This window comes from Homarus americanus, unplaced genomic scaffold (genome assembly GCF_018991925.1).
Source record: "Homarus americanus isolate GMGI-L3 unplaced genomic scaffold, GMGI_Hamer_2.0 scaffold19318, whole genome shotgun sequence".
NCBI lineage: Eukaryota > Metazoa > Arthropoda > Malacostraca > Decapoda > Nephropidae > Homarus > Homarus americanus.
Genome location: NW_024732238.1, coordinates 8,278,039 through 8,416,197, shown reverse-complemented (window position 1 = coordinate 8,416,197; position 138,159 = coordinate 8,278,039). Strand labels below are relative to the sequence as shown.

The 138,159-nt window shown below is 39.4% G+C and overlaps 1 protein-coding gene across 2 annotated transcripts; it reads left to right on the top strand.

The window, feature by feature from the left end:
* Positions 1-16,696: 16,696 nt before the first annotated feature.
* LOC121868439 (N-acetylglucosamine-6-sulfatase-like) lies at positions 16,697-112,772 on the top strand. 2 transcript variants are annotated; one of them, XM_042369095.1, is made up of 5 exons: positions 16,697-16,765; positions 54,287-54,448; positions 67,350-67,504; positions 93,740-93,827; positions 109,081-112,772. In XM_042369095.1, the coding sequence occupies exons 2-5, from the start codon at positions 54,308-54,310 to the stop codon at positions 110,368-110,370; spliced, it is 1,674 nt and encodes a 557-aa protein (XP_042225029.1). In that variant the 5' UTR covers positions 16,697-16,765; positions 54,287-54,307; the 3' UTR covers positions 110,371-112,772. The 2 variants fall into 2 exon arrangements, with proteins under 2 accessions (XP_042225029.1, XP_042225028.1); XM_042369094.1 differs by having other exon boundaries at positions 16,703-16,849.
* Positions 112,773-138,159: the final 25,387 nt, after the last annotated feature.

Sequence of the window (138,159 nt, the reverse complement as noted above, 5' to 3'; positions counted from 1 at the left end):
TCGATCAGGGGACTTTGTTATATTCGATCAGGGCCTTTGTTATACTCGATCAGGGACTTTGTTATACTTGGATTAGGCCTTTGTTATGCTCGACCAGGGGCCTTTGTTATGCTCTCGCTGATGAGGCTTTGTTATACTCGATGAGGGCCTTTGTTATACTCGATGAGGACTTTGTTGTACCTGATCAGGGGCCTTTGTTATACTCGATCAGGGACTTTGTTATACTCAATCAGGGGCTTTGTTATACCTCGATCCGGAGCCTTTGCTATACTCGATTAGGGCCTTTTGTTATATTCGATGAGGGCCTTTGTTATACCTGGATGAGGGCCTTTTGTTATACTTGATGAGGGCCCTGTTATACTCTCGATGAGGGCCTTTGTTATACTCGATGAGGGCCTTTGTTATACCTGTTTAGGGCGTTTGTTATACTCGATCAGGGGCCTTTGTTATACTCGATCAGGGTTTTTGTTATACTCGATGAGGGCGTTTTGTTATACTTGGATGAGGGCTCCTTGTTATATTCGATGAGGGCCTTTGTTATACTCGATGAGGGGCCTTTGTTATACCTGTTTAGGGCGTTTGTTATACTCGATCAGGGGACTTTGTTATACTCGATCAGGGGACTCTGTTATGCTCGATGAGGGGCCTTTGTTATACTCGATGAGGGGCCTTTGTTATACTCGATGAGGGACTTTATACTCGATCGGGGGCCTTTGTTATACTCGATCAGGGGGCCTTTGTTATACTCGTCCTGGGGAATTTGTTATACTCGATCATGGGACTCTGTTATACTTAATTACTGAAATTAATCCCACCAAATTTTAAGTCTGAGAGAAAATCATATTTGGGTGAAAATCACTTAAGGGTCCCCCCTTACAAATTTTTTCAGTGCCGAGATAAATCGTAACATGTCATTTTGTTTAAAATCTCAGTATAGGTTCTCCTGAGCATGTCGATTCCGAATCTATTATCGACAGTTCGATTATGGAATAATTTGTGGTCGTAATGACACTTCGAATATTTAATACCCAGGGGTTATATGAATCGCAAAACATTTCGGGAAACGGATCAAACCTAATAGGTACTCACATTATAGCCGCCATATGAGGAGGTGACACCCAGGACACTACCACACTTAACTCTGACCAAACACAGACTCCGCTTTTCAAACTGCGTCAGCCCACAAAGGACGCCACAACTTTCATGACGTCACACCTCATAGGCTTTCTCATTGGTCGAAGACAGGCCTAAGGCCTTCATACTATTGGCTCGAAATTGGCGGAAACTCTCACGTGGCGGAAAACTCATGACATTGTTACAATAAAGCCTCTCAGTTAAAGTACAAAGTAGGACAAAAGCCCCTCAGTTAAAGTGCAAAATAGGTTAGGTTCACAACCTGTAAATAATAAAGATTAAAAATAATGATATAGAAATTCTTATTACTATTTGTGCTAGAGGGCTTGTGTCCTAGGGAGCCTTTGTCCTACACTCGTTAGTGCAATAGGAAATCTGAGTACCCGGAAAATACCTGCGATGTTTAGTAGTGAAGGTCACACTGTATAAAATCCTTCTCACACCTGACCCTGAAAACTGGAACTCGTTGCTGGGTCCCGGGCGCCATCCATGTTAAGGGTACCTCCGCTATAGTCAGATTTATGCTGACCCCTCAGTACATCCTGAAGTGAGATCTGCTGTAACCAGGACCTGAGGAGACCCTGAGGCATCTCAGACTGTAGAGGCCCTTAAGTCTTTGTTTTTGTAAAAGATTCATATTTCGTGGAGGCTGTTGGAGGGACTTAGACACCTCCCCTATCAAGATAGATTAAAGAAACTGAACTTGCATACCCTAGAAAGATGAAGAGTGCGAGGAGATAGGATAGATGTATTTAAGTGGGAGGAAAGGAATCAATGAAGGAGATATAGATAAAGTTCTTATCATATCCGAGCAGGATAGGACTCGTAGCAGCAGATTTAAGTTGGATAAGTTTAGGTTTAGGAGGGAGATAGGACGAAACTGGTTCTCAAATAGGGTGTGGTAGATGAATGGAACAAGTTTAGTAACTTTGTAGTAAGTGCTGGGATGCTGGAAAGTTTTAAAAGGCGGCTGGATAGATTCATGGACGGTAGAGGGTGGTTGTAACTCCCGACAGGAGCTGACATGCACACTGCACAGGCCAACCTGCCCATTGCAGACTCCTTATTTTCTTATGTCCTTATAACCCCTGATTCAGAGTGTGACCTCTACACTAGGGTGTGACCGTTGCCCTCCAAAAATAAAAAAATGGTCCTACAATGTTGTTCAAAGTTTTAGTGTTGTGTATTTATCTAGGAAACACCCCTGTAAATTTTTTTGGAGATCGGTGCATGTTTGAGCTAGCACCGTCGGCTTTACAAAATAACAAGGAATATTATTATCTAATGAACATGTGTAGAGTCTACACATGTGCCCAGATACTTATATAGTGAGGAGCTGGAGGCGAAGAGTGAGTTGTAAAACATCTGAAAGTTTCTTGAGCAAATATGGACTGTGTTGGTAGACGGGCAAGTGTGGTTATGAGTCAGTATATGTTCAGGTGAGGACGACTGGAGGTCCCCTAAACTACCACACACAAACACCTTCCTCACCTCACAGCCACTGTACCTGTGGGATAAATAACATTTGTAAAGTACGACGTGAGTAAATTATAAGTGATTCTGTGTATTTTTTTTTTTACATTTTCTTAAAGTAGAGAGCATATAAATTTATTGTTAATTTTGTATTCTTAAAGTTGTTGACAAATTTGGTATCAAATTTTTCTGGTCGTCATGCTGAACTGAACTGAACTGAACTGAACTGCTTCTACTGCTGCTTAATATATGATATACTTTTCCAAGACACTCCAGTTCATCCATTGTGTACCGAGGTGATGTATATTGAAGTGATTTTGCCGCGGTACCATGATTTTATATGAAGCGTTTTGTCACACCTCTTACATTTTATGCCAAGACAGTGCACTGTTGTCTTGGTACCGTGATTTTAGATTAGTTGTAATTTTATTTTACGGTGATTTTAGATACACTATGCGGCCACTGTCATGGTACAGTGATGGTAGATGGTCATATTTAGCAGCAGAGGTGGATATTGGGCTAAACCTTCACAGACAGTGGTGCGTGTGGTCGATAATTAATGGTTCCACTATAGAAGAATATTTACGTGCATCAGGCTATGTGTTCTATATTTGGACTCCATCATGTCATCATTGGAAAGTCGATTTGCTGCTGAAACTAAACAAAAGGTTACAAGAGAATAACTGAAGAACCAGATTGCAAGGATGGCTAAATTATTTGAAATCGAAATCTTAGAAGCTGAAGCAACCGTCCATCTGGTTTGAAATTTGATCTCAAAAGAAGAACAAGTGCGATGGACTTGGGGATTTGTTCAAACATACTGATGTTTCCTTCTATTGAACAAGCAAATATTATTGTTCTAACATTGCCCGTGACAACACGCACAGTGGAGAGATCAGCAACCTTCTGGTTGTGCTGAACCTAGTACCTAGAAGATCGTTTATCTTGACCGAACATGATGAGTGTTCATCGAACAAAGTTTTGTGAAAATACAAAAGAACTCATTCAAAAAGTAACTGAAAAAGTTAGACATGATCCGAGATGTTTGCATATTTTTTTCATTGTAGTTTTGAGAAGTACAGAAACATAACATTATGTAAATGTGTCATTTTTCCTTTATACTTCCCTATTTTCTTGTAACTTTCATGATTCTTGTCCTATTATTTTTACCTTAGTTATCTAATGGCCATCCACTTGAAGTGGCCATACCGAGGGAAGGAGGCCAGTGTATTATCCCTCCATTTTTCTAAATAATTTTATTATGTGCTATTTTGAAGTCTAGTTCTGCTTATGATTCCACTGCCTGGGTTGGTATCATAGACTGTTCCATAGGTAAACCAGCCTTCTGGAAGAAATATTTCCTTATGTTCTTTCTGCTTGGCGAGCTTGTAGTTATGTCCACTCGTGTTGGTGGTGCGCGACACGATAGCTTGGCGAGCTGTTAGTTATGTCTCCCCCTCATGTTGGTGGTGCGTGACATCACAAAGAAATGGTCGAGTTCACATTTTCCATCCCTTTCAAGATTCAATGTTTCAATGAGATCTTGTATGTACTAAATCTAAAGTCTCCAAGTTCCAACCCTATCACACTGGAGGAAAAAAAGAATGTGTAGTGTTCCAGTGTGTGTATGTGTCTTATTGTTATTATTATGGATGTACAAATGTATCTTTTATCCTCTTTGTTACGCTGGTTAATTCTCAGTTAACCAGGTTGGTACACATATAATATAATTCTTGGTAACGAAACCCAATTGAAGTTTCTTGTTTTATTATAAAAGTATTATGTTTATAATTCCTGAGTGTAGATCAACTGTAAGTTCCACTATTTATGAGTGAATGAGAAAGAGGACGGCGTTTATGTAATATAAACTTGATCAACGTCCGTTCGATATTGTTGATGAGTGACTGATGAGTAGAGACCATCGAGGGAGAACGGTATGGGTACGTCGTCCTCACTGAGGGAAGACGGAGCCATCCACTGCGGTTCTCAAATAACTACTTCCCTCCAGTCAAGGATATCAAACTACTGCTCGCTTAGTGGCCAGAGAGCCGGCTACTTATGCCTTTACTCAGCATAGTATGACGCAGCTTCCCGTGGGGCACACCTTATCACGTGCATTGAACATGTCACCTCATAGCCAGTGGAAAGTTACAGAGGGTGAATCTGAATATAAATCAGATGTAAGTAACCCATTTATATAATACTTTCTGTTGATGAGACAGGAGCCATTACATCTTCGCCAATGATCGGTTCGTTAGCCGCTTGGACAATCTGTGTGTATTAGTGTGCATTTTTAGGTGTCCATGTGCGTTTATTTAAAGGGGTCTTAGTAAAAACTTGCATTAAAGATACAGTTTTTCGTGCTGATTTTAAATGTCAAACTGATGTTTTGTGGAAATGTTTTATTTGTGACTTACAGGTCTATATGGATCACATGTGTTGGCCAATCATGCTTAACATAAGCTCGTACAAATTTTGCCCTTTGTGACACTGGTGCCACATAAACTCGCACAGGTACCCATCCAACATTTGGCGATGAGTACAGGCACACACTCAAAAACCGTCTACCATTAGGTCAGTTCTTGTCTAAAATATGGTTTGTATGGGTTAAGGTTAGGCAAAAACAGACACTGTTCCTGCAAACAAACACCAATAAAATGTTAAATATTTATTTCGCAAAAATGAGTTGCATACTTAGAATCAGCATAAAGAACTTTACTAGTGACAAATTTTTCAAAAAAAATTTAACTCTGTCCAAATTTTTAATAAGAGCCATTTAAAGTTTGAGGGCATGTATAAAACAAACTACAGTATATGAATAAAGGAAAAATCAATAACTTATAAATATATGAAGGAAATATTATTTAAAAAAAATTGTACATCGAACGTGAGTTACCTTTCTGAAAACCAAACTACCCAGAAACTTCACTCAATTAAATTCATGTCAATATTTAACTTCCATTAGTTTCAAATACTGTACACCTGTTTATATAGTGTACAGACACCGTCATGCAAGATGATGATTTTAATTGAGTTGGCGAGGGGAAGGTATGAATGAAGGGAACAGTATTAGTAAATTTAATCATTAATAAGTTCCACTTCGTTACAAACTAGCCGCAGATAAGCAAATTCTGGAACAGGGCGATAATATCGACAATAAAATACCAAAATTTTGCCAAGGCCTCCGACAACGTACTCCATGAAAGGTTGAGAATTAAACTGGAAAGGTACCTGTGAAAAGCAAGGTACCAAAGGGCAGTGTATTGAGTCCGCTGTTTGTCTGCTCCATAAAATATTTGCCAGAAGCTATACACTCTTTCATACAAATGTTTCCGGACGATGGCACGCTATTTAGGGAAATGAAGAACCAACGAGACTGTGAAGAGCTACAGAAAGATCTCCATCAGCTTCAAGAATGGTCGAAGAAATGGACAAGCAAATTCAATGTCACGAAGTGCAAAAAGAAGCACCTGGGTCGCACCAATAGTAAGGAGGCGTATCACATGTCCCAACAGGACGATGACACTGCATTAATTGAAACCGAATGTGAAAAGGACCTAGTTGTGGCGTCGACAAGGAACTTAAGTTCTCGGGCCATTGTGAGAAGAAGGTGAATCAGGAAACGAAACTAGTAGGTCTTATAAGAAGGTCGTTCAGGTATCTGGATGGTATGTTGCTCGTCGCGATCATCAAGAGTGAGGTGCTTCACCGTCTGGAGTACTGTCACCCCGTCCGGTCCCTGGAGGTATAATAAAGACTTTCAATTGATTGAAAATGTCCAAAGGACATTAGAGCGCTTGCAGCTACCTTGCATGCACTATAGATGGGCGAGGGGCAACCTAATCAAAGCGTATAAACATCTCAGGGGGGCACTACTCGGTCAAATGTATACATACCTGGAGCTGGCGGACGTCCGCCCCACAAGGGGTCTCAGCTCAAGGCTGAAAAAGCCCTAGTCCAAAAAACTGTAGGGGCAAACTTTGAGGTGTTTATTCACCTTAATTAGGTTTCTCCCTTGCCCGCCTACTATAAGCTCGGCAATTGCAGGCGCTCTAGTCTCTTGGGGTAGCTGAGGTGCCGAAGTGCAGGCACCAGTCTGGTGGCCCTCCTTTAGACATTTTCAATCAACTGATAATCCCTTGCATATTTCGGAGACCAGACGGTGTGGCGGTACTCAGATAGGGATGCACCTCGCTCTTGAAGATCGTTGCGATCTTCTTATAAGACCTCATAATTTTGTTGCCTGGTTCACTTTCACAATGGCCCGAGAACTTCAGTTCATTGTCAACATACACACCCAGGTCCTTTTCACATTGTCTCAATTATTGAAGTTTCTTCATTCTATTGGTACATGTGATACGCCTCCTTACCGTTGGTACGTCCCAGGTACATCCTCTTACACTTCGTGACAGTGAATCTTAGCAGCCATTTCTTCGACCATTCTTGAAGTTCACAGAGATCCTTCTGCAGCTCTCGCCCCACAAGGCGTCACAGCTCAAGGTTGAAGAAACTGCAAGTCCAGAAAACTGTGAGGGGTAACTTTTTCGGAGTGAGAGTTAGAATTCTTAAAAAATCTGCTAGAGAGTGCTGTGACGGCATCGAGTGTGAGCTCTTTCAAGACCAGACTTGACTAAAACTGATGCAGATTCAGATACATTCAGGAGCCAGTACATAACAGAGACGTGAACGATCGCCCATGGCTAGCGAGCCGATCAGTGGTGAAAAGGATAAAAGTAAAGTCTTCACAGTCTGCTTGGTTTTTATTTTCCCGAAATAACTTTGCATCATCCGCAAACATTTGTATGGAGGGATGTACAGCTTCTGGCATGTAATTTATGAAGCAGACAAACAACAACAGGGCCCGCACACTGCCCTGTGGTACCCTTGTGGTACATGACAACTTCATGCCATAATCACCAAACACTGCTTGCGATTATGGAGAAAGTCTCCGGTCCACCCTAGGACATTTCCCCGAATCCCGTGCCCTTCTAGTTTAATTTTCAGCCTTTCATTAGGGTACACTGTCGAAAGCCTTGGCAAAATCTAAGTATATATTGTCCACATTGTCACTCTGTTCCAGAATTTTGGTCTAAACATCCAGTATCTTGAGTAATTGTGTTAAACTGGAGCGTCCCGGCATAAAATCGCGTTGGAAATCCTTTACAAGGTTGTTTCGTTGTAGATGTTCCATCATGGCCCACAGGCCCTGATGTGGGTCATTGACCTGTGCCCTGGTGGGATAATCCTATAAAAATAAGTTCGTGCCATATCTCTTGGCACTCTTGGATGCACCATGTCTGGGCCGAGACTCTTATGAAATTTTTAGCTTTGATAATTTATTTCCTTTAACCTCTTCTGAGAACATAATGTGGGTCAGCGCTGTGTCAAACCGTTTGTCCTCAAACGCAGGAAGATTGTCGTGCATCTTCTCTTGTGAACACCGAGGAAAAGAAACTGTTTAATGCCTCAGCTTTGTCTTGGTAACTGCGTAACTAGGTCAGAATCTGCGTCTCTATTACGCACTGTTGGCAAGTACTGGTTAAAAACTGGCTCCTGAATGTATCTAATCCTGCTCCGGTGCTGGTCAAGTCTGGTCTTGAAAGAGCTCTCACTCAGTGCCTGCATCATAACACTCCGGTAGGTTGTTCCACGAGTTCACAACTCACTCCGGAAAAGTTAGCCCTCACAGTTTTCTGGACTTGTGGCTTCTTCTACTTTTAGCTGTGACTTTGGGGCCGGCGTCTGCCAGCTCCAGGTATGGACACTCGACTGAGTAGTGCCATTTGAGATGTTTATACGCCTCAATTAGGTCCCCCCCCTTGTCCGTCGGTAGTAAAAGCTAGGCAATTGCAGGCGCTCTAATCTCTCAGGGTAGTTGATCAGTGGTAAAGAAGATAAAAGTAAAAAGTAAGTAAAAGAAATGCAGGCAAGCTTATGTGAGTCCTATCTTCAAGAAGGGCGATCACTCCACGAATAACTATAGACAAGTGAGCCTAACAAGCATAATATGTAAAGTTCTTGAGAGCATTATAAGAGATGCCATGATGGAACATCTACTACGAAACAACCTTGTAAATGATTGCCAACACGGTTTTATGCTGGGGCGCTCCTGCTTAGCACAATTACTCAAGTGTAATGAAAATTTAAACCCAAATTCTGGAACAGGGTGGTAATATCGACAATATTTACCTAGATTTTGCGAAGGCTTTCGACAGTATACCCCATGAAATGATGAAAATTAAACTGGAAGGGTACGGGATTCGGGGAAATGTTCTAGCGTGGATAGAAGACTTTCTAAAAGAGCGCGAAAGCTGTGTGTAGTGATTAATGGCACAAAATCATCATCTATATCCGTCACAAGCGGGGTACCACAGGGCAGTGTATTGGGCCTGCTTCTGTTTGTGTGCGTCATAAATGATATGCCTGAAGCTGTACATTCCTCCAGACAGATGACGCCAAGTTATTTCGGGAAGTTATGAACCAAGCGACTTTTTTTTTCCCCTACATCCTTGTGTAAGGTGAAGCGCAGAAGCGTTTACAGCGCCCAACAGGAAAGCATGCTAAGTTCATGCTTGCCTTTATATCTCATGAGTTAAGGGCGTAGAAGCCTGAAGAGTCAAGGGCGTAGAAGCCTGAAGAGTCAGTGGTTTTGTCATCAAGTTATTGGAAGCTCCAACTTTCCCTGAATACGAATTCGCAACTTTCGACTTACAACAGGTACCTACTTTACTGCTAGGTGAACAGGGACTAATGGGGGCTAGGAAGTAAGTCCAAACAACTTCCACCGGCCCGGGAATCGAACCCATGACATCTCGCTTGCGAGGCAAGAACGGTACTCTTCTACCACCGATCCCCCCTCCAAGTGGACTGTGAAGAGCTGCAGAAGGAACTCTGTTGTAAGGGCGCGATTTTCCTTACTTCATATTTTATCTTTCAGATTTATCCTTTCTGTTATTATTCTTCAATACTATTATATTCTTTATATTCTTGTTTATATTCTTATATAAGTAGCTCTTATATTTCTCTGCTTATATTTTCCAAGTCAATATTCTATTCATGTCTTCATTTCTTTTCATGTATAATATTATATTTTCTGAATTTCAATGTCCTTACCTTGCTGAAGTATACTTGTTTTATTTTTCTAAACCATGGATTAGTCTGGGGAACCATGTCATTCTTAATATAACACTTATTATACTTACAACGGTAGCCTGCCACCACCCAGACTTTTATTAGAATATAATAGGTTTTAGTGCAGTGTTAGGTAGCGTGTTAGCGAGTTTCAATGCATGTGAATTACAATGTTTATTTTCTGAGAACCAATTGTGTAGAAGGAATTGAGTGGTGATGCTCGTAGTTTACTAATTTAATATTTATTAGCATATAGAGTAAACAAGATGTTAATTGGCACTCAGACAAGACTGGACTGCTTCAGTCTTACTTTACAAGTAACAAATTGAATCTTCAATTCTGGGTTACAACATTAAAACAAGCATTATATTATTTCATTGCTAATACAGCGGGCGATATGACACTTTTGTCAATATCCCAAATTAACTTAGTACCAAACACATCCTGTGAGTTCGGAATGAACAAAATGGAAGAACGTGGTAGTACACCTGGTTGGTGAACTCACCTCCTACAATCAACAATACCGCTGGTAACACCAACATTCATGGGTTCAATACTTAACCTGGGGTCACTATATTTCTGCTAGTTAATCCCCAATTATCGATACCAATACTGCTCAATACAAATAGCTGGTTCAATGGACGGAAGACAGCGTCCACCAGGGACGAAAGTTGTTTACTGTACCCAGCTGAGCCGAGGCTCTCTGGCAAGGGAGTGCCTGGGGGGTAGACTCTCTCCGTAATCTGGTCGTCGGACTCTAATCTCGCCATATTAAAGACATCCTTCAAGAACCATCTTGCTCATAGGCGGCTATCGAACCTCAGTAGTGGTGCCAACACAAACAGTGCCTGGAGATGCATTGAGGAAGAGTCACGAATGTGTAAATGTCTAACTTCAACTATACAAAACATACGTCTGGCAACGATACAGATGATATTTACGTTACTCGACTTATTTGGCACAGGATTATTTCACTATATTAAAACATGAACACTGATATTCACAAAATCTACTAAGTTAAACTGAATTAACATGACGGCGGGAAACACTCGTTCACATTCCTGGAGATGCGTTGAGGAAGAGTCACGAATGTGATTTTTCTTCGTGCATCCTTATATATGTGACAGCACTTCCGGCCCACGTATCCCTACCAGAAAGACTAATCTCACCAACAACAGACCTTCTACACAAATTGGTCGCTGTACACCTAGCTGTGACCGTCAGTGTCACAGATCAGGCTAATTTCCTACGTCTATTTTTATAATCTAATCAGAGATTGAGTTTGTCAGGAAAGAGGTGAAATGGAGTTACATAAGCACTAACAATTCTACTGGCCGGAAGCCACAGACCACAGCCAGGGAGTTTCTTCCGGCGAACAGCCGTTAGGTCTTGAAGATTTGTGTTAACAGAATCTTTCAGATAAATGACTTTCTAAAATAGACAACTGACACTAAATAAACTACAAACATCAGGTTCCCTGATGTTTGGGCAACAAAATAATATAACTTCAGTAGCAATCGGAAATTCATGGGTATCCCCACGGACACTAAGGATATGCTATTCATACTGACAAACTCGACAATCACTTACTTGACAAGTTTTACTAACAATAAGGACAGTTGAAGCTTTCAACACCACTCACAATGGATTTTGAATGTTCCAACTGTAAACAGACATATCTAAGTTGCCTCACTAACTGCAACCACAGTTGCAATTTTAAATTCTGTCATTACTAAGGAATAATGAAGTCTCAGGTGCATGCTAAGATTGAGAGAAAACGGAGGACTCAGGCGTCCTGAAGCGATGAGAAAACGGACTCCTCAGACGGGGGACCTAAATAAAGAAAGCATAGCTACATGTTTTGTGGGCTATTGAGCGTAATATTGTACTGCGCACATCATGGTCATTCCTAAAAAAAAAACCTTTAATTCAAATTATGCTACATAACATTCAAATCCACCGCGTTTGTAGAATCTCAGAGAACTCACCTAATGAATGTTACAGAATCATGTGTTGTATTGTACCCAGGTACGGTCATATAATATTAATTGTATGTATTCATAGCATTAAGGAGAGACATGTTTTCCCATTCGTTTTACACTCAGGATCCCTCCCAGTAAGTCCCACCTTCGAACACAGTTGTCAATACGTTTATTCCACTCTCTACTGGCAAACTCAATCTTGAATTAGTCAGTGTAAATCAACTTTAGTAATTCGCCAGACCCTTGCCAACTGAGGGTCATCCTTGAATGAGTAACAGTTGGTTTGTGTGTATTTTCTGTCATTGCGTGAGTAGAGATCGCTGGCAACTCAGGGGTATATAAACCAGTGGGAGACGAGGTCAATCTCCCGTAACGCTTTCCAACTTCGTTCTCAGGTATGTTCTGTGTTTATAGCCATTCAGTTTGATTCAGTCAATTGTAGTGAATATCAGTGTTCATCAGTGTTCATGCTTTAACAGTGGAATTGTCATTTACCCCGTGTAAGAAGTAATATAAAGTAAATGTCTAACGTGGCGAGACGCTTTCCAACTTCGTTCTCAGATCGAGTGGGGCTTAATTGAAACCCCACCGGAGCCGGTGGATACCCAGCAGTGATCATATGAGCGATGGCGCTGATTCAGCATGATTAATCGGCTCCACTCTACCTCGTGGAGCCAGACCCCAGACTCGCCATGTGTCTAGCTACCACCGATCACAGACAGTCGTGAGCCCCAGTGTCCTACCTTGGGACGCTTCCTGGAAGTTATATGTCCACAGTGCTGTTGTATGTGTTAGGGGTAATTCTGGAATAAGTATCCCATGTTGGGTTGTGGACCCATGCAAAGTCGAAATTGAAAACGCGAGTAGGAGTATCAGACCTGAGGCTTGAAGATGGTAGTTACGCAGATTCTGACCAGGATAAAGCTGAGGCATTGAACAGCTTCTTTTCCTCAGTGTTCACAAGAGAGGATGCAACTAACCTTCCTGCGTTTGAGGACAGACGGTTCGACACAGCACTGACCCACATTGTGTTCTAGAAGAGGGTATTAGAAATAAACTGTCCAGGCTAAAGGTCCATAAGAGTCCCGACCTGACATGGTACACCCTAGAGGGCTAAGAGAGCTGTGCAACGAGCTTGCAGAGCCCCTGAAGATTCTGTTTTGTAAATGCCTGGATGAACAAATGGTCCCCAGTGAATGGAAAGTGGCTTATGAGTCCTATCTTCAAGAAGGGCGATAGTCACTCCACGAACAACTATAGACCGGTGAGCCTGACCAGCATAATATGTAAAGTACTTGAGAGTATTATCAGAGATGCCGCAATGGAACATCTACAACGAAACAACCTTGTAAAGATTGCCAACACGGTTTTATGCCGGGCGCTCTTGCTTGACACAATTGCTCAAGGTATTGGATATTTGACCCATATTCTAGAACGGGGTGGTAATATCGACAATATTTACCTAGATTTTGCAAGGCTTTCGACAGTGTACCCACGAAGGCTGAAAATCAAACTGAAGGGTACGGAATTCGGAGAAATGTCCTAGCGTGGATAGAAGACTTTCTACATGACCGCAAGCAATGTAGTGATTGATGGCACGAAATCGTCATCTGTACCTGTAACAAGTGGAGTACCGCAGGGTAGTGTATTGGGCCCGCTGTTGTTTGTTTGTTTCATAAATGACATGCCTGACGTTGTACACTCCTCCATACAAATGTTTGCCGATGATGGCAAGTTATTTGGAAATTAAGAACCAAGCGGACTGTGAAGAGCTGCAGAAGGACCTCTGTGGGCTCAGGAATGGTCGAAGGAATGGCTGCTGAGATTCAATGTCACGAAGTATAAGAGGATGCACCTGGGGCGTACCAACGGTAAGGAGGTGTATCATATGTCCCAACAGGATGAAGAAAATGTACTAGTTGAGACTGTGTGTGAGAAGGACCTAGGTGTGTATGTTGACAATGAGCTGAAGTTCTCGGGCCATTGTGAGAAGAAGGTAAATCAGGCAAATAAATTATTGGGTCTTATAAGAAGGTCGTTCAGATATCTAGACGGTCCGTCCCTCGTGACGATCTTCAGGGAGTGAAGTGCTTCCCCATCTGAGTACTGTCACCCATCTGGTCCCGGAGATATGCTAGGGACTGTCAGTTGGTTGAAAATGTTCAAGGAGGGCCACCAAACTGGTGCCTGCACTTCGGCACCTCAGCTACCCTGAGAAATTGAGCGCCTGAACTTGCCTAGCTGATACTACAGACGGGCAGGGGGACCTAGTTGAGGTGTATAAGCATCTCAGGCACTACTCAGTTGAGTGTCCTTACTTGAGCTGGCGGACGCTTGCCCCTGAAGGGTCACAGCTCAAGATTGAAGAAGCCGCAAGTCCAGAAAACCGTGAGGCAAACTTTTTCGGAGAGGTTAAACTCTGGAACAATCTACCAGAGAGTGTTGTGACGGCACCGAGTGTGAGCTCTTTCAAGAGAAAACTTGAACAACACTGGAGCGGGTTCAGGTACATTCAGGAGCCGGTGCATGCCCAGTATTTGCCAACAGTGCGTGACAGAGACGTGACCGATCGCCCGGGCGGCTAGCGAGCCGATCTTTTGGTGAAGAATATAAATGAAAAGAGACGTGACCGATCGCCCAAGCGGCTAACGAGTCGATCAGTGGCGAAGAGGATAAAAGTAAAAGTAAAAGTAAAAGATGAGTTGGTTTCAGTAATAACATGTTGTGTGTTGGTAGTGCATCAGTGAAGTATCACATGGAAGTGTAATGTATGTAATGACATGTAATTTGCATTTGAGTACAGCCTAGGAGTTGCCTTGGAGTTATATGTTAATAGTGTATTTTCCCCACTTTGAGTCCATTTTAATAAATATTGTCTTGAGTATATCAGGGGTATTCATTTCCCGCAATAACACTTTTATTTCCGTCCAATGGACCTGATATCAGAATTGCAATACCCATGTGCCTAGACCCTCGACATGCCACCAAAAAGAACTGAGGTTGGGTAGTACCAAAAATGAACTGAAGTAAGTAGAAAGAACACTTGAAAGAACTAAGACATGTTGTGGTTTCACAACATGTCTTAGTCAATGTCTGGTCAATGAAAAACCTAACCCAATGCCCAGTCCATACTGTCCAGAGGGGCTCTGGTGGCAACTAAAAATTAAGAATAGAGTTAAGTTATTCCCCTTAGAATTAGTGACCCCAGTCTGGCAGTATAATATGAATCGTCTGATTTTACGTTAACTGGCCGTGGTCATTACACTGTGAGCTTCAGGAATGGTCGAAGAAATGGCTACTGAGATTCAATGTCACGAAGTGTAAGATGATGCACTTGGGGCGTACCAACGGTAAGGAGGTGTATCATATGTCCCAACGGGATGAAGAAACTGCACTAGTTGAGACTGAATGTGAGAAGGACCTAGGTGTGTATGTTGACAATGAGCTGAAGTTCTCGGGCCATTGTCGAGAAGAAGGTAAACCAGGCAAATAAATTATTGGGTCTTATAAGAAGGTTGTTCAGATATCTAGACGGTCCGTCCTCGTAACGATCTTCAGGGAGAAGTGCTTCCATCTGAGTACTGTCACCCCGTCTGGTCCCGAGATATGCTAGGACTGTCAGTTGGTTGAAAATGTTCAAAGGAGGCCACCAGACTGGTGCCTGCACTTCGGCACCTCACACCCTGAGAGATTGGAGCGCCTGAACTTGCCTAGCTTATACTACAGACGGCAAGGGGGTGACCTAGTTGAGGTGTATAAGCATCTCAAGGGCCACTACCCAGTCGAGTGTCCTTACTTGAGCTGGCGGACGCTCGCCCCACAGGGGTCACAGCTAAGATTGAAGAAGCCGCAAGTCCAGAAAACCGTGAGGGCAAACTTTTCGAGTGAGGGTTGTAAACTCTTGGAACAATCTACCAGAGAGTGTGGTGACGGCACCGAGTGTGAGCTCTTTCAAGACAAGACTTGACCAACACTGGAGCGTTCAGGTACATTCAGGAGCCGGTGCATGCCCAGTCTGTACTTGCCAACAGTGCGTGACAGAGACATGACCGATCGCCCGGGCGGCTAGCGAGCCGATCTTTTGGTGAAGAAGATAAATGAAAAGGAAAAGTAATCAGAGACGTGACCGATCGCCCAAGCGGCTAACGAGCCGATCAGTGGTGAAGAGGATAACAGTAAAAGTAAATGATCGTAAATTAACAAATACGTGTAAGGTAATTTATGCTGAACTATGTTTATCACTCAAAAAAGTATCACGCTGCGTATGATTCTTTACATCTGGAAAAAATAGTTCAGCGAATAAGGCTTCACTCTTTTATGTTTGCTTTACACGATGCGATTTGTCTCAAAAGTAATCCCGTGTGAAAGGTTTAATTTTCAAACCATAAAGTTTACACAGATTCACTAATGTTAAAATACTACGGAAAACAAGTAAGCGAAGTACTGTAATTTTCCGGCAAAAAAAATAAAAATAATAATATAGTTGTAAGTATTCATATTAGCCTCTAGAAAGTAAATTATATATATTTTAATATATCAACTTATGTCGGTGATTTTTGTGTTACATTAAGTATGTTCCAATGTTTACTTTCAGTTGGCTGTCTGAAATACAAAAACAATTTAAACACACCAAACAAGAAAAAATTGCCTTAATCAATGATAAGCATATGTTTTAAAAATATATGTCCTAGTTTATGATGTAATTTGGCAGTTTATACATAAATAAGTTAATTTAGTCTATATATTGAAGGACAAAATAAAATCTAACCCATTTTGAATATGAGTTTATATGATATGAATATATCTTTCTTTATCCGATTTGACATTGAAAATATATAATTTTATATGAAGCTTCAAATTAAAAATACAAAGAGAAACTGTATCACGAAAAAATATAAAAGTTTACATTGATTGATCCTATTATTGTTATTCTGGTTATTTAGATGTGTTTTCGCCCTTCAGGAGGAGAGCCTTCAGTTGTCCCTCTCCTGTCATGGTGGAGGGAGGAGGAGGCAGCTACATAGAGTCATACAAACTTTTCTGTGGTAATGTCTTATGCTTGGTATTGTTTGTTGCTCTAATCATCAGGTAACTTTGGGATACCCATTAGAAAATATTGATGAAACGATGTAAGTAAATGAAGATACGTAATTTGCATGAAATTCTTTTGTTAACCAAACTTTTGTGCATGATATCCAACTGTAGCTAAAATATAAAAGTTTATTTGGTAAAGATTCGGAAAAGATTGACCATGGAAACTACGATAAAATTTAAATATAGATATCCAACCTAATGTATCCTTCAAGAGGGGTCCGACTAATTACCCAAATATAGCCGCAATGAAGTCAAATAATGGTCCTAGATGAATAAATCGGACTGCTAATCACTTCTCGACTAGTATTTGGTGTCACAAAGTCACAAAAAATTGGTAAACATCTAAATTTTAATGCAAGGTTAATAGATCAAGTGCATGTACTAACCTAACCTAATCTAATCTAATCTAATCTAATCTAATCTAATCTAATCTAATCTAATCTAACCTAACACAACACAACTCCAGATTAAATTAAGTTTACCAATTTTGTTTATTTTGACACCAAATAATAATAGAAGTGATTCACGCCAGTGCAGCTTGTCGACCATCATTTGACTTCATTCATTACATTTGGGTAATTCCTCGCTCCTCGGTACATGCAGCGATCTATTAACTCAGATTAAAGTAAGTTTTCCAATTTTTTGTGACTTTCTGACACCAAATACTAGTCGAGAAGTGATTAGCAGTCCGATTTATTCATGTAGGACCATTATTTGACTTCATTGCGGCTACATTTGGCTACATTTGGGTACATTTGGGTAATTAGTCGGACCGTTCAAGAGCTCAGGCTCTCAACTGGCTCAGCCATGTTATTACAGTATTATGATTTTTAATCGACTCTGTATCTGTGTTCTTCTGGCTAAATAAACTGTTTCAGTGGTAAAGGTGTAGAAGGAATTGTTCAAATTGGCTTAAATTTGTTCTACACACCATTATCATGATATTAAACACAAAAATGGAAACGACAATGCATAGAACCTGACCTAACACACCCATATGTTGGGTATGTTAGGTCAGGTTCTATTAGGTTGTTAATATTATCGTGTTAATTTGTGTTAAACAACTTACATTAATATTGAGGCTGATATACATCAGCAATGGCGAGGAGGAATAAATGGAAACGTTCACCATCATTTATAGGAAACGTCTTGAAGAGGGATTCAGCGAGGTAAACAAAAAAATTGACGCCTGGGGGACAATTGTAAAGCGGGATAGAGTAAATAAAAAGATTGTCAGGTTCTATTAGGTAATATGCATTGTTGTTTCCATATCTGTGTTTAATATAATGTTATTAGCATTATATAAAAAAATAAATACAAAATAATGCATAAAACCTAATAAAACCTGACCTAACATAACCAACCTATGGGTGCTTTAGGTTAGGTTCTCTTCATTGTCGTTTCCATTTTGTGTTAATATCATGATATTACAGTAGTGTGTAGAAAAAATTTAAGCCAATTCGGACAATTTCTTCTGGTGGTCACCGTCTTCTACACCTTTACCGTTTCAATATATATTTAAATAAACTAACCAACCTAGCCTAGCCACAAGAACCATGAAACCCCAGACCCCCCTTTCTTGTTGGGGTTAATTTCCTAAGATTACCTGGATGACCGAAACTAAATAATACCGAAATGACTAACAAAAAATAGGTTTTTCCAGCATATACACTGTATTATCATTTTTGCCACTTATGAGCTTACTAGCCGTTTAGGTGGTTAGTCTATCCAGTGTTAGTACAGGAGGAAACCGAGGACTGGGAAACCTATGGTGTTTGGTAGTGATGGTCACACTGGATAACACCCATCTCACGTGTGTCTAACCAAATTGAACCTTTGACATGTTGGTGAGAGATATGCTGCGTTACTGCTGACCTTCATTACCATCGAAAATGGTAAATTTAAAGTTTCATACAACTTCTGTGTGACCTAACTTTTTTATTTTCCTGTGTTGTTTGGTGTGATTCATTCGAATTTGACCTTCATTTCCATGGGAAATGAGTCGTTTTGGACAAATCACCCTTCCCCCCCTAATACAACCTGACCTAACCAACCAAAGAAACTCACTTAATACCTAACTTCCTAGCCGTCCCCACTAGATTAAACAGAAAGTACAGTACAGTACTTAGTATATCTGGTACCAATGAAAGCAACTTTGTTAAAGCATCATGGTGTAATATTGTTTGTTGTGGAGGTGAGAGTACTGTTCGGCTTAGATTAATCTAAAACAAAAGCCACGCGGTGACTGCAGATTTACGTTAATTTCTTACGTGAATTTAATTTCTCGGTTAATATATATTTGTGATGAAAGTGGTATTAGAAAAAGTTGTTCTGATTGACAAGATATAAGTAATGGTAAACACAAAATTTATCTAACCGAGTTGTGGGTGAAACTGTAATAATACCCAAATTTGATGGTATTCAATGGGTAGGGCTTTGAAGTGGAGGAGAATTGTGGGATAAAATTGTCTTGGTGACTTTGTTTTTTCTTGAAAACCAAAGGTTCTTATCTTGATGGTAGTTACAGTCTAAACCTCATTTTCCACTTAACAGAGGTTGGCAGAATACCATAAGCCTAAAAAAATGTCAGTGGCAGTGGCTTCAGTTTTATATACCCTGTACACAGTAGATGGTTTACCATGTTGAGAATCACCCTGTGTAGAGAAGAGCCATCTTGTATCTAGCCAAGTAAAATTCAACACTCTGAACCTGTGCAGTGTATCATGTGACACTAAGACTTACCTATGATGATTGGCGGCACTTAGTCGTATAAACAGTGTCCGGCAAAATGTAGTCTTAAGTGAAAATGGAAACCCAAAAACTTGAAAATATAAATTTGTGATGGAAACGTAATAAAATATTATTACTTTTTTATTTTGCTCTATCTCCCTACAGTAAATAAATATCAATATGAAGTTTTGTGGTTGACCTTTTCGAAGTCTTAACTGTTTACTTTCTAACAATAATGTTATTTTCATGAACTTTGTCATTGAATCAAAGGTGTACAGTACAGTACTGTAAGAAGGTATTACTTCTGGAAGTAGCTAATAGTTTAATAGTTATCCAGCTACTGTACAGTCAGCCAAAGATGCACCGACCCCATCCTGGCTTTTGTACTCACAATTTTACCTGGCAATCCTTGTTGAAATATGGCTGTATGTAATTGGGATTGGGATTAGTTGATAAATTTTTGGCTGTACTATATCACTGTCAGGATAATTCTTAAATAATCCAGTGGTAGCGTTGTTCTGATAATAAATATTTTAGCATTGTTCTGATAATAAACTATTCGTAGCATTGTTCTAATGATAAACTATTCGTAGCATTGTTCTGATGATAAACTATTCGATAGCGTGTCTAATAATAAACTATTCGTAGCGTTGTTCTGATAATAATCTATTAGTAGCATTGTTCTGATATTAAACTATTCGTAGCATTGTTCTAATAATAAACTATTCGATAGCATTGTTCTGATGATAAACTATTCGTAGCGTTGTTCTGATAATAAACTATTCAGTAGCATTGTTCTGATAATAAACTATTCGGTAGCGTTGTTCTTATAATAAACTATTCGTAGCATTGTTCTGATAATAAACTATTCGTAGCATTGTTCTGATAATAAACTATTGTTCTAATAATAAACCATTCGTAGTACTGTTCTGATAATGTTCATTCGTAGCATTGTTCTTAATAATAAACTATTCGTAGCTGTTCTAATAATAAACTATTCGTAGTTGTTCTAATAATAAACTATTCGTAGCGTTGTTCTGATGATAAACTATTCAGAAGACTTAATGATAAACTATTCTAGCATTGTTCTGATAATAAACTATTCAGAGTATTGTTCTGATAATAAACTATTCGTATATTGTTCTGATAATAAACTATTCGTAGCTAGTTCTAATAATAAACTATTCGTAGTATTGTTCTTGATAATAAACTATTCAGCATTGTTCTGATAATAAACTATTCGTAGCGTTGTTCTGATAATAAACTATTCGTAGCATTGTTCTAATAATAAACTATTCGTGAGCGTTGTTCTGATAATAAATCATTCGTAGTTGTTCTAATAATAATAAAACTATTCGTAGTTGTTCTAATACAAACTATTTGTAGCTGTTCTGATAATAAAATTATTCGTGAAAAGTTGTTCTGATACAAAACTATTCGTAGCATTGTTCTAATGATAAACTATTCGTAGTATTGTTCTGATGATGTCCATTCTCAGCATTGTTCTGATAATAAAACTATTCTTCGTAGCATTGTTCTGATAATAAACTATTCATAAATTGTTCTAATAATAAACTATTCGTAGCATTGTTGTTCTTGACACAATCTATTCGTAGCATTGTTCTGATAATAAACTATTCGCAGCATTCTGACATGATAAATCCGTTCGTAGCATTGTTCTAATGATAAACTATTCGTAGCATTGTTCTGATGATAAACTATTCCAGTAATTGCCTTATGATAAACCATTCGCAGCATTGTTCTGATGAAACTATTCGCAGTACTGTTCTTAATGACAAACCATTCGTAGCATTGTTCTGATGATAAACTATTCGTGAGTTTGTTCTCTTATAACAAACTATTCGCAGTATTGTTCTGATAATAAACTATTCGCAGTATTGTTCTGATAATAAACTATTCGTAGCATTGTTCTGGATAATAAACTATTCGTAGCATTGTTCTGATAATAAACTATTCGTAGTACTGTTTGATAATAAACTATTCAGAGTTATTGTTCTGCTGGGATAATAAACTATTCGTATACTTGTTCTGATAATAAACTATTCGTAGCATTAATTCAATAATAAACTATTCGTAGCGTTGTTCTTAATAATAAACTATTCGTAGCATTGTTCTAATAATAAACTATTCGGTGAGCTGCCACTCTGATAATAAACTGCTCTAGTATTGTTCTTAATAATAAACTATTCGTAGCGTTGTTCTAATAATAAACTATTCGTAGCGTTGTTCTAATAATAAACTATTCGTAGCGTTGTTCTGATAATAACCATTCATATTGTTCTGGATAATAAAACTATTCGTAGTACTGTTCAATAATAAACTATTCGTAGCGTTGTTCTAATAATAAACTATTCAGAAAGCATTGTTCTGGATAATAAACTACTGTGAGTATTGTTCTAATAATAACCATTCGTAGCTGCTGTTCTAATAATAAACTATTCGTAGTTGTTCTAATAATAAACTATTCGCAGTTGTTCTGATACTAAACTATTTAGAGCATTGTTCTGATAATAAACTATTCGGGGAGCATTGTTCTAATAATAAACTATTCAGAAGTTGTTCTAATAATAAACTATTTCGTAGTAATAATTCTGATAATAAACTATTCGTAGCATTGTTCTAATAATAAACTATTCTAGCTGTTCTAATAATAAAACTATTCGTAGTTAAAGTTGTTCTAATAAATAATAAACTATTCGTATGTTGTTCTGATGATAAAACTATTCGTAGTGCTGTTCTAATGATAACTATTCAGAGCATTGTTCTTGATAATAAACTATTCGTAGTATTGTTCTGATAATAAACTATTCGTAGTATTGTTCTGATAATAAACTATTCAGAAGCGTTGTTCTAATAATAAACTATTCGTAGCATTGTTCTTGATAATAAACTATTCTAGCATTGTTCTGATAATAAACTATTCGGGAAGCGTTAGTTCTTACAATAAACTATTCAGAAAGATTACCTAATAATAAACTATTCGTGAAGCGCCGTTCTTGATAATAAACTATTCGTAGCGCTATGTTCTAATAATAAACTATTCAGCGTTGTTCTAATAATAAATTATTCGTAGTTTGTTCTGATAATAAACTATTCGTGAAAGTGTTGTTCTTGATACAAAACTATTCTTCAGAAAAGTTGTTCTGATAATAAACTATTCGTAGCATTGTTCTAATGATAAACTATTCGTAAAGTATTGTTCTGATGATAACCATTCGCAGTACTGTTCTGATAATAAACTATTCGTAGCATTGTTCTTGATAATAAACTATTCGTAAAGCATTGTTCTAATAATAAACTATTCGTAGCATTGTTCTGATAATAATCTATTCGTAGCATTGTTCTGATAATAAAACTATTCGTAGCATTGTTCTTATGATAAACTATTCGTAGCATTGTTCTAATGATAAACTATTCGTAGCATTGTTCTGATGGATAAAATCATTCGAAAGCATTGTTCTAATGATAAACTATTCGTGAAAGTACCTTGATGATAAACTATTCGTAGCATTGTTCTAATGATAAACTATTCGTAGTATTGTTCTGTTGATAAACTATTCGTAGCGCTATTCTAATAATAAACTATTCGTAGCATTGTTCTGATAATAAACTATTCGTAGCATTGTTCTGATAATAAACTATTCGTAGCATTGTTCTGATAATAAACTATTCGTAGCATTGCTCTGATAATAACTATTCTAGCATTGTTCTGATAAATAAACTATTCGTGAGTATTGTTCTGATAATAAACTATTCTAGCATTGTTCTGATAATAAACTATTGTTGTTCTAATAATAAACTATTGTAGCGTTGTTCTGATAATAAACTATTCGTAGCATTGTTCTGAAATAAACTATTCTAGCATTGTTCTGATAATAAACTATTCGTAGCATTGTTCTGATAATAAACTATTTCAAGAGCATTGTTCTGATAATAAACTATTCGTAGCATTGTTCTGATAATAAACTATTTCAGCATTGTTCTGATAATAAACATTGTTCTGATAAATTCAATGAGCATTGTTCTGATAATAAACTATTCGTAGCATTGTTCTGATAATAAACTATTTCGTAGCATTGTTCTGATAATAAACTATTCTAGCATTGTTCTGATAATAAACTATTCGTAGCATTGTTTGATAATAAACTATTCGTAGCATTGTTCTGATAATAAACTATTCGTAGTATTGTTCTATAATAAACTATCGTAGCATTTTATAATAAACTATTCTAGCGTTGTTCTAATGATAAACTATTCGTAGCATTGTTCTGATAATAAACTATTCGTAGCATTGTTCTGATAATAAACTATTCGTAGCATTGTTCTGATAATAAACTATTCGTGAGCATGTTCTGATAATAAACTATTCGTAGCATTGTTCTGATAATAAACTATTCAGCATTGTTCTAATGATAAACTATCGTAGCGTTGTTCTAATAATAAACTATTCGTAGCATTGTTCTGATAATAAACTATTCTCTTCGTAGTATTGTTCGATAATAAACCATTCGTGAAAGTATTGTTCTTGATGACAAACCACGAGCATTGTTCTAATGATAAAGTTATTCGTAGCATTGTTCTGATGATAAACCATTTACATTGTTCTAATGATGTTCATTCGTAGCATTGTTCTGCGTTAATAAAACCATTCGTGGCATTGTTCTGATGATAAAACGCTATTCGTAGCTTGTTCTGATAATAAACTATTCCTCGTAGTATTGCCCTGATGATAAACTATTCGTGAAAGCATTGTTCTGATGGATAAACTATTCGTAGCGTTGTTCTGATGATAAACTATTCGTAGCATTGTTCTGATAATAAACTATTCGTGAGCGTTGTTCTGATAATAATCTATCCAGCATTGTTCTTGATGATAAACTATTCTGTAGCGCTGTTTGATGATAAACTATTCGTGAGCATTGTTCTAATAATAAACTATTTCGTGAAAGCATTGTTCTTAATGATACAAACCCCATATTCGTGAAAGCATTGTTCTAATAATAAACGGTCTGTGAGCGTTGTTCTGATAATAATCTATTCGTGAGCATTGTTCTTGATAATAAACCATTCGTAGCATTGTTCTGATAATAAACTATTCTAGCATTGCCCTAATAATAAACTTATTCGAGATTAATTTCAATGATAAACCATTCGTAGTATTGTTCTAATAATAAACTTATTCGTGAGCTATGGTTCCTGATACTAAAACTTATTCTCGGTGAGTACTTGTTCTTGATAATTAAACCATTCGTGAGCGCTTTGGTTCCCAATTAATAAACTATTCGTGAGTATTGTTCTGATAATAAACTATCAGAGCGTTGTTCTAATAATAAACTATTCGTGAGCGTTGTTCTGATAATAAACTATTTGTAGCATTGTTCTGATAATAAACTATTCGTAGCATTGTTCTAATGATAAACTATTCGTAGCATTGTTCTGATGATAAACTATTCGTAGCATTGTTCTAATAATAAACTATTCGTAGCGTTGTTCTGATAATAATCTATTCGTAGCATTGTTCTGATAATAAACTATTCGTAGCATTGTTCTAATAATAAACTATTCGTAGCATTGTTCTGATGATAAACTATTCGTAGCGTTGTTCTGATAATAAACTATTCGTAGCATTGTTCTGATAATAAACTATTCGTAGCGTTGTTCTTATAATAAACTATTCGTAGCATTGTTCTGATAATAAACTATTCGTAGCATTGTTCTGATAATAAACTATTCGTAGCGTTGTTCTGATAATAAACTATTCATCATTATTTAAATTCATGAAAAGTTTCCAAATGTCGTATATTTAAATAATGAAGAAATTATACAATATTAACCCGTTAATGGTCACTGACGTAAATTATCTCATTCCCTGTCATATGGTAATTGGTCACTAATGTAGTTTACATCATGTTAAGCTAGGGTTCTATAGGTGCAGATCTGTTGAATAACTCATTTTATATGACTTGGCAATTTGTGGCTATAAATAGACAAGTAATAATAATAATAATAATTAACGGTTTATTGAAAAAGTTCTGCAGCCCGAAGGCTGAAAATATACATTGGGCATAAATGACTTATTACATACATTGGTGGTTTAACAAAAGCCTTCATTGGAGAAAGGTAAAGGAACATACAGTGAACATACAGATTAATGTAGGTGTTGAACAGTAAAAACGTAGTGTAGTAACTCCCTCCCAGATGGTGTTAGGAGGGACCTCACGTGGTGTAGTAGTTCCCTCACAGATGGTGTTATGTGGGGGCCTCCGTGGTGTAGTAATTCCCTCACAGATGGTGTTATGAGGGGCCTCCGCGTGGTGTAGTAATTCCCTCACAGATGGTGTTATGAGGGACCTCACGTGGTGTAGTAATTCCCTCACAGATGGTGTTATGAGGGGCCTCACGTGGTGTAGTAATTCCCTCACAGATGGTGTTATGAGGGGCCTCACGTGGTGTAGTAATTCCCTCACAGATGGTGTTATGAGGGTACGTGGTGTAGTAATTCCCTCACAGATGGTGTTATGAGGGGCCTCACGTGGTGTAGTAATTCCCTCACAGGTGGTGTTATGAGGGGCCTCACGTGGTGTAGTAACTCCTTCACATATGGTGTTATGAGGGGCCTCACGTGGTGTAGTAATTCCCTCACAGATGGTGTTATATGAGTGAGGTGTGGTTCCAGGCCTTCCTATCGTAGACGGATTAACACATCGCTGGTAGTTGGGTCTCACGGGCCGTTATCACTGGGTACCTGGGACCTCACTGTGTGAAAGGTCAACTTGGGTACCACTGTTACTGTTGAGTTGTTCTCACTGACTTAAGCACTGTTCACCACTGTTCACCTCTGTTTAACACTGGTTCCATTTCTTTCCTAAATGAAATAGTAACTTCTGGCGTGAACTTGTTGATATTCCGGTGGGGAGGAGGGTTCAGGGGAGGGAGTTGGTATGGGCCAACATAGCAGTTGACCTGGCTGCTCCGAGAGGAGCGCCAGGTACGTCTTGACCCTTCGGTGTGTGTGTGTGTGTGCGTGGGTGTGTAATAATAATAATAATTTAACGGTTTATTGAAAGAGCTTGGCAGCCAGAAGGCTGAAAATATACAGTTACATATTTGGGGAATGGGTTTCGAATTACAAATAATATACAAATAACATAAGTGATATAAATAAGATATATAATAACTAGATGGGGAAAAGCTCAAACTACAGGGCATTTCAACATAGTGACAGTGCAAGAAGTAGTATTTACTGGGAGTGAATACACTGGTTTATTACAAGTTATTGATAATTTTTACAATGGTTGGGACTGGGCTGTTCTTATAGCGATCAGTTCGTGCACGTATGGGCTGGATGCGGTTGTGGTGTCGAACAGCAATTCTCGGACAAGGGATCTCAGGTGGTAGTAGGAGCGGTGTCGAGGGATGGTGCAAAGCTTCTTACCAAATTTGCAGATGAGGTCGTGGTGATGGTCACTGGAGTCGAAAGGGTCAGTGTGTTGAGCGCTTCTTGATATGTGGAGTAGGAAGGAGAATAATCTTGCATGCCCTCTTTGCACTTTTCTAGGTGTTTCGTTGTGTGTGGCATTTAGGAGGAAGACCAGGTATAGGTGTGGCAGGAGAGTATGAATGTTGAGTAAACACTGAGGAGCTCGGGTGCAGGAACCCGTGGGACTTGAGTCGGCGGAGGAGGTGGAGACGGAAACTGGAGGATTTGACAACTTCACTGACGTGTGGTTTCCAATTTAGTTTGTTGTCTATGGTGACGCCGAGGAGCTTCGTGGAATCTACAACCTGGAGTGTGTTGGGACCTAAAGTAATGGAAGGGGGTGGGACAATGTCGGAGGAGAGGTTGATGTGCATAACCATGGTCTTGGTATGGTTGATGGTGACGTGGTTGTTGGTGGCCCAGTTTTGGAGACTGTTCAATAAATCCTGAAGGGCGGTATAGTCGGGAGCAGAATTGTTGACGCTGATCCCAATGGTGGAGTCGTCGACATATTTCCAGCGAGCGGGTGTGTGTGTGTGTGTGTAATAATAATAATAATAATAATAATAAACGGTTTATTGAAAAAGTTTGCAGCCTGAAGGCTGAAAATATACATTGGTCATAAATGACTTATTACATACATTGTTGGTTTAACAAAAGCCTTCATTGGAGAAAGGTGAAGGAACATACAGAGGAACATACAGATTAATGTTTACACACGTAGATCATGTGAGCTGAGGTGTTGAACAGCAGACACGCGTGTAGTAACTCCCTCACAGATGGCGTTATGAGGGCCTGATGTGGTGTAGTAATTCCCTCACAAATGGTGTTATGAGGGGCATCATATGGCGTAGTAATTCCCTCACAAATGGTGTTATGAGGGGCCTGATGTGGTGTAGTAATTCCCTCACAGATGGTGTATGAGGGGCCTGATGTGGTGTAGTAATTCCCTCACAGATGGTGTTATGAGGGGCATCACATGGTGTAGTAATTCCCTCACAGATGGAGTTATGAGGGGCATCACGTGGTGTAGTAATTCCCTCACAGATGGTGTTATGAGGAACTTCACATGATGCTGTAGCAACTCATTCACTACGTGGTGTCGTAGCATCATGGGGACACCACGTCACAGGACCTCACTCACTCAAGTGGGTGAGGTGTGGTCCCAGGCCTCTCTATCGTGGAGTCTCAGGGGAATTATCACTGGGTACCTGGGACCTCACTGTGTGAAGGTTAGCTTGGGTAAGACGCAACTGCCGAGTAGTTTTTCACTGACTTAAGCACTGTTCACCACTATTCAACACTGGTTCCATTCCTTTCCCAAATGAAATACTGTAGAAACTTCTGGCGAGAACTTGTTGATATTCCGGTGGGGAGGAGGGTTCAGGGGAGGGCGTTGGTATGGGCCAACATAACAGTTGACGTGTGTGTGTGTGTGTGTGTGCGTGCGTGCGTGCGTGCGTGCGTGTGTGTGTGTGTGTTTTAAACAGTTTATTAATACAGTTGCAGCCGGTGGCTGAAAATATACAAACTTACATTTGATTTAGACATAATGATATGCGTTGAATACATTTACAGGGCAGTACAGCACATAAATCAGGAGTTGTTTATTATTTTAACAATAGATCGGATGGTGCTATTCTTATATCTATCAGTGCGGGCTCTTAGGGGCTGAATTTTGTTGTAGTGGCGGACTGCACGAGGTGGGCGGGGGACTGCCGGTGGCAGGTGGCGGCGATGATGAGGGTGGTGCAGTAGTCCACTGCCAAACCTTGCTAGTGCATGGTGATGGAGGTCACTGAGGGATGGCATTTCCAGGGTGGAGAGAGCGTTGTTGTAGCTGGAGTAGTCTGCACCGAGCATGATTCTGCAGGCCCTTTTCTGTACCTTCTCTAGCTGACGTTGTTGAGTACAGTTGAGAGAAGACGACCAGGCTGGTGACAAATACGTTAGTTTGGGGAGAATAAAGGCATTGTAGATAGTCCTCAGCTCTGGTGTGGGTGCCCCAAGTGACCTAAGTCGTCGTAGCATGTAGAGTCGGTACGAGGCTGCCTTGATTGCGTTGTTTACATGGGCCTTCCAGTCCATTTTGTGGTTTATGGTAACACCCAGGATTTTGGCAGACTGCACTAACTGGAGAGGATGGGCACCCACTGTGACTGCTGGAGCTTGCACCGGAGTGGTGGCGGTATTGATGTGCATGACTACGGTTTTGGTATGGTTGATGGTGACCTTGTTCTCCGTAGTCCGTGCCTGTAGCCTGTCCATTGTCCAAGGTGCCTTGTAGCGATGAGTAGTCCGGTGAGGTGTTGTCCACTGTAACCCCCACAGTGTAGTCATCCACGTACTTCCACCTGTGAGGAGTGTCCGATTGAGCGTCGTTGATCAGGATCAGGAAGCACAGTGGTCCCATCTTGGTTCCCTGGGGAACACCGCAGGTGAGGTGTTGGAATGTGGAGACAGAGCCTTGGTACCTCACTGCCTGATGACGCTCACTCAGGAAATCAGTGAGACATGAGACCAGGTTGGTGGGCAGCCCTAGTGCAATGGCCTTGTAACAACAGTGCAGTGATCAACAAGGTCAAAAGCCTTCCTGAAGTCAACAAGGGCAACGGCCAGTGATGTCTTACGTTTCTCCAGGTTTTTGTGCAGAAAATCCAGGAAGCTAACTAAGCAGTGTGATGTAGAGGAGGTCCTCATATTACCAAATTGCTGTGGATCAATTGACTGATAAATACTAGCAAATGCCCATTCAAAAACAAAGTCTTCACAGAGTAGACTGGGTATAGGGGTAATGGCAACTGGCCTGAGGTCACTGGGGGACTGTGGGGTGGGGACCTTGGGGATAGGGGTGACAAATGTGGCTTTCCATTCATTAGGGCATTTGCTTTGTTTGAGGGATGCTTTAATAATGGAACTGAGGGGTGTGGCAAGTTCAACTGCAAACTCCTTGTAAATTTTGATTGGGAGGTCAATTGGGGTAGTAGAGCATTTGGATTTAAATTTCAGGAGTTTGTTGGCAATTTCAAATGGTTGAACACTGGGAGGGGAGGGTAAGTAGGCCGGGAGGAGAGTGAGGTCAAGACTGGGTAGGGTATGACATATGGTAGCAAAGTGGTTATTAATTGTCTCAGCTGCCTCCTCATTAGGTAAATGAGAGATAAAAAGAAATGTGGGAGACTGACGGTTAACACCTCTGAGATCTTTTACCTTGTACCACTGACCAATGCCGACCTCCTTGAGGCCGTGCACTTTCCTGTGATAGTAAGACTTCTTGGCCGACTTGATTTCCCTGATGACCTGGTTTCGTAGACTTCTGTACAGGCGGTTGTTGGTGTTTATGCCTTGTTGCGCTGCTCATTTAGTCTTTTGATACGGGATGTCCAGGTAATTATCTCACTTGTTCTGCACATCGTCTACTGTGATCACTTCAGTCCAGGGATACCGGGTCACCCATTGTCCTAAACGCCGCATGGCAGAGTCATGGGTAGGTCGGTAAGTCCTGGTGACAACTGGCGGTCATGAGATGGTAGGTGACGACAGTAGAGACAGGTGGGTGCTCCTCCCCATGGGGGGCAGCGGCTGGAGGGGGGGAAGGTAGTGGTTGCCGAGATCAGTCATGATGAGGTCCAGGGTGGCATTCCCATGTGTAGGAAAGTCAACTATCTGTGCAAGGTGGAGGTGTTGGGTGATGTTGCTGATGTCTAACTCATTAAAGTCACAACATATCACTAGCTTAGCACATGGAAATCTGGATCTCAGGGAGTCAGCAGTGTCTATTATATGAGTAGAGGTAGGGCGGGGGGGTGTGATAAGCCACACAAACAATGAGGGAAGCAAGCTGGTGGGGGTGGGAGGTGGGAGTGACCTTAACCCACAAAGCTTCTACATCCTCAGGTACAGTAACACCTAGGTGTGATGGTTTAAGGTCACTTCGACAGTAAAGCACCACACCACCACCTCGGCTGTTCTTTCTTAGGTGGTGAAATAACTCATAGTTTTCTATGGCACAGATCTCAGGAACAATTTGCCACATCTCTGTTATCGCCACAATACCTGCACCACCTGACTTCACTGTGACACTGACCTCCTCCACCTTGTTGCATAAAGATGTAACATTGGACAGCAATAGGGATGGTAGGCAGTACCATAGTCACGACACTTCATAGCGAGCACACTGTCTTTCAGGCACTGGCTTAGCTTTCTTATGCTTGCTCGGCGTGATGATAGGGATTTGTCTGGGAATGCGGCGACCCCGTCTGCAGCCGCGGTTGTGAAAGATTCTCAGCGCCTTTAGTAGAGTGATGGTGTGGGGTGGAGGATAGCCAGCACCAGACTTCAGCCAGAACAGGTTGGTGCGACGGTATCGTGAGACTGGGACGCACACATTCACAAGTTTAACACTCACAGTCGCTGACACCTTGAAAATATGCACTGTCTTTCCGTAAAAGTACTGAACTGCCTTAAATTAGCTATAGGTCGATTAGGTCGCCCCCTGCCCTTCTGTAGTATAAGCCCGTCTGGGTAGCTGAGGTTCTGTAGAGTAGGCACCAGTCTAGTGGTCCTCCTTTGGATGACAATACTCCAGACGGAGAAGCACCTCACTCTTAAAGATCGTGACGAGAGACAGACCATCCAGATATCTAAATAACCTTATAAGACCTACTAGTAATGTTACTTGATTCACCTTCTCCTTCTTTTCACATTCGGTCTCTATGCAGTTTCTTCATCCTGTTGGGACGTGTGTAGACACACACACACACAAATAATCAGAAACAAATGTATTAAAAATGTTGAGTCTATCCTCGTCTACTTCGTGCTTTATTAATAACATTGTGCTTGGACTATCCGAGGCTAATGAATCACTTCAACATTTTGTGGCTAATAATACAGGAACTCACTCTCTTCTCTCGTTGTAGTTTCATCTGGTATGCAATGTTAGCTTTAGCTTTGAATTGGTTAAAAACATAACTGGTTTTGATGTGATCTGGTAATTTGTTCCAGTCTGTCATAACTGTGAAAAGAAAGTGTACAGTACCATTAAATTGTGTTCACTCCCTCTAGTGCCCTGTTGGTTCATATTCCTAATGCTTACAAAGTTTGTTGCTTAAATACCTCTGGGCGCAATTCATTAAACATCTTGGAAATATGATTGAGCCTCAGTTGCTTCACTCTATCTACTACACTTAACATGTTCAGTGATTGAAGAACTTCGTGAACTTCTTGCTTTCATGTCAAGAATGAATCTCACTGTCTTGTTTTGAACAATTTGTAGCTTGGATTGTAGCTTCCACGTTAAGCCAGAGTACAATGATGAGCACTCCAAGTGACATTTTGTGAGTGCCAAGCAAAGAGTCCTATGGACATCAACTGAGAGGTACAGTATTTAACATTTCCATAGATGAATTTTATTTTGCATTACTCTTTTTAACTAGTATTATCTATAATTAATTCACCAGACAGACGAGAGTCAAGAGTTCGTCCAAGGTATATCACTGAGGTTACAGTCGAGATGGGCTCATTCCCACGCAGTACAGTACAATGAATTCTTTTACCCTTTTGAGTTTTCTTTTTTGATCCATATAATATTGCTGCAGTCTTTCCAAGTTGTTGGGATAATTTGTTGTGTATGAGCCACTGTTTGCATGAATCCAATTCAGATGTTATTTGGCTCTTTACCAGACAATAAAAGGGCATTGTCTTTGGCATAATATAGCTAAAGTTTAACCCTTAGGCCCCGGGTGATGTTCCAGAACATCCACCTATTCCCGCCACTTTTTAATTATTTTTGGAAAAGTTGATTTTTTCTCAATTTATCCCTAACCCGAGGCTGAAGTGTTAACAGTTAACACTAATGGACATGTTGTTTACATGACACAGGAAGAGCAATGGTCCTAGGATACTCCCTTGTTGGACTGCACAGGCTATTAGCATGGATAGTGACTTAGTGTTATTTGCAACAACAATTTGTTTTCTGTTGCTAAAATATGATTTAAACCAGTCAACAAACTCAATGCCAGGAGCCTGCAGTTTCTTACATAGTTTATCAGCGTCGACTCTGTCAAAGGTATTTTGTAAGTCTGACGTTACTATACCTGTGTAATTTCCCTGCGCTATTTGGGATCTGATGTAGTCAGTAAGGTGGATTAAACCAGTGTCAGTTGAGTGAGAGCCCCTAAAACCTTTCTTGTAGATACAGTAGGTGTTACTCTGGCAAACTTATATTCATCTGGTACAGTATTGGTGCTTATGGAGAGATTAATTAGATGTGTTATTGGTGGCTTTAATATACAGTACAGTGATCCCTCGGTTAATGAGATTTCAGTTAACGATTTACCTTCCAAAAGATTCTTAACTTCGGTTAACGAGCGATCCCTCGATTAACAAGTTTTTTACGAGCCTACTTCAACATGTTTTCGCTTGCATTTGGCGGTCCACCAGCTGTAGTATTGGTCCGCCAATACAGTAATCGGTTTTAGGGCTTAAATTTCTTACTATTTTAGTAAATATCAAGAAGTTTATACCATTCAATAATTTTAAAAGTTTAATATTAACTTTTTTAGTCATTTTAACAATTATTGAACATAATTGAAGGTAAAAAAACTAGTTTCTGGCGTGCCATCCAGCCTGTTAACACGCCAGACAGGCATTAGTCTCTCTCTGTTTTCAGTGGAGGTAACATCTTGTTTGAGACTCTCTCTTTGAAATTTATTTTACATATTGACAATATATAATGCAGTGCAGTGTTGATTTAAAGAAAATAATCTTAAATTACACCAAGAGAACTAAAATTTTATGGGTGAAATGGTGCCATGGGGTGACTTCTCTTCCACCCCAATGCCTTCTCTTCTCCCTTCTCTTCCACCCCCATTCTAATTCCCATCATCATCATCCAGGAGCCTTCTACATACACACCTCAAAATAAGTGTACTTTTCTACCTTTTAAGTTGAATTTAGGCAATTTTCGGTGAGCTGGAACCAATTACCCAAAAACCCATTGAAACAATGGTTTCAGTTAACGAGTTTTTTGGTTAACGAGCAACCTGCTGGAACTGATTGTGCTCGTTAACCGAGGGACCACTGTACTGTAATTGCACCGTCCCTCATAAACCTAGTTGGGATGCTATCAATACATCTCTCTCTTAGAGGTCAAGTTTATTTAAATCCTTTACAACAAAGTCACTGCATGGAGTTGAAGACTGTCAGGAGGTATTCCTGTCTTTCTGTAGTGGGATTTAAAAGCTTCTGCCCCCCACACTACAGGTAATTGTTTGAGGCTATTGGCAGTTTTTAAATTAAAGTTGAGGCAGTTATTGCATAAAAGGAATTCAAGTACAAGTAGTTTGCAATTTGACATGTGTCATGACAGAGCTCATCATTAATGTTCAGCACTAATTTGGGGCATTGCTTTGGTTTTGTGGCCCAGAGTTCATAGTTACTACCAGAGCTTTTTTGGATTATTACTATTTTTCTCAATCTTATTGTGTAAATACAGTATTACCCCGCCTAACGCGGTTTCACTTAACGCGTTTTATCATATACGCGGTGCCTCGCCAGAGCTGAACTTTCACGTAACACGGATTTTTTCCACATATACGCGGTGAGTGTCCGGCTCGAGACGCTATTTTTAGATTTGCCCCACCCGCCACCCTGCCTGACTGCCTGTTTTAGCTCATAAAATTCATACAAATTACCCGGCCAGAATATAATTTACATTGCTGGAATTCTTATAATTTGGTGATCATTTTGAATATAAACATCATATAATTTGCATTAGACATACAAATTTTAGATAAAAATTTTTCTCATGAGTAACTATGTTATCTTTTGTGCAAAATATATGACATTTATATTCAAAATATTCCTGGTCTTACAAGGAATCCAGCAATGTCAATTGTATTATCCTAACTTTAGTTTGAGGTATTGTTTATTAAAATTTAGTGGTTTTCCCAAAATTTCTCAGAGAGGGAAGAGCCGGCAGCGTAGTGTGTGAGGGGGAGGGAGTTGAGTCCATTATTTGAATGGACATTAACTTGGCGACTGTATTTCTCTATTTCTCTTAAGTATTAATTGTGTGCATGTACCATCATAAAATTAAGATGTTATTTTTACTACAACATAGGTATGTGCCTTCAAAAAGTGGAGTTTGGGGGTCGGGCCGGTTTCTATTGGAATTAATCCCATATGTTCTGTTGTTCACTTAACGCGGATTTCACTTAACACGGGACCCTCTGGGTTCTATTGACCGCGTTAAGTGGGGTACAACTGTATTCTGATTGTGCTCTCTTTATATCTCTCCTTACTTTGTTTCTTATCCTACAGAATTCTTTGATTGACTCGTCATCGTGTCTATCTCTTTTTAAATTTACGAGCGAGTTGATCTCTCTGACTGATTGATTTCAATATCTCACTAGTCATTCAGGGTTCAGTCCCACCTTGTTTTTATCTCCTTTAACTGTGCAATTTGTCACATGCGACCAATCAATATTTTGTACTTTAATTTGGAATACAGTAGTATTTCTTTATTGTAATTCTTCATTGACTGTATTTTGATCACATTGTGGTGTCCTATCTGACCCCTGATTTTTTCCTGCTGCAGTAGGTGATAAAGTGGTCAATATGGCCAACAGGAAGAGCACCTACTGTATGTGACTAATTTTGTCATGGCAATTAGCTATACAGCTGCTCCCCGGCTTACGAAGGGGTTAGGGACCCAAATCCAGGTCGTAAGTCGGAAATGCAAAAAAAATAATACATATAAAATCTAAAATGAAATACAGTACAGTAAAAGTAATCAGTAATGAAGAATGAATACAGTGTGACTGTGCACTTACCTTTAATGTAGGCAGCTGAATGCACATGGGGCCCCCAGAATTTTCTATTTACAGGTATACAGTACATGGATACTATATTAATTGGATGAAGCAGAGGAGGAGACAGGTCTGGGTGGGTCATCAATGTTGCTTTCTTCAGACAGGTTTATGTACAGGGGAAACTTGCTCTACATTTTGATCCATTTCATCAAACGTTTGCATCCCCTTATTAGTTGTAGCAAATGCCTCTGCCATTTGCTTCACTGAAAAATTTTTGGGGGGTGCAGGTTCATCTTCTACATTTAGACTCTCTTCTTCCTCTGCATTTTTCTGTGCTTCCAGTTCGATAAAATCCTCGTTACTTAGCTCTTCTGCTACACTTTCAACCAGCTGCTCAACATCTTCATTATCAATTTCTAACTCAAGCTGTTTACCCAACTCCACTATCTTGTTACTAATCTCAGAAATTACTTCATCTTCATTAAATCCTGAGCGAAGGTCGTACGTAAATAATTTCCTTTTAAAGCTGCAATAGTACCTTGATCCATGGGTTGGATAACAGAGGTAGTGTTAGATGGAATGTAGACTACCTTAACAGCAGGGTGCAGGTCGTCCAGGTGTGGTGGGTGTCCCTGAGCATTATCCAAAATTAGCAAAATCTTGAATGCAATCCCTTGTTGCAGACAATACTCCTTGGCTCGAGGAATGAAACAATTCATGAACCAATCCTCAAGCAGTACTAGGGACATCCAGGTTTTCTTGTTACTTCGATAAAACACTGGCAGTGTGTGCTTGCTGACATGTTTAAAATCCCTTGGGTTCTCTGAATGATAGATCATGAAGGGCTTTAGCTTGAAACCAGCTACATTCCCCCCAACAGAAGTGTAATTCGGTCCTTGAATGCCTTGAATCCTGGCATTGTTTTCACCTCTTTGTGGATGTATGTCCGTTCAGGCATGCGCTTCCATAATAATCCAGTTTCATCCACATTGAATATTTGCTCAGGCAAATAATTTCCTTCCACGATGACACGATCTAGCTCCTCCTTAAAAGTTTTGGCAGCACCAACATCAGCACTTGCTATCTCTCTACTCACCTTAACATTATGTAAACTGTAGTGGTTCTTAATTCTGTTAAACCACCCATGACTTGCTGTGAAGGTTTGCTCGCACTCATCTCCTGCCTGCTCCTTCAGGCTTTCGAAAAGGCTTCTTGCCTTATCCTGTAGGGTTAGAAGGCTTAAGGGTACACGCTTTTGTATCTGGTCTTCCATCCATATCACAAGTAATTTTTCCATCTCATGAATGGGACATTGTCTTTTCTTTGTTATTATAGTTCCCTTTATAGGTCCTGATACTTTCACTATCTCACGAATACGCTCCTTGTCCTTCAAAATAGTAGATATGGTAGAGTGCAAGTGGTACAGTTTTTCCATTTTCATTATTATCTTCATTTTCGTCTCAAAAGTAATTGACTGTCCCCTTTTCTTCTGAGCAGCACCAACACTCTCACTTCTACGCTTTCCAGTCATTCTAAAGTCAGTTAAATACGAAAATAATGTCAGAACACAGCGCGATCAGTTGCGGATACAACGACAGCCAAACACCAACTAAGCGCTCTACGGCATGGGTGCTGTAGCCACGAGGCGACCCAAGCCACGCGACGCTCTCGTACGGGACGGAAACGTTTCGGTCTAGAAAATACGCGCACCATTTGAAAAAAAATTTTGATATCGACTGCGGCGGTCGTATGTGCGGGTGGTCGTTACGGACTGAGGCAGGTCGTAAGTGCAGGTGGTCGTAGGTCGAGTAGGTCTTAAGTCGGGGAGCTGCAATACAGTACTGCTGTATGTAATCTAATGGGGTGGCTGAGGACTTTGTTATCCGGGTTGATGAATTGATTAGTTGTTTAAAGTTGTGTATTTATATATATATATATATATACAGTTGGTCCTCATATTACGCGGTTAATGTAACCCGGAGGGTCCCGCAGAAAGTGAGGAACGCGTAAAGTGAGGAACGCGTAAAGTGAACAACATAACATATGGGATTAATTGAAATGGAGTCCAGGCCGATCCCCAAACTCCACTTTTTGACGACACATAACTATGTTGCAGTAAAAATTTTATCTTAACTTTATGATGGTATGAAAAAACAAGTAATATAGAAGAGGTTAGGTTAGGAAAGATAAAGGTTAACATAGGAAAAATGAAGGTTACCTTAGAGAAACTAAAAGTTAGGTGGAACACTTACGGTAGTAGAAGAGATGGGTCGGCATACGGGGATGGAGGCTGGTTCCGAGGCAGAGGGCAGATTACTGGCCCTCAGGTGAATCACCATTACTAGGTGAATCATCATCACTGTCACTTACAGTTGTCAGGGCTTCCCTGACAAATCCCTCAAAGTCAACTTCACTGTCACTATCACTGGCTTGGGCTGGCTGTGGTGGGTTGCGGGTGAAGAAATCTGTTATGCTTTGCTGACGGCTGGCGTTGATGTTGTCGTGATACACCTTGATGTACGGCTCCATAGCCTGCACCAGCCGGTTATGGAAGACTTCATAGCGGTCATCGTCATTGTCGCGGGAAAGGAAGGACTTCATCTTCTCTGCACACTCCATGGCACCCTTAATATCACTATGACTTAAATTGTGTTCTTCGGAGACTGCCGCACCTTCTTCCTCCTCTTCACTGGCGTGTTCTTCTTCCAACATCTCGTCGGCAGTCACTTCAGGATTTCTGATCACCTCCAGGATGTCGTCGTCGGTAGTCTCGGAGAAGCCTGGAACTGTAACAGTCTGCGCAGCTTCTCTGGCAAGGTCCACTGCTACTGCAACAGTCTGAACCTCACCAGTCACAGATTGACTCCTCCTCTCACCTGGTATTCCATGCAACACATGTCTCCATGCGTGACGAATTGTAGCAATAGACAGCTGATCCCATGACTCCACCAAGATGTCCACAGCTTTCTTGATGTTAAATACTCTCCAGAATTGTTTGAAGAGTATTTTTTGCTGTTCTAACCGTTGTTCCTCATCTTCGTCGCTCTTGCTATCGGTGGTGGTGTCACTCAGGTCACGCAACTCTTCCCTGGTGTTGGTGTAGTCGTTCAGGAGCTGGAATTATTTTGTTGAGAATGCAGCTTTCACATTGCAAATCAACTCCTGGTCCATGGGCTGGATTAAAGACGTAGTGTTGGGAGGAAGGAAGACCACTTTTACGTTGGGGTGACCATCTAACAGTAGGGGTGAGTGTCCTGGTGCGTTGTCCAGCAGCAACAAAATATTAAATGGGACATTCTGTTGCTCACAGAATTTCTTTACATCGGGAACAAAACAGTCATCAAACCAGGAGAGGGACAGTGTAGAGAACATCCATGCCTTACGTGCTGTCAGCCAGTGGACATTTAGCTTGGTCATGTCCATGCTCTTGTAGGCGTGCGGCTTGCGGGCTGTGTGGATCACCGATAACTTGAGCTTACAGGTACCGGAGGCATTGGTGGCAAACAGGACGGTGATGCGTTCCTTCTGCATTTTCCGGCCCCGAATCCTGCTGGCATTCTTTACAACGAAGGACTTGGAAGGTAGCTTTTTCCAGAAAAGACCAGATTCGTCCATGTTAAACACCTGGTCGTCACTGTACTGTCCTTCCTCCATAATCTCACGTAAAAACGGAGGAAATTCCCGAGCCGCAGCACGATCAGCACTCGCTTCTTCACCACCAATGTTTATATTGGTGATCTTGTTCCGGATCTTAAACCTCTGTAACCACCCAGAGGAAGCATTAAAGGGTTTGGGCTCTGTAATTCCCATCTTTCGTGCCACTGCCATGTACAGTTCACGTGCGTAGTCCTTCACAGAGCGCGTGTCGACCGCCATGTTCCGTCGCGCCTGACGCACCAAGTACCTCACAAGTAATTTTTCTGTCTTGAGAAGCACCTGGTTGTGAAAATACTTGATCATAGAAGCACCTGTAGACTTTGTGATCTTCATGTGCTCCTTTATCTTGGCTGAATCCTTCTTTATAGTCCGGATCGTAGATTCGTTCACGCCATGCTGGCGCGCCAAATCAACCTGCCTTGTTCCTTTCTCCAACTCTTGGATGATGGTATACTTCACCTCGTAGCTTAAGGAACGTCGTGTCTTCTTTGGTTTAGTGCCGCTGGGTCCAGGTAAGGAAAGGTTTTTCTCTGGGGGTGGTGGTCCGGCGGAAGCCATTTTACGGAACAATGGATGCGCGTTTACACGGAGTGGCCTTGAGGGATGAAACTGCCGCGGCTAGGTCAAGCGTCGTCTTTCCTCCCTCCCTCACTCCCCCTGGGTGGACACGTCATAATACTTTAAGCCAATTACAGCTAGCAGCAGAGGAGGGTAGGGATGCCTGGCCAATCACAGGTCTGATACGTCATATGACGTCAATGATAACGCAACAAAGACACACTGCGCAACCTTACCGCGCCGCTTGCCCAAGCGGAGGGAGGAGGAGGGAGAGGCGGGCGGGCGGGTGGCGCGAGGGGAAAATCTAAAAATAGCGTCGCGCCGGACACTCTCCGCGTAATGGCGTTCGCGACCACGGAATGTAAGAATGTTAGGTTCTGGCAAGGCACCGCGTTAACGGTGAAACCCGGAATGCGGGACCGCGTAATATGAGGACCAACTGTATATGTATATACAATACTGTATATATATTTAAGATTTGCTTAGATCTCTTCTACATAATGTTTTCTTCTTGATTATAACAAACATTAAAATTCGCCTTGTATTGTTGTTTCACAGTCAGTCTTAATATATGAAAATAACTTGGCAAAATGGTCCACAAATTGACTATCATTGGATGGATGGAAGAAAGCTCTTACTAGGATAGGCTTAGTTTTGGTGCACACTATTCCAGCCACAGGCTCTCCAGATGGTTATCTTGTAAGTCTGATCTAAGGTTACAGGCTAAGTTATTTCTTCTAAGATAAAATAAGATTCCTCCTTGCAAAAAAACAAACAAACAAATCCTACAGTCTAAACATGGCAGGTGTGGCAAGGTCATATATAACCATCTTCGTCTCGGTATTTTTGAAGTAAAATTAGATACAGTACTACACAAAATGTATTCCTTATAATCTTTTATCTTCTATGGAGAAATTTCCTCAAGTTAATGCCAAGACCAGACCACTCTCGTCAAGTACCCCTGTATTACATAAATATTTAAAGTTGCTCTTTCTTAGCATACAGTATTATCAAACAGAGGTGTTAATGTCTGCAAAACTTGTTTCTTATGTCAAAACAGACGATTTGCAATTTTTTTAATTTTATTTCTTCCTTGTACTGTACTGTACTGTACTTATACCTACTGTAACTAATTAAATAAATAAATAAATTCACTCTTCACCTGAGGACACCATGTATTTTCTTTATCTGTTGAAAAATGCTTTCTAGCAACCTTTCTATCCCTTACCTAAAATGATATACTGTACTGTACGTCCATTCTAGGATGGGTAAGTTAGGTTTGTTTGGGTGGTTCATCTTATCTCCAAAAAAGATACCTGTAATATAAACAGTCATATGGTGTCATAAGGAGGTAACACATCAACCAATATTAGTGTTTAGGATGAAAACAGTTGCCAAAATATAATTACAAATTCTCTACCTGTTTTGGGATATTCTTGAGGAAAGAAAGAAGTTATGTTCTGTAGACAAATCTAATGAAGGTGCTGGTTAACTCTGACACTTATTCCAGAGTATTACCAGAAATCGGTTATCAAAAATCAACATAATTTTTTTTTTTTTACAGTACAGGCTGTACCTCCATAGTTCGGCAACCTCGGGACCTGACCGGCACCAGACCATGGAAATTCACCCTTTTCCTGGACACAGTGCGACTTGCGCTTACGTTTGCACCACTTTCACTGCTTCGTGGTCTCTTTGAAGACATATTGAAGGGTTAATTGTCATACAGTAGCTTCTCAAATTTTGCGAGTTTGTAATTCAACGTTTTTTATTTGGACACACAAAAAAACACTACATAATTTAAAATTTTGACGGCAGAAACTCGAATTTCGACGGGTTTGAGCGGCCCGCCAACATTCAGACGACGTGCACAATCGTGTAAACAGCGTCATTTCTCTTATGCACAAAAGATTCATTATTGTTTATTACTGAATGTCTTTTTTATTGAATTAATGTTTATGTGTGCAAAATGAGCAATACAATTCATTAATAATACGTAGAATATTAAAACACACGAGGAAATGAGACAGCATTGTTTTCGTTGATTACAAAACCAGCGACTGAGTGGTTCTACATATAAAACAAGAAAATAAGACCCTGGTTGTAGCTGTAGTAAAATTAATGTAAAAATTAATATGGTTGTTTGAAGTAATGTTATTTAATGTTAATAAATGGAACAATGTAAGTAGCTAACCATTAATATTGATAGAAAAAAAGTGAGATCGCTAATGTAAGTGCGCACTTGTGAAAACATATCGTCATTACTCTACATAAGAATATGAAAGCAACACTTATTTACTGTTCATATATATTGAAGGGTTAAATGTTGTACTCTGTACAGACAAACAGAGAGAGAGAGAGGGCCGAACTGCCGGATGTAAACAAACCTTAAATTCCCGCGGCTTTGTTGTTTTTTTTACGGGGATTAGCCCACCTGGGCACAGGTCACTGACCCACATTGGAGCCTGAGGGGTGTAATACTCCTATAATGATAATGATTCAGGCATAGAATGCCAGACTAGAGAGGTACAACCTGTACTGTACCTGGAAAATGGCTACTTTTAAGGAGATTTATGGCAAGGATGCCATTGTCTTCACACATGTCGTTACTGAATTATGGTTAATAGGAATGGTTTACGGAGTACTGTACTGTACTGCATTTCCAAGAATTGGACTTGTCCCATTCATGCTAGAATCAGAATTAACTAATGTTTGTTATTATTATTTGTTGGTGCACACAGACAGTGGCATAGAGTACTGTACAGTTGGCCCTTAACATACGCGGGGGTTGGGTAACAGAGATACCCGTGAATGTTAAAAATCCGTGTATTTTTGCTCCTAAAAACTGTTTCGTCGCCTTACCTGTGTGTAGTTCGAGTTTTTAAGACCAAATTTTTTGGCAAAAAATTGGGGGTCGACCTCTAAACGGGTAATAGTTTCGTTAGGTTGAAAAATATTTACCAGTAACTACCAGTAAACAATGGAAACGACGCACCACCAGCTGTGAGTGTTGGTACAGTTGCCAGGGCAAATCTCTTGCGTCATCATAGCAAGCCCAAAGTAGCCAAATGCATGGTATGGTATGCACAAGATGATGTAAAACATAAAGTATTCATTTTTTAAAGTTTATTTATAGATACTGTACAGGTTGACAACCCTTTATCCGAAATTCCAAAAACCGAAAAGCTCTGAAAACCGAAAGTTTTGTGGAGCATTTTTTTTTTTTTTTGTAACAGCCCACCGGGCACAGGTCACTGACCCACATCGGGGCCTGGGGGATGAAATGTAATAGTAATAATAATTATAATAATAATGATAATACAGTAATAATAATAATTACGTATATACCTGTGTATATACGAGTTCTAAGACCAAATTTTGGCAAAAAGTTGGGGTCGACCTCTATCTGGGTAATAGTTTCGTTAGAATGAAAAATATTTACCAGTAACTACCAGTAAACAATGGAAGCACCAACGCACACCCTGCCAGAGTGTCGGTACAGTTGCCAGGGCAGATCTCTTACGTCCGACCTATAAACGAGAATATCATAAATTAACAATTTCTTGGTCAAAACCAGGAATTAAACCTATACGAAGGGGTTATGAAGCAGTATATCGGTATTAATAGTAAATAAAAATTTTAATAAAAAATACACAAAATAAAATAAGAATGATAACAATAATAATAATAACAATAATACAGTACTGTAATAAAATAATAATAATAATAAAGAAATACAAAATGAAAAAAAGATCAAAAGTGCAAAACACGACCTAGACCTATGAATTATTATTGTTATTATTATTATTATTATTATTATTAATATTATTATAATTATTATTATTATATAATAACCCCCAGGCCCCAATGTGGGTCAGTGACCTGTGCCCGGTGGGCTGATCCCAGTAAAAAAAAAAAAACTAACCATTCTGAAAACCGAAAAATTCCAAAAACCGAAATGCATCTGGTCCCAAGTTTCGGATAAGGGATTGTCAAACTGTTGCATCACAAGTGAATTAGGATAGAATATTATTGTAATACAACAGTTTTTTAACTGAAAACCATTTGAAAAGCGATTACGGTAACATCTTTTGAACGAAAGAAAGCGAAAGTCATTGCTTTCGTCACTGTCTACCGTAATACGTACGTCATTTCAGCAAAAAATATTTCATTTCCATATTCTCAGAAAAATAGTAGTTTTGCTGAAACTTAATGTATTTCAATGTAAATTAGGATAAACTACATGAAAACAAAGACTTTACCTAACCTTCCGATGTTCAAGATATGTTACCTGGTTTTTTAACAGTTTTCGTTTAAAAATACTGTTATATTAGTGATATTCTATTCATACTGTGCTTGATATAATACATTCACGGAAATGTAATATTTTTGCAACTACAATGCTGATGTCAACACAAGTGTGGTTACGAAGACTGACTGAGTGAAGGGAGCTGGGTGGCGTGACGCTGCGTCTGTTATTCGTGGGGTTGGGCGGTGTGCAGTGTTTGGTATGTAGCGATTTGAATGTACTTCAATTGCTTCAATGTACAGAATATTCCTCCGGCGGGGCAATCCGCAGTGAGTTCTGCTATAACGCGTGTTTTGACAACCCGAATTGGCTCTTACGATTTATGAATAAAGGAGCGATATTTGTATAACGTGAGCTTGTTTTGTGAATGCCATTTTGCTTACTATTTCTCCAATTGAGTGGTAATAATGTGAATATGGTAAAAGAATATCTCCAAGAAGTGTTCTGGTGATCGCATTCCCAGTGATGATCGTAAAAGAAAAGCTATAACCCTTGAAGAAGCTCGATGTTATCTACCTCCAAAATCACCTTCTCCCCATCAAGTTATATTCATATTTTTTCAAGGAAGTGTAACATTTACTGTATGATTTCATTATTAGATATGAATGTAACATTTATTTAGAATTCTGCTATCCTTTGTGTTAGGCTAACTACTAAATTTTTTCATTTCTAGTAGTAATCTGCACCTAACCCTATTTTCTCCATAAGCCCTGTTATTTCTATTAAATTTCTATAACACGATGTTTTACAAGAACACAACTATCGCGTTATAGCAGAACTGATTGTATTTGCAAATCCGTGTATGCTAAACCCGCGTATGTTAAGGGCCGATCACATTTTGTGAACCTCCATGATGGAAGCCATAGTTATCAGGTCTTATTGCCTCTGATAGTTGTAGATGTATGACTCAGGTGCTCTAACAATTTTGTAAGTGAAGAAATGCTATTATTTTGGACTTTTAAAATGTACTAAATGCATGAGTGATAACAATTGGAATCAAAATGTAATCGTAGAATATGGAAAATATTTTTGCTGGTGTGTTTTCCTCTGTCTGTGGTCACTTAGATTCAAATTCCACTCGTGTGAAACATGAGAAGAGTGTTGTCCAGTGAGACACTGTTGAACACTACACATCTCCCTGGGTCCACTTGTTTCCTTATGAACTAATACTGGATCCATGAATATGAAGATTAAGATCTGGTAATACTGTAGTCCTGATACCTTTGCCCAATACCCATTAAAATCAATTAAGAAAATATAAAAGTGATTTAAGAGATGTGGTTTGTAATTGTACAGTCTCGTTCAAGATTCTTTGAACACTGCTGGAGACAGCTGGCAACTCAAAGGCGTTTGTTTACTGTATACGTAGTAAAACTTATGAATAAATATAAAAGTGATTGGTTACTTAGTTCCCTGTTGCTTAATTTAATGGTTGGGCTTTGCTGTTTCGTATTATATTATACTACGTACTATAGTAAACAAACGGCTTTTAGTTGCCAACTGTCTCCAACAGTATTTGAAGAATCTCGAATGAGATTGTATGTACAGTCAGCCAAAGATGCACCGACCCCACCCTGGGTCTCGTGCTCACAATTTTACCTGGCAATACTTGGTAAAGGAAGGCTGTATGTAAAGGTGATTGTGATTGGTGGATCTATTTTTGGCTGTATCACTGTCAGGATAAATATTAAACACACCAATGGTAGAGTTTTTATAATAAACTATTCATCATTATTTTAGATCTTGAGAAGTGAAATGATTGTTTACCAGACCACAGCTTACAGCCTAGAGAAATACAACACATATAACAGTAAGTAGATGAGTAAGTGTATGCCCACGCAAGTTGACACACCCTACAGTGAGATTAAGACCTGTCCCAGGAGCGCTGACAGCCACAAAATACTTGCGTTAATCCTGCGACATGACCGTGTGACTCAAGAAGCAGCCCCTCCAGCTAGTGCACCGGTCTAGACACACCCAGTCTAGTGTTAATTGGGAGAGATCATCTGCCGGCTGGTGACCGCCTATATATAGGCCCTGCAGCTCCCTCCTCGAGGGTCTTTTAGCATTCGGAGCATCATTGTAACAGGGAGGGAGTCGACAGCTCCTTCCCAGAGGGAAACTTCCCTCCCCAGCACCGCGTCTCCAGCTAGCAGAGTCTCCCACAGGAGACAGAGTCCAGCACTCCCTTCAACAGCACCTGCTGGCCTCCCTCAGGTCACACATGAGTCTTTGTTAGAATGATCCAAGGGTGAGTTACTTAAGGTGGGAAGTATATCCATTTCATGTTTGTGTCCGAGAGTCAGTGTCTAGTAACGTAATTATAATGTTCTATTAATATGTCTGTGTCATTGAGTGAATAATAAATAGCTGTAGGTACTTAGAATTGGTTCAGAAAATTCCCCCTACGAATATAATACAGTGGTTCCTCGGTTAACGAACGGCTCGATTAATTAAATGTCGGTTAACGAATTAGCTCCCATAAGGATTTTCAGTTCAATTGACGAACAAAACTTCGATTAACGAAATCCTTTCGACAAACACGTTTTGTTGTGCGCATCAGCTGATTGGCTCATCCACCAATACAATAATCAGTTCTATGTTTACATTCGTTTCCAGTGGGGTAAATATCAAGAAAGTTGGTCTCTTGAATATTTCTGCATTTTTTATATTAAAATTATTGGTCATTCTGAAATTTAGTTAACATATTGATAATATAGACAGTACAGGGAACAGTTTTTGTGCGCCCATCAGCTGACTGAATCACCCAACAACGCTTCTCAGTTTAACTTTGTTTACAGTGGAGTGAACATCCAGTTTGTTGGTCTCTTGAATATTTTTGCATTTTTACATTAAAATTATTGGTCATTCTGAAATTTAGTTAACATATTGATAATATACAGTGCAGAAATTATTATGAAACACGAAGAAGGCAATAGAACCAACGCACTCTGTAAAGAATATGGCAGGCCATCATCGACTGCCTCTACAATCAGCTGTTTGATAGGTAAACAAAGCTGCCGGGAATATGACATACACACCTCAAAGTAAGTTAAAATGCAGTACAGTATTCTATTGTTTTTTTATTTATTATTGTACAGTATACTGTACAGTACAGTTCTGCATTTCGTTTATATTTAATGTTTTGTTAATTATATTACCGGTATACAGTACTTTGTATGTATTCTTTTTCTGTGAATTGGAACCAATTACCCAATATCCCATTGAAATAAAGATTCAGTTCACGAAATTTTTGGTTAATGAACGACTCTCTGGGACGAAATGTGTTCGTTAACCGAGGGACCACTGTATACAGTTAAATAACTAACCGGCCACGCTACCAAACCTCCTCACTTTACATTCCTACAACTAAATATTCTACCTATATGTATATCTTTTTTACGAGTTTTACCTTGTTATAGAAGTTTCCAAATGTTCGTATATTTGTTTAAAAAATTACGAAAATTTGATGTGAGACTCTTGTGGCAGCTGTGGTTGTAGTTGAGTTGCCAAGTCATTAATATAATTTTATTCATTATTTAAGCAAATATACAAACATTGGAAACCTCTCATGACCTTAAATAACAATGAATCGTTTATTATTATAAAAATTCTACTATTGGTTTGTTTAATATTTATCCTGACAGTGATACAGCCAAAAACAGATCCACCAATCACCATCACCTTTACATACAGCCTTCCTTTACCAAGTATTGCCAGGTAAAATTGTGAGCACGAGACCCAGGGTGGGGTCGGTGCATCTTTGTCTGACTGTACCTCCTAAACTTCAGGTACAGTGTACTGTATAGTACTTTGTACACTATTATGTTACTGTAGAGGATATTTGTGTGACACTTGGGCCAATAACTCTCAGGTGATATTCACTCTGCTCTCTCAGACAGATACTCTGGTGCTATTTATCATGTTGGGTGTGTATAGCATTTTTAGATTGTCTGATTGTGATATGTGCTTTCCATCTTGAGTGTTATTGTCTTATAGGTGTTGTGGTTTGATCAAAGCACCCAAACAAGAGGAAGTGGTTCTGAACAGTTTGCAAATAGTAACCTTGGTTAAGTTAGGTTAGGTTACCTTTGGTTAATTGTGCTTAGATTAGACCAACACTGCATATTTTTTTTAATATTTCTGTAGCTGGGTACCCCAGTAACTTAATGTAATGGCTTTATTAGCTGGTGTCATGGTTTTGGGTATTATCGGTGTGGTATATGAGTTGATTATATTATATAAAGATAATAATATGTCGTATTTCTTATTTCTTACTGTAGAGTTCGATACCTTCACACTGGTTACTTACAGGAGATTATGGCGTATCTATGTAGACGTTCACTCCACCACTCGACATTCCATGATAAATGATGATTTAATGAATTGCATTAATTTCCAACATCCATCTAAGTTATTGGTTATACTTTGTCATAACCAATCAGTCATTACCTTTAGTAATAATAAGATAGGATCACAGATACGGGCAGATAATTGCACTTAAATTTATTTGTCAAGCTTCCATACAATGATTTACAATTTGCATGGATGTATGATTCACTCACGTTCACGCTGTAATAAAATTAATCTTCTAAAAGAGGGAATTTTCAACTTGGGGACACATGTGATTACTCTACTGTGGGTATGATTTAACAGAGCCTTAATTCTTCAAGTGATACATTTACTGCCAGCCTGGATTGCTTTTGTTACAACCAGGCTTCCACACAAGACTTATTTCCACAGCCATAACAACAAAAAGTACTCTTGGGTTACCACACATAGTCTCGCGTCACTGACAGTCACTGTAGACGGTTTCGCGGCAAGGAGAACTGGTAAGCGTTACTTGAATTAACCATTTAGGTGCAATAGACCAGCCTGGATTGCTTTTGTCGCAACCAGGCTTCCACACATGATATTTCCACGGGGATAACAAACCTAGGTTAACACACTTAGTCTCGTGTCGATCACGGTCACTGTAGACGGGTGTTGTGCAGGAGAACTCTAAGCGTGAATTGATTAACCATTTACTGTAGGTTTGATAGGCCAGCCTGGATTGCTCTTGTTGCAACCAGGCATCCACACGTGATATTTCCACGGGGATAACAACCTAGGTTAACACGCTTAGTCTCGTGTCGACGACGGTTCACAGGACGGAGTGGCAGTGGAGGACTCTGTGTGGTGTGGTGTCCCGCCCCCTTTCAGGAGGGAGAGGATGGAGACAATGTCTTAACTATGCCATGGTCCAGGGGATACTACTTAAAATGAGGTTTTTTTTGGGTGTGAAGCGATGAACAGTACAACACTGTTTCACTGCCCACCCCCCCCTAAAGGCTGGCTAACATAAACTAATGTGAAATACATGTCCCAGTTATGCCTCGCCGGGTGTCTTATCTCTAGTAAAACAAACTTTGGAGTTGGTTGCGTGGGTAAGCCTAACGCAACCCATGACAGCCGGGTACTGCTACTCTGGCTAATTGTAAACAGGTAATACACACAGCTAATATTGTTGACTTATTCTAAATGTAACTGATATAATTTTTATGTTTTTATTATAATTTTCACCCAGTAGTTTTTTAGGTTGTATTTGAATTTGCCTCAGTTATTTATTGAGTAAAATAATCAGAAGTGAATGTTAGGTTAGGCTAGGAATTGTGAGAGCAAGTCCTGAAAGAATATCTTAGCCATTATACAATAGGAGTTGAATCAGGGAAAGTTGTCTGTCTTGAATGGTGGATGGACGATTCGGCAATGGGCCACGATCCCAGGATGTTTTGGCCACGATGGGCCATGGGTGAAAGTAATCATAAGAAATACAAAATACAGTGAACCCTCACTTTACGCGGTTAATTGAACCCACGGCGGCCCGCGTAAAGTGAACAACATAACATATGGGATTAATTAAAATAGAGACCGGGCCAATCCCCAAACTCCACTTTTTCCCGACACAATACATACGTTTTACTAAAAATAACATCTTAACTTTATGATGGTATTAACACACACATAATATAGAAGGGAACAATCAATAAGAGAATAATAAACTGAAGGTTAGGTTAGAAAAAACAAGGTTTGGGTTAACACTTACGTTAGTAGAAGAGATGGGTCGGCGTAGGGGAATGGAGGCTGGTTCCAAGGCAGAGGGCAGGCTACTGGCCCTCAGGTGAGTCTTCATCGGTGTCATCCACACTTACTAGTGCCTCCCTGACAAATCCCTCAAAGTCATCATCACTGTCTCTGCCTCTGTCCCTATCACTGGCTTGGGCTGGCTGTGGTGGGTTGCGGGCGAAGAACTCTGTTATGCTTTGCTGACGGCTGGTGTTTATGTTGTCGTGATAAACCTTGAAGTAGGGCTCCATAGTCTGCAACAGCTGGGTAGTGAAGATTTCATACCTGTTAGCGTCAGGGTCGTCGGAAAGGAGGAGCTTGACTTTCTCATTACACTCGATGGCACCCCTTACATTACTATGGGATAAGCGGCGTTCTTCTTGGGATGACGCACCACCTGCCTCTTCACTGACGTCGTCATCATCATCTACCATCTCGTCGGTAGTCACATCAGGATCCCTTATCACCTCCAGGATGTCGTCGTTGGTGGTCTCGGAGACGCCTGCAGCTGTAACACTCTGCGCAGCTTTTCTGGCAAGGTCCACTGCTACTGCAACAGTCTGAACCTCACCAGTCACAGATTTACTCTGCCTAACACCCGGAATGCCTTGCAACACATGTCTCCATGCGTGACGAACAGTTGCTACAGACAGCTGATCCCATGCCTCCACCAAGAAGTCCACAGCTTTCTTGACGTTGAATGTTCTCCAGAATTGTTTCAAAAGTACTTCTTGCTCTGCCAACTGTTGATCCTTGTCGTCTTCGCTCTTGCTATCGGTGTTGGTGTGACTCAGGTTACTCAGCTCTTCCTTGGTGTTGGTGTAGTTGTTCAGCAGGTTGAATTTTTTCGTAGAGAATGCAGCTTTTACATTACAGATCAATTCTTGGTCCATGGGCTGTATTATAGACGTAGTGTTGGGAGGAAGGAAGACCACTTTTACGTTGGGGTGACGATCTATCAGTAGGGGCGAGTGTCCTGGTGCGTTGTCAAGCAGCAACAAAATCTTGAATGGCACATTCTGTTGCTCACAGAATTTCTTCACATCGGGAATGAAACAGCCATCAAACCAGGAGAGGGACAGTGTAGAGAACATCCACGCCTTATGTGCGGTCAGCCAGTGGACATTTAGCTTGGTCATGTCCATGCTCTTGTAGGCGTGCGGCTTGCGTGCTGTGTGGATCATCGATAACTTGAGCTTACAGGTACCGGAGGCATTGGTGGTAAACAGGACGGTGATGCGCTCCTTCTGCAACTTCCGGCCCCGACACTTGCTGGCATTCTTCACAAGGAAGGTCTTGGAAGGTAGCTTTTTCCAAAAAAGACCAGATTCGTTCATGTTAAACACCTGGTTGTCGGTGTACTGTCCTTCCTCCATAATCTCTCGTAAAAACAGAGGAAATTTCCTAGCCGCAACACGTTCAGCACTAGCTTCTTCACCACCAATGTTGATATTGGTGATCTTGTTCCTCTTCTTAAACCTCTGTAACCACCCAGAGGAAGCATTAAAGGGTTTGGGCTCTGTAATTCCCATCTTTCGTAACAATGCAGCATACAGTTCACGTGCGTACTCCTTAACTGAGCGCGTGTCCATCGCCATGTTCCGTCTCGCCTGACGCACCAAGTAGCTCACAAGTAATTTTTCCATCTTGAGAAGCACCTGGTTGTGGAAATACTTGATCATAGAAGCACCTGTAGACTTTGTGATGTTCATGTTCTCCTGTATCTTGGCTGCATCCTTCTTAATTGTCCTGATAGTTGATTCGTTAACACCATGCTGGCGCGCGAGATCAACCTGCCTTGTTCCTTTCTCCAACTCTTGTATGATCTTATATTTTATTTCGTAGCTTAAGGAACGTCGTATCTTCTTTGGCTTAAGGCGGCTGGGTCCAGGTAATGCAAGGTTTCTTTGTGGTGGTGGTGGTGGTCCGGTGGAAGCCATTCTTATGGAACAATGGATGCCGATATACACGGTGAAGCCGGGAGGGGTGTAACTGATGCGGTAGGTCAAGGAGCTTGAACGCTTCCGCGGCGGGGCACGTCATAGTACATTAAACCAATCACAGCTAGCAGGGAGGGAGGTAAGGATGCTTTGCCCAATCACAGTCCGCTACATCATATGACGTCACCGATAACGCAACAAAGACATACACTGCGCAACCTACTCGCGCCGCTTACACAACATGGCGGGAGAGGGCGGGAGAGATGGCTGGAGGTTTGGGTCCAAAAATGGCGCGGCGCGAGAGGACCGCCAGCTGCTCTCCGCGTAAAGGGGTACACGCACCGCGGAAAGTGAGCATTTCGTGTTCGGCAGGGTACCGCGTAAACGTGGAAACGCGTAAAGTGGGACCGCATAAAGCGAGGATTGACCGTAGGTTAAATTTAATATATTTTATTTAAACATAATAATTGTCCTCCCACCTCTGTTGACTAGGGGAAACCAGAGTTAAAATAGGTCTTCCCATCTCTTTTTCTTAACTTAAAAAACGTGTAAATTCCATTTAGAAAATATAGTAGTAATAAAGATTACTGTACTGTAATGATTTACAGGGTGGAGTACAGCATTGTAAACAATTAATAAAATGATAAAACAGTACTTTAGTTTAAATAAAAAAATAATGAGCTGGAGGGTAAAATATTAATGTGTGTACCATCAAGCAATCACTCAGATTGCTGTCCTCATATATGAGGGTTTGCAACCACAGTCCTCCTCCCCTTTAAACATTCTTGGGCTGTTTTTACCAATCCTCCAAGGTTTTGCATCTCTGGGGACCAGTTTTTAATTTCATTCATCCATTCTAGTCTCTATCTTCCCGTAACCCTCCTACACTCAACTTTGCCCATTAATATTTCTGTATTATCTCCTCATCTCTAAGCATCTCGAACATTTCTCTTGAAGATTTTGCTAATCTTAGTACAGTACTTCTTCATTTGTTTCCCTGTCAGTGTAGCTTATTCTTTGTATTTGCTTATAACATCACACTTCAAAGACCTCCATTTCTGGTGTCTGCTGAAGTTGTCCACGCTTCTGACAGTACTTTACTGAATCTCTGGTACTGTAGATGTACAGCTCCTCCTGATTTACGACCTACTCGACTTACGACCACTCGCACTTACGACCTGCCTCAGTCGTACCAAAAAATTTTCAAATTACGTATTTTCGAGTCCCAACGTCGGTACACAGATAAATTTTTTGTTTGTGATTCACTTTAAAATGGCTGGCAAGCTTAAAAGTGAGAGTTTTGTGGTGCTGAGAAGAAAAAGAGACACCCATTTTAGATTTTCTATGTATATTATTTAAGCATTTTCGACTTACTACCATTTCGACCTATGACCTGGATTTGGGTCCCTAGCCCCGTTGTAAGTCGGGGCGGAGCTGCATATGCTACGTGTCCAAGACAAAAAAACATTTGTGTTACCAGTAGAGTGTAGATACAGGATACATATTTGAATAATTTAATGTCTGGTGGGTTTGTATCAAAATTGTAATTTATGTACAGTAACATGTTAATTGTTTTTAATTAAATATGCTGGAGGGTAAAATATTACTGTGTGTACACTAAATAGTCATCAGTGCAGCTGTACACTGGGTATGTGCATAAGAATTTGTAGATATGAAAATTGTTTGCATATACTGTACAGGAAAAAAGTCCTTAATTTGTGTATTTTGTTAACATGAAATTTTGAATAACGAGATTTAGGAAATAGAAGAATAGCTGTACTGTGTATGAGTGTCTTTATTTACTTAACATGTACATAGTAATATTTTGAGAGTCATACAACATCTTTTACAAATTCCAGGAAAGAACGTGACCTGATTAGATGTGTTCAACACCTCACTATCTGAGGGACATGGAGGGCCAACAGAAGTTATACTTGTTCCTGGGATTTGCTCTGTTTGTGTCTGTGATTTATTGGTCTTCCCCATACCACACACATGATGGTCTTGTACCAACTAAGCTGGTAAGTTTCATTGCTCAATTACTGGGTACAGTGGTCCCTCGGTTAACGAACACAATTCATTCCAGAAGGTCGTTCGTTAACCGAAAATTTTGTAAAATGAAGCCATTGTTTCAGTGGGATTTTAGGTAATTGGTTCCAGCTCACCGAAAATTACATACAAACTAAAAATAAATGCAGTAAAGTACACTTACGTTGAGGTGTGCATGTAGAAGGCTCCTGGTTGATGATGATGATGATGATGGGAATTAGAAGTGGGGGGTGGAGGAGAAGGGAGAAGAGAAGGAAGTGGGGGTGGAAGACAAATTACCCCATGCTTCATGCTGCCATTTCACCCATAAAATTTTAAGTTCACTAGGTGTAATTCATGATTATTTTCTTTAAATCAACACTGCACTGCTCTATATATTGTCAATATGTAAAATAAATTTCAGACTGACCAATAATTGTACTGTAAAAATGTAAAAATAGTTTATGTTCAAGAGAGTCTCAAGCAAGATGTTACCTCCACTGAGCAGAGACACAAACTGACGCCATTCTGGGTGAGTCAAGTGGCTGTTTGGCGCGCTAAAAACTAGTTCCCTGTACTTCAATTATGTTCAGTAATTGTTAAAATGACTAAAAATTTTAATATAAAACTATTAAAATTATTGAATAGTACAACCTTCTTGATATTTACTCAAATGGGAACGAATTTATGCCCTAGAACCGATTACTGTATTGGCGGACTAAAATTCCAGCTGGTGAGCAAGCGAAAACATATTAAGAATTTGTAAGGAATTCGTTAACCGAATTTTTTTCGTTAACCGAATTGAAGATTCTTATGGAAGGTAATTCGTTAACCGAAATTTTGTTAACCGAGGTGTTCGTTAACCGAGGGATCACTGTACTTTACTGTAATTTCTTATGTTTTGGTTGTTAAAGATGGAGTCCCAAGAGAAGTGTTTGTAGTACTGTATAGTAATCCCGTGTTTTTTGCGGGTTTTTTTTTATCACTGTTTTGACCATTCGCGGTTTTTTACTAAAAAATTATATACAGTATAGTCTGGCTTTACGCAGTTAATTAAACCCATGGAGGTTCGTGTATAAAACGAAACGCATAAATAAAATAACAGAACCTATGGGATTAATTGAAATAGAGACTGGACCGACCGCCAGACTACCCTTTTTTGGCTATTGCAAACACAATACGTACATTGTAGTAAAAATAACATCTTAATTTTATGATGGTATGCACACACAATCAATATACAGTATAGTCTCGATTTACGCGGTCAATTGAACCCGTGGAGGTCCGCGTAAACCAAGAAACGCGTAAACGAAATAACAGAGCATATGGGATTAATTGAAATAGAGACTGGGCCGACCCCCAAACTACACTTTTTCTGACAATATGTATGTTGTAGTAAAACTAACATCTTAATTTTATGATGGTATGCACACACAATTAATATTTAAGAGAAATACAGTCGCCGGTTAATGTCCGTTCAAATAATGGACTCAACTCCCCCTCTTCCCATGCTGCTGGCTCCCTCCCTCCTTCCCTCCCTTCCTCCCTACCCCTCACCTACCCCCCACCTTCCTGAGAAATGTTTGGGGAAAAGGACTTGGCTTACAGGTTTAGTAATAAATAATACCTCAAACTAAAGTTAGGAGAATATAATTTACATTGCTAGGTTCCTTGCAAGACAGCGAATAATTTGAATATAAACGTCATCTATTTTGCACAAAAGGTAAAATTTTTGCTCTCTAATAAAATTCTTAAATTAGATCTAAAATTTGTATGTCGAATGCAAATTTTAGCTTATTTATATTCAAATTAATCACTATATCTTATAAGAATTCCAGCACTGTAAATTATATTCTGGCCGGGTAATTTCTATGAATTTTATGAGCTAAAAACAAAAATCTCAATTAAATAAACAAATTATACTTCACCAGACACAATACGTACGTTGTAGTAAAAATAACATCTTAATTTTATGATGGTATGCACACACAATTAATATTTAAGAGAAATATCAATAATATTAGGTTTTTTAACACTTACGTTAGTAGAAGAGATGGCTGGGTACACAGGGATGGGGGGTTGGTTCTGAGGCAGAGGGTAGATTATTGGCCTTCACCTGTATCACTTGTAGCACCTGTATCACTATCCACCACAGAGGCTTGCAGGGCCTCTTTGTCAAACCCCTCAAAGTCCATATCCTCCCTATCACTATCACTGACTTGGACTGGCTGTAGTGGGTGGTGGGTGAAGAACTCGGTAATGTTTTGTTGACTGGGTGACCTTGTGCACACCCTGCCCGCACCGCGTCCTGCGTAAATGATGGAAAATACCACGTAAATAAAAATGGTCGGTCTGGCAAGGTGCCGCGTAAATGACCAAACGCGTAAACGAAGTCCTCGTAAATCGAAACTATACTGTATAAGAGAAATATCAATAATATTAGGTTTTTTAACACTTACGTTAGTAGAAGAGACATCTGGGCACACGGGGATGGGGGGTTGGTTCCGAGGCAGAGGGGCAGATTATTGGCCCTCACCTGTCAACCTATCCACCACAGAGGCTTGCAGGGCCTCCTCGTCAAACTCCCTCGAAGTCCACATCCTCACTATCACTGACTTGGGCTGGCTATAGTGTTTGGTTGGTGAAGAACTCGGTGATGTTTTGTTGACAGCTAGCATTGATGTGGTCATGATACAGCTGAACATAGGGCTCCTGGTATTTCAACAGATGGTTATTAGACACTTCGTAGCGATGATTCACTGGGTCTTTGGCAAGAATGAGCTTCATTCTCTCGGCTAACTCGATGACTTTCTTCACATCAGCATGTGTTCGTTTCTGCTCTTGTTGTTCTGTAACACCTCGCTGCTCACTGATGTCATCATCTAACAACATCTCGTCTGCAGTCATCTCAGGTTGCCTGATTACCTCCAGGATGTCGTCGTTGGTGGTCTCGGAGAAGCCTGCAGCTCCAACACCTTGTGCAGCCTCTCTTGCATTCTCTAATGCCACAGCAACAGACTGAGCCTCGCCAGCCACCGCTTGCCTCTGCCTCCCACCTGGGATACCCTCCAACACATGACGCCACGCGTGCCGAATCGTTGCCACAGATAACTGCCCCCAAGCCTCCACCAAGAAATCAACAGCCTTCTTCACGTTAAATAGCCTTCAGAACTGCTTGACTCGCACTTCATGGTCCGCCAAATCTTGTTCGTGTTCCTCGTCCTCGCTCTCGCTATCGGTGCCACTCTCTAGGTTCTGCAGTTCATCCTTGGTGTTGGTAAAGTCGTTCAGGAGCCAAAACTTCTTGGCAGAGAAAGCAGCCTTCACGTTGCAAATCAACTCCTGATCCATGGGCTGGATTATCGATGTAGTGTTGGCGGGAAGGAAGACCACTCTTATGTTGTGGTGACGATCCAGCAAAAGGGGTGAGTGTCCTGGTGCGTTGTCGAGGAGCAACAAAATGTTGAGTGGCACATTATTTTCCTCGCAGAATTTCTTGATATCAGGAACGAGACAGTTGTCAAACCAGGAGAGGGACAGACCAGAGAACATCCATGCCTTCCTTGAGGTTAGCCAGTGGACATTTAACTTGCTCATGTCCATATTCTTATAGGCATGCAGCTTGCGGGCTTTGTGGATCATAGACAACTTCAGCTTCGCAGTGCCAGAGGCATTGGTGGTGAACAGTACGGTGATGCACTCCTGCATTTTGCATCCCCAACACTTGCTAGTAGACTTGACTACGAAGGTCTTGGATGGCAATTTCTTCCAGTACAACCCTGATTTATCCATATTGAACACTTGGTCGTCGGTGTACTGGCCTTCCTCCATAATTTCCCGTAAAAATGGGGGAAAATTCATGGCGGCAGCCCGGCGGCACTTGCTCCTTCTCCAACTATCTCAATATTCGTGATCTTGTTGTATCGTTTAAAACCTTGCAGCCACCCAGCGGAAGCACTGAAGGGCTTGGGCTCTGCAACTCCCATTTTTCTTGCTACTGCTGCATAGAGTTCCCGGGCTTAGTCCTGCAGTGCCCAAGTGTCGGCCGCCATGTTCCTTCTTGACTGATGAATAATTTAGCTTACCAACAAACTATCGCTCTTCAGCAGCACCTTATTGTGGTAATATTTCACCAGCGAGGCACGTACAGACTTGGTAATGTTCATGTGTTCATTGATTTTGCCGGCATCCTTCTTGATAGTGCGGATCGTCGATTCATTCAGTCCATATTGTCTGGCCAGATCCACCTGTCTCGTGCCTTTTTCTAACTCCTGGACAATCTTGTACTTTACCTCATAGCTTAAGGCGCGTCGCACTTTCTTGGGCTTGGGGCGGCTTGGGCCAGGTAGTTCAGGGCTTCTCGGGGGTGGTGTGGGTCCAGTGGAAGCCATTGTGTTGAAAGAAAAAACAAAACCGGTTCCTGGGCACGAGTGAATATACGCGGGGACAGTGAGACTGGCGCGGCGGTGGTGGAGGTCGTGGGTGGCCGGGGTCGCAAGGATTACTAGACCAATCACAGCGCGTGGCGGAGGGGATGCGTGGGTGGTAAGGATAGGTGGCTCAATCACAGTCCGCGACGTCACCGGCGCGAGTCTGACGTCAGCGGTGACGTCAGCACCTTGCCCCACCGCTTGCCGCGTATATGATGGCATTTACCGCTTAAATAATAATTATCGCTTCTAGACAGGTGCCGCGTAAATGGTCGTCCTCGTAAAAAATATCCTCTTAAACCCAGATTATACTGTATATACATGTACTGTATAAAATATCCTTTAAAAACAAAAATAAAAATTTTGTGCCATTTTCGATATTCCCCTGTGCGGTGCGGCAAAGAGACGCCACCCTTTCCCGCTTCAGACACCCGCTGCTCCGAGAAGCCTCAGTCCACACGTGCCTACCGTACTGTGAACGCTACTGTGACTGCATGAGGGTGGGCAGACGCCGGAACAGCAGGGAGAGGTCGGCAATGCAGGTGTTGCCGACCTCAGCGAAATAAAAAAAATTTATTTACTTGTAAATAAAAATTTTTTGTATATACTGTAACTGTGTTTACATTTTTCCATTATTATACTACAATATGATTAGTTTCAAATAATGATGTTAGTAAATGCCGGTACAGTGCATCAGTGATCAGTGTGACCACTGGGCCGTGAGTGGAGAGCATGGCGTGGTTAAGTGCATGACCTACCTGAGCTGTTTGGTGGTCAGATACAGTGATTCCTGAAAGAGTATTCGCGGTTTTGGCTTTTCGCGGGGGTTTCAGTAACGTAATTCCCGAGAAAAACACGGGATTACTGTACAATACAATAATAGTAGTGAGGAACCATGAGGAGGCATTTCTCAACGGTTGGGCCGTTCTATGCCCATAGACAATCCTCTTTTATACAACCCAAAGTGATACTTTATCTTGACGCTAATTATTGGTTCAAAATTGGGAGATCAGGTGAAACAGTTGTTCTGTAGAGACAGGAGGTTTTATAGGGTCATGTTTAACCAGTCAGCTCACTACACACCAAAGGTTACAGGTTCACCATCTTGTTTGTTTACCATCTTTGATTCATTTCCTTGCCATATGCCAGTGAGAGCAGACATCTACAGACTGGATGTATACTAGATTGTTTTTTTGGGGGTTGAAGATACTTCAGAGGATCTTCACAAAAATATCAGGGGTAATATTGGATATGATTCAAGGAAAGGTGTTTTTTGCTTTGTCTTTCTAGACAACTAAATGATTCTTAGGTCATTGGATGGTGAAGTGAGGTGCTGATACTCAAATTTCTTGGTGATAGGGAAAAGGTTAGACTTTCTATTATTCAGAATTTTAAGTGGTTAGGTTTCCAATGGAGAACAAAGGAAAGGTTGGCATGCCTCTTGTATGAGGAAGTTAATGCCATGTAAGGCAAACTTATTTCTATCCTTTTGCACAGGATCTTTTATGTAGGCAGTGTGAAAGGCTAATAAACAAGTTGATTTCTTGTTGTGGAATCGGGCATCTGTTCTTGAGATTGGTAGTTTTAGACTTAACCAGTCTATGAAAATTTCTTATAGGCATAGGATGGTCACTTTCCCTAAAAGATTTAATTCTGCTTTTAAGAAACATGGATTGGCTGGCATCCAGTGTGCTTATGATGCCTTCACAAAATGAAACGTTGATGTTGATGGATGTATGTGACCTTGGTTGTGGATTTCATGCCATTCAATTACTGTGCAGTAAAACCCCAATAACTCTGCACATATGGGGCTGAAACCTTGCTAAGTAATCAAATTTACTGACTTATCGGTAATGAGCCTATAGGTAACCTCCCCATTAATCAGAATACAGTACAGTTGGCCCTTCAAGATCCGGACCCGCTAAATCCGAAGCATTCCCAAAACAGGGTGAAGGTAGTTTTAGGCTTAAAGTTTTTATCTAATAAAATGTCACAGATTAAAATTAGAAGAATATAATTTGCATTGATGGAATCCTTGCAAGGTAGCAAATAATTTGAGTACAGTGATCCCTCGTTTAACGAACACCTCGGTTAACGTAATTTCGATTAACGAACTGCCTTCCATAAGGATCTTCAATTCGGTTAATGAAAAAAAATTTGGTTAACGAAAAAAAATTTGGTTAACGAAAAAAAATTCGGTTAACGAAGTTCTTACGAACCGACCTCAACATGTTTTCGCTTGCACTGACCGGGCAACCAGCTTTAGTATCAGTCCGCCAATACATTAATCGGTTCTAGGGCTTAAATTCCTTACTATTTTAGTAAATATCAAGAAGTTTATACTATTCAATAACTTTAAAAGTTTAATATTCAATTTTTTAGTCATTTTAACAATTATTGAACATAATTGAAGGTAAAGTGACTAGTTTAATGCGCGGCATCCAGCCTCTTAACACAGCAAACAGGAGTTAGTCTCTCTCTGTTTTCACTGGAGGTAACATCTTGCTTGAGACTCTCTTCAACTAAATGCTTTTTTTCTGTGTTTCCAAGCAAATTATTGGTCATTTTGAAATATATTTTACATATTGACAATATATAATGCAGTGCAGTGTTGATTTAAAGAAAATAACCTTGAATTACACCAAGAGAGCTAAAATTTTATGGGTGAAATGGCGCCATGGGGTGACTTCTCTTCCACCCCAATGCCTTCTCTTCTAACCTTCTCCTCCACCCCCATTCTAAATCCCATCATCATCATCATCATCATCCAGGAGCCTTCTACATAGACACCTCAAAGTAAGTGAACTTTTCGACCATTTTTGTTGAATTTAGGAAATTTTCGGTGAGCTGGAACCAATTACCCAAAAACCCATTGAAACAATGGTTTCGGTTAACGAACTTTTCGGTTAACGAACGACCTTCTGGAACGGATTGAGTTCGTTAACGGAGGGGTCACTGTATAGACATTACATATTTTGCAAAAAAGATAAATTTTTAAAATCTTTAATGTTGTACATTGAGCACAAATAAGTACAGTAATGTTGCTCAAAATTATGACTTTTTCTCAGGAAAAAGTCTGTATAACTAACCCCAGTAGTCAGGATAATATGTACTGTATTTTTGGTGTTTTTTTATATAATTATTTATCATTTTTATACATTTTGTACATTTGTTGGAAGATTCGGACAATCGGCTTTTTGGACAGGTGGTCCTCCCTTTTAGTCCGGATCTCCGAGGGTTCACTGTATTCACTTCCCAGAACTCTCCATTATAGTGATCCCTCGGTTGACGAATGCCTCGGTTAACGAAATTTCAGTTAACGAATTACCTTCCATAAGAATCTTCAATTCGGTTACCGAAAAAAAATTTGGTTAACTAAATTCTTACGAAATCATGTCGACATGTTTTCGCTTGCTCACCAGCTGGAATATTAGTCCGCCAATGCAGTAATCGGTTCTAGGGCTTAAATTCGTTCCCATTGAGTAAATAGCAAGGTTTTACTATTCAATAATTTTCCAAGTTTTATATTGAATTTTTTTGTGATTTTAACACTTACTGAACATAATTGGAGTACAGGAAACTAGTATTTGGTGCGCCAATCAGCCACTTGACTCGCCCACCAAGGCGTCAGTTTGTATCTCTGGTCAGTGGAGGTAACATCTTGCTTGTGGCTCTCTTGAACATAAACTATTTTTACGTTTTTACAGTACAATTATGGGTCATTCTGAAATTTATTTAACATATTGACAATATATAGTGCAGTGCAGTGCAGTGTTTATTTAAAGAAAATAACCTTGAATTATACCAAGTGAACTTAAAATTTTATGGGTGAAATGACGGCATCAAGCATGGGGTGATTTCTCTTCCACCCCCACTTCCTTCTCTTCTCCCTTCTCCTCCACCTTCACTTCTAATTCCCATCATCATCATCATCATCATCAACCAGGAGCCTTCTATATACACACCTCAAAGTAAGTGTTCTTTACTGCATTTTTTTTTTTTTTACTTTGTATGTAATTTTCAGTGAGCTGGAACCATTTACCCAAAATCCCATTGAAACAATGGTTTCGGTTAACAAAATTTTCGGTTAACGAACAACCTTCTGGAACGAATTGTGTTCGTTAACCGAGGGACCACTGTACTAGGATTTTTTTTCTCATTCTGAGAAATTCAAGGGAAAATCTCTCCTTTTCAGGCATTAAAACCAATTTTTGAGAGATTGCATCATCATACACTGACCAACCCTACATGGCAATTTACTAAACCATTGTGGCTTTATGCTCTTGCTGGCATCCACTCATTACCCACACACCAACCTAACAACAGTTGAAAATATCTCATCCCCATGGCTCCCCCAGCAAAAAGGATGAAATATGACACAAGTTTCAGCTGAAAGTTGTTGAGTTTGCAAACTCTTCAAACAACAGTGTTGCAGAGAGGAATTATGGAGTAAATGAAAAGATGGTGTGTGATTGGAAGAAAAGTGAAGCCTCCCTGAAGAAGATACCTAAAAAAAATTGTGCTGTAAGGACCGGCATCTGTCACTGGCCTGAACTGGAAAATTATTTAGAAGGTTTGGTCAAAACACACCCAGATGAAAGCAAAAATTTTAAAGTATCTGCAAACTGGTGTAGTCGCTTCATGAGGAGGAAAAATTTTGTTTTGCGGCAGAAAACTAAAATTGCACAGAAACTCCCAGCTGACCTCGAAGACAAAATTATAAATTTCCATAGATGTGTCATTGGACTGAGGAAGGAACACAACTACCCACAGTGTCAGATTGGTAATATGGATGAAACACCTCGGTTTTTTATATGCTTTAGTAATAAAACTGTTGACACCAAAGGCAAAATAACTGTTTTGATAAAAAGTGCAGGTCACGAAAAGATGAAGTTCACTGTCGTATTAACCTGCCTTGCAGATGGAACTAAATTAAAACCAATGGTTATATTTAAAAGAAAAACAATGCCAAATATAGAGTTCCCTACAGGTGTTTCGGTCCATGTCTATGAGAAGAGGTGGATGGATGAAGCTGGAGTACATTTATGGATTGACTATATGTGGAGTAGGCGGCCTGGTGGATTACGCAAGGAAAGGAGCTTGTTGGTTTGGGACATGTTCAGAGCTCATTTAACAGATAAGGTCAAGAAGCATCTACAACAAAACAACATTGTAACTGCAGTAATACTAGGGGGGTTAACGTCTGTGCTTCAACCACTTGATGTAAGCCAAAATAAACCATTTAAGGACAATATTCGTTCTGAGTGGAATAAATGGATGGTTGAGGGAGAAAAGTCATTCACGAAGGGGGGTAATATGCGTGCTCCACCACTGGATGTGTTGTGCGAATTTGTAATAAAGTCTTGGGAAGCCGTTCGTGTAGAAACTGTCGTAAAATCGTAAAAAAAAATGTGGGATTTCCAATGCAATGGATGGGGAAGAAGATGATTTGTTGTGGCGAGACAGTGACGAGGAGGAGGATGACAGCAAAAATAATGAAGACGAAGTCGGAAGCTCCAGTGATTCGGACCCGTATGCAGACCTCTTTATGTTAGACATTGAACAGCCAGCAGACTTTGAAGGATTTTAAAATGTATTCATACATGCTCTTATTGTCAATAAGATATAACTTTGAAGTAAAATTAATCTTGAAGTTAAAGTTTTAACTTTTTATCTTAGAGTTAAGGTTTTAATTACGGTGTCATTGTGTGTATATTCAATAAACTGCCATTATGTATCATTAAACTGTCATTACCCCTGTAGTGTATGTGAACTCACAATCTATAGCGCTATCATAAAATTGCGCAGATGGCATCCATACCGTAGTACCATGTAGTTGTCTGGCTGGCCGCCTGGGTTTAGTGGCATTCTGATCGATTGTTTACTGTCCATCAGCTGTTGAAAATGGCGTGTGGTGTTGTGTTCATTTAATTATACAGTACTGTCATTTACTATTTTATTATAATCTCTATGTTAAATAAGTTTATCAAACATGAATTTCAGTAGGAAATATTAGCTGCAGGCCACGGGAGTTACGCTAAGTGATGCACAGTGAGTGTTAGGCAGGCTGTTCCACTTGCTTTCTACTATGTGGTACAGCTTCACATTTTATACTCAGCGTATAAGTCGACCCCTGGTTTTGGAGAGATTTTGTCAAGCTTAAAATGTTGACCTATACGCCGCAATTTACTGTATGTTGTGGGAGGGAGGAGGGAGAGAAGAAAGTGAGATGTCACCATAGATACAATGTATCCTTTTATTCTCAAGTCGAATTACATACAGCTGCTCCTCTACTTACGATGGGGTTAAGGACCCAAATCCAGGTTGTAAGTCGAAAGTGCTTAAATAATACATAGAAAATCTAAAATGGGTGTCTCTTTTTCTTCTCAGCACCACAAAACTCTCACCTTTAAGCTTGCCAGCCATTTTAAAGTGAATTAGAAACGATAATTTTGTCAGTACACAGCGCAATCACTAACGTCGGGACTCGAAAATACATAATTTGACAAAATTTTGGTACGACTGAGGCGGTCATATGTCCAGGTAGTCATAAGTCGGGGAGTAGCTGTATGCAGTATTGCAGTGACCCCTCAGTTAACGAACTCAATCCGTTCCAGAAGGTCGTTCGTTAACCGAAAAGTTCTTTAACCGAAACCATTGTTTCAGTGGGTTTTTGGGTAATTGGTTCCAGCTCACCGAAAATTTCCTAAATTCAACAAAAATGGTAGAAAAGTTCACTTACTTTGAGGTGTGTATGTAGAAGGCTCCTGGATGATGATGATGATGATGATGATGGGAATTACAATGGGGGTGGAGGAGAAGGAAGAAGAGAAGGCATTGGGGTGGAAGAGAAGTCACCCCATGGCACCATTTCACCCATAAAATTTTAGTTCTCTTGGTGTATTTCAAGATTATTTTCTTTAAATCAACACTGTACTGCATTATATATTGTCAATGTGTAAAATATATTTCAAAATGACCAATAATTTGCTTGGAAACACAGAAAAAAGCATTTAGTTGAAGAGAGTCTCAAGCAAGATGTTACCTCCAGTGAAAACAGAGAGACTAACGCCTGTTTGCTGTGTTAAGAGGCTGGATGCTGCACTTTAAACTAGTCACTTTACCTTCAATTATGTTCAATAATTGTTAAAATGACTAAAAAATTTAATATTAAACTTTTAAAATTATTGAATAGTATAAACTTCTTGATATTTACTAAAATAGTTAGGAATTTAAGCCCTAGAACCGATTAATGTATTGGCGGACTGATACTAAAGCTGGTTGCCCGGCCAGTGCAACGAAAACATGTTGAGGTCGGTTCGTAAGAAATTCGTTAACCGAATTTTTGTTCGTTAACCGAATTGAAGATCCTTATGGAAGGCAGTTCGTTAACCGAGGCGTTCGTTAAACGAGGGGTCACTGTATATACATTTTTATGTTATTGAAGACTTTATATTATTTATAAGTCATAAGAGGCTGATCATAGTAGAACGTAATAATAATGAATCAATAATATTCAGGTTGAAAGCTGGTCTTGACTGCAATCTGCGGGTAGGGAAGAGATTACCTTCTGATACAGCTTGTCCTTTTATTTTGAAGTCATAGTACAGATTATGTGTTGTATTTTATTCTGTTATTTAATATATTAAATTATTTATGAAGTAACATACACTATAAGAGTCTGATCAAACGAAAATATAATAATGAATAAATAACAACAAACTGGCAAATGCAGCACAGCCAGTCCCACCCCTCACCCCCCTCCTTTACTGAGGGAGGGGGTGAGTTGTCAGGGAAAAGGATTTCCTTGTGATTTGGCTTGTTTTATACAGTAAAACCTCGTTAAGGTGGACTAATTGTGGGGAAGGGGTGTACGGGATAAGAGATTGTCTGCCTTAGAACAAATTAAAAAAAAATTGATCGCCATTTCAAACAAAAAATGAGTACAACACCAATGTATCCAATTTTTATGAATGAAATACATGTTTTTTAATAAAATTTTATTAAAAAAAAAGTAATGTACACAAAGAACTGTACACTTACCCCTCAAAATGGAAGGCAGATCTAGCTGGACATGCCTCTGACTGCAAGAGGCTTGCAGTCACTCTTGAGTATGAGTGCTTTGAAATTCCATATTCAGCTCATTTTTGCGAGGGAGCAGCACCTTTCTTTAGCTTTTCAATCACCTTTAACTTTTTGTTCACTGATAAGGTCTTAGGGGCATCTCCCTTGTTACTTTGTGTAAAAAAAAGTAAACTGAATACTGGTTCTTTGAAAGGGTTGTAGCATTCTGTCTTATGTTCATGAAAGAAGGAAGATCATATAAATGGTCATGCAGGTTCAGGAGCCACCCTGCTATGTATGCAGAGGTTGTCTATGATTAACAGAAGTAATTTGTGTATAAAACTCAGCTAGATATTGTATATTATTGACCTTAGAATAATGAGGTATTATCTCTCTACAGGTTCAACCTCCAAATTTTGTCTTCATTTTAACGGATGATCAAGATCTAGTCCTGCGTGGCATGTTGCCTATGACCAATGTGAAGAATCTCATTGGGAAACAAGGGGTTACCTTGGCCAATTCATATGTGGCCAGTCCTCTCTGCTGTCCTAGCAGGTAAGTGCATTCAGCAAAGAAATCTACTTAGTGTATGAATGAGACAGATGGGATATTGTATCAGGCTGTAATACAGATGTTGGACTCGTCAGTCATTGTATGACAAATTTGAATAATTGATATGTAATCAGTTGACAAATATATAAAGAACAATAGACTAGAAATGAATGTGGTGGCTTCTTGGGTATTTTGTAAGGATTGAGAAGGGAAGGATTATGCGGTGAAAATTTAATGTGACGGTGAAGAATGAGATGCAGTGGGAAACCTAGTAGCAATTCACACAAGAGGGATAAGTTAATGAGCAAAAGAGGGAATGATGCATTGATGTAGGAATATAGGAAGAAAAATGTTGCCATAAAGTATATTCAAGAACAAACAACAGTGGATGTACAGTCTCGTTCAAGATTCTTCGAACACTGTTGGAGACAGCTGGCAACTCAAGGCTGTTTGTTTACTAACGTACATAGTATAATATAATACAAAACAACAAAGCCCAACCATTAATTAAGCAACGAGGAACTAAGTAACCAATCACCGATAACTTTTACATTCATTCATAATTTTTACTACGTACAATAGTAAACAAATGGCCTTGAGTTGCCAGCTGTCTCCAGCACAGTTTGAAGAATCTTGAACGAGACTGTACATGTTAATTATATTTATTTCCACCATAATATACAGTAGATTGTGTGCAGGTGGTTTATTTTAAATTGACTGATGGATGAAGTGGCCAATTCAGCTGACATCTGGTCTGGTTATAATTTTCCTTGGAATGCTTTCATCATTTGTCTGTTAATTAAATATTGTTAACATAGTTCTTAGCTAATCATGACACAATATTCACTTTGTCATCATTCAGAGCAGCTGTAGTTTATCCTGTCATTGAGTTATGGTATGTGGGTTATGAACCCTTTGTACCCTGCCATATGAAATCTTCTTTGGACCTTTCACATGAATATTTATGGAAGACCCTGAGATAGTATGTGAGACAAATAGTATAGAATAAACATGTGGAGGAAGTACATGAGTTGAGGAAGCTCTTTGAAAGTTACAAGGAAGACATTTCACTGGGAAGGTGCAAGGATGATTATTACATAGTGTTGTTAGGGAGGTGGAAGAAAAGTGGGCGAGGAAGGAAAGTGATCACACAAGAGCTGCGTAGAGTCAACCAGAGGACTTAAGTAAAGATGAAAATAAATGGTGTTATTTACCTACCTTATTTATTTATGGCCTTCCATTAGAGGTGGCCATGTCAAGGGAAGGATGCCAGTGGCCTGTGTATTATCCCTCCATTTTTCTTTATAATTTTATTATGTGCTATTTTGAAGTCTAGTTCTGTTTATGATTCTACAGCCTGGGCTGGTAGACTGTTCCATAGGTCTACCAGCCTCTGTGTGAAGTATTTCCTTATGTTTGTTCTGCATGATAGCTTGACTAGCTTGTAGTTATGTCCCCTCGTGTTGGTGGTGCGTAACATCACAAAAAGAATGGGTTGGATTCTTGTTTTCCATCCCATCAGGATTTTGAAAGATTCAATGAGATTTGAACTATAGTGTCTTGTCTGAAGGGTTGTTAGTCCCAAGGCCCTCAGTTTACTTGGATAATCAAGATGACATAGTTTTGGAATTGTCTTGTTTGCTCTGTGTTGCACATTTCCTAGGGATGTTAGATCCTTCTCGAGGTAGGATTTCCATGCTTGTACACAGTAATCCAGACTGGAACATACTTGAGACTTGTACAGTTGAAAGAGCATTTTCCTATCTTTGTACAGTGATCCCTCGGTTAACGAGCGCCTCGGTAAACAAAATTTCGGTTAACGAATTACCTTCCATAAGATTCTTAACTTCTGTTAACAAGCATTCCCTCGATTAACGAATTCCTTACGAGCGCCCCTCAACATGTTTTCGCTTGCACCCTAGCTGTCATATTAGTCCGCCAATACAGTAATCGGTTCTAGGGCTTAAATTCCTTACTATTTTATTAAATATCAAGAAGTTTGTACTATTCAATAATTTAAAAAGTCTTGTATTAAATTTTTTAGTCATTTTAACAATTATAATTTAAGTACAGGGAAACTAGTTTTTAGCATGCCAAACAACCTGTCAACACACCATACAGGTGTCAGTCTCTGTGTCTTTTCTGTGGAGGTAACATCTTGCTTCAGACTCTCTTCAACATAACCTCTTTTTTCCTGTATTTCCAGTCAAATTATTGGTGATTTTGAAATTTATTTTACATATTGACAATATATAATGCAGTGCAGTGTTGATTTAAAGAAAATAATCTTGAATTACACCAAGTGAACTAAAATTTTATGGGTGAAATGGCGCCATGGGGTGACTTCTCTTCCACCCCAATGCCTTCTCTTCTCCCTTCTCCACCCCCATTCTAATTCCCATCATCATCATCCAGGAGCCTTCTACATACACACTTCAAAGTAAGTGTACTTTACTACCTTTTTTGTTGACTTTAGGCAATTTTCGGTGAGCTGGAACCAATTACCCAAAAACCCATTGAAACAATGGTTTCGGTTATCGAATTTTTCGGTTAACTAACAACCTTCTAGAGCGAATTGTGCTCATTAACCGAGGGACCACTGTACAGTATTCGAATGTACACTTTATAATTCCCAAATCTCGGTTTGATTTTCTCACTGCTGCCCCCTTTAATGAATGATCTATTACAATGCCTAGATCTTTTATCTTACCAACAGTGTCCAGGAAAGTGTTAGAATACAGTTGTTGTATCCTATGTGTAAGGTCTTGCCTTTCATAATGTTAAAGAGGATTTACCAGTCTTTCTGCATTGTTACATAACTTACATCATCATCTTGACTTACTACCTCCCCAAATAATTTCGTTTTGTCTGCAAATTTGACTAGTGGCTTGATATGGTTTCATCTATGTAGATCACAAACCTTTTTCCATTCAGAATATGCAGTACGCCTACTCTATTTATTGCCACTCTTTGTTGGATGTCTTCGAGTCACTTGTTAATCTATTTCAAATTCATGCCTGTGGTGCCATATGCCTGGATCTTAGAGGCTAGTTGTGTATGTGGGACTTTGTCTAATGCCTTGGAGAAATCCATGTACAACACACATCCCCTGTTAAACCTTGGTCCACATAGTTTGTTACCATTTCAAGGATCTTGATCAAGGTTTTCAAGCTGGATTTTCTTTCCATGAAACCATATTGTGATGAGTTGATGAGACTGCGCTCGGTCAGGTGTTGGATGATGGCGTCCCTCAGAATTTTCTCAAGGAGTATGCAAATATGGGATGTTAGGCTGATTGGCTTGTAGTTTTCTGCTGCACTTTTCTTGCCCTCGGTGCTTTACCTTGATCCAAGGATTTCATGAATAAGAGTCTTAGTGGGGATCAAATCTCATTTGCCACCTCCTTTATCACCTTTGTTTGTGCTTCCTCCACTCCAGGGGCTTTGAAATTCTTTCAAGCTGGTTACTTTCCTCTTTTATATTTGCTATCTTTCTTAGTTCATTTTCCACCCCTGAGGTATACATTCTCTTAGGTACTGTCATGTTATCTGTTGTCTTTTGTGTGAATACAGTGGTCCCTCGGTTAACGAGCACAATCCGTTCCAGCAGGTTGCTCGTTAACCGAAAATCTCGTTAACTGAAACCATTGTTTCAATGGGTTTTTGGGTAATTGGTTCCAGCTCACCGAAAATTGCCTAAATTCAACAAAAATGTTAGAAATTGACACTTACTTTGAGGTGTGTATGTAGAAGGCTCCTGGATGATGATGCTGATGTGAATTTGAAGTGGGAGGTGGAGGAGGAGAAGGGAGAAGAGAAGGAAGTGGAGGTGGAGGAGAAGCATTTTACTACTTCTTGGAAGGTGAGTCACCTTCCATGAAAATGTCAGGAACCTCTGGACTGACAGATTTTCCACCATGAACATCCTCTCTCCTTCTTGAAGTGGTAGGCTGAGGGCTAGCATCATCCTCTCTCCTTCTTGAAGTGGAAGGCTGAGGGATAGCATCTTGTTCCCTCTGCCTTTTACTGAAGAAAGTGTCAATTGTGGTCTGTGGGGCACCTGTCCTCCTCACCATTAACTTATGTTTAAAGAAGGAGACCATTGAGTCCTCAACATGACACAAAGTTAGTTCAGTTTTTTCCACATCTGGGTGCTTTGAAGCCAGTTCCCTGAACTTCTCCCAGTAGTAAATCACATCTTTCAACTCTTTAGTTGACATATGGTCATCACTTTGAATTTCCTCCTCACCATTGTCAGCCTCTAACATCTCATCCAGTTGCTTCAAATCATCAGGAGTAAGTTCCTCCTCATGAGACATCACAAGCTCTTCGACATCATCCTCTTCCACTTCAAGGCCCAATGACTGACCAATGGACACAATCTCCTGGTCCAACTCTGTGTCATCCTGAAATCCCTCAAAATCTGGACTACTGATGGCCATGGTGCTTTCCATGAAGAATTGAGGGATCTAGTGGAGACTTCTTGCCATGATGACACAATCGATTTTACAGCCTCCAGGATGTTGAATTGTGTCTTCCAGAACTGTTTCAGTGTTAGTTCAGGATCAGTGGAAGTTGCCTGATGACACCTAAACATTTTCTTCATGTACAACTTCTTGAAGTTGCTGATCACATTCTGGTCCATTGGCTGTGTGATTGATGTAATGTTGGGAGGCAAAAACAACACTTTCACAAAGTCAAATTGATACTCCAAAGTTCTGGCAAGTTCAGGGTCATGACCAGGAGCATTATCCATGAGGAGAAGAGCCTTTAAAGGGAGTTTATTGGTGGTTTAAGTAGCTCTTGACAGAAGGGCAAAACACCTCAACAGCCCATTCATTAAAGAGCTGTCTTGTCACCCATGCCTTACGGTTGGACTTCCAATAAACTCCAAGCTTTGCTCTTACCACTTTCTGTTGCTTGAACACCCTGGGGTTTTCAGAGTGGTAGACGAGCATAGGCTTCAGTCGGAAATCCCCTGAAGCATTGGCACCAAGCAATAGAGTGAGACGGTCTTTCATGGGTTTATGCCCAGGTAAAGAGGCTTCATATCTGGTGATGAATGTACTATTGGGCATCTTTTTCCAGAACAGCCCAGTTTCGTCCACATTGAACACTTTTTGTGGAAGATAATTTTCTTCTTCCATCAGTTCTTTAAATTCCACTAAAAACTTTGCTGTCCCTTCCTTATCAGCACTAGCAGCTTCACCATGCCTAACAACACTGAAAATGTCACTTCTTTTCTTAAATTTTTCGAACCAGCCTTTGCTGGCCCGAAAATCTTCAAATTCTGTGCCTGAAGAACCAGGTTGATCTGTCTTTAAATGTTCCTGAATCTCCCTGGCTCTTTCACAAATGAATTCAGTAGAATCTGAATCACCTTTCATCTGTTTTTTCTTAATCCAGATGAGAAGTAACCTCTCAGATTCTGCAATTAGGGATCTACTTTTAAACACTGGTAGATTTGTCTCTCACTTCTTTAAATTTGTCTTTCTGTGCAAGAATTGTCGACACAGTTGATGTCTTAGGCCCCATGCTGGATTCAAACAATGTCAACACGTGATTTTTTAAGTTTAAACTAGCTGTAAATAAAGAATTTTTTCTTGAAAATAACACTGCGCTATATATTGTCAATATGTAAAATAAATTTCAAAATGACCAATAATTTGCTTGGAAACACAGAACAAAAGCATTTAGTTGAAGAGAGTCTCAAGCAAGATGTTACCTCCACTGAAAACAGAAAGACTAACGCTTGTTTGGTGTGTTAAAAGGCTGGATGGCGCGCCACAAACTAGTGACTTTACCTTCAATTATGTTCAATAATTGTTAAAATGACTAAAAAATTTAATATTAAACTTTTAAAATTATTGAATACTATGAACTTTTTGATATTTACTAAAATAGTAAGGAATTTAAGCCCTAGAACCGATTACTGTATTGGCGGACTAATACTACAGCTGGTTGACCGCCAAGTGCAAGCGAAAACATGTTCAGGTCGGCTCGTAAGAAACTCGTCAATCGAGGGATTGCTCGTTAACCTAAGTTAAGAATCTTATGGAAGGTAACTCGTTAACCGAGGCGCTCGTTAACCGAGGGATCACTGTACTACTATAAAGTATTCATTTAAGGTATCATCTGCTTGTCTGTCATCCTTGAGGGCCACATTGGTTTTGTCCTTTAGAGTGCTGACAGTACCCTTGGTTTTCATTTTACTTCTGGAATACAGTGGTCCCTCAGTTAAAGAAATTTTGTTTAACGAATTACCTTCCATAAGAATCTTCAATTCGGTTAACGAACAAAAATTTGATTAACGAAATCCTTATGAACATCACGTTTTGTTGTGAGCATCAGCTTATGGGCTAGTTGCCAATTCAGTCATTCAGTAATCTGTTCTATGTTTACATTCGTTTCCGGTGGAGTAAATATCAAGAAAATTTTGCTCTTTAATATTTGTGCATTTTTTTTATTAAAAATATTGGTCATTCTAAAATTTAGCCACCCAAGCTCTGTCTACATAAAGTTTTTCAACTATTATTTTTGGCTCGATATATGTAACTTTATTCATTTATTGAAACTCATTTACGTGCACACACTGTCCTAAGGACAAAACTGTACTGTACATGTAATCAAAATAATGTACAAAATGATTACTAAAATTTTAGTCTAGTGCAAACTATGGCATGTTTACATTCAAATTAATCACTATCTTATAAGAATTCCAGCAATGTAAATTATATTCTCCCCAGTCACTTCTATGAAATTTTATAAGCAAAAAACAAAAACTCTATCTAAAGGACATAAATAAACAAATCAATACTTCACTAGACCTTTGGTGCCAACTGTCAAATGTGTCATTGTCACCCCCCCTCCCCTCCCATCTTCCCACAGCCAGGGTTTGGTGTTTTAGGTTTAAAGTTTTTATCTTATATAATATCACAGACTAAATTTAGGAGAATATAATTTGCATTGCTAGAATCCTTGCAAGACAGCAAATAATTTGAATATAAATGTCATATGTTTTGCACGAGATAAACATTTTAGCCCTTTGTAATAAATTTAATTAAAACTAAAATTTTTATGTCAAATAGGGGGGGGAGGGTGTCCGTTGTAGCCGATTGTCCGAATTAACCGATTTAGGGGTTAATATTGCATAATATTGCATTATACAGTCATGCGCCGGTTAATGTCCTAGATACGTGCTTGTGTTTGTACAACCGCTTTCATTCAGACCCACTAAAGATATAATGTTTTGGTAATTATCAGAAACACACACAGGCATGACTAGGCTTATTACAAAGTGATGAAAAGGATACTGTACAGTGGGTAGTCCACAAAACATGTAACTATGTGTATGTTTATTTGAGTGCCCCACCATAGGAGTCCGTTTTCTCTCGTTTCAGGACGCCTGAGTCCTCCGTTTTCTCTTAATCTTGGAGTGCAGTGCACCAGAGACTTCATTATTCCTTAGTAATGACACAGAATTTGATATTGCAACTGGGGTTGCAATTGTTGAGGTAACTTAGATATGTCTGATTACAGTTGGAATTTGCAACATCCATTGTGAGTAATGTTTAAAGCTTCAACTGTCTTTATGGTTGGTAAAACTTGTCAAGTTTGTCGGTGTGAGTGCTTGTGTTTGTGCAACCGCTCTCATTCAGACCCACTAAAGATATAATGTTATGGTAATTATCAGAAACACACATAGGCATGACTAGGCTAATTAGAAAGTAATGAAAAGGATACTGTACAGTGGGTAGTCCACAAAACATGCAGCTATGTGTATGTTTATTTGAGTGCCCCGTCATAGAAGTCCGTTTTCTCTTGTTTCAGGTCGCCTGAGTCCTCCGTTTTCTCTTAATCTTGGAGTGCAGTGCACCAGAGACTTCGTTATTCCTTAGTAATGACACAGAATTTGAAATTGCAACTGGGACAATCCCAGAACCAGAAATTTGATACGGACAGTCCCTCGCTTAGTTCAGATTTCGTCCGATTTATCCGAAATCCGGATTAAAGGGATCTGAATTAACGAGGGTCGACTGTACTACAAAAAACAATGTTTTGTTTATTATAGGAGATGGGCTGAGGTGCATCTGGGTAGACTGTCAGTCATTTTAGTATTTTGTGTTTCTCTCAAGTACCAAACTAAATTATTCCATTGAAACAACACTTTGATTTAGTGCGAATTCGGTTTAAAGTGACCTCTCTTGGAACGTATCTCGTGTTATATCATCGTTCTAGTATAACATTAAAACTTAAAAGTGTAGGCATATAAACAACAAAAATGAAACCATACACTGTAAATAGCAATAATGAAAGCATAATAAGAGAACATTTATTCAGTACTTTACAAGTTAGTATACAAACTGTGTCTGAGTTACCACTGACACTCGCCTTAGCAACACAGCAGCATCCCTAGCAGTGGTGCTCCAGGCCACTGACCTCCACACCCGTGCCACATGGCTTTACAGTGAAAACCTGTAGATACTTAAAACTCTATGTCTTATGATAATTACAGCTGTACAGAGTAAACACCTCAAGCACCAGACACCTGAATAACAACATGAATCTTGAATTTTTTTTTTAATTTGAAAAAAATATCATGTTATTTTGCTGGTCATTGTTATTGTTGTGGGGTGTTCCAGTGGGCGACCACTTGGTCCTACCACCCCAGCCCACATCACAACAACACAGAATAACGAAGGATTGGAACCTACAGGAAAGTCTCGAGTAACGATGATTCATATTTAAAACCCTGATTTTATTTAGGATCCGATTCAATTTACACCATTATTTTATTTGTATTTATGCTGAAAATTGAATAAAAAATAAAATAAAATTACATTTTCATATAAATAATAACAAATTCATGATATGTGTTATAAAAAAATGCCGCTACCAGTAACATAAACAGTTGCTGCTTAACAGGCATTTTGTTTCCACGTATCTGACCAGAACCAGGAGAAAAACTTTATCAGGTTTCTTACGGTATTTTTGTGTCCCTATTTAACATGAGCAAGAGAGCAAGTGATGGTAGTGCTGGTTCAAAAGCTAAAGGAAAGTGTATAAGCTTAGCCGAGAAACTACCTGTGTTAAAACTATATGAAAAAGGTGAGAGGTCTGTGCTTCACACGCTCTGGGGATGTCGATTCAACAGTGAAAACTATCCTTGAGAATGAAGAAACAATTAAAGAAAATGCTCATTCTACAACTCTGTTAAGTGCAAATAAAGTTTGCCAAAGCAACAGTGTGGTTATGGAAGAAATGAGGAAACTTAAGTACAGTACATGGTTTGAAGACAAAAATCAGAAGCATACTCCATTGAGAACTGTAATTATTCAAACAAAAGCCGTAGCATTGTTTAATGATCTTAAAAATGAAAAGTAAAAGTGAAAATGCTAAAACTGAAAAGTTCAGTACGAGTCAAAGCTGGTTTGCTAGGTTTAAACAATGCCATGGATTACATAATTTAAAAGACACTGGTGAGGTAGCAAGTGGTGATTCAGCTGCTGCTGCTGCTGCCTATCCAGAAGAACTACATAAAATAATCGAGAATGGTGGCTACTTGCCCAGTCAAGTTTTAACGTTGATGAAATGGGGTTACATTGGAAGAGAATACCTTCACGGACATTTATTTCCATGGAAGAAATAGCTGCACTGGGATTCAAAGTAGCCACAGATCGTATCACACTCCTCTTGGATGGTAATGCAGAAGGCAAATTTAAACACTTGCTGTACCTGTATATCACTCTGAAAACCCTAGAGCATTCACCGAATTCACTTTTCTCCTAACAGTACCCTCAGATAAAGTACTGTACTGAGTTTACCGTTGGAAGGGTTTATGACTCATACGCTGAAGGTTTTCTAGAACTTCATTAGAGTCATAAAACAATATCTTGAATCGTGTTGGAGTTATACTTGCTCTGGGTGGGTGTGTAAACAGTTTTGGGCTCCCGGTTCGAGCAGCAGCTCTCACTGCCAAAAAGCTTGCCAAAAATGACGTTAGTGACACTGACACGTTGTCACTCACATTATTAAATTTGTACTTTACTCAGTGTTATTTATTATTAATTGTTTAAACACAGTGGTAATTGATTATTAGTATATTTTAAGTAAAGTCAACTCATCTCAACCCTGTGATACAGTCTGATGGCCACTTATGTTCAACTGACTAGTTATTTATAATACAGCATCCCCTTAAAATTTGTGGGGGTTAGGTTCTCAAAATGGCTGCAAATGGCCAAATCTGCTAATAACATTTGCTGACCAGGGGGAGGGATACCTATTTACTCATGTGCAAAGAAATGTATATTCCCTTTATGTGTTTGCCCTTAGGACAATTATTGCTTTTACCTGTATTGTATATGTGTGTGTGTGTGTGTGTGTGTGTGTGTGTAGACACACACAAAACACATACAAAGAAATAATAATGGGAAAATCCTCTCAAAAATACAATAATATTTCTGATAGCCGGAATTGAAATTTGTTCGGAAAACCATTCCCACAGCCAGAATTTTCAAAAAATTTCCAACTTTAGTAATAAATTTTCCAAGGTTGAAAATCGAGAGAATTTTCTGAAAATGTCAAATAAAAATGAAAGTTATGTATTTTGGTGGGGACCTGACCTGACCTGACTCAATGTCAGGTGGAGGTAGGATGCGAGATTAGTGGTCTCATATTACTGACCTTCTGATGGAATGTCAGGTCACCCTTTCTTGGGTGGGGGATTAGTGGGTCTCATGACCTGAAGATGTCTCGAATAAACATGAAAGATAAAACATTTTTAGGGAGAGTGTGATAAGTATAAATGAGCAAAGTTGTATCCTTTTAACATTACATTACATAACATTTTAAAATAAGGAGTGAGAAAGCAGAAAGCTGTGGGTAATTAGAGAGATGGATTGGAAAGGAGTGGTAACATGCACCAGTGTTGCCAAACGATAAGCTCCTCAACAGCTGATCTTTTAATTCGCCTCCATGCAGTCACACAACAAGACCCTCAATGGATGCTTGTTTGTCTTAATTCCTCTGAGAGAGAGAGTGTTTCACATTGTGTAGGCTGTAAAATCTTTTCTTAAAGTTTTCAAACCAGCCCTTACTGGCTTAAAATTTTACATCTGCAACACTTTCCTCACCTGCACTTTCAACAAGATGGCCGTAAATCTGTCTGGCCTTCACAAGTATCAACTCAGAACTTAAAGGCACATTTTTCTGGGCCTGGTCTTCCATCCATATGTTCAGTGCCTTTTCCATCTTTTCAAGACTATGGTTACACGGCATATAAGTTACTTTTACACTTTTCCATGTGCCACCAGCAACACTAGCCCTTATCTTAGACTCACGTTTTTTGATCATACAAATCAAGAATGTGTTTACTTCCATGGTGCATCCCATGATGCTATGTTCTTCTCACGTGCTAGTCTGTCGAGCACTTTAACTTTTTTTCAGGAGTTATTACATTCCTTGCCCTCTTCGCTTTCTTCTCACGTTTATCACTAACAACACTCAATGCATGCTTAGGGGTCATAGTTAACTCTCTGGAACTCTTGGCTATGGTTGAAAATTTCAATCCCTTGTGGTCTTTCGACACAAATAGCGTATTTTACAATCTCACCTTTTGATGCATCTGGTAACTGGAATTGTTTTTCCAATTTAGTAAACATTGGCTAGAGTGATTCATACCCAAACTGCACCCTTAGTGACACATCTGCCAGTCTATGAGGCTTGTGGGAGGAACTTAGGTGGTTGATAGGGCAGGTCCACTGTTCTCTTATGGGACGGGTGCTCTAAGTGTGAGATATGGCTGAGAGGGAGGGGTTGTGCCAGCACGGGACCTCTTAGCTACGCAATTTGTGTTGAAAGACCATGAGAGGGTTAATGGCAAAATCAGTGTTATTACTGTAGAAAATATGTATTAAATATCCAATGTACGGAACAGTAAAATACATCTGCTTTGTACAAGATCACAACACTGAGAATGGAGGGCGAGCAGTGGTGGGAGGCTGGACGCTGAGCGGATGAATGCATTGGAACACTGAGGGAAAATAATGCTGCGCTAAACCGTGGATACTTGAAATTCACAGTTGGTGAGGGACTACTGTACAAATAATATTACTGCATGGAATTATACAAATAATTTCCATTAATGAACTTAAATAATCCAATCTATATTAGTGTAATATCCTAGCTGTTTAGAGCAGTTGTTCTTCCCTGCTTATATGGATGTCTGATTAACGGAGTTTGTCTCATTAACAATATCTCTCTGACTTAATTTGTCTGGTACTCGGGGCTCTTACTGTATACTATACAGTATTACCCCGCTTAACGCGGTTTCGCTTAGCGCGTTTTACCGTATACGCGGTGCCTCGCCAGAGCCGAACTTTCACTTAACGCGGGTTTTTTCCACGTATACGCGGTGAGTGTCCGGCTCGAGAGCTATTTTTAGATTCGACCCACCCGCCACCCTGCCTGACTGCCTGTTTTAGCTCATAAAATTCATACAAATTACCCGGCCAGAATATAATTTACATTGCTGGAATTCGTACAATATGATGATCATTTTGAATATAAACATCATAGATTTTGCATTAGACATAAAAATTTTAGATATAATGTTTACTCTGAGTAAATATGTTATTTTTTTGCAAAATATATGACATTTGTATTCAAAATATTCCTGGGCTTACAATGAATCCAGCAATGTCAATTATATTATCCTAACTTTAGTTTGAGGTATTATTTATTACTAAAAAGGTAAATATTCTGGTTTTCCCACACATCTGGTAGGGACGGTTGGTGGGGGGGGGAGGGAGGGAGGGAGGGACCGACCGACCATCTGTTACTGTGTGAAGAATATTTTTTTTTTATTAACTGAAGATATTTGTTTTAGCTCATAAAATTCATACAAATTACCGGGTCAGAATATAATTTACATTGCTGGAATTCTTATAATTTGATGATCATTTTGAATATAAACATCATAGATTTTGCATTAGACATACAAATTTTAGATGTAATGTTTACTGTGAGTAAATATGTTATCTTTTGTGCAAAATATATGACATTTATATTCAAAATATTCCTGGTCTTACAAGGAATCCAGCAATGTCAATTATATTATCCTAACTTTCATCTGAGGTATTATTTAATACTAAATGTTAAAATTTAGTTTTTTCACCCAACATCTCTTGAAGGGAGGATTGGTGGGGGGAGGGGGAGGGTTGGGACTGACCACACGGTTGGAAGAGGGGGGGGGCAAGGTGGGGTACTTTGATTGACAGATAGTGTCGTGAAGAATATTTTTTTTTTATGAACTGAAGATATTTGTTTTAGCTCATAAAATTCATACAAATTACCCGGCCAGAATATAATTTACATTGCTGGAATTCTTACAATTTGGTGATCATTTTGAATATAAACATCATAGATTTTGCATTAGACATACAAATTTTAGATATAATGTTTACTCTGAGTAAATATGTTATCTTTTGTGCAAAATATATGACATTTATATTCAAAATATTCCTGGTCTTACAAGGAATCCAGCAATGTCAATTGTATTATCCTAACTTTAGTTTGAGGTATTATTTATTAAAATTTAGTGGTTTTCCCCCAAAAATTTCTCAGAGAGGGAAGAGCCAGCAGTGTAGTGTGAGAAGAGGGGGAGGGAGTTGAGTCCATTATTTGAATGAACATTAACTTGGCGACTGTATTTCTCTATTTCTCTTAAGTATGAATTGTGTGCATGTACCATCATAAAATTAAGATGTTATTTTTACTAGAACATAGGTATTGTGTCGGAAAAAGTGGAGTTTGGGGATCGGGCCAGTTTCTATTGGAATTAATCCCATATGTTCTGTTGTTCACTTAGCGCGGTTTTCACTTAACACGGTACCCTGTGGGTTTTATTGACCGCGTTAAGCGGGGTACTACTGTATTTAATTTTGCACTTTCTGTATTTAGTATTATGTGTGCATGTAAATGAGTAAAAAAAATTAAGAAAATTATGTGTATCTACCCATTTTTAAGAGTTGAAAAATAACCATACCATAACATATAGCTCACACATGGTGAACAGTTGCAAACCTCCTGCTCGGCCTGGGAATTACTTGGCGCTCATTTAAAATAATTCGTTCCAGGACATACCTGCAGTTTGTCTCTAACGAGCTGGTAACCTCGAAGGTTGAAGTCATAGTATTTCTCTTTAACTACTATTTTCTCTCAACATTCAAAGATGGTATTCCATCTTAGTATGTAGGGGTCACTGGTTGGAGTTAGTTTCTCCCCAACGTGGACTTTGTACACCATAGCCTCCTCAGTTGTCAAGACTAAATCTGGGATGTTGTCTCCCCGTGTGGGAATTCTTCTCCCCTGGCTTGTTTGGTAAGATTTACCCAGTCCATTGTTTCGTGATTAAAATCTCCCTTAAGGAGATGTTTTCGTAAGAATTTCGTTAACCGAATTTTTGTTCGTTATCCGAATTGAAGATTCTTATGGAAGGTAATTCGTTAACCGAGGCGTTCGTTAATCGAGGGACCACTGTATTTTGTTAAACAAACAATCATAAATCAACACAGCTAAAATTATGGGACGCGCACCACCCGCCTCTCGTCTGACTCACCAAGCACTTCCACTTTTCTCTCAATTTAGTTTTTCATTACTTTATGCTGGCCCTCCCCTTGCCCCAACTGAGAGTCTACCCAGATGTACCTCAGCCCATCTCATAGAATAAACAAACACTCATAAACCAACACAGCTAAAATTACAGGATGCGAAATGGTCTGTTTACTAGCAATCAGCTGATGTGAGAGGGTAGTCGCTAGGATGGCCAGATGTCTGGCTTTTGAGCACTCTGTCCTCCGTCCGGCGCTACCTCGAGCCGGATGATAATTTGTCCCCCTTTTTGGGGTCTGATTAAAAAAAATATAGAAATTACCTTAGGTATACTTAAAACAGCGGGAACTGAAGGCCATAATAACCGTTAACGTATTTTTATTATATGTAGTTGCTGTTGTCAACACTGCTGATGAGCCACAGTGTACGAGTCAAGTTGTCAATACCGTCAACACATTTGAGATGGTCAGTCTGCCCAAGGCCACAGTGGAGAATGGTTGACTTTTTTGTTCTTGCTTCAAGCCTCTAAAGAAATGCCAGAAAGAAAGACTACACCTAGACCCCGACTTACGACGGGGTTAGGGACTCAAATCCAGGTCGTAAGTCCGACATGGTTGTAAGTCCGACATAGATAAAAAAAAAAAAATATATATATATATATTTTTTTTTAATAAAAAATCTACAATGAAATACAGTACAGTAAAAGTAATGAATAATGATGAATGGATACAGTACAGTGAAAGTAATAAATAATAAGGAATGGATACAGTGTGACTGAGCACTTAACCTTTAATGTCAGCTGAATGCACATGGGGCCCCCATAATTTTCTAATTATACATGGAGACTACATTAACTGGAAACGTTTCGGTATAGAAAATGCGTGTCATTTAAATTTTTTTTTTTTTTTTTTTTTTTTTTTTATCTATATCTGAGGCGGTCGTAAGTCCCGACGGTCGTAAGTCCACGTAGTCGTAAGTCGGGGTCTAGGTGTACATTTAACCATGAATGGGCCAAAGAATTTGGATTTATTGCTAAAAGCAGAAAAGATGACTTTCATGTTTTTGTATACTATGCCGTTGTGATGTGGAGATTAGCAGTAAGGGAAAAGGTGCAGTTGAACGACACGCTACCACAGATAAACATAGAGTTAACACTTGTAGTGCTGGTACATCATCATTGTTATCATTTTTCTCCCCAGCTCGATCATCTCAAAATGACAAAATCTTGGCTGCAGAACTGTGTAAAGTGTATCATGCTGTGAATCATCATCAGTCATACAGAAGTGTTGATTGTGGAGTAAGGGTTGACAAATGTATATACAGTGACTCATTGATAGTGAAAGGTGTAACATGTGGGAAAACTAAAGCAAAAGCTCTGTGTGAAAATATTCTAGCACCATATTCTGTACAAACGCATGTGGAGTACATCAAAGAACATGGCTTGCCCTTTTCAATAGCAACTGATGCTTCAATAATGGTGCAACAAAGTGTTTCTAAATACTTCTGAGATACTTTCATGCGCCGGTTAATGTCCTAGATACGGCGGTTAACGTCCTAGATACGACGTTAACCGAAATGGACGTTGTCTGATCATCACAAACTTTGTATTTATACTTACGTGTATGTGGAATACTATATACGTACATATACACTTTTACTCTTAAATCACTACTGTAATGTGATACAGGTGATTAATTTTTATCTCTTGTGCAAAATACATGACGTTTATATTCAAATTATTAACCGTCTTAAATGGATTCCAGCAATGCTGGGCAGATGGGGGGAGAGGGAGGGAGCGAGGGAGCGAGGGGGAGCGGAGGTGAGGTAGTATGTTTGACAGTTGGCGCCCAAGGCCAAACGCCTGTTTATTTATCAGTTCTTAAGTGACTAAGCTTCTCTCTTATAAAAAGCCAGTGAAATGACCTGGGAGAATATAATTTACATTGCTGGGATTCTTGTAAGATAGTGATTAATTTGAATATAAACAAGCTATAATTTGCACTAGACATAACAATTTTAGTACCGTTATCATTTAGTACAAGTACACTACAGGTTTGCACTAAGGTCATTTATTTCTTTTACTTTTCTTTTAGTATGGTGTGTGCATGTAAATGGATGAAAATAAATGAAGAAATTTATGTAAATCTACCCAAAAATACAGTTGAAAAACTTTATATTATAAAATATACTACAGTACTGTACACTAATGTACTACAATTTTATCTCTTGAACAAAATATATGATGTTTATATTCAAATTATTCACTGTCTTGCAAGGATTTCAGCAATGCAAATTATAATCTCCTAACTTTAATCTGAGATATTATATAAGATAAAAACGGTAAGCCTAAAACCCTGCCTGGGAGGGAAGGAGGGAGGGACGGAGCCAGCCAGGGGAGGGGAGTGGGGGGTTGAGGTGATATGTTTGACAGTTTGAGCCGAAGGTCTCTGTGTGTTTATTTAACAGTCCTACTAAGCTTCTCTCATTTTAAAATGCCAGTGAAATGACCTGGGAGAATATAATTAACATTGCTGGAATTCTCACAAGACAGCGACCAATTTGAATATAAACAAGCTAAAATTTGCATTAGACATACAAATTTTAGATCTAATTTAAGAATTTTATTACAGAGAGCAAAATTTTTTCTTGTGCAAAATATATGACGTTTATATTCAAATTACTCACTGTCTTGCAAGGACTCTAGCAATGCAAATTATAATCTCCTAACTTTAGTCTGAGCTACTGTATTATACAGGTTGACAACCCTTTATCCGAAATTCCAAAAACCGAAAAGCTCTGAAAACCGAAAGTTTTTTTGTGGAGCAATTTTTTTTTTTTTTTTTTTTTTTTTTTTTTTTTTTTTTTTTTTTTTTTTTTTTTTTTTTTTTTTTTTTTTTTTGTAACAGCCCACAGGTCACTGACCCACATTGGGGCCTGGGGGGTGAAAATGTAATAGTAATAATAATTATAATAATAATAATAATGATAATACAGTAGTAATAATAATTATTCATAGTAAATAAAAATTTTAATAAAAAATACACAAAAATAAAATAAGAATGATAACAATAATGATAATAACAATAATACTGTAATAATAAAATAATAATAATAATAATAAAGAAATACAGTACAAGAATGATAAAAGATCAAAAGTGAGAAACACGACCTAGACCTATGAATTATTATTATTATTATTATTATTATTATTATTATTATTATTATTACTATTATTATTATTATTATTACAGTGACTCTCGGTTAATCTAACTCAATCCGCTCCAGCTGGGGTCGCTTGCTAACCTAAAAGTTCACAATCAAACCATTGTTTCAATGGGCTTGGTGCAATTGGTTCCAGCTCACCGAAAATTTCCTAAATTCAACAAAAATGGTAGAAAAGTTCACTTACTTGGAGGTGTGTATGTAGAAGGCTCCTGGATGATGATGATGATGATGGGATTTAGAATGGGGGTGGAGGAGAAGGAAGAAGAGAAGGCATTGGGGTGGAAGAGAAGTCACCCCATGGTGCCATTTCACCCATAAAATTTTAGCTCTCTGGTTTAATTCAAGATTATTTACTTTAAATCAACGCTGCACTGCATTATATATTGTCATTATATAAAATATATTTCAAAATGACCAATAATTCGCTTGGAAACACAGAAAAAAAGCATTTAGTTGAAGAGAGTCTCAAGCAAGATGTTACCTCCACTGAAAACAGAGAGAGACTGACGCCTGTTTGCTGTGTTAAGAGGCTGGATGCCGCGCATTAAACTAGTCACTTTACCTTCAATTTTGTTCAATAATTGTTGAAATGACTAGAAAATTGAATATTAAACTTTTAAAATTATTGAATAGTATAAACTTCTTGATATTTACAAAAATAGTAAGGAATTTAAGCCCTAGAACCGATTAATGTATTGGCGGACTGATACTAAAGCTGGTTGCCCGGTCAGTGCAAGCGAAAACATGTTGAGGTCGGTTCGTAAGAAGTTTGCGTAATTTTTTTCAAGTAACCTAATTGAAGATCCTGGCGGAAGGTAAAGTTCGTTAATTCCAAATTACGTTAACCGAGGTGTTCGTTAAACGAGGGGTCACTGCATAACATACATATATATATATTACATACATATATATTATTATTATTATTATTATTATTATTATTATTATTATTATATTTTAGCCCCCAGGCCCCAATGTGGGTCAGTGACCTGTGCCCGGGTGGGCTGATCCCTGTATAAAAAAAAAAAAAAACCTAACCATTCTGAAAACCGAAAAATTCCAAAAACCGAAATGCATCTGGTCCCAAGGATTTCGGATAAGGGATTGTCAACCTGTATAAGATAAAAACCCTGGCTGGGCAGATGGGTGAGAGGGAGGGAGGGAGAGAGCTTGGGGGGAGCGGGAAGTGAGGTGTACTTTGACAGTTTGCCCGAAGGTCTGGTGAAGTATTTATTTGTTTATTTATGTTTAAATCAGTTTTTGTGTTTTGCCCATAAAATTTCATAGAAGTGACCTGAGAGAATATAATTTACATTGCCGGAATCCCCACAAGACAGCGATTAATTTGAATATAAACGAGCTATAATTTACATTAGACATACAAATTTTAGATCTAATTTAAGAATTTTTTTAGAGAGAGCAAAATTTTTATCTTTTGTGCAAAATATATGACGTTTATATTCAAATTATCCGCTGTCTTGCAAGGATTTCAGCAATGCAAATTATATTCTCCCAACTTTAGTCTGTGATTTTATATAAGATACAAACTTAAAGGCTATTGTGTAACCAGAAACCTTCGCTGGGAGGAGGGGGGGGAGGGTGGGATGACAGTGACATGTTTGACAGTTGGCGCCTGTGGTGTGAAGTATTTAATTGTTAATTTATGTCCTTTAGGTTGAGTTTTTGTTTTTTGCTTATAAAATTGAATAGAAGTGACGGGGTGAGGGAGGTATCGTGTGAAGTAGGAAGCAGGAAGCCGGAGGTGCTAGTGATGAGGGAGGTTGGTGGTGGTTTGAGGAGGTGTTATGGTGGTGGAAGAAAAGGTGAGGGAGGTGTTGGTGGTAAGAGACTGGAGGGAGGTGTTGGTGGTAGGAGGGATGGTGTGGAGAAGGTGTTGGTGGTGGTAAGTAGGAAGGAGAGGGAGGAGGTGTTGGTGGTGGTGGAGGATGGTGAGGGAGCTGTTGGTGGTGGAAGTAGGAGGGTGAGGAGAGTTGGTGGTTTGAGGATGTGAGAGGAGGAAGTCGGTGGTGAAGGAGGTAGTAGGTGAGGGGAGGTGTGGGGAAGGATGGAGGAGGGAGTAGGGAGGGGAGGTGTTGGTGATGGTGAGAGAGGTGTGGGTGTTGAAAGAGGGAGGGTGTTGGTGTGAGGGAGGTGTGGGTGTTGGTGTGAGGGAGGTGTTGGTGTTGATGTGAGGGAGGTGTAGTTGCTGGTGTGAGAGAGGTGTGGGTGTTGGTGTGAGGGAGATGTTAGTGGTGGTGTGAGGGAGGTCTTGGTGTCTGAGGTGTTGGTGTTGGTGTGAGGGAGGTGTTGGTGTGAAGGAAGTGTTGGTGGTTGTGTGAGGTTTTTTTTTTTTTTCATGGGCCACGGACGTATATGTGATCGGACGTTGTTCGGTTGGACGTTAGCCGGCGCATGACTGTGCTTTCATTTTGAGAAGGGAGTGCAACATGTGTTACTTGACTTTTACAATGATAACAAAGAATCATCAGAGGCCATAACAAATCAGCTACTTTCTAAACTAGAGACGTCAGGTCTGGATCTGAATAAAGTGTCAGCATACACTGCTGACAATGCAAGTGTAAACTATGGAAAACACGACAGTGTTTATAAAAAATTGAAAATGGCTCAAAAGAAAGTTATTGCTGCAAACTGTCTGGCTCATATTTGCACAATGCAACAAGATTTGCTAAAAGAACAGCGCATTTAAAGGAATTCTGTGAATTCGTGGAGGTTGATAATTGCAATCTGTTGCGGCATGTTGTGACTAGATGGCTCTCTCTTTTGCCATCTATTGACAGAATACTAAAGTGCTGGGAAGTCCTAAAAAGTTATTTCCAGAGCTTAGGTGAGGAGGAGTACCCCAAGGTACTTGGAAGGGCTTTGGAGATGAAGGAAATACCTGTGAATCTTCAGACATCTATTTCTTCTTCCTCAGTTACTCTCTTAAATTGTTCTCAGACACTATTGAAACATTAGAAGCCAAGACATTCAGCATAATTTCGGTATTTAAGCTAATGGTTGAACTCGTGTAAAATAGGAAAGATTCTCTTTAAACTAATACCTGTACATTGTCCTTAATTGTGGGTGTTGCTTTAAATAATTTTTTTTAATTAAATCACTTTAAATCGATGTTCTACTGTATTTGGGTTCCCATTATGCTTTGTTGTCACATAACACATCCATAGCATAAAGCGAGGGTCAGGTGTACTGTAAATTTAGAGTTTAAATTTATGGGACCTCATTCTTATCGTTGGATTTACGTAAGTTGGACGTACATAACCCAGGGACCTCCTGTAGTTAATATACTGAAAAATTCCTTTATACGGTAAGTTTTCGTTTAACGTTGGGGATACGTTCCTGAAAATGCGACATTATACGAAACAACGTTAAGCGGATCAATTTTCCCCTTAAGAAATAGATGAAATACAGGATTTACGTTCCTGAGCCTCCCTTTGCCCCATGAAATACATTACATTGTCATGGGTTGCGTTAGGCTTACCCACGCAACCAACTCGAAAGTTTGTTTTACTAGAGATAAGGCACCTGGCGAGGCATAACTGGGACATATATTTTCCATTAGTGGTATGTTTGCCAGCCTTTGGGGGGGGGGGGCAGTAGACAATGTTGTACTGTTCATCACTTCACACCCAAAAACCTCATTTTAAGTAGTATCCCCTTGGCCATGGGTTAGTTAAGACGCTCCCATTCTCTCCCTCCTGAAGGGAGCGGGACACCACACCACATAGAGTCCTCCACCGCCACTCCGCCCTGTGGACCGTCATCGACACGAGATTAAGCCTGTTAACCTAGGTTGTTATCCCCGTGGAAATATCACGTGTGGATGCTGGTTGCAACAAGAGCAATCCAGGCTGGCCTTTCAAACCTACAGTAAATGGTTAATCAATTCATGCTTAGAGTTCTCCTGCACGACACCCGTCTACAGTGACAGTGATCAACACGAGACTAAGTGTGTTAACTTAGGTTTGTTATCCCTGTGGAAATATCACGTGTGGAAGCCTGGTTGCGACAAAAGCAATCCAGGCTGGTCTATTGCACCTAAATGGTTAATTCAAGTCACGCTTACCAGTTCTCCTTGCCGCGACAACCGTCTACAGTGACTGTCAGTGGCGCGAGACTATGTGTGGTAACCCAAGAGTACTTTTTGTTGTTATTGCAGTGGAAATAAGTCTTGTGTGGAAGCCTGGTTGCAACAAAAGCAATCCAGGCTGGCAGTAAATGTATCACTTGAAGAATTAAGGCTCTGTTAAGTCATACCCATAGTAGAGTAATCACATGTGTCCCCAAGTTGAAAGTTCCCTCTTTTAGAAGATTAATTTTATTACAGCGTGAACGTGAGTGAATCATATATCCATGCAAATTGTAAATCATTGTATGGAAGCTTGACAAATAAATGTAAGTGCAATTATCTGCCCGTATCTGTGATCCTATCTTATTATTACTAAAGGTAATGACTGATTGGTTATGACAAAGTATAACCAATAACTTAGATGGATGTTGGAAATTAATGGAATTCATTAAATCATCATTTATCAAGTATAATCATGGAATGTTGAGTGGTGGAGTGAACTTCTACGTAGATACGCCATAATCTCCTGTAAGTAACCAGTGTGAAGGTATCGAACTCTACGGTAAGAAATAAGAAATACGACATATTATCATCTTTATATAATATAATCCACTCTGACTACTACTACGAAAACCTAAAACCATGACATACATATACAGAAAATCATAGCCATTTGTATAGAAAATAGTATACAGGGTATATATATATATATACAGTGGGGTATGCTATAACGAACGGATCCTACTACGAGTATTCCTATAACGAACGGTTTTACCTATAAAATTGAGAATGCTATAACGAACGCAACTCCTACAACGAACGCGGATGAATACGGGACTATTTCGCCTGGCGCATGAATATTGTTGTACCGCGACCCACAACAAGAGCGTCAGGCGCCATCTTTGTCTCATTGTGTAGCCAGTGCACCACTGTTATTGTTGAAATTTCGTCTTTTGATGTGGAAATTCGCATTATTTGTATAACTATTTTGTTATACAAGTATACAATTGTAACAATGAGTCGTCCAAAGCGAGTGAGAAAGCTAATAACCCTTGAAACTAAGAAAGAAATTATAAAGAAACGTGAGAATGGAAGAAGCATTGCGAAACTTAGTGATGAACATGGGATGGCTAAATCGACTATATGTACGATTTTGAAGAATAAAGAGGAGTTAAAAACTGTGCAAGTGGCTAAGGGAATCTTTAGACTTAGCAAAGCAAGGTGTAATGTGATTGAAGAGATGGAAAATTTACTCTTAGTGTGGATAAAGGAGAAAGAAATGGCAGGTGGTAACATTAGTGAAGCTATAATTTGTGAGAAGGCTAAACAATTGTTTGAGGACCTTAAAGCCAAGACTCCCAGTGGAAGTGATAGTGATGTGCCAGTGTTTAGGGGTACCTGCATGCTGAATAACACTAAGGTAAGATAAAGTACCGCATTTTTTACATTTTCCACAGAATTTTTTCAGTGTTAAGTGGTTGTATTTGGGGGTCCGGAACGGATTAATCCTATAACGAACGAATGCTATAACGAACGAGGTTCTGGAACCAATTACGTTCGTTATAGCATACCCCACATATATATATAGAGCTACTAAGTTTGTATTGATACTCACCGATGGGCGGAGGTGGTAGAGCAAGTGTGTGGTAGGTAGTGAAGCGGAGGAGGCGGATGACAAGAGCGGAGGAGGAGGGTAGGGGGAGTGGTGGAGGAGGGTGGGAGCGGAGGAGGAGGGTGGGAGTGGAGGAGGGCGGGAGAGGAGGAGGGTGGTGAGTCACTGAGACTCTGCAGCTGCCTCCTCCTCCTGCTCCTCCTCCGTTGATATTTGCTCCTCCACCTTTGTTGTTGGCTCCTCCTCGGTTGCTGTGTGCTCCTCCTCAGTTGCTGTGTGCTCCTCCTCGGTTGCTGTGTGCTCCTCCTCGGTTGCTGTGTGCTCCTCCTCGGTTGCTGTGTGCTCCTCCTCGGTTGCTGTGTGTTCCTCGTCTGTCGGCTGTTGTGAAGATGCTGCCTCTGCCGTCCTGTGACGAACAAATTAATCCAGTGTTGACTGCTTGGTGCTACTCTTCTTTCTTCTTCTTATACATCTCCGTGTAACAACCAAAACTGTCATCAATGCTGCGTTGAACCTTTGAGCTATGTTCTCTGTTTGGGTCGTCAGCTATAAGGATTTGCATTGCTTGCTGGAACATGTTGAACGATTCTGCCAGTCTCTTGGAAGTTAGCGTTCGCTGAGGTTTTTCTTCGTCGTCGTCGTTTTCAACGGGACTTTGTTCTGTTAGTTGCTGCAGATCTTCATTGGTGAGCCCCTCTGTATGGGATGCCAGGACAACCTCAAAATCCTCTGATTCCAGCTCATCAAAGCCTGCCTGTCTAGCCAAGCTGAGGATATCCGTATTCGCAGCTGGGACTAAGTCCGTGAATCCCGTAAAACTGTTGACGCACTCGGGCCACAGTTTACGCCACACACCATTCAGGCAACTTTCTGAAACCTCTTTCCATGCCTTGCTAATGTTGTCAATTGCATGAAGAATGTTGAAGCCACGCCAATATTCTCAGATCGTGGGTTTATTTTCTCTGTCTGTAGCCTTGAGCAGCTGGGCCATGGTACGGCATAAATAATACGCCTTGAATGTGGCGATGACGCCTTGGTCCATAGGCTGCATCAGTGCTGTCATGTTGGGAAGCAGGAATACAACTTTTACAGTCATGCAAGTCGTCGAGATTGGGAGGATGAGCTGGAGCATTGTCAACAGTCAGAAGAATTTTGAAGTCAAGGTTCTCTTTGGCACGGTATTCCTTCATTGCAGGGATGGCATACATGCTTAACCACTGGTTAAATATGGCGCCGGTTATCCATGCCTTCTTGTTTGCCTTGTAAATGACAGGAAGGTGATCCTTAGAGTAACCTTTCAGGGCCCGGGGGTTGGCAGCGCGACAAATCAGCATAGGCTTCAGCTTGAAGTCGCTAGCAGCGTTCGCGCCAAGCAGCAGCAATAAAGCGGTCTTTTGCCCCTTTAAAACCTGGCGCTCTTTTCTCCTCCTTGGAGATATAGGTCCTCTCAGGCATCCTCTTCCAAAAGAGACCAGTCTCATCCACTTTGAAGACTTGCCTCGGTGAGTAGCCTCCTTGCTGGATAATCCGTTTGAATTCTGGTCGGGAATGTCTCAGGAGCAACCGTATCTGAACTGGCAGCTTCACCGGTCATCTTAATGTTATGGAAGTTATAACGACGCTTAAATCATTGAAACCATCCTCGGCTGGCTGTAAAGGTCTCTTCCTTCGATCCTTAACCCTCTGTTTCCTTCATGTCGTCAAACAAGGATCTGGCCTTATGCTGGATAACCAAAAGGCTCACAGGGGCATTGCATTTTTCTGGTCCTCCATCCACATTACCAGCATCTTTTCCACATTTTCTATCACAGGACTTCAATAGTACGAGTTGTTTTAGTTGCATTGAGAGTAGTACCACTTCCAGCACTAACCTTAATCTTGTCAGCATTTTTCTGGATAGTACACACCGTTGTGGGGGTTAGACCAAGCACAGCTGCTATGTCCACAGCACTTTCCCCTTTTTCAAATCAGGTTAATACATCCATTTCCGTAGCAAGGGCAATGGTCTTACGTTGCTCTTCACTACACTAGCATCAGTAGCACTTGATGGGCGCTTGGAAGCTATTTTGAATGGTTAGAGTAGAGTTTTAGAGCAAAAACACTTACGCACACATGAATGATGTGAAGTCGTAACAGAGACTGGCTTGGCGTCACTTGAGGACGCTGTGATGTTCCATAAATGAGGGCAGCGCGCCGAGCCAAGAGAGTGTAGCGCGGCCAGACAAGAGCGGGTGATGCTCCGTAAAAAGTAGTCCGTGACCACGCAAAACGACGTAGTATCGGATCACCGGGATGTTAAACGAAATTTTGGTCTCTAAAGTTTAGCGACGTAGTACCGAAACAACGTTAAGCGGGACGACGTTATACGACGATGTACTGTACTGTACTTCTAATATGGGAGAGGGCCAGATAGTGTAGACACACACACACGATAACCCTGAATAATAATGATTTCTAAATATAACTATGTATCAGCTATTTTTCAACCTCTTCCAATATGTGTTGGGGGTGAATAAAAGGATACAGAAACTGCAAAGAAAGGGGGGTGATACAAGTGACAGTAAAGGGTGGAGACAGCATACTTCCTCATTTTCTCAGTTTACCAAGTTATTATATGAAGTGAATCTTTAGCCACCATACTGATTCACACTGCAGTTCATATCAAATCACTGTGCATACTAATATACTACTTACTTTTCTTATCCTAGGTCGAGCATTTTGACTGGCCAGTACGTCCACAATCACGGTGCCATCAACAACTCAGTTAGTGGACAATGTAGCAGTGTCAGATGGCAGGTATGAACTCATATTGATGTGTTGAAATAGTTTTCATGAATAGAGATTTTGTGAATACTGTACCCCAAGATTTTGAGACCATACAGGTCCTTTTTTCATAGTCTACTTTATTATATCTGGATACTGTGCTATGTTGAGGAGCTGTAATAACACCTATAGTGTACTTTCACTCATTACTAGATTTCTCAATTCATAAAATTAAAATGTTTTCCTGCTAATTAACCATCATTAAATAAGGCAAAAGAGTCATATAGTTGTGATCTAAACCTGCCTGGCAGCCAGTGGGGGTATACGGTGTTAACTAACACATCTCTGGTCTTCTTATCCAGTATTGAGTCCTTGTAGTAAGGTTGGTAACATCACAACTGTATTCTAATATTAAACTAAATAGAATTTGCACTTACTACCACAAAATTTATTTTTGTTAGAAAACTGAGTATGATCTGAAATGGCTGTTTGCAGTATAAGATGAGCTATCTTAAAACAACAACACTGATTCTGCTCTTACAGTTTAGTATATAATTCTCATAACTCTGGAAAATATACAGTTACCTTTCATTAACAGTAGTATTTCTGTAATCAATCAAAATCCATTCATTGATGCAATTTGATCCAACCCAAGACAATAATTTGACCATAATACTGATGAGGCATGATCTTATATTAGTGTGTAACCCATGAGGTTAAGTGCACATGATCCAGTACTTTGTATTTTGTAGTTATTCATTATTAATGTACAGTCAGAGTTGCAAAATGTACCAAACTTTGTTACTTAAGTAAAAGTATTGTTACATTGGCAAAGTTCAATGTACTTAAGTAGAAGTAAAAAAGTATCTCATCCATAAAGTACTCAAGTACTGAAAGTAAAAAGTAACAACAAAATTATTAATTTATCTCAAATATTAAAATAAGTCCATAGCAAAAAAAAATAAAAATTTAAGATAAAAGTAAGACACAACATTACACATGTTTATTTGCAAATCTTTCTGTTGAGATGAATCAATAACTGATTCTCAAAATTATAACTGTTCTATCAGGATCTTTTAGGCCTAAATATAAGCCCAGTACGACCTACCAAAAGAGAATACGTTGAGCAGCTCTTCTCCCTACAATCCATCGCAGGGATAGTGAACGGGCTGAAAATATATCCATCTAACACTATGATCACTTTCTTCCTTATCCACACAAGTATCGTTGACGTGGACTTATGTTCGCAGACATAATGTTGTCTCTGCGCATTAGGTTAGAATATAGACGCATCTGGTAAGTATCTGAGGTGGGGATGACCTGCATTTCTCTTCCTGTAAACTGTAACTGTCCCAATGCTAACACCCTTCAACACTATTACCTTGACTGTCCCACTGTCAGGGATCTCCTACCACAGGACAAGTCACTAACCACTACATGTCACCCCCTACTTGTCCGTAATAATTTAGATTTAATTCTTGTATGCTACCCATGCTTTGGTGGGTGCTAACTCCCATTGTCCTTAAATCAAATCAATATTGTCTCCATATCACAAGTCATTATGTGTCCTGTGAGACATGTGTACAAATGTATTAGTGTCTGACTGCATGGTCATGTGACTAGACTTGGCACCCCCTGGGGTGTAATAAATTAATTAAATAATAAATAATAAGCCCAACATGACTAAACAGACACTTACAAGCAGCAAATGCAGGTAGTGTAGTGTGAAGCTGGAGAGATAAGTCGCATAATGTCGAGAAAGACCTCAGTAACTCCATTCCATCCCCTGGGCATGCCAAGTAGCTATCAAGCACCTTCAATTGAGGAGTTGCCTCTATAGTGACTGAGTCTGACTAAAACTCACCGTGAACTGTCCCTCTAATTGGGGTGTGTCTGTGGTGATGTCATCTTTCGATTCTAATTGAATAGTGGCTGAATTTTTTCGCACCATTTAACATTGGCGGGAGTTGGGAGGGGGACAGTGGTACTTAGTTATTTAAGTAGAATTTTAAATACACTCAATATCACACATATGTATAGATACAGGCTTTCTATCAAAGATGGAATTATGTAAAGCATTTTAGAATCACAGCCTCTTTGAAATTCATATTAGGTACAGGTATATGCAAAGACCAAGCCTCTGAAGGAAAGGTGGGGGAGAAGAGAGGGGATTCGATGGGGAGGGGGGGGGGGATAACAGTGTTACTGTGCACTTACCTTTAATGTAGTCAGCTGAATGCACAAGGAGCCTCAATAATTTTTTAACTAAGCATGGAGACTACATTAATTGGATGAAGCAGAGGAGGAGGCAGGGCTGGGTGGGTCATCAACGTCGCTTTCTTCTGACAGGCTAACATACTTGCTTGTTGAAGGTATTGGATCATCTTTAGGGAGTGAAGAGGCAGCACTGGTGGGGCATGAGGAGACAGCAGTGGGGGACTTCTTAAAACATATGTCCAATTTAGACTGCACAGTTTGCCTTTTCTTTTCATTGTAAGTCTCCCTGTAGCAAGCAAGTGCATCTTGGATCAGTCTGTCAACTTTTGCAAAATGCTCAACATCTTGATCCATTTCTTCAAACATATGTATCCCCTTATTAATAGTAGCAAATGCCTCTGCCATTTGTTTCACTGAAAACTTTTTGGGGGTGCAGGTTCTTCTACATTTTGTCTCTCTTCTTCCTCTGCAATTTTCTGTGCATCTAGTTCAATAAGATCCTCGTTACTTAGCTCTTCTGCTACACTTTCCACCAACTGGTCAACATCTTCATTATCAATTTCTAACTCCAGCTGTTTACCCATCTGCACTGTCTTGTTACTAATCTCAGAAATCGCTTCATCTTTATTTAATCCTTTGAAATTGTTCACATATCTTTTCAGGACCTTCTTCCATATTCCATTCATGCACTGACCTGTAACCTCATCCCATGCTGCACCTATGTTCTTTGTACATTGTAAAATGTTGTAATCCTTCCAAAACTCTGAGCGTTTTCTCACCTTCACTAGCAGCAATAGCCTGAGCGCTATTGAGTGAAGGTCGTACATAAATAATACGCTTTAAAAGCAGCAATAACACCTTGATCCATAGGTTGGATGATTGAGGTAGTGTTAGGTGGAAGGTAAACTACCTTAACATCAGGGTGCAGGTCGTCCAGGTGTGGTGGGTGTCCCGGAGCATTATCTAAAATTAATAAAATCTTGAACGCAACCCCGTGTTGCAGACAGTACTCCTTGGCTCATGGAATGAAACAATTCATGAACCAATCCTCAAACAGTGCTAGGGTCATCCATGCCTTCTTATTACTGCAATAAAACATTGGCAGTGTGTGCTTGCTGACATGTTTAAAAGCCCTTTGGTTCTTGGAATGATATATCATGAAGGGCTTTAGCTTGAAACCAGCTACATTCCCCCTCAACAGAAGTGTGATTCGGTTCATGAATGCCTTGAATCCCGGCATGGTTTTCTCCTCTTTGTGGATGTATGTCCGTTCTGGCATGCGCTTCCAGAATAAGCCAGTTTTATCCACATTGAATATTTGCTCAGGCAAATAATTTCCCTCCACGATGACACGATCTAGCTCCTCCTAAAATGCTTCGGCAGCACCAACATCAGCACTTGCTGCCTCTCCACTCACCTTTACACTATGCAAACTGTTGCGGTTCTTAAACCTTTGTAACCACCCATGACTTGCTATGAAGGTTTGGTCGCTCTCATCTCCTGCCTGCTCCTTCAGGCTTTCGAAAAGGCTTCTTGCCATCTCATGAATAGGAACTTGTCTTTTTTATTTATTATCTTTCCCTTTATAGGTGCTGATCCTTTCACTACCTCACAAATTCGTTCCTTGTCCTTCAAAATTGTCAATATCGTTGAGTGAGAGAAGCCTAGGTCGCGTGAAATGGTTGCTACCATTTTTCCATTTTCATATTGCATTATCATCTTCATTTTTATCTCAATTGTAATTGACTGTCTCCTTTTCTTCTGAGCACCACCAGAACTCTCACTTTTATGCTTTCCAGTCATTCTAAAGTGAATTAGAAACGAAAATATTGTCAGTACACGGCGCGATCACTACCGACAACAATGACAGCCAAACACCAATTGAGCGCGCTATGGATTGGGTGCTGTAGCCACGAGGCGACCCAGCCCACACGACGCTCGCGTATGGGACAGAAACGTTTCGGTCCTAGAAAATACGTACAGAGTTTGAAAACTTTTTGGTACGACAGAGGCGGTCATATGTCCGGATGGTCGTATGTCGAGTAGGTCGTAAGTCGAAGACTACCTGTATTGTATAAGCAATAACCAATACTGTACTATTTTGTAAGGAATTTTAACATACCGGTAATATCTGGCTGTTTACAGTACCATTAAATTGAACCATAATTTACTTCAGGAACTTTAGCACAGAAATGGCTCTTTCATTACATTGTGTGCATAGGGGGAGGGGGGAAGCCTTCATTTAGAAAATTGGATAAATCACATACAGTATGTGATTGCTCTCAGTACAGGTTTACCCTGAAAAGCAAAACCCCATTAACCTCTGCTTTGCATTACCAACAATTACATACCGTATTGGGGAAATACCCCTCACGTTTTGTTGATATCCCATTGATCCGACAATTGGGGGAGGAGCACAGGGCAGTTCTGAATTTGGCGGGCAGTAGCAGTTGCATGAGAGGGCTCTGGACACTGCCTCCGACCCATTCCACCTCTCTGCTCTTGTTTACACTTAACAGTGACTCCGACTTCATGTTTCTTTCATTATTTCCGACTTCGTGTGTTACGCAATCATGCCTAAATGCCCCCAGTGATACTTCCTATTGTGCTGCCCCCAAGAGGGGCAGCATGATGTGATGTGATAAGGTATAAAAAGAGTGGTAATGGACCAGCAAAGAGTGGGAGAGACTTGAACTTGCCACCCTAGACTGTCTCTACCATCCTCAACAAAGATAAATAACAGTTTCAACTTATGCTTTACATTGCTTATTTAAGGCTTATTATGCTTGCTTTATATGTCTGCTTTATTTTCCTGCCTGACAGTGTGCAGTACAGAAAAATATGAAGGGTAGATGGGAGTTTTTTTGGGGTGTCCAGTCCCTAATCCCCTAAATTTGTTATATTCTTGTGGGATTAATTGCTTCAATAACTGTTGATTCACAAACCAACGACTTTTCACAGTCACATATGTGTCAGTTATTAGGGTCTACCTCTATCCATGGTTGTGTGATAATTCTTCTCTATTACATAATATTTAAAAAGAAAAATATTACAATTATGACCGAATATTTTGGTTCATTCCTATAGTTTAGTGATTGGCTTTTCTGCTCTTGTTGCTGTACGTATTCTTATAGTGATTATGATTTTAATGTGCTCAACTGATTTATGGAATTAAAACTTTATAAAGCATTTCTTGAAACTGAAATTACACTGTCCTTTTACAGTGGATTTGAAATTTCACTCTAAACTTTTGTACCTACATTTTAGAAAATATTGATTTAATATTAATTTAGAATAACAAGTTAAGCAGCTACCAAACAGGGAGGTACTACCACCTGGGAAGATATTGGAAGCAAAATGTGTTGTCTAATGGTAGACCCTGCTGCCATATGGCATCACAAAAATTGTGACCAAGTCCCAGGTTGCTGATCTGACTTCTGCCTCATTTACACACAATTGCAGGGTCTCAATTATTTCTCTTACTATTGACAACACAATATACATACTACTACAGGTTGTACCTCTCTAGTCCGGCAACCTCGGGACCTGACCGGTGCCGGACCATGGAAATTGCCAGACCATGGAAATTCACCCTTTTCCTGGATAGATAGTGACTTGTGCTTATGCCTGGAAGCACTAGCAGCACTTTCTCTGCATCATGGTCTCTTTGAAGACATATTGAAGGGTTAAATGTCGTATAGTAGCTTCTCAAATTTCGCGAGTTTTTAATTCTTAACGTATTTTATTGGAACACACAAAAAATAAATAAATAAAAATTTTGACGGCGGAAACTTGAATTTCGACGGGTTTGAACGGCCCGCCAACGTGCAGACGACGTGCATAATCGTGTAAACAGCGTCATTTCTCTTATGTACAAAAGATTCATTATTGTTTATTACTGAATGTCTTTTTTATTGAATTAATGTTTATGTGTGCAAAATGAGCAATACAATTCATTAATAATACTTAGAATATTAAAACACACGAGGAAATGACACAGCATTGTTTTCGTTGATTACAAAACCAGTGACTGACTGGTTCTACATATAAAACTGAAGAAAATAAGACCTTGGTTGTAGCTGTAGTAAAATTAATATGGTTGTTTTAAGCAATCTTATTTAATGTTAATAAATGGAACAATAGAAGTAGCTAACGATAATGGTAAAGAAAAAAGAGATCGCGTATGTAAGTGCGCACACTTGAAAACATATCGTCATTACTTTACATAAGAATATGAAAGAAACACTTTTTTACTGTTCATATATATTTCAATTAATGTTTATGAATTTGTTTTTATTGAATTAATGATTGTGTGTGCAAAATTAACAATACAATTTATTAATAATACGAGGAATATTAGAGGAGACGAGACGGCTGCCGGCATTGTTTATGTTAAAGCTTACAAAACCAGTGACTGATTGGTTCTACATATAAAACTGAAGAAAATGAGACCCTGATTGCAGCTGTAGTAAAATTAATGTAAAAAAATTAATATGGTTGTTTGAAGTACCAGTAATATTATTTAATGTTAATAATTGGAACAATATAAGTACGTAGCTAACCATTAATGGTAAAAAAAAGTGAGACTGCACATATGTAAGTGTGCACATGTGAAAACATATCGTCATTACTCTACATAAGAATATGAAAGCAACACTTATTTACTGCTCATATATATTGAAGGGTTAAATGTTGTACTCTGTATAGACAAGCAGAGAGAGAAAGAGAGAGAGAGCAGCCGAACTGCCGGATGTAAACAAACCTTAATTTTCCGCGGCTTTGTTTTTTTTTTACGGGGATTAGCCCACTCGGGCATAGGTCACTGACCCGCATTGGGGCCTGAGGGACAAAAATTTAATACTCCTGTAATAATAATAATAATTCAGATAAGTGTAGAAAAAAAAAAAAAAAACTGCCTATCTACCTATTGGACAAACTAAAATCGTTCCGGACCACGGGAGTTTCCGGACCACAGAATGCTGGACTAGAGGGGTACAACCTGTATTATATAAATGGGTCAATACATCTGATATTATATTCAGATTCACCACCCAGTAACTTTCCACTGTCTATGAGTAAAGACATGAGTTGTACATGTGAACGGTAGCTTTCCCAAGAGGGACAAGCCCATATGACAGCATCTTTGTAAGCGCGCACCAGTGACGCTCCTTGCTCAGTCACTCAGATCAACTAATACTGAACGGAAGTGATCAACGTTTATTTTAACATAAACGCCGTCCTCTTTCTCGTTCACTCATATACAGTGGAACTTACAGTTGATCTACACTCAGGAATTATAGACATTATCCTTTTATAATAAAACAAAGGAACTTCAATTGGGTTTTGTAATCAACGAAAACAATGCTGTGTCATTTCCTCATGTGTTTTAATATTCTACGTATTATTAATGAATTGTATTGCTCATTTTGCACACAAACATTAATTCAATGAAAAAGACATTCAGTAATAAACAATAATGAATCTTTTGTACATAAGAGAAATGACGCTGTTTACACGATTATGCACGTCGTCTGCGCGTTGGCGGGCCGTTCAAACCCGTCGAAATTCAAGTTTCCGCCGTCAAAATTTTTATTTATTTAATTTTTTGTGTGTTCCAATAAAATACGTAAAGAATTAAAAACTCGCGAAATTTGAGAAGCTACTATACGACATTTAACCCTTCAATATGTCTTCAAAGAGACCATGATGCAGAGAAAGTGCTGCTAGTGCTTCCAGGCATAAGCACAAGTCACTATCTATCCAGGAAAAGGGTGAATTTCCATGGTCCGGCACCGGTCAGGTCCCGAGGTTGCCGGACTAGAGAGGTACAACCTGTATGTTCTGTTGATGAGACAGGAGCCCAATACATCGTTCGGTCACCTACCACCCGAGCTCCGTGAGGCCTAACTAAGCTCACAGAGTACAGTACATCCTAGACAACTCTAACCATGTTATATATAGATGTGTAGACACTAAGCTGGGGAATCTACTACTGTAGGGGTATTAGCTACTACAGGGGACCTGAACTTTAGTGTCTTACGGGTTAATATGTTATGAACAACGTTCATTTTGGAGGACACTGCCTTGTAATAACAGAACAGAAATATAATTGCCAAAATTAACATAATGGAGGGAATTGTAAGGCTTGGTATGGCAAATTCCCATGAAAGATAAAATGGCAAATTAGTCCTCAAATCAGCAAAGTGTGTCTCTTTCAAGAATGCTAAAACTTTTGATTTCTCTGAAACTATTTGAATATCCTTTAAAGTGAAATTCATGACAGGAAGTTGAATTAAAGCAGACTTGAGTTTTATATTTAAAGCAAAATGCTGATGAGTAGGCAAGGTCCGTAATGTACCACAAGTGATTTCACAGTAATCAGGAGCCTTGTAATGCCCTTTCACAACTATCTGCTTAACACCATCATGGCATTTTAAAATAACAGTAGTGAGATTTGGAAAGAACAAGTTCTGCACATTGTGAAGTTGAGCGTGAAACACAGTTTTGAGACTAACTGGCCTATAACTGCATTGTGCAAGAGCTGTGTGTACATTTGGTTGTATGACTGCCAATTCACATATTCCCTCTGCAGCAGGAATATACGCGAACATGTAGGCTGGACATACTTGTAGGTGTAGATAAGATGACTTACACCGTGACAGTACCTTAGGATCTTCTATTGACAATAAAGAATAATCTTCATCTATTAGGAAAAATTCCTAAGGCCTATCCAGAGTATACAGTGTGTCGTTTACAAACCAGGGGAAGGGTTCTAAATGCCATGCATGAAACTGATGTTGCCCTCGCATAGGAATGTGGATCAGGATAGCATTGTGCGTGAGAGTTGACCCCAACAGTGGGTAAAAATATTCAACCTCATTGTCATTAAAAATAGGAGTTAATTGATACTGCAACTCGGCTATCTGTAAAGCGTCAAGAAGAGTCTGCACAGGCACAAGCTTTGCGTTCACACGTCCTATCCCTGCATCTACAATGCTGTCAATTAGTTCGTTTTTAGAGGTTACAATCTTTTGAACTGAAATTTCTGCAGCATGCAAATATTCTGTGAAATAAAGGAGCCATTCTGACATCGGGACTGTGTTCTGTAACCTATTAACAATCCTCAAAACTTGGTTAGGCTCCGCTATTATTGCATTAACCTTTGATTTTAAAGCAGTAATCGCATGAAAGGTTTGAGAAACAACACGATTCTGTTGAGATACAGCCTGAACGACAATGTTAATTCGGTCCCCCAATTTAGCTACATCATCGGCCGTTGCCGTGCCAAACAAAGTGCTTTGGATGAGACCCACAAAATTAAAGAGACCCCTTTTTCATTGTGTCTGAAAATGCACTTCTTTAGCAAGATCCGCTTGAGACGCTGGTATATTCTTCCCAACATCGACGAGAAGCTTGCGAAGGTTCTGGAGATGAAAGTGTAGAAGGTCAATAGTTTGTGAAACTATCGTCAATTCATTAGAAGCTGCGCTGAGACCATGAAGGATGTCCAATGCTGATTGTAGTTGAGCATCGACGTTGTCCATCTGACGCGGAAGCTGGAGCAGTGGATGGAGTTCATACTTGATGTTCACCATGTCCTCAACTATGAGAACTCATCCGAGAGGTGCAACTAGTGCACCAGGTTTGAGGACTGATGTGGACATGTCTGTCAACACAATGGTGCAACAACACAGTAGAAGCAACACACTGATGTTCCAAGCCATTCTGTAAGAGATTACACACAGTTTAACATCTACTTGCAGAATGAAGTTTCATACAATAGTCATTAGGTACAATCTGCTTCTGTGCAGTCTGTAAAGAGGTGTCTATCACATCAGCATCAACTGGAGGTAATAAATTCTCATGGGTCTTTTTAAGACGATCCACATGCACGACATCTGCAATCTGTGCATTAGGCTTCCAAATTTTAAATTTGTTGCCTGTTTCTTTAGCAATAATGCGGAATGGACCTGAAAATTTAGCCGAAAGCTTGGAGTTCCTTTCCGGTTCTCTTACCATTACAGCGTCACCTACGTTTAACACGACAGGTTTAGCATGTTTATGTTGCTTGATGATCATTTCGGCGCTCGACGCCGCTAGATGTGATCGGACTTGGGTATGAATATCTGTAAAGACACGAATTTGTTTTGCCGCGAAATCATCCATATTATAACACGGGTATGGCGCATCTGTAAGGATGTCGTAAGGTAGATGTTTATCTGTACCATAGACAATGTAGTAGGGTGATTTGCCCGTAGAGCTATGAACTGACCCATTTATAGACGCTGCTACCTGCAGTAACCAATCTTCCCATGCGTATTGCATATCACTGACAATCGGACGCAGTATTTCTAGGATCTTGCGATTGGTTCTCTCAACAAGGCCATTAGCCTGTGGATGGTAAGCTGTCACAAAACTTTGTTTAATTCCATATTGCGCACATATTTTCGCTACTAGCTGATTCTTGAACTCTGTCCCATTGTCAGAGAGCAGAAATTTAGGCGTAATATATGGACATATAAGGTTCATCACTCATGCATAAGCCACAGCATCGGCCGATTTATCTCTTAGTGGAGCCAAGACCACGAACCTGGAAAAATGATCCACACACACTAAGACGTACGTTGATCCCTGATGACTCTTGGGGAGTTGTAACAAGTCAATAGCGACTGTGTCAAACGGACGGTCTGGTATAGGATATTGTAGAATCGGGGCTGGTGATCCTGTAGAGCCTTTATGTTGAGCACATGCCAAACAATTAGCAATGTGTAACTCTGTCTTTCTTCATAGTGTTCCAGAAATACTTCTTTCGTAATTCCGCTAAGCATTTGTCACGACCCTGGTGACCTGCCTGTGGAACATCATGGAACAATGTTATTACCACTTTACACAACGTGTCGGGTACGACTATTTGAGAAACATTACCCTCTGGCGTCTTTTTCGACCTATGGAGTATGTTATGTCGTAATTCAAACTGACTTAAGGGAAGAATAAATTTAGGAAGTTTAACATCCTCTCCTGATTCGAGAGCAAAAATAACTGCTGACCATAATGGGTCGCGTCGTTGCTCATCTTCCAGTTGCGAAAGAGTGAAGGTTGATACAGGCATTACTGGTGCTATATTTCTTGACAGAGCGTCGGCGACATCATTCGCCCTCCCAGGTAAATATCTAAACTCGGGGTCAAACTCTTGAATTGTCAGATACCAGCGTGCTAATCTGCCTGATAAGTTTCTGCCATGGAACAGCTCAGTTACTGCCGCATGATCAGTAAAAACAGTTATCTTATATCCAAAGATATTGTCTTTAAATTTCTTAAGTGCCCACACAACGGCTAACGTTTCTAAATGCGTTACCGAATAACGTGTTTCAGCATCAATAAGTTTGCGACTTGCAAAAGCTATATCACTCTAAACTTCCTACGCGTATCCTCTTGCATGAGCACGGCTCCGACTCCAAGTCCGGAAGCGTCAGTACAGAGAGTGAAAGGTTGAGAGTAGTCTGGGAATGTGAGAACCGGGGCATTGGTAAGCGCTGTCTTCAATGCCGCAAAACTATGTTCGTGTTCAGCGTCCCATATAAACATTGCATCTTTTTTGAGCAACCTTGTTAGGGGCGATGCTAATGTTGCATAGTTCTTGATGAAAGAACAATAATATCCAGATAAGCCAAGAAAACTACGCACATGATCAACTGAGGTAGGACATGGGAACTGAGATACAGCTTTGAGTTTATTATCTACTGTGTGGAAGCTGTCACCATCAACTACATGACCAAGGAAATGGATTCTGGATTTTAAAAACTCACACTTCAAGAGTTTAATTTTAAGACCTGCTGTGGAAAGTTTTTCCAAAACTTCACGCAGTTTACTCAGATGGGAATCAACGTCCTTACTGACTACTATTAGATCATCTAAATAAGCGCAGACTGGTACCAATCAATCCGGCAAACAGGGTGTTGATCATTCTTTGAAATGTTAGTGGGGCATTTCTGAGACCAAATGGCATCCGGAGGAATTCAAAGTGGCCTAGGGGCGTTCTGAACTCCGTGACCTCTCGTGATTTCTCATCGAGTGGTATCTGCCAATATCCACTAAGCAAATCTAAGTTGCTGAATACTGCATTGTCCTTACCTAAGGATTGCAATATGTCACTCAAGACAGGCATAGGGTACTTATCAGGGATTGTTTGTTCATTGACGCGCCTGAAATCTATAATAGGGCGCCATCCACCATCCTTTTTGGGGACGAGGAATAAGGGGTTATTAAAGGGGGATTTAGAGTTCTTAATAACACTTTCATCCAACATACCCTGCACCATATCTTGAACTACAGCGCGCTGGCTATGAGGTAGTCTGTAAGCTGGTATGTAGATAGGGTTTGTTCCCTCCTTTAATGCTATATGATGGGATGTTAAATCTGTCTGACCTAGCTTTTCCCCTGGCAAGGCTACTATATTTCTATAGTCAGCAAGCAGCCCTAAAAGGCGTGTCTTGCCCTGAGGATGATCGATCACCTTAACATGTGGCGCAATTTGATCTATCCTGTCCTGCCGATTCTGTTGGTATTGCATAACAATACTACCAATTGGGAATTTTGTAGGCTGTACTTCGACATTGTTGTGATACACTAGAAAATCACACAAATAACATCCTTTCTTTAAAATTCGTTGAACGCCTGTTCTATTCAGAATCAGTACGTCTGGTGCTCAACGTAGACTCACACGATAGCCCTTTTACCTTGCACGTTTCCGGGAGACACACAACATCTGTGCCCATGTACACGTTGGGTAATTCGACAGTTGCTGTGGTGAATTCCTCATTCTGGTAATGGAGAGTCCTCTTCAAAATTGCAGGTACTATCTTCCAACTATTGCTGCTGTAATCACACTGGGAAAGTGTGGGGTTGAGGTCATGAGGTAGCTCTGACGCATGATCCGCCTTCCATTTAATAGGATTGGTGGACAACACTTTCGATCTAGCGGTGAGCATAGGTTCAGAACGACTCATAGCGATGTAGGAAATACCTTTAAACGTAATGGTATTATTACGCGGATGAACATCTATCATGTTCGTTCGAAGGGTTAGAAGACCAAGTAACCCATCACCTGGCAAATTGAACTGTTGAACTACATGATAGTCCGCGTAAAAGGGAGAACCACGTCTTGAAAATCTGAGTGGTAACGTCACCATTCCATGAATGCTCAGCTGAGTACCTGATACTCCTTCGAGCTCAGCGTTACTAGGTCGCCATTTGAAGTCTCGGTGAGGGAATTTATGGTGTAACTCTTGATAGGATGTCAAGGCCAAAACGTTAGCGCATGCACCCGTGTCAATATCAAGAGCCACTCTTGTACTATCTACCCTCACCGGCACTGACAACACTTCAACTTTGCTTAGCGCTGCTACTAGTGAGGCCGCTATAGAAGTGCTGTGAGGAGAGGCAGGAAAAACTGTGCCTATCCCACCGCTGCCACCTTATATGAATCCGTCGGTTAATCCCCCAATTAACCGGATTGTTCACATAAATAAATACAGATAGACCCCGACTTACGACGGGGTTAGGGACCCAAATCCAGGTCGTAAGTCCGACATAGATAATTTATTTATTTATTTATTTTTTTTTTATTTTATTTTTTTTTTTTAATAAATAATCTACAATGAAATACAGTACAGTAAAAGTAATGAATAATGAGGAATGGATACAGTACAGTGAAAGTAATAAATAATAAGGAATGGTTACAGTGTGACAGCACTTACCTTTAATGTAGTCAGCTGAATGCACATGGGGCCCCCATAATTTTCTAATTGTACATGGAGACTACATTAACTGGAAACGTTTCGGTATAGAAAATGCGTAAGTCGTAAGTCGTAGCAGTCGTAAGTCGAGGTCTGTCTGTATTGGGGTTTTAGTAACGAAACCCAATTGAAGTTCCTTTGTTTTATTATAAAAGGATTATGTCTATAATTCCTGAGTGTAGATCAACCGTAAGTTCCACTGTATATGAGTGAACGAGAAAGAGGACGGCATTTATGTAATATAAACGTTGATCACGTCCGTTAAATATTAGTTGATCTGAGTGACTGAGCAAGGAGCGTCGCTGGTGCACGCTTACAAAGATGCTGACATATGGGCTTGTCCCTCTTGGGAAAGCTACCGCTCACGTGTACAACTCATGTCTTACTCATAGACAGTGGAAAGTTACTGGGTGGTGAATCTGAATATAATATCAGATGTATTGACCCATTTATATAATATGTTCTGTTGATGAGACAGGGGCCCATTACATCCACCTTGCTTTGTGAAGTGCGCCGGGGTAGACAATCGTGAAGTTCACTGGCTCGGATCCTTTAGTTACAAGCAGCAGACAAAGCTCTACCAGCTCCTTGTAGTCGCCACGTGTAAATGGTTGGGCTAGAGATTCACGGAAGAAGTCAGCTATCTCCTGCTGGCGCTCCTCAAACACTCCAGGCATTGCGGGGTAGTAGTATTTCTTTTTTTTCATTGTACACCAGTTGAGAGAAATGGGTCTTGAACCTAGAAATGCTATTATTGAGATTATTGTATTTCATACTAATCTATAATACTGTTTTAGGGGTATTAAGATTGATATGATCGATCATTTGCTTGGTGTTAGTATATCTTATGTCTAATAAAAGAAATTCTTCTAAATTTGTTTATTAGATAATGATATTCCTTGTTATTTTGTAAAGCTTATGACTCGCCTCTGGAAAACCATTATGTTTGGACTTGAAGAGCCGGTGCTAGCTCAAACATGCACCGATCTCCAAGAAAATTTACAGGGGTGTTTCCTAGATAAATACACAACACTAAAACTTTAAACAGCATTGTAGGACCATTTTTTTATTTTTGGAGGGCAACGGTCACACCCTACCCGGGTGGGCTAATCCCCATAAAAAAAAAACCACCTCTTTCCTATACTATCTCCCTATTTCTGTGAGATTCTGCAGCCTTTATCCACCTTACACAAAATAAGACAAATAAAGATGCTAATGTAGATAGATAGAACTAGTTTCCAGGAAAAATTATTATTACTATCTTTTTGTTCCAGGAAGGACCAGAGAAGAAGACTTTTGCAGCCCACTTACATCATAATGGCTACAGAACATTCTTTGCTGGAAAATACCTCAATCAGTATGGGATGGATGAGGTTGGTGGGGTGCAACACATCCCCCCTGGCTGGGACTGGTGGTTGGGCCTCAAAGGTAATTCTCGATACTACAACTACTCCCTCTCAGTAAATGGAACACATAAGAAGCATGGATCTGATCCCAATAAGGACTATCTAACTAATGTTATAAGAGAAAGAGCTCTTGAATTTCTCAGCCAGTCTTCCTTTTCTAAGCCATTTTTCATGATGTTGTCAGTTCCAGCAGCACACGCACCGTTCACTCCTGAGCCAAAATACTCAAATAATTTTACTTCTTTAAAAGCTTTACGAACAGAAAACTTCAATATTAAGGCAGGAAAATCCAAACACTGGCTACTGCGGCAAGGGGTTCAACCTTTACCTGATGATGTTATCACTAAAGTTGACAATGTGTTTAGGAATAGACTAAGAACATTACTGACCGTTGATGACATGGTATACAATGTCTTACAGTATTTGGAGTTGAAAAATCAGCTTGAAAATACTTATGTAGTTTTTACTTCTGATAATGGATACCACCTTGGGCAGTTTTCTCAGCCACTTGATAAGCGAGAACCATATGAAACTGACATACGAGTTCCCTTCTTAATACGTGGTCCCAGTATACCAGCAGGGAAAGTGATCAAATTTCCAACCTCCAATATTGATCTTGCTCCAACTTTCTTGGACTTGGCAGGTTTGCAGATACCCAAATACATGGATGGCATATCTCTTAAGTCCATAATTGCTGTAGATACTGTTGCTGCACATAAGAATGAAATTATAGTAGATAGGAAAGAAAATTATATTGGAAAATATAATATCAGTAGTTACAGAAAACACAGAGAACTAAGAAGAACCATTCTAGTAGAACACTCGGGTGAAGGAAAATTAACCAACGTGGGCTGTGAATACATTCAGTCAGGTATGAGTGGATGTAATCCAGATTTTGCCTGTAAATGTGAAGATTCCTGGAACAACACATACTCATGCTTGAGACAAATTAGTGATGGAGAAAATAGATTGTATTGTAAATGGGATGATGATGAGGCCTTTGAGGAACTTTATGACTTGGACAAGGACCCTTGGCAATTAAACAACACAGTGAGATTTGTAACCAAAAATATTCACAAAAAATTAAAAAATCTTCTGAGGAACATGCAGCGGTGTCGAGGTTCACGGTGTATTGATCTAGCGAGCTTTGTAGTTTAACCTCATGCTTGCTGCATGCTGTAGTAACCCACTTTAACAACTACTACTGCCATCATTGATTTGGTAATTTCTCAATAAAAAAAAGATAAAGGAAACTTAAGTACCTATACACTTAGCTATCTTTAAGATGTAGGGATTAAATAAAACAAAGAATGTGTTGAATAAATTTATATCTAACAGAACGGGGGAAAACTAGCAAGCATATGTTGTACCAGTTTGTCATCAATAGTCCCCCCCTCTTCTTTTTTATTATTATTATTATTATTATTATTATTATTATTATTATTATTATTATTATTATTATTATTATTGTTATTGTTACTAGGTAAGACCTTATTAAGAGCTCCATCTTAATGCAAGGTCTGTCCAAAAAGATACCAAACTTTTAAAAAAGCAAATTTATTGCTTTACTTACAACTTAATCAGACTTGTCTCCTTCAAAGTACTCCTCTCCACTGTTGATACACCGCTCCCAACGTTTTTTTCCAGTTCTGGAACGTGTTTTGGGGGATAGTGTGCATGTCTCGTAGCGAATTTTCTTCTATCTCGAATATCGTTTGAAATCGGCGACCTTTCAGGGTGGATTTCAACTTTGGGAAAAAAAAAAGTCCACAGGGGCCAAATCCGGAGAGTAGGGCGGCTGGGGGACGATAGTCGTCTCGTGCTTCACCAATAAGTCGCGGATAAGGAGCGACGCGTGAGCAGGTGCATTGTCATGATGCAGCATCCTGGTCTTGTTTGTCCACGCCTCAGGCCTCTTCCTTCGCACTGCCTCCCTCAAACACTTCAGGATCTCCAAGTAAAAGTCTTTATTGACTGTCTGACCACGTGGAACAAACTCATGATGAACGATGCCCTTCCAATCAAAAAGACGATCAACATCACCTCCACATTTGAGCGACTCTGACGTCCAGATTTGGGATCATCTTCGGTGGAAGTTCTTCCCCTTTTGAAATGTTGGTACCACACGTGACATTGCGTACAGCTCAAACAATCCTCCCCATAAACCTGTTGCAACATTTGAAAAGTCTCCATAAAAGTTTTTCCCAATTTGAAACAGAATTTCACGCAAACACGTTGCTCTTCAAGATCCTTCATGGTTCAACTTGCAACAAATCGCCAAGTGCACTCAACACATGTTCACTCTAGCACGTCTAGCTCAATGACTAATTGACGTGGCGTAATGCGGTTAGTGTTAGACTAAAGGTCAAGGTCACCACTACACAGTGCTCCCATCGTGAGCACGCTGCGCCAGCTCGTTGGCGCGCTATTTACAAAGTTCCGTTTATTTTTGGACAGACCTCGTATAAAGGTTTGCTTACTAAATATTCTCAAAAAATTTTGTTTTCATGCATAGAATGTACTGTAAATCCTATGTTAGAGAAAGGAAAACACATAAAAATTACTTACGGTAATAAATTGTAAGTTGGCTGTGACCTTTGCACCTTCAGTGAATTGACAAAGAGACACTAAACTGTGTCTGAGCATAACAGGAGTGAGTGGCTCACTGGTTAGTTCTTGTTGATACCAGATGTAGCTAACTACCATTTTTTAATTCACTGAAGACATGGAATCCACAAGCTACTTATCACTTCCTCTCAATTCAGATGCTTAATTTCCTTGCTCTGGCATCATAATTATAGTCAGTGTTTTAAAACAAATGTTTGATTAAAAATCCCCAGAAACAATACACTGGTATATTGTAGCTTACATATTACTGTACTTGTACAGTACAGTTTTATTATTATTATTTTATTATTATTATTATTATTATTATTATTATTATTAATATTATTATTGTTATTTACATTACTATACAGATATCCCTCGCGATATGAATGGGGTAAGTTCCAAAAAATCCATTCGTTACGTGACTTTACATATCATGAATAGATATACATATGGGAAAAATAAGGTTTGGTTTCCCGATGACAAAAAATTCTAATATCATACCCCAAAATCATGAAATGAGTTCACGTACAAGAACAAAACCTACCTAACTAATGCTCAATAGTACACAACTATTGTTGCTTGTAATGAAACTATTAAAGTTGTGGAAAAATCATTAAAATAATCTAATGTGGCTTAGAAATATGGAAAATATAATATAAAACTATAAAATAAGAAAAATGAAAAGCATATGTGGGAAGTAAATTTGATATGAGGTGGGAATGCGTGGCAGCATTCCTTGCCAACTTGACGTCATGACATACTGGACACACCCACTGCTGTGGCCACCACATGTCTGTGAGTCAGCTGGGTGAATGCCTGAACTGTCACAGGCTGGATGCATGGGAGGTTTGTGTGTGGAAGAACTTATTCTTTGTACATAAAATAATAGAGTATGTACTGTATATACTGTACCAGTAAATGTGAGGAATAACAAAAAATAACAAATAAAAGAAAAAATACTGCTTTGCCATTAGGCAGGATATGGTGAGAGAGCGGAGCAGTGAGTGAGGAAATGCCAGCTGTAGCTCTCTCCCTCCCACCCTCAGCGCTTGCTTCTACACACACAATGATGAATTCCCTCATGTTTTTGACCTTATGATAATTATTTTATATGTTTTTTGCCACATTCCGTATGAAGATTGTGTGTGCATGTAACAGACGAGTAAAAAAAAAATAAAGAATATTACTTGTACGTACTGTATATCTATCCTCAAAAATATGAGTTGAAAAATAACAATTAGGCAACTCACAGCTTAGCCCGACACCTCACCACCCACTCCCTCTTCCACAATTTGCACTCTCTCTACCAAACACATGATAAACATAAAGAAAATACTGTATAACTTTGCTACATTACCTTATGGGAGGGCAGTCTGGGCTCACCACAAGGGGATGAGTGGGGATGGGCTCAGTAAGGGCCTTACTCCACCCAAGATGGCTGCTGCTACCTACCAGGACGCAATTTGAATCTTTACCCGGATCCAAATTTGTTTAACCTGGGGAAGGTTTTGTATCTTAAAAAAAAGGTTGTCAATTTTGGAAATTCGTATACCGGTAAGCGAATTTTAGTATCTAGAACGTTCGTACCACGAGGGATACCTGTATGTATTCAGTTTTGTAATAACTGTTTGTATTAAATCTGCTTCCATAACACATGCAAATAGCCATTTTATACTGTGTATGGTTATTAGCAATGTTCCTCTTACATCAGTATTGAATCTGATGTACTGCAGCTCTTCATAACTTGTGATTTTTTTTATATACTGTATCAGTAATCTACATAAGTGTGTGTGTATATATATATATATATATATATATATATATATATATATATCCAGAATTGAAATTTGCTCAGAAAATCATTCCCAAAGCCGGAATTAGCCAAAAATTTTCGGCTTTGGGATAAATTTTCCAGGGTTGAAAATGAGAGAATTTTCTGAAAATGTCTTGAATAAAGAGGAAGGCTAAAGTATTTTTGGGAACCTGACCTGTCTCAGTGTTAGGTGAAGATGGGTGGGGGGATTAGTGGTCTCATATTACTGACCTGATGGAATGTCAGGTCACCCTTTCTTGGGTGGGGGGATTAGCGGGTTTCATGGCCTGAAGATATCTCGAATAAACACAAAACCTAAATTAGTTTTAGGGAGATTGTGGTAAGTATAAGTATAAATGAGATAAGTTGTATCCCTTCAACATTATACTGTACTACATAACATTTTAAAATGTGGAGTGAGAAAGCAGAAAGATGTGGGTGATTAGAGAGATGGAGTGGAAAGGAGTGGTAACATGCGCCAGTGTTGCCAAGCGATAAGCTCCTCAACAGCTGATCTTTTAATTTGCCTCCATGCAGTCACACAACAAGACCCTCACTGGATGCTTGTTGTCTTAATTCCCGTATTCCCGTGTGTGTGTGTGTGTGTGATAATAATTAACGGTTTATTGAAAGAGCATGGCAGCCGGAAGACTGAAAATATACAATTACATAATTGGGGAATGGGTCTCTTGATTTACAAATGATGTACAAGTAATATAAGTGATACAAATATGATATATAATAATTAGGTGTTGATAATTTTTACAATGGTTGGGACTGGGCTGTTCTTGTAGCAATCAGTTCGTGCTCTTATGGGCTGGATGCGGTTGGGCAGTTGTGTGGCTACGTGGACAGGACAGTAGCTTGGTGCAATGCAGGTGTGCTCCATCCTTCAGGCTAGGTCAGGTGAAGCCATGGGGTCAGGTCAGGTTAGGTCAGATCCACCCACACTTAGTATTGCTGTGTTTTTGTGCTTATCCTTTGAGTTAAAATTGCCACTTTTGTATATCACTTGTGGGTTAATCATCAATCTTTGCACTGTACTGTTGGTGTGAGGATGTTGATAAATCCAGATGGGGAGATGGGGAAGGGGAGGGCCCGACAGACCGGGCTGGCAGCTGTCTCCATGGTCAAGAGACCACGGCCGTGTTACCGGGCAGTGCCGACTACACACGTCCTTACCCTATGAAGGCTGAGGGAAGTGTGTGTGTGTGTTGTGTTAATAATAATAGTACTAATAATTAACGGTTTATTAAAAAGTTCTGCAACCCAAAGGCTGAAAATATACATGGGGTGGGTGGGTCGTTTAACAAAAGCATTCATTACTGCAAGGAGAAGGAACATGAACTGAATATATAAATTATTATAGTTTACAGCTGATGGCCCAGGCTGGTCTTGTGCCATACTGTGTGAGGTCACATAGGCCTTGTGGTTCAGTAACTCGTGTGTGTGTGTGTGTGTGTGGTGCAAAATAAGTGATGTTTATATACTCAAATTAATCACTATCTTACAAGAACTCTAGCAATACAAGTTATATTCTCGTAAGTCAAGTCAGTGACATTTTATAAGCGTTTATCTATCCTGGGTAAAAGTGACCGGGCCACGGGTCGTCTCATTGTTTGTCTACTCTTCATGATACAATATTATTTATTTGTTTTTCATTAATTAGTACAGATACGTTACTGTAATAACCTGAGCTTATTAATACATGTACCCTTCATATACAATACAGTATAGTACTATGTATATACCTTATAGGTAAAAAAAATGTCATTCAAGACAAATTCAGGTCATACGACCCACTTATCCCCATCCCAACACTGGGCGACCTGACGTTGCATCAGGTCAGGTTAGTAACGTGACCCAATAATCTCCCACCCAACCTTCATCACAAGTGTTAAGACATGATTAGTTATGTATTACAGTCAATTGAGTGAAGTGTGTAATGTGACGATCGCCCAAGCGACTAATGAGCCAATGAGAAACCGTTCTGTTCACAACTGTATCATATAGAGCTTTTGTTTTTTAATATATTTATTTTGCCAAACTTGTAGATAAAGTATTCAAGATTATTTTGATGAAAAATAAATGGTGTGTAACAAAATTAGAACTGACTTTACTGACTCCGGTATCAACATTTCTTACATTTTTTTAATAATTAATTTGGTTAAGCTCAAGGAGTGGTCACTGGGTTGTGCCAGAGTAAAAATTTTGACCGTATGGTGTCATAGGGTAAGATAGTAAACAAGGTGAGGGTTATCCATGGTGGAAAGTGGAAAATGGCCACTTACTGTCTGTAAGAAGGGTGTTGGCAGTAATTCACTGTGGTACAGTGAGTATGGAAGGTGGGTATATAAGAGGTACAGTGGTGTAATTGACAGACAGCAGGATGTTACTGTATATGCAGGTAATCATGTGGCCTTAGCAAGGCTGGAAAAGCTCAACACTGGGGGTATATCCCCGGATTTTGTTGATGAGCTCCGCTACCTGGATGACATGGTCAGTGCTGGATCTAGCTCAGAAGTGACTGGAGGTAATTTAGGGAGCTGTTGCCTTTATTTATGGCAAGAGGACTTTTTCTTCATGTGCAAATTATTATGTATGCAACTGGCATGAGAATTATATTATCTGCATGAAACATGGAAAGCTAAAGGTAGGGATGCATGAGTTGAAATGAGGATGGTGTGTAATGTGACACTGAGAGACGGAAAACCCTTGTCAGAACTAAATGGGCAGCTGGGTATTGAAAGTATTGGCGAGGTTATATGCAGAGGTAGGCTGAAATGATACAGGCATGTGGAGAGAATGGAGGAGACCAACTGGTTCAAAAGATGCAAGAGTTTAAATGTGGAGAGGGGGGGCAGCCAAGAATGACATGGGGAAAGGTGAGAGATCATCACAGTGATCACCTGTTGAGAAAGGCTTTAATAGACCATGAAGCATGGAAAGCTGCCGTCATTTAATCATGGCTAACCCATTCAAGCATGGAAAATGGCTGTAGAATGTTGATGATGATTATGAATCATTGGCTGAGCTTTCCACTCTCTATTTTCTCACTCGTCCAAGTCCATTCCTGCCATAGTTTGGGGTGGCCAGAGCCAAGAACAGGATACATGTTCTTTCAGTCACTTTCTAACTACCTTACCCTATGTGTTCTACTGTGGTACTGTATGATGAATTTATTAGATCACAATGCATATTTTCTCTGTCCAACTGTCAGTAAGTTTTTCGATTTTTACATATTGTATCTTGTGTTGGCAGGTGCAGGCTTAATACTGTAAGACATTCCTAGCAGTATTGCAATTGAAATTATTTGAACCAGAAGTTTTTACTGCAAATTTTGTCCATACTTAGTGCATCCTAAACAAACTGAAGCAACTTTTATAGTTAACAGGCTGCCATCATTGTGCTATACAAAATGTAAGTTAATGCATGGTTGTAAACCTTAGATCTGAATCATTTTTGTAATAGTGTAATTATAGACAAGTGTTTCTTTTGCTCAGCTAAATCAGGGTGAAATAAACACACTACTACTCACAAGAAACCAAAATAAGGCTCTTTATTATAAACGTGTGTTGTGTTTAACAAAGTTAATGGTTGAACCTTGGAGTGTTTCATAAATACTGTACCCTGTATACAGTACAGGGTATATATTTTGCCTAACTACTGTAAATATATTCATCATTGACACTAGTCTTAATTCTCACTTTTACTTTTAGTATGCACATTTTTTCTCTGCTGTTTGGTATTTTGTTATTTCACTGGCATCCACATTCACTTAAGCAACTACAATGCTTCACTCTCTTGTACAACCTTTCCCACATGGCACAGATCAAGAGCAACACAGACTGTCCTTCATTTGCTGCCTTACTAGTTATCTTCCTCTGTAGTGTTTCCTCCCCATAATGAGGCCCCAAGACATATATGGTATACCTGTCACTTCATACATCCCCCAGCTGTTACTGATGGTACAAAAAAGAAAACTAAGGTAACTGTAGTTGTAAAATTCCATGAGGGCCTAAGAGGTAGTTGTAGCTCAGCATTCCTTACAAGCTGTATTCAGGTTATGTTAATGATTAATAAATATTAAGACCGTTTATTAGTCACTGACAATAATTTTTTTTTTATGCTTGCCTTTTTTAGCTTGTCTGTTTTTGAAGGAAACAGATACCTATTATTACCACTTAGCAATATATTATAATCCATTTAAGTTGCACAGTACATATAGATCTGTAACCTTAAACAGAAGTGCTATATAACCTGATGATGTATTGTTCTTACCAAATTAAAAGGCAGGTATTGCTTCAGTAGTTATAAATCGACAGTCATGGCATATTGGGTAGAAATATCTTTTACCTGTAATTACAGTTGCTTTCTATGATGATGTATTTCTGGTGAGTTTGTTTTTGCAGCATCAATTTTGTATTGTTTGAAGTATGTCTATCTTTTGTTTTCACTGAAATTTGGTTACATCAAGCCTATTCTCTGGGATTGCTTCGCCAACTGTAGGAAGTTAGAAGGTTGCTTTGATACCAAGGTTCAGTCACTGTTAAATAAATGTAGTTTTTGGTTCAATAGTATTGTATCTTGCAAGTACAGTACAGTCTGGATTTACGCAGTCAATTGAACCCGTGGAGGCCCGCGTAAATGAAATAACAGAACATATGTGATTAATTGAAATAGAGACTGGGCCGACCCTCAAACTCCACTTTTTGCTAACACAATACATATATTGTAGTAAAAATAACATCTTATTTTTATGATGGTATGCACACACAATTAATAATTAAGAGAAATATCAATAATATTAGGTTTTTTAACACTTACGTTAGTAGAAAAAATGGGTCGGCACACGTGGATGGCGGCTGGTTCCGAGACAGAGGGCAGATTAGTTGCCCTCTGGTAAATCACTTTCACTACTCGCAGAGGTTTGCAGGGCCTCCCAGACAAACCTCTCAAAGTCCATAGCATCACTATCACTGACTTGGGCTGGCTGTGGTTGTGGTGGGTTGCTGGCGAGGAAGTCCTCAATATTACGTTGACGACTAGCATTGATGTTGTCGAGATAGATCTTGACATACGGCTCCATTACTTTCGTCAGATGGTTATTAGACGCTTCATACCGATGCTTGTCTGGGTCGTTGTTAAGGATGAGCTAAATTTTCTCCCCCAACTCTATTATTTCATTCACATTATCATGGCTTGGTCCAGGTAATTCAGTGTTTTTCTCTGGTGGTGGGGGTCCCACGGAAGCCGTTGTGAGGGGAATAGCGGGCACAACAGAGAACTGTATACGCGGACTGAGAACAATGAGACAGGCCCTGCTAGGTCAGCGACTTCTACCCTCTGGTGGCAGGGCACGTCATGTTACAATAGACCAATCACAGCTAGCGGCGGAGGGAATGCGTGGGTGGTAAGGATGCGTGGCCCAATCACAGTCCGATAAGTCATATGACGTCACCGATAACGCAACAGCGACATACTGCGCAACCTTACTCGCACCGCTTGTGGTTGCCTGGGCCGCTTGAATCCAAAATGGCGCGGCGCGTCTGGACCCTCCAGCAACTCGCCGCGTAAATCACCAAATTTACCGCGTAATTAAAGCATTTCAATTCTGGCAAGGCACCGCGTAAATGACCAAACGCGTTAACCAAAACTGCGTAAATCCAGACTATACTGTAATCCAAATCTCTATTTTTTGTACTCGTCATTATTCCCTTATGTTGCTTAGTTGCTTCTATGGAGTTGTTTTGGTTTATTTGAAATTTTTATCATAATACCTTTCGTATATTTTCTAATATAATCATGCAGTAATTTTTTTTTTTTTTTTAGCATTTCTGATGTGTGTTGATAAAGAGATCACCACCTTGTGTAAACTGCTGACCGTGACTCTGTCTTAGGCAGTAAAGATTTAACCCTTAGGCCCCAGGTGACGTTCCAGAACATCCATCCAGCGCGCCCCGGGTGATGTTCCAGAACATCCTCCTAATCCACCTACTGTTTAAATGCCCAGCGCAAGCTATCAGGTTCCAGTGTGACAATTTGCCTGTCACACCACACGCTCAGCCACAGGGAAGCTTCCTGATCATAATTACCTACTTTTGTTTGTTTCATTTTCATTGTTTGTCTATTTTATCATGTTGTGTCAAAGTAATACAGTTGCTCCCCGACTTAGGATGGGGTTAGGGACCCAAATCAAGGTCGTAAGTCGAAAATGCTTAAATAATACCTGTCCATAGAAAATCTAAAATGGGTGTCTCTTTTTCTTCTCAGCACCACAAAACTCACACTTTTAAGCTTGCCAGTCCAGGTGGTCGTAAGTCAAGTAGGTCGTAAGTCGGGGAGTAGCTGTATTGCTAAAAGTAGTATAGTTGTGTTGTAGTGTAGTATTGCACTACAATTTATTTGTGGAATTATTATTATTTTATGGTGAGTGTTGCCAACACTTTTTATGAAAAATAATGCAAATAAAATATTCTAAATTAATTATTTATACCAAATAAGTATTATGATCAGTAAATATATGCATTATTGACCATTTCAGACACAAAGGCAAGCTAAAAATAGCTGCCAAGTGTGTAGGGACCACGAGTGTCAGCTGTCAAACCCACACTGTCTCCTTATCTCCCCCCCTCCATGCCGCCAGGGAAGTTTCTTGAGGGTCAATATTTAGTTTTTCTTACTTATTTTTTATTGTTTTATAATTTAAAAAGGTTAAAAATTATTTTTGGAAAAGTTGATTTCTCGATTTACCCCCGCTGGGGAGATACTGCCAGCGGCACCCGAATCCGGGGCTTAACGGTTAATATCACCTATTGTTCCCAGCCATGCTGTCCAGTCATCCATGTATGCATCTGCGTTGTATCTCGAGAACAAATTGAGCTAGAATCTCAATATTTGGCACTGTGTCATCTGATGTAACTCTCTCCAGGATGAATTTGCTATTCATTATTGACATTCCTCTTGTGGAGTTATGGCCAATTTGCATTAAAGTTTCTGGGGTCAGGCCATGATTTATTTTTGGGTCACCAGTCATGGTAATAGGAGGCCTGAATGTAATGTATCTAGGTAAGATTGATAACAATACCTGTGGATTGATTCAGAATAAAATATGTCCATACATTTTTCTTGGAGAATGAAAAGCAGATTTAGTTGAGAACTACTGTACACTATATACATTCTCCCACGTTACTGTACAACATTATATGATACACTATGCTCAGTTTAGTTTTAACTGCCTTCGGAAAATATTTTCTTGTTTTTTTAAGTCCTACAGTAACATGCCGAGATATAAAATACTTTCAATGTGATATCAACAGATGATACTTGTCCTAGAATATGACTGTGGAAAGAGAAAGAAAGAAAAGGACCTTTATTGAAAAAGAGAAATATCAGAAAATTGTCTTATGTGTGCAAGAGCTTCAGAAGCATCACTGCATAAAAGATTTGAGGTATACAGTATAGTCTCGGTTTACGCGGTTGGTCATTTACGCGGCACCTGGCCAGACGCGCCAATTATTAGTTACGCAGTACATTCCAGCATTTACGCGGGAAGCGGCTCGAACAAGCTGCGCGCTAGGTCGCTCTTACGTCACCGCTGACATCAGATGACGTTTCGGACTGTGATTGGGCCACGTATCCTTACCACCCACGCACCCCCTCCGCCGAGCGCTGTGATTGGTCTATTTTACCTTGCTTGCACAGTCAACAAAACATTACCGAGTTCTTCACCCTCCACCCACCACAGCCAGCCCAAGTCACTGATAGTGAGGATATGGACTTTGAGGGGTTTGACAAAGAGGCCCTGCAAGCCTCTGTGGTGGATAGTGATACAGGTGATACAAGTGATACAGGTGAGGGTCAATAATCTACCCTCTGCCTCGGAACCAACCCCCCATCCCCGTGTGCCCAGCCATCTCTTCTACTAACGTAAGTGTTAAAAAACCTAATATTATTGATATTTCTCTTAAATATTAATTGTGTGTGCATACCATCATAAAATTAAGATGTTATTTTTACTACAACGTACGTATTGTGTCGGAAAAAGTGTAGTTTGGAGGTCAGACCAGTCTCTATTTCAATTAATCCCATATGTTCTGCTATTTCGTTTATGCGTTTCTCGTTTTACGCGGACCTCCATGGGTTTAATTGACCGCGTAAACCGAGACTATACTGTAGTTCTTGAATATTTTATTATTTAAAAAAACTACACTTCATATCCTTTGTTACTTATTTCAAGTTTTCTTCCTTATAGTTTTATACAAACAGTAGTTCCTACCTTTGTATGCTATTGTCACCCCAGCCATTGGCATCTCTGTCAGTAGCCATGTCCTCACTCAGGTGAAGAGTTATATACTGTGCACATCAAAACTGTACTGTATATTCGTAGATTTTTTTTTGTATAATTATTAACAATAATTTCTCTGCTTATAAGAAGTTTTTTAAACAATGAAAATGTGGTGGGTTTATTTGAGGGTTTTCATCGGTGATGCTCAGAAAACTTATACAAAAATTCCCTCTGTGAATGATATACTGATCATCACATTACCTACAGCAAGGCCATAACAGTATTGTTAGGAAAGAGTTTATGAGGTGTGATACTGTTTCCTTCACAGGGATAACATTGTGACTGTACTCAGGAAATACTTTTACTTCTCTTCTTATTGATGATTAATACTGGACAGGAACAGCTAATGTTTTAGTCCTGTATTACTGTGCTGTATAGAGGGTTTCATGATTCTTGTAGTGGCTCATGAATATTGAACCAGCTAAGTCCATGTGGACACCACAGCTAGTGTTCAGTTTTTGGTCACTCTTGTTTTTCCCAAATAAGCAAATTTATCTATAACATCCCTTTGCAAGTAAATAACTCCCTATTAAATAGAATGTTCATAAATTTTGTATGCTTTACAGTACACAGTAGTTGCTTCCAATACATTATTTTGTGATATTTCACTTTATTTTCATGTACTGTCTATTGTTAATTATTGTGTTCAAGATGAAGGTTGTATTCCAATATGTCTAGATCTTCACCTGAATATTTTCTGTGAGTTTGTATTAAGTGAGGAGGCTAACTGCTTAATATCATACAGTAAGTTCACAGCTTTGTAATCACACTCAGAAATCAACTAACACAATTTAGTAGTTAGAATTATTTTTTGTCCATATAAAGTTGTGACAGTAACATTGATAATATTTGTGGATACAGTACACTATTGTGTTTGGGTTTTTAAGGCTTGATCGGAGAATTGTGATAATTTGTTCTACAAAGAGTAATGTCATAAAATATACCTACAGTACTAAGTTGTTAACATGTGCAGTACTTTGTTGATCTAAATTACAGTTATGTAAATGTAGGTTCTTCATGAACTGAAAGTCATTGCAGTATTGTTTACCAGCATATGTTTACATATACAGTAGTACTTGTACTATGAATAATGAAAATAGGCAGCATACTCTAGCTATAATAAAACATGGTGGAATAAGGCAGCATACTCTAGCTATAATAAAACATGGTGGAATAAGGCAGCATACTCTAGCTATAATAAAACATGGTGGAATATGGCAGCATACTCTAGCTATAATTAAACATGGTGAAAGAATGTTGATGAGGTAATGGAGAAATAAAAGAAGTATAGGGAAGGAATGGCGTCAAGGGTTTGAAAGTGAATTTGGCAAAACCAGAAGTAATGATTAGTAGTGAGGGTGAAGGACCCTTGATGAATAGTGGAAAATGGCCATGTGCAGTACTGTCTGTGAGAGAGGTATTGGCAGCAACTCAATAATATACAGTGTTCCCTCGGTTAACGAGATTTCGGTTAACGATTTACCTTCCATAAGATTCTTAACTTCGGTTAACGAGCAATCCCTCGATTAACGAGTTTCTTACGAGTGGACCTCAAAGATGTTTTCGCTTGCATTTGGCGGTCCACCAGCTGTAGTATTAGTCCGCCAATACAGTAATCAGTTCTAGGGCTTAAATTCCTTACTATTTTAGTAAATATCAAGAAGTTTATACTATTCAATAATTTTAAAAGTTTAATATTAAATTTTTTAGTCATTTTAACAATTATTGACGTAATTGAAGTACACGAAACTAGTTTTATGCATGCCAAACAGCCTGTCAACACACCAAACAGGCGTCAGTCTCTGTGTCTTTTCAGTGGAGGTAACATCTTGCTTGAGACTCTCTTCAACTAAACGCTTTTTTTCTGTGTTTCCAAGCAAATTATTGGTCATTTTGAAATTTATTTTACATATTGACAATATATAATGCAGTGCAGTGTTGATTTAAAGAAAATAATCTTGAATTACACCAAGAGAACTAAAATTTTATGAGTGAAATGGCACTATGGGGTGACTTCTCTTCCACTCCAATGCCTTCTCTTCTCCCTTCTCCTCCACCCCCATTCTAATTCTCATCATCATCATCCAGTAGCCTTCTACATACACACCTCAAAGTAAGTGTACTTTACTACCTTTTTTGTTGACTTTTGGCAATTTTCAGTGAGCTGGAACCAATTACCCAAAACCCATTAAAACAATGGTTTCGGTTAACGAGCAACCTTCTGGAACGAATTGTGCTCGTTAACCGAGGGACCACTGTACAGTGAGTGTGGAAGGTAGTCACACAAGTGGTGCAGTGGTGTAAATGGCAAACCACAGGATGTTGCTGACTTTAAGTGTGCTATATGTGCATGTAATCACATGGCCTTTGCAAGGCTGGAAAGACTCGTTGCTGTATATTGGGGAGGAGTTCTGCTATCTAGGTGACCTGATCAGTGTTGGAGGAAGTTTAGGGAGTTGCTGCCTTTATTTATGGCAAAATCTGGTCTTCATGTGAAAGAAAAGATGAATGCAACTGGTGGGGGAAACGTGATGCATATCACTGAAATATGAGCTGTTAAAGGGGATAACACATGTAAAAGAGGGTGACATATGTAGACTTGAGTGAGCTGTAATGAGATTGGTGAAGTGGATGTGTAGTGTGAAATTGCAAGATGGAAAACCCTATTGAGAGCTAAGAGGGTGACTGGGTATTGAGAGTATTAGTAAGATTCTGTGTAGAGGTAGGCTGAAATGGTTCAGGCATGGGAAAAGGTTATGATAATTGACCTTGGAGGTAAGAACCAGATGAGATAGGGTACAAGAAACCATGCAGTATGGAGAGCTGCCATTAGGTAATCACAGCAAACCCCTGCAAGTATGGAAAATTTTCATAAAACAGCGATGATGATGATGAGGTATAAGTCAGCATGCTGTCTGGCTGTAATAAAGCATATAAGAATAAAAGAGCATATACTCTATCTGTAATAAAAAATGGAAGAGTAAAACATGAAATACAGCATAGAGGAATTAGGTGCCATACTTCCCACTGCTCTCCTCAGGTAGAGCTAACCTACCATAAGGTTCTTGCTGCCAATAATTGCTCAATAATTAAAAGGGTTATCCATTCACCCTGCTGTCAAATAACTGGCTTGATAAGTTTATCTTTCATGAATAGCCAAGATGCTGTTAAAACCCTCAACTGGGTAGGAAGAGGCATTACTTTGCTCCCACTTACTGAATGTGTAATTGGCTTCCCATTAAAACAGAAATTTAATTTAAACTGTACTTGATGAGTAAAAATAGTTTGTTGATCTATTGCCAAGTCAATAATTGGCTCAAACATGGTCAGTATTGTGGTTATGATCCATATTACTGTTAAACTTTTAGCCTTATATGACTGGACTTTACTTTTGTGGCCACATCTTTTTCTACACAGTACCCCAATTATATACCCAGCTGGTTGTCACCCTAAATCAGCTGGAGAATTTCAAAAAGCAATTAAAGGTTTTGCCATTTTTGAGGGCTTGTGACCATTATGTTTAGTTTTTTTTAATACTGTTACTGCTATGGTATTGCTCATTACTGTATGTCTGTTTTTATCCTTGGTGTCTTAACAACATTTTTGTATGCCAAGACCCAATGATTTATGTTAACAAAGTCAATAGGAATAGAGTACTGTACTATACTAATTAGTTAAATGAGCAAAGTTTAAGTTTTTGAAAGAAATTAGTACAGTAGTTTCATTGTGATGCCATTTTCAATGGCAATTAACTGGAAGAGATATGGTATGTAAGATGAGTGACGAGAAACTTGGTGTGAGGAGAAAAATTGTGGGCAAGAGGAAGGGTTATGGAAATAAAAATTTGTTACCTGTACATGAATTAATATGAAACAAAAATACCATGTGGGATATTCATCTTGTAATTCACATTAGCTCACTCAACATGAGATTCAGATGAATTAATGTATTTGAAGTACAGTACTTTACATGTAATTTTTACTGGTCCATCTCATCTCATTTAGAGAGGAAATGAATATAATTGATTGATACAAAGTTCTGTTCCTAATTTTACATTGATAGATGGGAAGTTATATTATGTAATTTTGTATTGATGGTTATAATTTATTCCTGGCATTTTAAAGTGTACAGTATATTTCTTATGGCTTGAATGCATAATTTTTACCCCTGTAATAATAAACCCATGTAAAATACCTACTACAGTAGAGTACAGGATATTAATTTTTTTCCTGATTAAGAACAGGGATTAAAAAAATTCTGATGAGCAGAGAAAGAATTTTATTGACTGTACCTACTATTATCTGTGATTTTACCAGAATGTATAGATATATAATTCTTGGGAGAATACTTACGGCTCTTTTCATACAATGTGATATTTGTATATACACTAACAGTACCAACTATACTGCATTTTTTTAAATGTGAAATTTAGTCACTGCCAGTACAACTTCTTCAGTATTGCCTGTAAAAGGGAGATTGTAAGTCAAATAGTCCCAGCCTAAACTAACCATAATGATGGAGGCTTATTATGACTGAACCTTAATCTTAATGCTAAAGTCAGGTTACTTAAATTTGGGCTCCATAAGATTAGTCATGAAGGGGACACCTTATTATTTATTGCCATGCAACTGGAAATCTTTTATTATGCTTGAGGTGAATGAAAAGTTTTTTGAATATTTGTGTTCAAGAGTAGAAATTACATATTTCACTATATATAGTACAGTATGCTTAAGGTTTAAGTAATGGTTAAAAAAATCTTATGCTTAAAACCCTTTTATCAGGCCAACAATTCTTCACAGTAGTTTTGTTTCTGGCATCAGTGCTGTACTCTCTATTTATGTGTGAAGTACAGTACTGTACAGGATACAAATCATTTGTGAAATTTCTTTTTTTCATAATTTGTCTTCACATGTACAATTTCCCCACACACATTCACTTACGATTAGATGCCATGTGTACATACAGTACAGTGGATGTTTTCATAAAATTGAATGTATGATACTTTCCTGGATGCCCTTGTAGGGGTATCGAGATATTAATGTTGTCTAGCACTCAGGATGGAAGGAAACTCTAATGTGGTTTTCTTGTATAATATAAGTTATATGATAGACAGTCTGGTGCTGGAGGAGGTGTTGCTTGTTCAAGAAGAATGGTCAGAATGAATCTCAATGGAGAGACAGAGCTTATATACCCAGCAGCAGCCGCCAGTCCTCTATGAATCATGTGGGAAAACCCAGAAAGTTGCCGGTGACTAGTTTCGTTGCTAAGCAACCGTACCATCTGGCGTCAGCTCTCGCTTGGTTGCTAGGAGACGGCACGTCGGAATGCGGTAGCAGGTGGTGGCTGTGGCTACGCAGTTGTAGGCAGTTGTAGGGGAGACGTCCACTACAATACTCCCCCTTCCCTCCAGGCGGTGTAGGAGACTTGTTGTCTGTAGAGTTGCTTAGCACATGTGAGGCAGACCGGGCGGTGCATGCCTCATGTGAGACAACGGCGATGGCGTGATGAGCCGATCGCTGAAATACAACTGTCTAGATACACACTATCTGTGGGAGAAGGGAGAAAAAGGGTGTGTGGAGGCGATGAATGTTGTGCTTCCCTCACGACAGGTACAGGGTCGTCAGATGCGCCTGCTGGGGTGTGTGTGGGCCTGGGTCAGGAGCAGGGGCTGCGTCAGCAGAAGCGGATTAGGGCTCGTGACAGCAGCTGGGTCCACGACAGCAGCAGGGTGCAGGACATTAGCAGGGAGTACCTGAGGGAGAAAAAAGGCGAAATGTTGTGTGCTTCCCTCACGGCAGGTACTGATCGTCAGATGCGCCTGCTGGGGTGTGTGTGGGCCTGGGTCAGGAGCAGGGGCTGCGTCAGCAGAAGCGGATTAGGGCTCGTGACAGCAGCTGGGTCCACGACAGCAGCAGGGTGCAGGACATTAGCAGGGAGTACCTGAGGGAGAAAAGAGGGTGTGTGTGGGTCCGGATTCAGGAACAGAGGCCGCGTCAGGGGTTATTGCTGGGCCGGGTTCGGCGTCTGAGGCAGGACGGGTGTGCTGGGGTCATCAGAATGTGGTGCGTGGGGCAGGAAGAGGAGCCGGTGTCTGCTTGAAGACTGGGAGCGTGATCAGTGTCTCCTCCATCCTGTGTGAGTGCTAATCTCCGGGGTTCACCATTGTAGGGGTATCGAGATATTAATGTTGTCTAGCACTCAGGATGGAAGGAAACTCTAATGTGGTTTTCTTGTATAATATAAGTTATATGATAGACAGTCTGGTGCTGGAGGAGGTGTTGCTTGTTCAAGAAGAATGGTCAGAATGAATCTCAATGGAGAGACAGAGCTTATATACCCAGCAGCAGCCGCCAGTCCTCTATGAATCATGTGGGAAAACCCAGAAAGTTGCCGGTGACTAGTTTCGTTGCTAAGCAACCGTACCATCTGGTGTCAGCTCTCGCTTGGTTGCTAGGAGACGGCACGTCGGAATGCGGTAGCAGGTGGTGGCTGTGGCTACGCAGTTGTAGTCAGTTGTAGGGGAGACGTCCACTACACCCTCACAAAAAGTTCTTGGGTACGGACGCTAGTCCACAGGGCAAGAAGTTAAATTTGAATGAAGGGCAGAACTCAGACATGGCTGCACATGCACTTCTGTAGGAATCAGTGAACTTGTTTGATGACAGAGTTATTCTGTTATGTAACAAAGATTCAGCTGAACATTGAAATAAACCACAGTAGGTTAATGAAGATTAAGTGGGCTCCAATAGGATTAGAGACAAATAGGATCAAGCCATCCTTACTAGATAGATTAAGTAAGGTCGGGTCCCATTTGATCAGTTACCTCATTAAAAGGCTGCTATTACCAGGCGTGGTAGCAAGTCGATTGCACCACAAGAGGTCATGCAATAATTTACAAATCACATTAATTTTTTATTATTTACATCCTATCACTGATGGCAATTAGGTCTTTCACAACAGAAAAACAGGTTTGCTAATCTAGGGCCCAATCAAGGTGGAATGATGAGTTCAAGTATACTTGTACTGTACTGTACCAGATATTAGTACTGATGGAGGTTAGATGTTCATAGTGTGAGTGTAGTGTCAATACTAAACCCTTTTACTGTACAGTAATATTTGAGTAGCATTCATTCTGTAAAAGCTTACCACAGTGGTTGAGTTGAGTATTAGCCAAGCTCTTCACTATACTGTAGGTCCTATACTAGTAAATCCTGTCTGGGAAGTACTGTATCTTGAAATTGGTGTACGTAATTCACACAATTAATTCAGATGGTATCATAATTGCATGTACTGTATTTAAAGTGATTGCTCAAACTCTGTAATTAACAAATTGGAACTCACTCTATAACATAGGAATATGTATTTCTAACAGATTTATTATTATTATTTTTACTATACAGTAAAGCCTCCGATAACAACGGTTCGACCAACAACTTTTCATATTTAAGACCCTAGTTAATTTAGGACCCAATTCAATTTACATTCATATTTCATTCGTATTTACGACCAAAATACTGTACGTATAATAAAAATAAAGTAAAATTATGTTTTCATATAAATAATAACTAAATCCCGATATGTATTATAAAAAATAATGTAAAAAAAAAAAAAGAACGCCTTGCACAAAGAAGCTGCCTGGCTAATGAGTGGTAATGCGCATCGCCAGTAATCAACAGTAGGAGCTTGGCGGTCCCTTTGTTTTCACACATCTGAACAGGAACAGGAGAAAAACTTTCTCAGGTTTCTTACAGCATTTTTGCATCCCTATTCAACATGAGCAAGAGAGCAAGTGATGGTAGTGTTGTTTCAAAAGCTAATAGAAAGTGTATAAGCTTAGCAGAGAAACTAGATGTGTTAAAACGATATGAAAAAGGTGAGAGGTCTGTGGATATTATATGGAGCAAGCAATGAACATATTTTCTGAAGTGGATCCATTAACAGAACAAAGCCTTAAAATTTAAATAAATGCAAATGACCTCTACATAAAGATGTATAATGAGAAAAGAAAGCAGCTGTGCAAGGTTCTTTTGACAGCTTTATTATTCGAAGGCTTAGACCATCAACTTCAGCTAAACTATCAAATTCAGCATCATAAGCAGCTTCAACAACCACTTCAGGTTCAGTAACAGTTTCAGCAACAGCTTTATGGAAAGCTACAGCTTCAGCCAGAGTTGAACCTGATGACTTTGTCATCTGAGTAAAAACTCGCACAATATTCATTTGCTGTCCTTATGTTTTAAACTTTACCACCATTGGTGAGTAGAATTTTTGTTTTACATTCGTAAATATTATTTAAAACATATATGAACAGTAAATAAGTGTTGTTTTCATATTCATATGTAGAGAAATGACGATATGTTTTCACATGTACGCACTTACTGTTCATACGTTGGCGTTCCCAATCGTGTCGCTTTATTTCTTTACCATTAGTGGTCAACTACTTCTAGTGTTCCATTTATTAACATTAAATAACATTACTTAAAACATACATACAGGTACAGTGACCCCTCGTTTAACGAACGCCTCGGTTAACGAAATTTCGGTTAACGAACTGCCTTCCATATGGATCTTCAATTCGGTTAACGAATTTCTTACGAACCGACCTCAACATGTTTTTGCTTGCACTGACCGGGCAACCAACTTTAGTATCAGTCCGCCAATACATTAATCGGTTCTAGGGCTTAAATTCCTTACTATTTTAGTAAATATCAAGAAGTTTATACTATTCAATAATTTTAAAAGTTTAATATTCAATTTTTTAGTCATTTTAACAATTATTGAACATAATTGAAGGTAAAGTGACTAGTTTAATGCGCGGCATCCAGCCTCTTAACACAGCAAACAGGTTAGTCTCTCTCTGTTTTCACTGGAGGTAACATCTTGCTTGAGACTCTCTTCAACTAAACGCTTTTTTTCTGTGATTCCAAGCAAATTATTGGTCATTTTGAAATATATTTTACATATTGACAATATATAATGCAGTGCAGTGTTGATTTAAAGAAAATAATCTTGACTTACACCAAGAGAACTAAAATTTTATGGGTGAAATGGTGCCATGGGGTGACTTCTCTTCCACCCCAATGCCTTCTCTTCTTCCTTCTCCTCCACCCCCATTCTAATCCCCATCATCATCATCATCCAGGAGCCTTCTACATACACACCTCAAAGTAAGTGAACTTTTCTACCATTTTTGTTGAATTTAGGAAATTTTCGGTGAGCTGGAACCAATTACCCAAAAACCCATTGAAACAATGGTTTCGGTTAACGAACTTTTCGGTTAACGAAAGACCTTCTGGAACGGATTGAGTTCGTTAACCGAGGGGTCACTGTATTCAATTTTTTTAAATTAAGTTCACTACAGCTACAACCAGGGTTTCATTTTCTTCAGTTTCTTATGTAGAACGATCATCACTCACGAAAGCAATACCGTCTTGTCTCCTCGTGTGTGTTTTAATATTCTACATACAGTATTATTAATGAATTGCATTGTTCATTTCACATATATAAACATAAATTCAATCAAATATATATTCAGTCATAAAAAATAATGAATCTTTTGTACATATTCTTGAGATAAATGACTGTTTCCTTGAGTGCGCACGTATACATTGGCATTCCATTATCAGTCTCACTTTTTCTTTAATATCAGTGGTTACTTCTATTGTACATTAAATAACATTAATTAAAACATACATATTTTTACATTAGTTTTACTACAACAACAACCAGGGTCTTATTTTCTTCAGTTTCAAGTGGATAACTGACATTATGGGTGTAAACACGGACAACAATGCCGTCTCTTATCCTCTTCTGTGTTTTAATATTCTACATATTATTAATGAATTGTATTGTTCATTTTGCATATTTAAAGATTAATTCAATCAAATACATATTCACTAAAAAACAATAATGAATCTTTTGTAAATATTTTTAAATAGATAAATGACGCGATGTTTCCTTAAATGCGCACATATATGTTGGCATTCCCAATCCATCTCACTTTTTTCTTTACCATTAGTGGTTAGCTACTTCTACTGTTCCATTTATTAACATTAAATAACATTACTTAAGACATATATACAGGTTGACAATCCCTTATCCGAAATCCTTGGGGCCAGAGGCATTTCGGATTTCGGAATTTTTCGGTTTTCAGAATGGTTAGGTTTTTTTTTTTTTTTTTACCCCACCCAGGCACAAGTCACTGACCCATATTGGGGCCTGGGGGGGGGGGAATATAATAATAATTATAATACTTATAGTAATAATAATTCATAGGTCTACCGTAGGTTGTGTTTCTCACTTTTTATCTTTTTTCATTCTTGTATTTCTTTATTATTATTATTATTATTTTATTAATACAGTATTGTTATTATTATTATTATTAATTTTATTATTTTATTTTGCTGTATTTTGTATTGAAATTTTTAGTTTCTATGAATAATTATTATTACAGGTTGACCATCAAAAATCCGGCAATCGATAAACCAGAACCTTCAGTTTCCGGCATGGATTTCGGAGCGCATTTTCAAATTTCCTGCCTTGGTGCACCATTGTTTTCTGGACGCGCTGTTTATGTTTTGATAGCTCTGTACTCCAGAATCAGCTGTTGGGTCTTGCTTGCACCTGCTAACAAGCATTCATGCTCATTCCTTCTGATTTTATCATTTTATCATTTAATTAGCCTTGTAAACATTAAAATTTCAATTGCTTTTCATTTAGTGTTTAATTTTCTTTTTTTTTTAAAGGACTGTACAGGTAGTAATTTTCTGTTAACTATACTGTACAGTATTACCCAGCTTTACACGGTTTCACTTTCCTCCGCTCATTTACACCTTGCCAGAACCGGCTACTCATATACGCGTGAAGTATAATTTTTTATTTTTTTATTTAGCTCATAAAATTCATACAAATTACCCGGCCAGAATATAATTTACATTGCTGGAATTCTTACAATTTGATGATCATTTTGAATATAAACATCATAGATTTTGCATTAGACATACAAATTTTAGATATAATGTTTACTCTGAGTAAATATGTTATCTTTTGTGCAAAATATATGATTTATATTCAAAATATTCCTGGTCTTACAAGGAATCCAGCAATGTCAATTATATTATCCTAACTTTAATCTGAGGTATTATTTAATACTAAATGTTAAAATCTAGTTTTTCACCCAACATTTCTCTTGTAGGGAGGGTTGGTGGGGGGTGGGGGGGAGGGCTGGGACGGACGGACCATCTGGCGCGGTTGGAAGAGGGGGGGAGGCAAGGTGGGGTACTTTGATTGACAGATAGTGTCGTGAAGAATATTTTTTTTTTATTAACTGAAGATATTTGTTTTAGCTCATAAAATTCATACAAATTACCCGGCCAGAATATAATTTACATTGCTGGAATTCTTACAATATGATGATCATTTTGAATATAAACATCATTGATTTTGCATTAGACATACAAATTTTAGATCTAATGTAACAATTTGGTTTACACAAAGCAAGTATTTTATCTTTTGTGCAAAATATATGAAGTTTGCATTAAAAATATTCCCTGACCTGCAAGGAATCCAGAAATGTCAATTATATTATCCGAACTTTACTCTGAGGTATTATTTATTACTAAACGTTAAAATCTAGTGTTTCACCCAATCATTTCTCAGAGAGGTAGGGGTCAGTGAGCTGGGAAGAGGGGGGAGGGGGGATTTGAGTCCATTATTTGAATGGACATTAACCTGGCGACTGTATTTCTCTTAAATATTAATTGTGTGAGCATACCATCATAAAATTTAGATGTTATTTTTACTACAACATAGGTATTGTGTCGGAAAAAGTGGAGTTTGGGGGTCGGGCCAGTCTCTATTGAAATTAATCCCATATGTTCTGTTGTTCACTTTACGCGGTTTTCACTTTCCTTGGTACCCTGTGGGTTCAATTGACCTCGTAAATCAGGGTACTACTGTATATATATATATATATATATATATATATATATATATATATATATATATATATATATATATATATATATATATATATATATATATATATATATATATATATATATATATATATATATATATATATATATATATATATATATATATATATATATATATATATATATATATATATATATAATATATATATATATATATATATATATATATATATATATATATATATATATATATATATATATATATATATATATATATATATATTTATACACCCGCTTTTACGCTAGTTTCTATCTTTAACACGATTTCATATAATACGTGCCTCGCCAGAACTGAACTTTCACTTAACGCGTTCATCTACTCATATACGCCGTGAAGTATAATATTTTTTTTTTTATTTAGCTCATAAAATTCATATAAATTACCCGCCAGAACATATTTACATTGTTGAATTTTATATAATATGATGATTCATTTTGAATATAAACATCATATATTTTGCATTAGACATAAAATTTTTAGATATAATGTTCACTCTGAGTAAATATGTTATCTTTTGTGCAAAATATATGACATTTATATTCAAAATATTCCTGGTCTTACAAGGAATCCAGCAATGTCAATTATATTATCCTAACTTTAGTTTGAGGTATTATTTATTACTATACCTGGTTTTCCCCCCAAAATTTCTCAGAGGGAAGAGCCAGCAGTGTAGTGTGAGAAGAGGGGGAGGGAGTTGAGTCCATTATTTGAATGGTGACTGTATTTCTATTTTAAGTATTATGTGTATGTACCATCATAAAATTAAGATGTTATTTTACTAGAACATAGGTATTGTGTCGGAAAAAGTAGAGTTTGGGGTCTGGCCAGTCTCTATTGAATTAATCCCATATGTTCTGTTGTTCCATTTACGCTGATTTTCACTTTAACGCTGCACTCCTGTGGGTTCAATTACCAGAATGGTACTACTGTATAATCTTTTTTATATATATATATATATATATATATATATATATATATATATATATATATATATATATATATATATATATATATATATATATATATATATATATATATATATATATATATATATATATATATGCAAGTAAATCACTGTAGGTGCGGTGATCTAGGTATATGCTGATAACCACAAGGGAAGAAGAAAACACGGTTCCTAAGCGCTTTGTAATTCACATCTTCAGGGTGAGTACATATATATATATTTGTATATATAGTGTTAGTTTATATATATATATATATATATATATATATATATATATATATATATATATATATATATATATATATATATATATATATATATATATATATATATATATATATATATATACACTGTATAATCAACACTTCACCCTGCCAGGATTCGAATCCACGATCCTATGACTGTGACCGGGGAACGTTGCTGGGCTAATGAAATATATATGGATCCTCGTGTTTCGAAGCCAGATTTGGTAAAACGTTACTCTGATCACCTAAGTGGCGCCATAAGCTCGTTGAACAGGCTTTGTGTGAACATATAACAGAGTCTAGGACTGCTTTTAGTGTCCTGGTGGCCCAGAGGTAACGTTCCCTGGTCACAGTCATAGGATAGTGGGTTCGAATCCTGGCAGGGTGAGGTGTTGATTAATAATAATAATAATAATAATTAACGGTTTATTGAAAGAGCTTGGCAGCCAGAAGGCTGAAAATATACAGTCACATATTTGGGGAATGGGTTACGAATTACAAATAATATACAAGTAACATAAGTGATACAAATAAGATATATAATAACTAGATGGGGAAAAGCTCAAACTACAGTGCATTTCAACATAGTGACAGTGCAAGAAGTAGTATTTACTGGGAGTGAATACACTGGTTTATTACAAGTTATTGATAATTTTTACGATGGTTGGGACTGGGCTGTTCTTATAGCGATCAGTTCATGCACGTATGGGCTGGATGCGGTTGTGGTGTCGAACAGCAATTCTCGGGCTAGGGATCTCAGGTGGTAGTAGGAGCCGATGTCGAGGATGGTGTAGAAGCTTCTTACCAAATTTGCAGATGAGGTCGTGGTGATGGTCAGTGAGAGTCGAAAGGGTCAGTGTGTTGAGCGCTTCTTGATATGTGGAGTAGGAAAGGGAGAGAATAATCTTGCATGCCCTCTTTTGCACTTTTTCTAGGTGTTTACGTTGTGTGGCATTTAGGGAGGAAGACCAGGTAGGGGAGGCATAGGTGAGCTTGGGAAGTATGAAAGTTGAGTAAACACTGAGGAGCTCGGGTGCAGGAACTCCGAGGGACTTGAGTCGGCGGAGGAGGTGGAGACGGAACTGGAGGATTTGACAACTTCACTGACGTGTGGTTTCCAATTTAGTTTGTTGTCTATGATGACGCCGAGGAGCTTCGTGGAATCTACAACCTGGAGTGTGTTCGGACCTAGAGTAATGGAAGGAGGTGGGACAATGTCGGAGGAGAGGTTGATGTGCATAACCAAGGTTTTGGTATGGTTGATGGTGACATGGTTGTTGGTGGCCCAGTTTTGGAGACTGTTCAATAAATCCTGAAGGGCGGTATAGTCGGGAGCAGAATTGTTGACGCTGATCCCAATGGTGGAGTCGTCGACATATTTCCAGCGAGCGGGGGTTTCTCTTAGGGCATCATTGATGAGCATAAGGAAGCAGAGTGGTCCCATCTTGGTGCCTTTGGGGACGCCACAGGTGAGTGACTGAAAGGTGGAGACAGCCCCTCGGAAGCGTACAGCTTGGCGTCGGTCACTGAGGAAGTCTGTAAGCCATGGTATAAGACTTCTCCGAAGCCCGAGGTCAATAGCTTTGTTGATGATTATATTGTGGTCGACTAGGTCGAATGCTTTAGTGAAATCAATGAAGGCGATAGCTACAGACATTTTTCGTTTCTCGAGATGGCGGTATATGTAATCGAGAAAGCTGACAAGACAGTGAGTGGTGGAGGAAGTTTTCATGTTGCCAAATTGCTGAGGGTCTACGACTCCTGCAATATCAGCATAAGCCCAGTCGAACACAAAACTTTCACAGATTAGGCTGGGTATTGGGGTGATTGCAATAGGTTGTAGCTGATTTAAGGATTGTGGGCTGGTTGACTTGGGCACTGGTGATACATAAGAGGTCTTCCAGTCAGCTGGGCATCTGGCTTGACTGAGAGAAGCATTGATGATGGAGCATAGGGGTTTAGCAAGCTCCGGGGAGAACTCCTTGAAGAGTTTCATTGGTAAGTCAATGGGGGTGGTAGAGTGTTTTAATTTTAGTTTGTCCAGGCGTTTTGCTACTTCAAATTCTTCTACTAAATCAGTGGGAAGGGGGGCTGGTAGGTAAGCAGGGAGAGTGGTTGTTTCAAGCCGGGGGAGCGTCTGGCATATAGTAGCGAAATGGTTATTTGTTTGCTCAGCTGCGTCAACATTAGTGAGATGGCTGAGGAAGGGGAGGGGGTGTGTCTTATTGTTTAGTCCACAGAGTTCTTTAAGCTTACCATACCATTGACTGATGTTGGTCTGCTTCAGGTGTTGTAATTTGGTTGGGTAGTGGGACTTCTTTGCAGTGCGTATTTCGCGGATGACTCTGTTGCGAAGTGACCTGTAGCGGATGTGGTCATTGAGATGAAAAGCTCTGTCTCTCTGTTGCATAAGTCTTTTGATCCGAGGTGTGATCCAGGGCAAGTCAGCTGGGTGAGATCTGACGGACTTCTCGGGGAAGAAGTGGTGGTGAGCTTCCGTGGTGGTGTTGGTATAATTTATCCATTTGGTTTCCACGTCATCCACGCTAAGTACTTCAGTCCAGGGATGGTGAACTATCCACTGCCCGAAGAGGCGCACTGCAGAGTCAGTAATCGGCCTGTAGGTCTTGATGTAGGGTCTCTGTACTTGAGTGGGAGTGGCAGCTGGGGACCAGAGCACTGATATGTGTGTGCTACACCCGATAGGAGGCATTGGTTGAGGTGGTTGGTACTGGTCCGCTAAGTCAGTTAAGATAAGGTCAAGGGTATTTTGACCGTGTGTGGGGAAGTTCACAACTTGTGATAGTGATAGCTGGTCCTGGATATCAGTGGTGTCAATTTCATTATAATCCCTACATAATACTAACTTGGCACATGGGTACCTAACTCTGAGGTGGTCTGAGGTGGTAATGAGATGATTGATAAGAGTGTCTCTGGTGGGTGAGCGAGGCGGATGGTATGCCACACAGAT

Coding starts and splice junctions, on each gene's coding strand:
- LOC121868439 (XM_042369095.1), top strand. CDS start 54,308: ATGTGTTCAACACCTCACTATCTGAGGGACATGGAGGGCCAACAGAAG. Junction 67,505..93,739: donor CCTCTCTGCTGTCCTAGCAG/GTAAGTGCATTC, acceptor TTCTTATCCTAG/GTCGAGCATTTTGACTGGCC. Junction 93,828..109,080: donor GTAGCAGTGTCAGATGGCAG/GTATGAACTCAT, acceptor TTTTTGTTCCAG/GAAGGACCAGAGAAGAAGAC.